At 35.8% G+C, this 125,102-nt stretch overlaps 16 protein-coding genes and 2 pseudogenes across 25 annotated transcripts; 11 read left to right on the top strand and 7 right to left on the bottom strand.

The window, feature by feature from the left end:
- The first annotated feature begins 7,482 nt into the window (after positions 1-7,482).
- LOC125868933 (cytosolic sulfotransferase 5-like) lies at positions 7,483-11,347 on the top strand (annotated as a pseudogene).
- Positions 11,348-11,706: 359 nt separating this feature from the next.
- Positions 11,707-13,260, top strand: LOC125868934 (cytosolic sulfotransferase 5-like; annotated as a pseudogene).
- Positions 13,261-16,291: 3,031 nt separating this feature from the next.
- On the bottom strand, positions 16,292-17,811 carry LOC125868935 (probable xyloglucan 6-xylosyltransferase 3). The gene is made up of 2 exons (XM_049549497.1): positions 17,368-17,811; positions 16,292-17,200 (listed from the first exon to the last, which is right to left on the bottom strand). The coding sequence occupies exons 1-2, from the start codon at positions 17,809-17,811 to the stop codon at positions 16,292-16,294; spliced, it is 1,353 nt and encodes a 450-aa protein (XP_049405454.1).
- A 2,625-nt stretch (positions 17,812-20,436) lies between these two features.
- On the top strand, positions 20,437-24,257 carry LOC125866909 (26S proteasome non-ATPase regulatory subunit 11 homolog). The gene is made up of 2 exons (XM_049547296.1): positions 20,437-20,569; positions 22,790-24,257. Exon 2 carries the CDS (start codon positions 22,815-22,817, stop codon positions 24,084-24,086), a length of 1,272 nt encoding a protein of 423 aa, XP_049403253.1. The 5' UTR covers positions 20,437-20,569; positions 22,790-22,814; the 3' UTR covers positions 24,087-24,257.
- Positions 24,258-25,085: 828 nt separating this feature from the next.
- Positions 25,086-32,915, top strand: LOC125866559 (ARF guanine-nucleotide exchange factor GNOM). 4 transcript variants are annotated; one of them, XM_049546820.1, is made up of 4 exons: positions 25,092-25,199; positions 25,710-25,849; positions 27,458-28,280; positions 29,004-32,915. In XM_049546820.1, the coding sequence occupies exons 3-4, from the start codon at positions 27,546-27,548 to the stop codon at positions 32,616-32,618; spliced, it is 4,350 nt and encodes a 1,449-aa protein (XP_049402777.1). In that variant the 5' UTR covers positions 25,092-25,199; positions 25,710-25,849; positions 27,458-27,545; the 3' UTR covers positions 32,619-32,915. The 4 variants fall into 4 exon arrangements, with proteins under 4 accessions (XP_049402780.1, XP_049402777.1, XP_049402778.1 ...); XM_049546821.1 differs by having other exon boundaries at positions 25,713-25,849; XM_049546822.1 differs by lacking the exon at positions 25,092-25,199 and adding an exon at positions 25,539-25,610 and having other exon boundaries at positions 25,713-25,849.
- A 547-nt stretch (positions 32,916-33,462) lies between these two features.
- LOC125866561 (vesicle transport v-SNARE 12-like) lies at positions 33,463-36,778 on the top strand. Its single transcript, XM_049546824.1, has 6 exons — positions 33,463-33,620; positions 33,761-33,892; positions 35,134-35,192; positions 35,276-35,458; positions 36,147-36,317; positions 36,464-36,778. Exons 2-6 carry the CDS (start codon positions 33,796-33,798, stop codon positions 36,617-36,619), a joined length of 666 nt encoding a protein of 221 aa, XP_049402781.1. The 5' UTR covers positions 33,463-33,620; positions 33,761-33,795; the 3' UTR covers positions 36,620-36,778.
- A 763-nt stretch (positions 36,779-37,541) lies between these two features.
- LOC125869115 (uncharacterized) lies at positions 37,542-41,372 on the top strand. The gene is made up of 5 exons (XM_049549669.1): positions 37,542-38,068; positions 38,769-38,868; positions 38,938-39,061; positions 40,870-40,965; positions 41,047-41,372. Exons 1-5 carry the CDS (start codon positions 37,675-37,677, stop codon positions 41,182-41,184), a joined length of 852 nt encoding a protein of 283 aa, XP_049405626.1. The 5' UTR covers positions 37,542-37,674; the 3' UTR covers positions 41,185-41,372.
- A 1,918-nt stretch (positions 41,373-43,290) lies between these two features.
- LOC125867575 (integrin-linked protein kinase 1) lies at positions 43,291-48,701 on the top strand. The gene is made up of 11 exons (XM_049548122.1): positions 43,291-43,671; positions 44,204-44,278; positions 44,913-45,029; positions 45,783-45,877; positions 46,431-46,551; positions 46,654-46,733; positions 47,203-47,262; positions 47,341-47,462; positions 47,560-47,645; positions 47,736-47,851; positions 48,267-48,701. The coding sequence occupies exons 1-11, from the start codon at positions 43,363-43,365 to the stop codon at positions 48,391-48,393; spliced, it is 1,308 nt and encodes a 435-aa protein (XP_049404079.1). The 5' UTR covers positions 43,291-43,362; the 3' UTR covers positions 48,394-48,701.
- Positions 48,702-49,253: 552 nt separating this feature from the next.
- On the bottom strand, positions 49,254-52,053 carry LOC125866778 (transmembrane emp24 domain-containing protein p24delta9-like). The gene is made up of 4 exons (XM_049547130.1): positions 51,694-52,053; positions 51,228-51,437; positions 49,946-50,022; positions 49,254-49,516 (listed from the first exon to the last, which is right to left on the bottom strand). Exons 1-4 carry the CDS (start codon positions 51,901-51,903, stop codon positions 49,372-49,374), a joined length of 642 nt encoding a protein of 213 aa, XP_049403087.1. The 5' UTR covers positions 51,904-52,053; the 3' UTR covers positions 49,254-49,371.
- A 1,651-nt stretch (positions 52,054-53,704) lies between these two features.
- On the top strand, positions 53,705-59,635 carry LOC125866776 (rhamnogalacturonan I rhamnosyltransferase 1). Its single transcript, XM_049547127.1, has 8 exons — positions 53,705-54,454; positions 56,675-56,742; positions 56,872-56,960; positions 57,040-57,202; positions 57,526-57,815; positions 58,191-58,395; positions 58,750-58,907; positions 58,987-59,635. The coding sequence occupies exons 1-8, from the start codon at positions 54,190-54,192 to the stop codon at positions 59,258-59,260; spliced, it is 1,512 nt and encodes a 503-aa protein (XP_049403084.1). The 5' UTR covers positions 53,705-54,189; the 3' UTR covers positions 59,261-59,635.
- On the bottom strand, positions 59,525-63,040 carry LOC125866777 (ribulose-1,5 bisphosphate carboxylase/oxygenase large subunit N-methyltransferase, chloroplastic-like). The gene is made up of 6 exons (XM_049547129.1): positions 62,464-63,040; positions 62,054-62,082; positions 61,379-61,590; positions 60,918-61,043; positions 60,251-60,655; positions 59,525-60,065 (listed from the first exon to the last, which is right to left on the bottom strand). Exons 1-6 carry the CDS (start codon positions 62,928-62,930, stop codon positions 59,874-59,876), a joined length of 1,431 nt encoding a protein of 476 aa, XP_049403086.1. The 5' UTR covers positions 62,931-63,040; the 3' UTR covers positions 59,525-59,873.
- An 808-nt stretch (positions 63,041-63,848) lies between these two features.
- Positions 63,849-67,182, top strand: LOC125867676 (ribulose-1,5 bisphosphate carboxylase/oxygenase large subunit N-methyltransferase, chloroplastic). The gene is made up of 6 exons (XM_049548237.1): positions 63,849-64,438; positions 64,663-64,691; positions 65,446-65,657; positions 65,870-65,995; positions 66,192-66,599; positions 66,767-67,182. Exons 1-6 carry the CDS (start codon positions 63,963-63,965, stop codon positions 66,980-66,982), a joined length of 1,467 nt encoding a protein of 488 aa, XP_049404194.1. The 5' UTR covers positions 63,849-63,962; the 3' UTR covers positions 66,983-67,182.
- A 3,672-nt stretch (positions 67,183-70,854) lies between these two features.
- Positions 70,855-71,685, bottom strand: LOC125867406 (uncharacterized). Its single transcript, XM_049547900.1, has one exon. It carries the CDS (start codon positions 71,673-71,675, stop codon positions 71,166-71,168), a length of 510 nt encoding a protein of 169 aa, XP_049403857.1. The 5' UTR covers positions 71,676-71,685; the 3' UTR covers positions 70,855-71,165.
- Positions 71,686-72,081: 396 nt separating this feature from the next.
- Positions 72,082-77,914, bottom strand: LOC125867393 (phosphate transporter PHO1 homolog 10-like). 3 transcript variants are annotated; one of them, XM_049547875.1, is made up of 13 exons: positions 77,274-77,914; positions 76,225-76,594; positions 76,059-76,107; positions 75,576-75,647; positions 75,322-75,451; positions 75,053-75,173; positions 74,679-74,931; positions 74,498-74,602; positions 74,363-74,407; positions 74,127-74,276; positions 72,958-73,236; positions 72,738-72,874; positions 72,082-72,532 (listed from the first exon to the last, which is right to left on the bottom strand). In XM_049547875.1, exons 1-13 carry the CDS (start codon positions 77,833-77,835, stop codon positions 72,430-72,432), a joined length of 2,376 nt encoding a protein of 791 aa, XP_049403832.1. In that variant the 5' UTR covers positions 77,836-77,914; the 3' UTR covers positions 72,082-72,429. The 3 variants fall into 3 exon arrangements, with proteins under 3 accessions (XP_049403832.1, XP_049403834.1, XP_049403833.1); XM_049547877.1 differs by having other exon boundaries at positions 72,084-72,532; positions 76,225-76,555; XM_049547876.1 differs by having other exon boundaries at positions 72,086-72,532; positions 76,225-76,561.
- Positions 77,915-81,837: 3,923 nt separating this feature from the next.
- LOC125867407 (uncharacterized) lies at positions 81,838-85,665 on the bottom strand. Its single transcript, XM_049547901.1, has 3 exons — positions 85,295-85,665; positions 83,404-83,477; positions 81,838-82,514 (listed from the first exon to the last, which is right to left on the bottom strand). Exons 1-3 carry the CDS (start codon positions 85,532-85,534, stop codon positions 82,433-82,435), a joined length of 396 nt encoding a protein of 131 aa, XP_049403858.1. The 5' UTR covers positions 85,535-85,665; the 3' UTR covers positions 81,838-82,432.
- Positions 85,666-85,731: 66 nt separating this feature from the next.
- Positions 85,732-89,587, top strand: LOC125867395 (pentatricopeptide repeat-containing protein At2g02980, chloroplastic). 5 transcript variants are annotated; one of them, XM_049547885.1, is made up of 4 exons: positions 85,732-86,333; positions 86,595-87,978; positions 88,973-89,112; positions 89,301-89,555. In XM_049547885.1, exons 1-2 carry the CDS (start codon positions 85,886-85,888, stop codon positions 87,701-87,703), a joined length of 1,557 nt encoding a protein of 518 aa, XP_049403842.1. In that variant the 5' UTR covers positions 85,732-85,885; the 3' UTR covers positions 87,704-87,978; positions 88,973-89,112; positions 89,301-89,555. The 5 variants fall into 5 exon arrangements, with proteins under 5 accessions (XP_049403842.1, XP_049403839.1, XP_049403840.1 ...); XM_049547882.1 differs by having other exon boundaries at positions 85,733-87,978; positions 89,420-89,587; XM_049547883.1 differs by having other exon boundaries at positions 85,733-87,994.
- On the top strand, positions 89,060-89,799 carry LOC125868936 (ribonuclease 1-like). The gene is made up of 4 exons (XM_049549498.1): positions 89,060-89,112; positions 89,301-89,319; positions 89,420-89,618; positions 89,687-89,799. The coding sequence occupies exons 1-4, from the start codon at positions 89,060-89,062 to the stop codon at positions 89,797-89,799; spliced, it is 384 nt and encodes a 127-aa protein (XP_049405455.1).
- Positions 89,800-91,893: 2,094 nt separating this feature from the next.
- LOC125867400 (3-ketoacyl-CoA synthase 20-like) lies at positions 91,894-94,377 on the bottom strand. The gene is made up of 2 exons (XM_049547891.1): positions 93,600-94,377; positions 91,894-92,909 (listed from the first exon to the last, which is right to left on the bottom strand). Exons 1-2 carry the CDS (start codon positions 94,314-94,316, stop codon positions 92,145-92,147), a joined length of 1,482 nt encoding a protein of 493 aa, XP_049403848.1. The 5' UTR covers positions 94,317-94,377; the 3' UTR covers positions 91,894-92,144.
- Positions 94,378-125,102: the final 30,725 nt, after the last annotated feature.

A 125,102-nucleotide genomic window follows, 5' to 3' on the forward strand; every position in this document is an offset into this window, starting at 1 on the left:
ACAGAGATAAGAGACTTCTCGGAGCAAGTTCTTCCACTAAAAATCGATATATATATATATATATATATATATATATATATATATATATATAATGTCAAGTCTGTGAGTTTTGAAATGGAGACAATTTATTGCTCTTACTTCATTTTACTAGTGTTGAAACTCACGCGATGTGGGAATAATATTATGATCCGACTGCAAAATTTCATTATTAATACATATATTGGGCTATGCCTATCTAATAGAGTTACGAATGGACATCAATTAGGATGACTTTACATTCAATCAATTTTTCATTGCTAATTAAATAATAAATTAACTCGTGATGGAATTTTTTTCAAATAGCTTTCTTTACAAAATCCAAGAAGGAATTTATACTATATGATCATTTTAGGTTATCCTGTACAGGGGCAGAGCTACCCTTGCCCGAGGGGTGTCAAGCGACACCCCTTCATCGGAAAATTACGTTGTATAGGTAAGTCAAATTCTGTTTTTATACCTATATATATTAAAATTGACACTCCTGAACCAAGTTGAAGTGTTGGTTCAGCGGTTCAGGGCCTACAAAGTTTTGCCTTGTCATTGACCTAGGCGTTGGGAGTTCGAACCTGGCTGAAGCCTATTTTTTTTTAAAGGCTTTCAACGTTTTTTTTTTACTTTTTAGACAGCTGTAACTTTTTTGTCTTTAGTTTTTAGATAGCTAAACGTTTTTTTCCTCCAATTTTTAAACCATTGACTTAAATTAAGTTTACTTTAGTATTTTATTTTTTTAAAAGAAATAAAATACACTTTAGGGATTTAGAGTCTAGGGATTAAACAAATCCCCAATTCCAAAATCAAAAGTTTTGAAGAGGAAGAGTCCAAAACGATCATCTTTGTTCGCTGACTGCGTCGTGCAGTCGTCTTCAGACTTCAATCGCCATTGCTCGGCGTCAATCTACGTCCTGGTCATGGGCTCATGGCAACGGTAAGTTCCTACTTTCTTACACCTTGTATTTTTTTTTCCTCATCCAATTTGTTGATGCCAATTGCCAGCCATGAGCCGCCCATCATAATGCTCTAGCCTCTATTTATATTTACTTAGTTTTGTTTAGGATTGATTTATCATTTGCAATTATATATTTTTCTCATGAAATATTTGTTTTACAATTCAGTCTCAAAAATCAGTGAAGAACTATTTTTTCCAAGTACCAAAATCAAATTTGGCTTCTAATAGTCAACTTACACGGGAAGAAAATGCCAACCAATCAGAAGTACCCCTCCATTCTTCTCAAAGACAAGAAATTGATTTAAATTCTTTAGAATTTGATCCAGCGAAAAGGACTCCAATCTTGAACTATCATCCAAATGATCGTGATGTAATTAGGAGAGCATACCTCTGACAAGGTCCTTGTCAACCTGAGAATCATATTTTTCCTCAAACAGATTTTTATGGAGATATGCGTCGTTTTAATCCTGAATGGTTTAAAGAGTATCATGATTGGTTGGAATATAGTGTAACTAACGATGCAGCATATTGTTTGAATTGTTATTTGTTTAAAGATGATAACATTCATCAAGGTGGAGGTGAAGTATTTTCTACTGTAGGGTTTAAGAGTTGGAATAAGAAGAAAAGTTTTAAGCAACATATTGGTGGGCCGAATAGCACTCATAATCAGGCAAAAAAGAAAAGTGAAGATCTAATGCGACAACAACAGTCTATTATATCTGCATTTGAGAGACAATCTGATCAAGTTAAACATGAGTATTGGCTTCGCTTGTCTGCCTCAATTGATGTAGTAAGACTTCTTTTGAATCAAGGATTTGCATTTCGGGGTCATGATGAATCTAAATCATCACTTAATAGAGGTAATTTTCTTGAAATTCTCTCATGGTATGCGAAACATTGTGATAAAATTTATGATTATGTATTGGAACGTGCTCCTCAGAATGACCAAATGACTTCTCCAATGATTCAAAAAGATATTGTCACTGCGTGTAAGATAGAAACCATCAAAGCTATTATCCAGGAATTAAATGGTGACTATTTTTCTTTATTGGTTGATGAATCTTTTGATGTGTCATGTACGGAGCAAATGGCTATCGTTTTACGATATGTTGATAGAATGGGATTTGTGGTGGAGCGATTGATTGATATTGTACATGTTCAAGATACTAGTGCTTTATCTTTAAAGGGGGCAATTGTCAATGTACTTGCTCAACATTCATTGAGTCTATCCTATGTGCGCGGACAATGTTATGATGGGGCAAGTAATATGCAAGGCGAGATGAATAGCCTTAAAATGTTAATTAGGCAAGAAAGTATCTCAGCTCACTCTATTCATTGTTTTGCTCATCAACTTCAATTAACTCTTGTTGCAATTTCTAAAAAATGTATTCAAGTGGGAGAACTTGTATTATTGGTTTCAAATGTTTTGAATGTTTTGGGAGCTTCTTTTAAGCGTATGGATAAATTTCGAGATTCTAAAAAAAAAGAATTCAAGAGGCATTAGATATGGGTGAACTTACAACTGGTACCGGCTTGCATCAAGAACTTGGTCTTATAAGAGCCGGTGATACTCGTTGGGGATCTCACTACAAATCTTTTAGCAATTTTATTCTTATGTTTGGATCTATTGTTGATGTTCTTGATGCACTTGTTGTTGATGCATATTCTACCGATGAAAGAGCTAAGGCAACAAGATATCTCGAAGCTTGTCAAACATTTAAGATTGCTTTTATGTTGCATTTGATGAGAGATATCTTAGGAATCACAGATGAGCTCAATAAATCCTTGCAAAAGAAAGAACAAGATATTGCAAATGCTATGCTACTGATTAAAGTAGCAAATAGAAGGTTGCAAATGCTAAGAGATGATGGATGGGATGCACTTGTTAATAAGGTATCCACATTTTGTATCAAGTATAACATTTTGTTACCTAATTTTGATGAGCCATATGTTAATTCTGGAAGATCAAGGCGTAAACCTTCCGATTATACGGTCTTACATCATTATAGTGTTGAAGTATTTTGTAAGATTATTGATTGGCAGCTTCAAGAACTCAATGATCGTTTCAATGAGGTGACTACTGATTTGCTTCATGGAGTTGCGTGTTTGAATCCAGTTGACTCATTTTCTAGTTTTAACATCAGAAACACAATGAGAATGGCTAAGTTATATCCTGATGACTTTGCTGAGTTTAGTATGAATGCTCTTGAGAATCAACTTGCCACTTACATTATTGATGTTCGTGATATGGATGAAAGGTTCTCCAATCTTAATGGACTTTGTGATCTCTCAAGAAAATTAGTTGAGACAAAGAAGAACCTAAACTTTCCTCTTGTATTCCGCTTAGTGAAATTTGCTTTGCTTTTACCAGTTGCCACTGCATCCGTTGAAAGAGCTTTTTCGGCAATGAAGTTTATTAAAAATGCCTTGCGGAATCGGATGAATGATGAGCTTTTGAGCGGTTGTCTAGTTCCTTTTGTAGAAAAAGATGTATTTATTAATATTTCTAATGATACTATTGTAAAAACATTTCAAGAGATGAAACCGCGTCGAGTACGGTTGTAATAATGTAATTGTGTTTTGCTTTTATTAGTAAAATTTATTTTGTTGAATTTTTTGTGTGCATACTACTTTATATTTTGACACCCCTCAATCTAAATCCTGGATCCACCACTGATCCTATACATTATAGAGTATGCTAGAATCACTAAATGCAAGATGTCATAGAACTCTTATTGCATCACATTAACCAATACGTTAAGTAATGTAAATATTTTTTACACTCCTCCTTCACCTATATATAGATGCACATATCATTTGGCCAATTAAACTATATGAACTACCACTATTTTTATTAAGTTTTATTCCTAAAAAATGAGCGAGAAAGAATCATTACCAATTGTGAATAATGAAGAAATAGAGAGAATTATAGAGCAACTACCCAAAACTGATAATTTTTGGAATATTAACTTTCAACTTTATCAGTGGGAAGGGTTTTGGTCCACTTTTATCATTTTAAAGGCAGCCATGATCTTCAAGGCAACCTTCAAAACAGAACCTAATGATGTTATATATCTTGGCATCATCCATGAAAACAGGTTTTAGTTTAATTTATTAATGAATTCATCAAGTATTTTATGTTCTTGTGGAAAAGGTATGTATATGTTCCATATTTAAGGTAAAAAAAAAATGTGTTCCTAATTTTCTCTAATATATGTTAAACATTGTGACAACATCATTTATATATGTGTTGAGGGATAGGGGCGGTTGGGGAGGAAGTGTTGAGGGTGGAATATTGGAGCGTAGGGAGGAGACAATTGGCGTGGAATTTCCATTATGGAACTTATACCTAACCCTTAGAGTGTGGTCTTTCCTTACAATTTTTTTTGTTGCGTGTATACATTTAAAAGTTAGACTGCCTTAAACTCGTATATAGATCTTGCATCTACCTTTCATCAACTTTATATTTCTCGTCAAGTCCAAATTGTAACTTTTTACACATTAATATAATTATTGACGGAAACAAGATATTTATTAACTAATAAAAAAAACTAAGTATATATTTTCATTCTAATGTTTGTCTTACAGGTTCAACATGGTTCAAGGCCATATGTGCATCCATCATGCAAGGTAATAAAGACGAAGACGAAGACCTTTTAGGTAAGGATAATCCTCATTTTTATGTTCCAACAATAGAGGCCATGGATTATTATTTAAAAACTCCAACTCATGATTTCTACACTATGCCCTCTCCAAGATTATCTCACACTCATTTACCTTATAGAGTTTTGCCAGACTCAATCAAAAATTCGGATAATTGCAATATTATATACATAACAAGAAATCCTAAAGATATCTTAATTTCTATGTGGCATTTCTTCAACTATAATCGTAAGCGTTTAGAAGATCTCTCTCCTTTAGAAGAAGTTGTGGAGTACTTTTACAATGGGGTTCATCAGTATGGACCATTTTTTGAACATGTTCTTGAATATTGGGAAGAAAGTAAAAAAAAAGCCTCAAAAAATATTATTCTTAAAGTATGAACACTTGAAGATAGACCCTAAGAAAGAGGTGGCAAAAATAGCCTTGTTTCTTGGAAAGCCTTTTGGTAATGAAGAGGATTTGGAGATAGTTTTGAACAAGTGTAGCTTGGAGAGGCTTAAGAATTTGGAGGTTAATAAGAGTGGATCAATCTTCTCTTATATCCAAAATAGTGCATGTTTTAGAAAGGGGGTTGTTGGGGATTGGAAGAATCACATGACACCTGAAATGGAATAGCAATTTGACAAGATTACCAAGTTGAAGCTTCAAGGGAGTGGCCTTGAACTTTGATTCTTATAAGAGAGAAGTATTAAAGACATACTTGAACTTGGCATGAATTATTAGTTTCATCCCTAATTTATTGACAACCATAAAAACACCTCTCTACTTGACTAACTCAACTTAAATATACCCCTGATCTATGTCACGTGACATAACAAGTGGTCTCAAAGTACTCTTGTACGAGAGTGTGAGCTCTTAATAGAAAGCCAAGATAAGTGCTGAAAATACCCCTAAACTTGATGAGAATTTAGGGGTGTATTTCACTTATGCGGCAGGATCAGATGTGTATTTAAATTCAATTACTCAAGTAGAGGCGGATGTTTTTAAAGCTATCAATAGTTCGAAAACGAAACGAAGAATTCATGTTAAGTTTAAGGATGGTTTCAATACTTCTTCTTATAATTAGTACTTTAATAAGCTTTTCTATTACTTCGTCCGAATGAATAATTAGTTAATGTTGTTGAAAATAATAAACTTAAATATTTAAACGTCTTCATGTCTTTTTAGTTATTTTAAGTGCATATCCTTTATTAAGTACGAGTTTCAAAGTATCTCTTCATACTTGACACCTATAAAAATTTACCCTTTGTAATGTTGTTATGCACACGTGAAATTTTAATATATTATGGAGTGAGCTTTATGTTGATTGGGAAGTAATTATATTGAAGCTTTAATATATTGTCATTCCTCTACATTGTTTTAGCGAAGCTTTCTCTACTGTTGATTGGGACGTAATTACGCTTATAATGATGCAATTATAATTGAATTAATATTGCCTTGCTTGTGCATGACTCCACTCTTTGAGATGCGATGTGTCTCTGATCGTAAACGTGAGATGTTTTGTGCATCAGACTGTCCGTTTTTAATAGAAAGTAGTATCAAAATTTTTGTGTGCCATTTTTTTTCTTCAAAAACTGGATTGCCATTGAAATCTGATTATATATGAAGAAGGAGGGCTAGGCCATATATATAAAGACAGAGGAACAAACTTGTAATTGTCTAAGCTAGGTTTTGGAAAATAATACTCCATGTACATAACAAGAATTTTACATAACTAATTCCATTTTACAGAAAAGTTAAAAGTATGAATAAATGAAAATGTTTTAGAAAACTTAAACTAGATGGGAGCAAAACCAATTAATTTCCATTTTGATCATAAAAGTAAAAAAAAAAAAACACATAAGATTACAACAACTATACATCTCATCTAAACATGTTGGTATCGAGCTATATGAATCACTGACCATATTCTTCGTAAACAATTTACAAAGACGAGGAAGAATTTTTCTCAAAAAAACACTAAAACTAAACCAAAAGAAAATTAAATTTCATAGACTGCCTCTAAATAATGTAGAATGTCTAATGTCAAAGTGATCACTAACAAACTCTAAAGGCCTAAAAGTTTCATTTCTTATTCTTTTAACATTAGGACTTGACAAACCTCTATGCTTAAATCCATACAATTTAAGCACTTGATTATCTGCAAAATTAAAAGCTCTTTCCATACTTTTTCAAACACTTTTCAACTGGATAATCCCCATAACTTCCACAAGGCTTACAACCAACAAAATGTGTCACAAAAGGCCATCTCTTATCTCCAAAACCTGGATGGTATTTTTTGAATCATTTCTTCATATCAATCCAATAACCATGTAAATAATACGAATTTTCAATAAAAAGCCTTGTCCATCCACTTATTATTCCTCAATATTAACATGTATATCAATGTTGTATATCCAACTGCAAAATTTCATTATTAATACATAGATTGTGCTATGCCTAATCCCCACCTTTGGTGGATTTTTTTTAAAAAAAAATAATAGAGCTATGGATGGGCATCAATTAGGATAACTTTACATTCAATTGATTTTTCATTGCTAATTAAATCATAAATTAACTCATGATGAATTTTTTTTCAAATATATTTTTACAAAGACTAAGAAGAAATTTATACTATATGATCTTTTTGGCTATCCTATAAATTATAGAGTATGCTAGAATAACCAAATGCAAGATGTTATAGATCTCTCATTGCATCACATTAATTAGGTTAAGTAATTTGATTATGTAAACATTTTTTAAAACGACTCTTCGTTCCTCTATATATAGATACATATCATTTGGCTAATTAAACTATATGAACTACCACTATTTTTATTAATTCCATTCATAAAATGAGTGAGAAAAAATCATCAGCAATTGTGAATAATGAAGAAATAGAGAGAATTATAGAGAAACTGCCCAAAACTTATCATTCGTGGAATAACATTGATCAACTTTATCAGTGGGAAGGGTTTTGGTCCACTCTTATCATTTTAAAGGCAGTCATGATCTTCAAGGCAACCTTCAAAACAGAACCTAATGATGTTCTCTTGGTATCTTCCATAAAAACAGGTTTTTATTAATCAATTGGTTTGAGTTTGATTAATGAATTCATCAACTATTTTATCTTCTTGTGGAAAAATATATATGTTCCATTTTTAAGGTTGTGTATTTGGTACGAAAGAAAATGTGTTCCTAATTTTCTCTGATGTTAAATATTATCACAATAGCATATATATATATATATATATACACACTAGTTTTTTGACACATGTGTTACACATGAATAATAATTCCAAAAATATATGTTACGTTATAGTAAATAATATTGTTTATTTAAGCGAAGATTTGAATAATAAACTTAGTAAAAAATAATATTGCAGATTCTTTTGTGAATGTTCAATGTGGATCGTCATATATATCTCTTATTAATGCAAACCTTTTATCCCACTAATATTACCTTATAGACAATATTTGATCTGTATTTTTTTTTTGTCATCTAACCAGATGTGCTTTGCATGTGTATTCCACATTAAATTGTTTAGATGTCTTATGAACATGTGAAGAGAACAAATACATTTTATATATTCACATATTTTCATATTTGTTGTGAGTTTTTTTTTAGAAAAAACTCAGATAATTTTAAAATAATATACTCTGAAGTTAGAAGATCTTGCTAACTTGATAATACATTTGTGACATATATAATACTTTAATTTAAATACAAATACCTACCCAAATATAAATATATATTTGCATTAATGAAAATATTTGTCTCATAAAATTAACTATTAAATAAATAACGTAAAAGGATCAAAATTGCCCCTGAACTATGCGAAATAGACCACTTATACCCTCCATTACATTTTGGGATCAAAAATACCCCCGCAGTTATCCCAGGAGACCACTAATACCCTCAAGAGTTAACACCCCAATTTTTTAGTGACGTGGCAAGCCACATGGGACTAATCCCTCCACCTAAGCATTGCCAACTAAAATTCACTACAAAAGAACTTGACTTTTAGTGACGACAAAGTCGCCACAAAATCCCAAAATATTGCCACTAAAGGTCATGAGTGATTTTTAGTGGCGACTATGGCTCCAACAACCATTCGCTAGTAAAACTTATTTTTTCAACAAAAAAATATGATAATTAATTTTCAATTGCGACCTAATTTTCTAAAATAAATAACTTGCAATATCCATATTAAAAACATCCAATATTATTATGAAAAATAATCAAAATTACTTCTCGATTCAAATCTCCTACTATATAAATATAATGCATCATTGTACATTTTATACATTTACATATGACATAAAAATAAAACATATAGTGTCTTCAAATTCCTACTTAATCGATATCATATTTGGTTTTTTAAAAACAATGAAGAAAAAAACACAAAATTAGAATTTAATGTTAAAAGCTTTTAGTGACGATTTTCTGAGCTGTTGTGGCGACTGTTGTTGCCGCTAAAGGTCTAGTTCTTTTGTAGTGAATCCTAGTTGGCAACGCTTAGGTGGAAGGATTAGTCCCACGTGGCTTGCCACGTCAACAAAAATTTGGGGTGTTAACTCATGAGGGTATTTGTGGTCTCTTAGGATAACAGCAGGGGCATTTTTTATCCCAAAATGTAACGAAGGGTATAAATGATCTATTTCATATAGTTCGGGGGCAATTTTGACCCTTTTCCGAATAAATAATAAAAATTACTAATACAAACTTCAACATGTGTTATTACAAGTCATATGAACTTTTCTTCGTCTAAAATACTAAAATATTAAGAAATAGTATATAAGTAAAACAAAAGGGCAATATTTATATAACTATTTTGAAGAAAAATTCCCGAGAATCTAAATCACATAAATATTAGTGATAATAAATAAAGTCATTCATTTATCTTGAGCATTAAAAACAAATCATGACAATTCTCTAAATTTTGAAAAAAATATTCAGAGGCATAAATCTCTGACACAAGAGAAAATGTTAACATAAACAAGTGAATTTAGACTACAAAATTTGGAACGTTACATACTAATGTATATATTAAGCAAAAAAATAATTATTATATCATCAAAATTATTTTCTTCAAGTACTCGAAGTTATGGAATATACCCTCTTAGAATAGAACGACTTACTTCATCAGAATAGTGGTACCTCATATTCCGCTAATTAAACTTCGAACTAACTCAACGATAATAAATGACACAAAAAAAATTAAAATGCAAGAAGAAGAAGAGTAGAAGTTAAAACAAATTGTGATTGTAAACTGAGAGGAAACTCCTCTATTTATAGTCAACAAAGGGTAGTATGAACAAATGTTTTTTGTGTCTTATTTGAAAAGTCATGACCTTTTCGAGAAGTCACAACCCTTAGGAAAAGTCATAATTTATTGAAAAAGTTACAACTTTGGAAAACTCATAACTTATTGAAAAAGTCACAACTCTTTGGAAAAGTCACAGTATTGAAAAAGTCACAACTCTTTGGAAAGGTCACAACTCATCGAAAAACCACAACCCTTCAAAAAAAAAAGTCACAACTTATTGTAAAAGTCACAACTCATTGAAAAAGTCACAACCTAAGTTAGGGATATTATAGTAATTTAACATTCAAATTAGGAGTTCATACTTTTAAGGTAATATAGATATATATATATATACATTGGAGAATATAAGGAGGAGACGATTGGCGTGGGATTCCATTATGGAACTTATTTTCCAATTCTCGTTACCGAAGTCATTTTTTTTATCATCAAAACCTAACCTACACACTCTTAAAATGTGGTCTTTCCTAATAATATTTTTGTTGCATGTATACATTTAAAAATTAGAGTGCCTTATACTCGTATATAGATCTTAGGTCTACCTTTCATCAACTATATATTTTCGTCAATCCCAACTTGGAATTTTTTACACATCAATGATCAATGAAAACAATATATTTTCATTCTAATGTCCGGTGCTTGTCTTATAGGTTCAACAAGGCTCAAGGCCATATGTATATCCATCATGCAAGGTAATAAAGAGGAAGAAGAAGACCTTTTAGTTAAGGATAATCCTCATTTTCATGTTCCAACAATAGAGGCCATGGATTATTATTAAAAAACTCCAACTCATGATCTATACACCATGCCCTCTCCAAGATTATTTCACACTCATTTACCTTATAGAGTTTTGCCAGACTCAACCAAAAATTCGGATAATTGCAAGATTATATACATAACAAGAAATCCTAAAGATACCATAATTTCTATGTGGCATTTCTTCAACTATAATTGTAAGCGTTTAGAAGATCTTTCTCCTTTAGAAGAAGTTGTGGAGTACTTTTGCAAAGGGGTTCATCCGTATGGACCATTTTTTGAACATGTTCTTGAATATTGGGAAGAAAGTAAAAAAAAGCCTCAAAAAATATTATTCTTGAAGTATGAAGACTTGAAGATAGACCCTAAGAAAGAGGTGGCAAAAATAGCCTTGTTTCTTGGAAAGCCTTTTGGTAATGAAGAGGATTTGGAGATAGTTTTGAACAAGTGTAGCTTGGAGAGGCTTAAGAATTTGGAGGTTAATAAGAGTGGATCAATCTTCTCTTATATCCGAAATAATGCATTTTTCAGAAAAGGAGTTGTTGGAGATTGGAAGAATCACATGACACCTTAAATGGAAGAGCAACTTGACAAGATTACCAAGTTGAAGCTTCGAAGGAGTGGCCTTGAACTTTGATACTTATCTAATAGAGCTACGAGTGGACATCAATTAGGATAACTTTACATTCAATCGATTTTTCATTGCTAATTAAATCATAAATTAACTCGTGATGGAATTTTTTTTCAAATATTTCTTTACAAAGTCCAAGAAGAAATTTATACTATATGATATTTTTGGCTATCCTATAAATTATAGACTATGCTAGAATCACTAAATGCAAGATTTTATAGATCTTTGATTACTTACGTAAAGTAATTTGATTATGTAAATATTTTTTAAAACGACTCCTCATTTCCCTATATATAGACGCACATATCATTTGGCCAATTAAACCATATGAAGTACCACTAATTTTTATCAATTCCATTCCTAAAATGAGTGAGGAAAAATCATCAACAATTGTGAATAATGAAGAAATAGAGAGAATTACAGAGAAACTGCCCAAAATTAATTATTTTTGGAATAACTTTCAACTATATCAGTGGGAAGGTTTTTGGTCTACTCTTCCTATTATAAAGGCAGTCATGGTCTTCAAGGCAACCTTCAAATCAGAACCTAATGATGTTGTCTTGGCATCTTCCATGAAAACAGGTTTTATTAATTAATCAATCGATTTGAGTTTGATTAATGAATTCATCAATTATTTTATGTTCTTGTGGAAAAATATATATGTTCCATATTTAAGGTCGTGTATTTGGTACAAAGGAAAATGTGTTCTTAATTTTCTCTAATGTTAAATACTGTTACAACATCGTTTATATGTGTTGAGGGATAGGGGCGTTGGAGATGGTGGTTGGGGAGGAAGTGTGTGTGTTGGGAAGAAGGGGGGGGGGGGGGGGGGGGGGGATTTGGGGGGGGGGGGGGGGGGGGGGGGGGGGGGGGGGGGGGGGGGGGGGGGGGGGGGGGGGGGGGGGGGGGGGGGGGGGGGGGGGGGATGGAATATTGGAGCATAGGGAGGAGAGTATTGGTGTGGGATTCCATTATGGAACTTATTTTCCTATTCTCGTTACAAGAGTGCCTTATACTTGTATATAGTTCTTAGGCCTGTCTTTCATCAATTATATATTTTCTTCAAGTCCAAATTGTAATTTTTTACATATTAATGATCAACGGAAACAAGATATTAACTAATAAACAAAACTATATATTTTCATTCTAATGTCTGATATGTGTTTGTTTTACAGGTTCAATTTGGCTCAAGGCAATATGTGTATCCATCATGCAAGGTAATAAAGAGGAAGAAGAAGACCTTTTAGTTAAGGATAATCCTCATTTTTATGTTCCAACAATAGAGGCCATGAATTATTTTACAAAAACTCCAGCTCATGATCTATACACCATGCCCTCTCCAAGATTATTTCACACTCATTTACCTTATAGAGTTTTGCCAGACTCAATCAAAAATTCGGATAATTGCAAGATTATATACATAACAAGAAATCCTAAAGATACCTTAATTTCTATGTGGCATTTCTTCAACTATAATCGTAAGCGTTTAGAAGATTTCTCTCCTTTAGAAGAAGTTGTGGAGTACTTTTGCAAAGGGGTTCATCTGTATGGACCATTTTTTTGAACATGTTCTTGAATATTGGGAAGAAAGTAAAAAAAAGGCTCAAAAAATATTATTCTTGAAGTATGAAGACTTGAAGATAGACCCTAAGAAAGAGGTGGCAAAAATAGCCTTGTTTCTTGGAAAGCCTTTTGGTAATGAAGAGGATTTGGAGATAGTTTTGAACAAGTGTAGCTTGGAGAGGCTTAAGAACTTGGAGGTTAACAAGAGTGGATCAATCTTCCCTCATATCCACAATAGTGCATATTTCAGAAAAGGAGTTGTTGGGGATTGGAAGAATCACATGACACCTGAAATGAAAGAGCAACTTGACAAGATTACCAATTTGAAGCTTCAAGGGAGTGGCCTTGAACTTTGATTCTTATAAGAGAAAAGTATTGAAGAGATACTTGAACTTGACGTAAATTATTAGCTAGTTTCATCCTTAAATTATTGTCAGCCTTAAAAACAATCTCCTACTTGACTAACTCAACTTAAATACAGTACCCTTGATCTATCACATGGCATAACAAGTGGTCTCAAACTCTTGTACGAGCGTGTGGTTCTTAATAGAAAGCCGAGAGAAGTATTGAAAGCATATCTAAACTTGGCAAGAATTTAGGGGTGTATTTCACCATGTGGCCAGATCAGAGGTGTATTTAAGTTCAGTTACTCTAGTAAAAGAATATTTTTAAGGCTGTCAATAGTTTGGAAACGAAACTAATAATTTACTCTAAGTTTAGAAGTGTATCAATACTTCTTTCTTCTTATAATTACTACTTTAAATAAGCTTTTCTATTACTTCATCCGAATGAATAATAAGTTAAGGTTGTTGAAAATAATAAACTTAAATGTTTTTAAGCATCTTCATATGTCATTTTAGTTATTTTAAGTGCATATCTTTTATTAAGTATGAGTTTCAAAATATCTCTTAATAGTTGACACCTATAAAAATCTACCCTTTGTAATGTTGTTAATTACACATGAAATTTTAATATATTATGGAGTGAGCTTTATGTTGATTGGGAAGTAATTATATTGAAGCTTTAATATATCATCATTCCTCTACATTGTTATAATGAAGCTTTCTCCACTGTTGATTCGGAAGTAATTAGGCTTATAACGATGCAAGATAAAGCATAAGCATATAATTGAAAGGCATAATACATATATTGACCCCTAAACTTGGCTTCAAATTTTAACTTTGACCTTTAACTTTGTAAGTGCACAAATAGGCACTTTAACTATCCAAAACTTAAACAAAAAAACACTCGGATCCTACCTGGCAAAATGCGTGAAATACACTCAAATTAGGTGCGTCAGATGTAAAAATTCTGAGGGTCAACAGTAAAAAAAGCATTGAAAGGACAATTAAACCCTTTTTATATTTTTTTTCAACAATTTCCCCCTCTTTTTTGCATTATTTGTTGTTTACTGCAAAATGCAAGTGACATTTAATAAAAAATTTTGTTATTACGAAAAAAAATTATAATGAAGTTTTTTTTTGGCAAGAAGGAAAAAGGAACACGTGTAGTACTAAATTTTTTTTTTGAGATTCAATCAATTTTTTTTGTCTTTGAAATATTTCTAGCTGTTAATTACTGTAATTTATAGTACTTTCTAAGAAATTTTCAAATAATATATATTATTTCATTTGTCCGAATTTATGCGTCACCGGTAAAATTTGAAGAGTCAATCAGATCTTTTATATATTTTTATATCTTTTAAATATTTAAGTAATTAATTATCGTGATTTATAATATTTTATACAATTATTTAGTATGGTAAAAGAAATTTAAAAGAAACACGCATCCTTCAATAGTAAAATATGGGTCCCCCTTTTTTTTTACAGGTTGACCTCCTGCCTGTATAGTCTTTTTTTGTCCAGAAGGAAAAAGGAACACGTGTCGACCCCAAGGTCCTCTCTATTCCCGCTTATTATATTATATACTAGTGATGAAGAGCCCGTGCTAATAATTAATTTAAAAGTTAATTTTTAATTGACGTTAAATAAATAGTTTTAAATTTTAAATTTGAATAAATTATATATATTTATATGGTAGTAAATGTTCATGTTAACTCTAAAATGAATACATCACTATTAATAAAGCTTGAAGTTTAAAGAAAAATCCTTAAATGACCAAAATAACCCTTAAACTCAATTTTAATCACAAAAAGCATACATGTCCACGGTGTGGTGGCTGATTCATCAACTAATTTTTTGTATGTTTTTTCAAAAATATTTTAGTTGCTAATTTGTTATAATTTATAAAAATCATTAACGTCATTTTCGAATAACTTATAGTATTGTTAACTTTCAATAATATATATTGTTCCATCTATTCAAATTCATGTGTCACCAATAGAATTTCAAGAGTCAACAAAAAATTTTCTAAAAAAAATATATTTTAATTATGATTTATAGTACTTTTAAATATAACGTATAGTGTGTTTGTAGGCTCTTATTAGATTGAAAAAATATTTTAAATTAGTAATTATTGTAATTAATAGTGTATATTACGTAATTTTCAAATTTGTAATAAATTTTTTTAAATATTAAGTCTAATAATTTATAGTATCTTAAATGTAATCTTTGAATACATATAAATTAAAAAAAGAAATAAGACAAATAAATTATAAATTGAATAATTGACATTTTCAAATATTAATTTACCACAAAATGAAAGTGAAGGAAGAAGTTGTGAGGCAAAAATAAAGAGAAATTATTTGAAAAGGTGTCAAATAGACAGGGAAACGGGCCCATATGCATTGAATAATTGGCAGTCATTGAATGGGTCACTAATACATGTGGCAGCGTGTGCATTTCACGCTTTTGGCTCCAAAAATCGCGTGTTTATTTATTTAAAGGTAGGATAGTTAAAGTGCCTATTTGTGCATTATGAAAGTTGGAGGTCAAAGTTAAAATTTGAAGCCAAGTTTAGGGGCCAATATATGTATTATGCCTAATTGAAATACGTGAGATCATATTTTGTGCATCAAACGGCCTGTTTTTATTAGAAAGTAATACCAAATTTTTTGTGTGCCATATATATAAAGATAGAGGAACAAAATTGTAATTGTCAAGCTAGGTTTTAGAAAATAATACTCCATGTACATAACAAGAATATTTTACATAACTAATTCCACTTTACAGAATAAGTTAAAGTATGGATAAATGACAATGTTTTAGAAAACTTAAACTAGATGGGAGCAAAACCAATTAATTTCCATTTTGATCATAAAAGAAAAGAAAAAGTGTATAAAATTACAACAACTATACATCTCATCTAAACGAGTTGGTATCGAGCTATATGAATTATCACTGATCATATTCTTCGTAAATAATTTACAAATACGAGGAAGAGAGTTTCTCTAAAAAAACACTAAAAACCAAAAGAAAATTTAATTTTTCATAGACTGCCTCTAAATAATGTAGAATGTCTAATGTCAAAGTGATCACTAGCAAACTCTAAAGGCCTAAAAGTTTCATTTCTTATTCTTTTAACATTAGGACTTGACAAACCTCTATGCCTAAATCCATACAATTTAAGCACTTGATTATCTGCAAAATTAAAAGCTCTTTCCATACTTTTCAAACACTTTTCAACTGGATAATCCCCATAACTTCCACAAGGCTTACAACCAACAAAATGTGTCACAAATGGCCATCTCTCATCTCCGAAACCAGGATGGTATTTTTGAATCATTTCTTCGTATCGCTCCACTAAACCAGCCCAATAACCATGTAAATAATACGAATTTTCAACAAACACCTTGTCCATCCACTTATTATTCCTCAATATTAACATGTATATCAATGCTGATTGATCGTCTGCTTCAAAGTTAGGCCTACCTTTTAAATTTTCTGACAAAATTTTACCAGCATCGTCGCGAATTTTACCTTTTGGTCCCATTGGTGCCCAAGAATCAAGCAAATCTAAAGACCATTGACAATTTCTTAGAAGAAAACTTCCTGTGTTCAAAGCAACCCACGATTTTTCATTTAATAATTCACGATATCCATGAATGATCAAATTTTTTCCATTATATTTAGATAATGGAATTTCAAATACCATATCTGTGAACATTGCATCACTATCCATCCACCATATCCACTCAATTTCTGGATGAGAAATCATTAATTTTCTAATTAATGGCAATTTTGACCAATAACCTGATAATTGTTTGTCGAAATGTGCCATGTTGTACACAATTTCAATATTGTGAATTCTACAATAATCAATCTTGTTCTTTATTGACTTTAACAAATAATGATCCCCAATTGAGTTGTCACAAGGACTTGGAGGTGAACCCGTTACCTATTAGAAGAAAAAAAAAACAACTTTTCTTAAATTGACTTAGCCTTTAAGAGAATATCTTATTTCATGAACATATATGTCTGTTTAAATTTCAAATTTGAATTTTAAGTCATTTATCTAATAAGTAAAGCCTTTAAATGAAAATATTACAAACTATCTAACATTACCAGCAAAACGCGAGGCTTTCCATTTATATAGCTTGGAAATCTTGGATTTCCATGCAACCAAGTTTTTCTTGTAGAATCCCAATTGTCGATTTTCGGACCTAAACTATAGCTAGAATTTTGAGGATATTCAAAATTATCATCATCATCGTTATCATTATCGTCATATCGGATCTCAGCAATGACCCGATTCGTTTCTTCAACAAGTTTTTGGTTTTGGTCTAGGGAGGGACTATTATTAGAGGAAAAGTTGTTAAGGCCTATGTTACCACGTAACACTAAGATTGTTACAACCCCACATAAGATAGTGAGCCTAAGGTTGATGAATGAATTTGCGACACGTCGACGGCGAGAGACCGAGCGGGCGCCAGGGCCATTGGATGTTGTGGGGAGGGTGGCGCCGGCGCCCGCTGAGGTGAGCCTCTTGAGGGCTGTGAATTGGACCATCGTCGTTGGAATTAAAGTGATGATATGAAGTTGATAACATGCTAGAATGCATTAGATATATAGAATATGATTGACAATATTGTTTATTATGGAGAAAAACGTGCAGGGATGTTCTCCTTATATGACATGCAAAAGAGTGCTATATATATAATTATTGTTTAATTTTCTTTTTCCTTTCCATTATTTCATCAAACATTGCTTGTGTCATTACAATGAGATTTATAATAAAGCAAATGTCTTGAGATGTACAAGGTTCAATTAGCTGAATTAAGTTTATAAGAAATATAAAAAAAGCTAAAGGCAAAAATCTCACTGTATTTTTTGCATAAATTTTTAATTCATATCTAAGACCTATAGGATATTAATCTAGTAGAGATAAAATTAATGGTAAAAATGAAATTTTGTTGAAAATTATACAAAATATATAGTTAAAAAATTATTTATAAAAAAGCATAAATTGCATATATATAATCATAAAAAAATGTATATATAATTTATCAGTTTGATTTGATTTTTTTAATCAATTGTTGTTATTTCTAAACTTTTAAAATCAAAGAAAATCCAAAATAATATACTTAATTATTTAAGAAAAAAATTACGCATATAAGCAAACATTAATTCGTTAACATAACTATAGTTTGCCTTATAGCTGCTCGAACAACAGCCTATGCTATATATGTACCTCCAGATTAGCAAGGTGAAATTGATTTGCAGAGTGAGATACTTCCTGTAGTTCCCAATGTCGATTTCAAGGCAATATACAACCTCAAGTATATGTTGCTATGCAAAATCATGGTCAATCAGGCTGATGATGTTGCAGGAATAATAAAAAAATATTATCTTTTCTTGTAATGATAAAATTATTAAATATATTTTAAAAATAGTGAATAAATAAAATTAAACGGAAGGGGTAATAATGTAATTTCAACAATAAATAAGAAGTGACTGAAATCTATACATAAATCGCATTCGCCGAATGTGTTTTATGTCTTATTTTCTCAACTCTTTCTATTTAGGCATTCAAGAAGGGTTTTTAAAAATTTTAATTTAGAGAATTGAATTTTCACCGATAAAGTTAAATATTAGGTAGCTAACCAACTGAGATACGAAGATTCTGTAAACAAATAAGCAATTAATGTTGAGTATAAGATGTAAAAATTTATTATCTTTGATTGTAATGATAGAAGTATTTAAAATATATATATATATTTTTTCAAAATAGTGAACAAATAAATCTAAATGGAAAGGGTAATAATGTAATTTCAACAGTAAATAAGAAGGACTGAAACTTATAGATAAATCACATTTGTCGAATGTGTTTTATGCCTTATTTTCTCAACTCTTTCTATTTAGGCATTCAAAATGGGGTTTTCAAATTTTCAATGCTATGACCTTTTTTTAAAAGACAAAAAATAAAATTGTAGGTCGAGAAAAGAAAAATAGGGGAGGATATTAACAATTTAGAGAATCAAACATTCACCGATAAAGTTAAATTTTAGGTAGCTATAATCAATTGATATACGAAGATTTTGAAAACAAATAAGTGATTAATGTTGAGTATAAATATAACAAATAATTCTCTTTTCTTGTAATGATAAAAGTATTAAATAAAAGAAATAAATATATTTTCAAAATAGTGAACAAATGAAATTAAACAAAAGGGGTAATAATGTAATTTTAATAATAATAAGAAGAGATTGAAACTTATACATATATCGCATTCGTCGAATGCGTTTTATGCCTTATTTTCTTAGCTCTTTCTATTTAGGCATCTAAGAAGGATTTTTCAAATTTTCAATGTTATGACCTTTTTTTAAAAGACAAAAAATAAAATTGTGAGTCGAGAAAAGAAAAATATGGAAGGGAATTAACAATTTAGAGAATCGAACATTCACCGATAAAGTTAAATTGTAGGTAGCTAATCAATTGAGATACGAAGATTCTGAAAAGAAATAAGCAATTCATGTTGAGTATAAAATGTAAAAAATTATTTTTTTTTTCTTGTAATGATAAAAGTATTAAATAAAAGAAATAAATATATTTTTAAATTAGTGAACAAATAAAATTAAACGGAAAGGATAATAATGTAATTTCAACAATAAATAAAAAGAGATTAAAACTTATACATAAATCGCATTCGCCGAATGCATTTTATACTTTATTTTCCAAGCTCTTTCTATTTAGGCATCCAAGAAGGGTTTTTCAAGTTTTCAGCGCTATGACCTTTTTTTTAAAAGTCAAAAAATAAAATTGTGGGTCGAGAAAAGAAAAATAGAGGAGGAGATTAACAATTTAGAGAATCGAACATTCACCGATAAAATTAATTTTAGGTAGCTAATCAATTGATATACGAAGATTCTAAAAACAAATAAGTAATTAATGTTAACTATAAGATGTAAAAAATTATTATCTTTTCTTGTAATGATAAAATTATAAAATAAAAGAAATAAATATATTTTAAGAATAGTAAACAAACAAAATTAAATGGAAGGGGTAGAATTATAATAATGACAAAATAAAATGATAATAAAAAAAAGTAATTACTACTAGAACATTAAGAAAAAAACCTTATAATAAAAAATATAAAAAATAATATTTAGCAAATAATAATAAAAAAATAGTCCCTTTTACTAACACAACCCTCTTCAAGGTTTAATTCCTGTACACGGCAGCTGAGATTCCCATCTTTGTTGCAGTCGCTCTACTCCCCCAATTTGAACTCTCTCTCGGCGATCTCTTTCTCCGGCGAAGTCTTTCGGTAAGTTTCTTATCTCATCTCTTATGTTTTCTTCTTCCGTTTATTTCACATTCGAAAAACCCTAACCCCTTTTTTGATTGCGAGTTAAAAGCACCAACTTCGATATGGGTTTTACAATTTTATTTTTTTTAATTCTATATGTTCATTGTGTTGTGATATTGGATATTAAGTTTAATCATAAGGTGAGTTGGCGGAGTCTTCGTAGTTTGTTTAAGAGATCTGTATTAGAGTAATCTTAGCGAGTGTGAATGGAGTGGGTATATTGGGAAATTCATAAGGGAAATTGGATTCGTTCAGGATTGAGGTGTTATTGTTGTTGTTCACAGAAATAACAAGGGAAAACAAGTGAAAGGGGTGTAAAAGATGGAAACTTTATCACTTTTCAGCAATTGTGGTGTAAAGTTTAGTTAATGGGGTTCAATTTCAAGAATCTTATGAGCTTGTAAAGATGATGGCTGCCTATTCAATGCTTTACATCATATTGTAACTTTTAAGCAGTTGGGCTTTAATTTCTATGATATGCTTGGAGTCTAGAGGTCTACTTGTGGCTTACATTAGGGCTATTAAGGATATGTGTGATTGAGCCAAAACTCGGGTTATGAAAATTTGCAAGGGCAATTCAATTAGTTTAGGATTGAGGAGTTATTGTTGTTATACTCTTATATAACAAAGGGAAAAAGTGGAAGGGGTGTAAAAGATGGAATTTTCATCATCAGGTTTTGACTTTTTAGTAATTGTAGTGTAAGGTTTAGTTAATAGGGTTCATTTAAATTTCATGAACTCTTAAATATGATGACTGCCTATTCAATGTTTTTATTATCAAATTGTTACTTTTCAGCAGTTGGGTTTTACAATGCTTTGTGTATTGTGTTGGTTTGTGCTGCATATTGAAACTTCATTTCTACAGCTCTCTAAATGTGTTGCAATGGTTGTTCGGAATTAAGGTTTGGTCATGTTGGTATACTTACATAAAGTCCGAGTCTTGTTAGTTTCTTAAAGGATCTGTATATCCTTGGAGAATGTAGAAACCTCTATTGTTAGATAGATATTTCTCGAGTGGAATGAAACTGATCCAAATAGAATGGATATTGAAGATTCACAAGGCCAGTTCTAACTAGTTTAGGATTGAGGAGTTGGCGCTGTTTTCTTACAGAATAAGGATGAAATAGGCTAGAACTGTAAAAGATGGATTTTTTATTGCCAGATTGTGCTTTTCAGCAATTGGGGGTGTAAGGTCTAGTTAATGGGGTTCAATTTCAAGAATTTCATGAATGCTTAAATACGTTGACTGCCTATTCAACAGTCTTATGAAACCTCGAGTTTTCATCAATGTAGGTAGTCATTGGCCATTTACTCTCCAGAAACTGTGAAGCTTTTCTGGAGGCTGATGGAATTGTTGATTGTTTTCCGTGTTTAATTTTACTCTGATTTTGTTCAAGTCAGGATGAAGTCCTAGATCAATTTTCCTTTCAAAATGTATTAATAGACCTACTGCATACTTGTGTCCTTTTATGTTTAGAATGAAGATTGCTGGTGCTTATTAAAATGTTGGCAGTGTGCAAGAATACTGAGGATAGAGTTGTTATATTGCTTTCTGAATGTGTTGGTGTTGTAGCTTTTAAAGGTTCATGCTGGTTTTACATTCGTGTCCAGTGCTTGGTCGGCACTTTGGTTCACAAAAATATCTGTTCTGCTTCCATCCCAGCTCAATGGATTTTCTCTCTAAAATTTCATTATCTCCATCAGACTAGCTAACCTTCATTCTGCAAGTTGCTAGGACAATTGAATTGCAGAGGTATAAATACTTGGGAGGAAATTGAGGACAAGGGTACATTTGGATTGACATGCAGTTGCTTACTTCATTCTAAGTTTACGTCTTCCTTCTTTATTCTTTTGTATCAGGACAAAGAAATGAGTTGCTTTTACTTTTAGCTAAATCAATACTTACCTTAGGTCATATATTTTCTATGAGCTTTTTTGCCCTATTAGAGCCTTATAGCTGAAGAGTACTTTTGCACTTGCTTACATATTGGAGAATTTTTGCTTTCTATGTCAAAGTAGCTGGCATTGCTTAATGCAGTTTCTTTATTTTAACTACTCTCACATCTTTAGCGACTAACTGCAAAATAGAATCCATGTAAAAGACAGCAAGACAAAGTGTCCTAAATGCTTCCTTTGTGCTTGTACATATATAATTTCCTTCTTGTCTAAAAATTGCAGGATTTAAGATCTGCTAGCTGTAACAATGGCGTCTTCATATCTACCTGCAACCACAGATTCACTAGCTCAGGCTTCTGAGGCTACAACCCCATCTGAGGCTATCTCCATTCTCTACCGCATCCTTGAGAACCCTTCATCATCTTCCGAGGCCCTAAGGATCAAAGAGCAGGCAATCTTCAATCTCTCTGACCTCCTAAGTCAAGAGAAGAGGGCTGAGGATCTCCAAAAGCTTCTCGTCCAGTTGCGTCCCTTCTTCTCTTTAATACCCAAGGCAAAAACAGCCAAAATTGTTAATAAAGGAATTGTTGATGCGGTGGCTAAAATACCTGGCACATCTGACCTTCAGATTACACTTTGCAAAGATATAGTGCAGTGGGCCCGTTCGGAGAAACGAACTTTCCTTCGTCAGCGGGTTGAGGCAAAACTTGCAGCTCTTTTGATGGAAAACAAAGAGTATTCTGAAGCGTTGACACTCCTTTCAGGGTTGATCAAGGAGGTGAGAAGATTGGATGACAAGCTTCTTCTTGTGGAGATTGACTTGCTGGAGAGCCAGCTCCATTTCTCGTTGAGAAATCTTCCCAAAGCCAAGGCTGCACTTACTGCTGCTCGAACAGCCGCCAATGCTATTTATGTCCCTCCAGCTCAGCAAGGTGCCATTGATTTGCAGAGTGGGATACTCCATGCAGAAGAGAAGGATTATAAAACTGCTTACAGCTATTTCTATGAGGCATTTGAAGCATTTAATGCCCTTGAAAATCCCCAGGCCTTATACAGCCTCAAGTATATGTTGCTATGCAAAATCATGGTCAGCCAGGCTGATGATGTTGCAGGAATAATATCAACCAAGGTTGGATTGAATTACCAGGGGCCAGAAGTTGATGCAATGAAAGCTGTTGCTGATGCTCACTCCAAGCGATCTTTGAAGCTCTTTGAGACTGCTCTTCGTAACTTTAAGGCTCAGCTAGATGAAGATCCTATCGTCCATAGGCACCTCTCTTCGCTCTATGACACTTTAATGGAGCAGAATCTTTGCAGGTTGATTGAGCCTTTCTCAAGAGTCGAGATTGCTCATATTGCTGAGTTGATTGAGTTGCCAGCTGACCATGTTGAGAAGAAGTTATCTCAAATGATATTAGACAAGAAGTTTGCTGGAACTCTGGACCAGGGAGCTGGATGCCTTGTAATTTTTGAGGACCCTAAGCAAGACGCAATTTACCCGGCTACATTGGAAACTATTTCAAATATGGGGAAGGTTGTTGACAGTCTGTTTGTAAGATCTTCAAAGATAGTGGCTTGAGTTTCAGATTCTCCATCTATGACTTGTATTTCCTGAGCTGCAAGCAGATACTGCTTTAAGCTTCAGCGCGTTTTGTTGTGTTTTATGCTTCATTTCTAAATACATTTGAACTTGGTATAAACCTTACATGGCTGGAGTTACCAATGAGCAAGTTCAACTAAATTTCTTAGATGTTTTATGACTTTATTGTTTATCAATGCTATGAGATGTTTGAACTACTTAATTATCAGCTTTCTTTCTTATGGTGACTGTATCTCTGTGTTTGTATATCTGTATTTTAAATTGAACCTCGGTTATTTTTATCTTTTTTTGGTGTTTATGCTTATTGTTTACTTGAATACTGTTATGAAGTTTACTTCTTGTTACCTTTTAGATGACATTATATAATGTTTACTTTTCTTATATTAAGTAATTCCTTAATATAGTTACATGTTTGAATTTGATCAAGATTCCAAAACAATTTATTTTTATTTTTTTGGTTAGAGGTGCTTTCTAAAAAGTATAATAATAATTGTGCTCATTGATCAATTCAAAAATACTTGTATCAATATTAAAACTTTTTAGGCTTCTCAATTTTTATTTTTATTTTGGCTTAGAATTAGAATAATAATCTATAACTACTAAAAGGTAATTATTTTTCTCTAAAAACTTAAACCAAATATTTTAAATTTCCACGATAAATATTACTATTTTTGTTTCTCAAAAACTTATAATCGAATAGACTATTAAGACATATGAAAATGAATTTGGAGGAAGTAAACCATATATAATTCTATATTCGATGTGATACATTGGATGAAACTATTTTTCTCTTAATTATATAATTTTTCATGTCGAGCTTTCGTGTAAGAGTCTTATACATAAATTTGGATTAATTTGACTTCAATGCGGATATTTTGAGTCTTACACAGCAAATTTGAATTAATTTGACTTGCACAATAAATTTGGATTAATTTGATTTTAACGCGGATATCTCAAAATTATTATTTTTATAATACAAAATTATTCTTGATTTTCTCTCACTACTAGTAGTCTTCTCGTTTTATTCTCGATTTTCTTGCTCACTCTTTCGGAGGTCTCTCGAGTCATCTTCAGCTATAGATCCACACACAGGTAAACCCTTTTTCTCTCTCTTTTTTGCTTTCTCTTATTCAATTTCACGCATTTTTACATCGATATGTTTCAATTATTCACATTTTACGGGAAAAAATGATGTTTTTTTGATCAATTCTGGGTACAGCAGTGTGAATATAATTTTTTTTGTTTATTTTGTAATAATTTTCATAAAAATAAATATAATTGTAATGTAAGAGTTGTTGACATGTTGTTAAGTTGTTTGTAGTCATTAATTTGGAATTTATTTTTTGGTGTTGAATTAATTGTTTGGATCTTCAACATTTTAGTTGCTGATCTAAAAGTTTGAGATATATGGTATACCATCTAGAGGTCTCAGGGTTCAAATTCCAACAGAGAACACTAGTGATTTCTGGTGGAGGTGGCAGATATTTAGTGGAATTAGTTGAGGTGTGTGTAAGCTGGTCCAGATACCATGATTATCTAAAAAAATAAAAAAAGGGTATACCATCTTAGGACTTGAAAATTGAGTGTGTTTTTTTGTGGCAGTAGTATGTTGATTGGAGGACGAGACATGGGTCAACAGTAGAGCTGCTCCATTGGTGATCTGTAGGTGGGAAGGCTGCGTATTGTATACATCGACATCTCTCCCAGTCCCGCCACTATCAAGAGAGCACTTTGTGCGTGTGGTATGCCTCTTTCACTTGTGATAATTGACTTGGTTATATTGACCAAATTGCTGAATGAATTGTTGTTCTTTCACTATGTGGATGTCTTCTTCTTTATTGTCTATCCCAAAAGAATGTCAATTGACTTAGGGAGAAAAACTTGTTTTAGTTAGTTGATGGAATTTGAGGAACTGTAGTATGCTTTTTCGTTTTTCTTTGCTCTGTGTGAGTTTTTCTGGCCAAGGAAATATGTGAAAGTAATTCAAATGCTTATTTGTATTGCTTTTTTACTTTTGGCAAGCAGTGCAATCATATTTACTCCCTCCATTACTTTTTACTTGTTCCTTATACTAACAATAGATCTACTATTGACTTGTCCATTTTAGCTAATCAAGAGAGATTTATTACTTTCTTTCAATATTACACTTATCATTAAGTACCTATAAAGTACTAGTAGTCAAACTTAGATTTTCAAAGCATAATTAATAAGGGTAATTTAGTATAACAAATTATGCCTAGTAAATAGAGATTGAGGGAGTAAGTAGGGTGGTGAAGACATACACTGCCTAATGAGTAGCTATGTGCATGAAGTTTCCATTTGCCTAGTTGTACCCGTGTCAAACAAGAATGACGGGTGTTTTATTTTGATTAGATTGCTCAAAATATACACTAATTACCTACTGATAATTGGATCATATTCCAATGCCAGATTCATACCCAAATTCAGAATTCACAAACCAGTCCCTGAAAAGTAAGGGAGTGGTCTGTAGTCGTTTGGGACTCTGACAGCCATTACTATAGAAAATTAGGAAATTTCCTACTTGTGAGTTGTGACAGCTGCCAGCGACATAGGTAGAATGCACTTACAATAATGTGATGTTTACTTGCTGGGGTTAGAGAGCTGAAAACTTTCTGATTTTATGCATGTGCACCAATTTAATCATCCTTTTTTCTAGGACAGTCTTTGGAAAGGAGAAATGGGCAATAACCAAATTAGGTATTGTGTCTCAGGGTCTAGATGACACACTTACTTATTAATCACATTTTATTAGCATATTGTGGGAATCTGGTAGCAACATCAGACCGTTTATCTTCATTCTCTCTATCTGCCAGAGGGAGATTCCTTTTTATTTTTACTACTCCGAGCTTCCTGTTGTTAGGTATCATAATTGACAGTAGCAAGATACAACTTTGTGATAGTGTCAGTGCTCATTTGCTGCATAGTATTTGGCACAGGGATGACATGTGAGCAGAGTGAGGGGAAATGGGGTGTGGTGGCGGTAAAGCAAATGTGGGACTAAGATGTAGTTGCAATGGTATCCGTAGATTACGCTGCAGTGTATGATGTTGCTAAGTTTCAATCTTTTGACCAAATAATTTTTGGATTGAAAGGGATCAGTTATCTGTACCGCTAGTCCGCTACTATTATTTTATTTCCTGCTATTAAAGATAGTACAAAAGCAGACTTTATTTTTAGTCTATTCCTTTTACCTTTGAGAGCTCTGTGAACAATTACATGGCTTTTATATTGTAAAATACCCAGGATGCATTTGGTACCTCATTACTCTTTCTGAGAAGTTAATAGATATATAATATAACTGCATTCTATTTTACTGTTGTTCATTGCAGACCACAAAGATGGCCTTTTAGAATAACCCTGTGAAGCGCGTCCTTGACTACAAATCCAGAATACAATCCAATTGCACATTTTTTCGAAATGGGGCGTTTAAGGCCACAATCTAGTATCAAGGCAATTGAAGAGGAACCAGAAGATTGTGAGACAACCTCTTCCAACAAAACTGCTATAGCTTGTATGATTAACTCTGAAGTAAGTGCTGTTTTAGCAGTCATGAGAAGAAATGTTAGGTGGGGTGGTCGTTATGTTTCAGGAGATGATCAGCTAGAACACTCTCTAATCCAGTCTCTTAAGACATTGCGTAAGCAGGTATTTTCGTGGCAGCATTCGGGGCAAACCATCAGTCCGGCCTTATATCTCCAGCCATTTCTGGATGTTATTCGGTCTGATGAAACTGGGGCACCAATCACTGGTGTTGCATTGTCTTCTGTTTTCAAGATTTTGACCCTTGATATTCTTGATCTTGATGCTGTCAATATTGAAGATGCAATGCACTCTGTTGTGGATGCTGTGACTAGTTGCAGATTTGAGGTGACAGATCCTGCATCAGAAGAAGTTGTATTGATGAAGATACTTCAAGTTCTTTTGGCATGCATGAGAAGTAGAACATCAGTTGTGTTGAGTAACCAGCATGTTTGCACCATTGTCAACACATGCTTCAGAGTAGTTCATCAAGCTGGAGCTAAAAGTGAGGTCTTACAGCGGATAGCACGTCACACTATGCATGAACTTGTGAGATGTATTTTTGCACATCTTCCGGAAGTTGACAACACACAACACTCCATAGTTAGACAGCACGGTTCCTCCAAAAACGAGGTACAGGTGCACCTTTATTTTTAATCTCTGAAAGTTATCCTTTGCTGCAGTCTCTAACATTATAGTTCCCAGCTATTGACTTGGCAATCTAACAAACTGTCCATAATCTCCAGTCCTTGGACCCAAAATTTAATAAAAAATGTGAAAAACATACTATATCTAATAGTGGTAGAATTTTTCTCATGAAGGGGTGATTGAGTGGTTGAGGCATAGGAGTAAAAGTCCGGAGATCCCAGGTCTGGGTTCCAGCTAAAATACTCAATTGTGAGTGATCTGCTCCAGCCCTAGTGGATAGGTTTGTCCAGTACCTGTGCTTGTGATATATAGTAAGTTATCTGTTGGATAAATCAAGGTGAGCGCAAGCTTAGTCCAAACACCACCATCATTAGAAAAAAAGGAATCTTCTCATGGACCAATCTTGCCTTATGGGCATCATCTGATAAGCAAAGAAAACGGGAACATGTCTTTTATGTTGGCTAAGTTCATCCTTTAATTAAACTTCGCCTTTGCATTTTGTCCACACATGCATTTTTTCCCTGCGCAGAGATGTCCAACTGGATTAAATAGAGCCTGGATACGGTACATTATATCTGATCGTTTTGGTCAGCAGTCTAGAATCTAGATTGATCTAGTACTTCTTGTGCATTCATCTTTTGCCTTTTGTTCTCTTATTCTTCTACCATATATGTTCGAAGCATTATATGTTAATTTCTTCTTACATAGGTTGCTGGTATTGATAACGAGTACAGTTTGAGTAGCAAGTCGGAGAATGGGAGTGGTCCTTCTGAATATGATAGTCTACCACCTTCTGGAGGTTTCACTTCTGCTTCAACAGGTCTGCTTAGCAGTGTTACAGAAGAAGGCATGGTCATGGGTGACAACGGGAAGGATAGTGTTCCTTATGACCTACATTTAATGACTGAACCATATGGAGTTCCATGCATGGTTGAGATATTTCACTTCTTGTGCTCTTTGTTGAATGTTGTAGAACATGTAGGGATGGGTCCTAGGGTAAATACTATGGCATTCGATGAAGATGTTCCTCTATTTGCCCTTGGTTTGATCAACTCAGCCGTTGAACTGGGAGGCCCTGCTATTTGCAGTCACCCCAGATTGTTGAGTTTGGTCCAGGATGAATTATTCCGTAATCTAATGCAGTTTGGTTTGTCAATGAGTCCATTGATTCTTTCAATGGTCTGCAGTATCGTTCTAAATCTGTATCAGCACTTGCGAACTGAACTGAAACTACAGCTTGAGGCTTTCTTGTCCTGTGTGGTCCTGAGACTTGCACAAAGCCGTTATGGGGCTTCATACCAGCAGCAGGAAGTAGCAATGGAGGCTCTTGTTGACTTTTGCAGGCAAAAGTCCTTCATGGTAGAAATGTATGCAAATTTAGATTGTGATATCACCTGCAGTAACATTTTTGAAGAACTTGCAAATTTATTATCTAAGAGTGCATTCCCGGTGAACTCTCCATTGTCTTCCATGCATATTCTTGCTTTGGATGGTCTGATTGCTGTTATCCAGGGAATGGCTGAGAGGATAGGCAATGGATCCTATAGTTCAGAATACACTCCAATAAATCTAGAGGAATATAGTCCATTTTGGATGGTCAAGTGTGAGAACTATAGCGACCCTGATCATTGGGTACCATTTGTACGTCGACGGAAGTACATCAAGAGAAGGTTAATGATTGGAGCTGATCACTTTAATAGGGACCCAAAGAAAGGTCTAGAGTTTCTTCAAGGAACACATCTATTGCCGGAAAAACTTGATCCCCAGAGTGTGGCTTGCTTTTTCAGGTTCACAGCTGGGCTAGATAAGAATCTCGTTGGGGATTTTCTTGGAAATCATGATGAATTTTGTGTTCAGGTGCTTCATGAGTTTGCTGGAACATTTGATTTCCAAGACATGAACCTAGATACTGCATTGAGGCTGTTTCTGGAAACTTTCCGACTGCCTGGGGAATCTCAAAAGATAGCAAGGGTGCTTGAGGCATTTTCAGAGAGATACTATGAGCAATCTCCACAGATTCTAGCTAATAAAGATGCTGCTCTGTTGTTATCATATTCAATAATAATGCTCAACACTGACCAGCACAATGTTCAGGTAAAGAAGAAGATGACAGAGGAGGATTTCATCCGTAACAATAGGCACATTAATGGAGGTAATGATCTTCCTCGTGAATTTCTATCTGAATTGTACCACTCAATCTGCAACAATGAGATCCGGACAACACCAGAACAAGGTGCTGGTTTTGCTGAAATGAACCCAAGCCGTTGGATTGATTTGATGCACAAATCTAAAAAAACTCCTCCATACATCATGTGTGATTCTAAAGCCTACCTTGATCATGATATGTTCGCAATAATGTCGGGCCCTACTATTGCTGCTATCTCTGTGGTGTTTGATCATGCTGAACATGAGGATGTCTACCAAACCTGTATAGATGGTTTCTTGGCTGTTGCAAAGATTTCGGCATGCCATCATCTTGAAGATGTTTTGGATGATCTAGTGGTATCTCTATGTAAGTTCACAACCCTGTTGAATCCCTCATTGGTGGAGGAACCTGTTTTAGCATTTGGTGATGATGCAAAAGCAAGAAAGGCAACTGTTACAGTTTTCACTATAGCAAACAAATGTGGTGATTTTATCCGTACTGGTTGGAGAAATATCTTGGATTGCATCTTAAGACTGCACAAGCTTGGTCTTCTTCCTGCTCGTGTAGCCAGTGATGCAGCTGATGACTCAGAGGCATCTTCTGATCCAGGACATGGGAAATCCCTCCCTAATTCATTGTCTGCTGCTCATATGCAATCCTTAGGTACTCCCAGAAGATCTTCAGGACTTATGGGACGATTTAGTCAACTCCTATCTATAGATACAGAAGAGCCTAGGTCTCAACCTACTGAGCAACAACTTGCGGCTCATCAGCGCACACTGCAGACAATTCAGAAGTGTCAAATTGATACCATCTTCACAGAAAGTAAGTTTCTCCTAGCTGATTCTTTGTTGCAGTTGGCAAGGGCCCTCATATGGGCTGCTGGGAGACCTCAGAAAGGTAGTAGTTCCCCGGAGGATGAAGATACTGCAGTGTTCTGCTTGGAATTGCTGATTGCAATCACTTTGAACAATAGAGATAGAATAGCACTTCTTTGGCAGGGAGTTTATGAACATATTGCTCATATTGTACACTCAACAATTATGCCTTGTGCTCTAATTGAGAAAGCTGTTTTTGGACTACTACGCATCTGCCAGAGGCTGCTTCCTTATAAAGAGAACTTAGCAGATGACCTTCTCAGATCATTACAACTTGTAACCAAGCTTGATGCCCGGGTAACTGATGCATATTGCGAACAAATTACACAGGAAGTCAGTCGGCTGGTTAGAGCAAATGCTTCACATATCCGATCTCAAATGGGATGGCGAACTATTACTCAGTTACTTTCTATAACAGCTAGACATCCAGAAGCTTCGGAAGCAGGATTTGATGTCCTAGGTTTCATCATGTCTGATGGATCCCATTTGTCTCCGGCTAATTTTGTTCTTTGCATTGATGCAGCAAGAAATTTTGCAGAGTCTCGTGTTGGACCAGCTGATAGACCTATTTGTGCGGTGGATCTTATGGCAGGTTCTGCTGCTTGTTTAGCATGCTGGTCTAAAGATACCAGGGAAGCGATGGCAGAGGCAGAAGCTTTGAAGCTGTCTCAGGATATAGGGGAAATGTGGCTGAGGCTTGTACAGGGTCTGAGGAAAGTTTGTCTGGATCAGAGAGAAGTTAGGAATCATGCTCTTTCATCCCTACAAATGTGCTTGACAGGAGTAGATGAAATGTACCTTTCACATGGTCTCTGGTTGCAGTGCTTTGATATTGTCATTTTCACAATGCTGGACGACTTGATTGAGCTCACATCACAGAAAGATTATAGAAACATGGAAGAGACACTTATTCTTGCCTTGAAGCTGTTAACTAAGGTGTTTTTACAGTTGCTTCATGAGCTATGTCAATTGACCACCTTCTGCAAACTCTGGCTTGGAGTCCTCAACCGGATGGAGAAATACTTGAAGGTGAAGGTCAGAGGTAAGAAGAGTGAAAAACTTCAGGAGCTAGTCCCTGAACTTCTTAAGAACACCTTGGTTGTAATGAAATCTAAGGGGGTACTCGTTCAGAGGAGTGCTCTCGGTGGAGATAGCTTGTGGGAACTGACATGGTTGCATGTGAATAACATTGTTCCTTCTCTGCAAGCTGAGGTTTTCCCTGAGAATGAGTCAGGACATGTAGAGTCTGACCAGACAGACGTAGGAGGAACTGCATATGGTGTTACTGATCCGAGTTGATAAGCTTATCACTGAATCTGTTAGATGAGAGTTAAATTTCTGTCCAAATTTAGGTAAGAATTTGCATATTTTTCCCATGATATAAAACACATAGAGATAAACAAACATCTGCTCATTTTCTCTCTGAGAAATTCGAACGTGATCTTTCTCTGATATTGTATTAGATTTGTGCATATTGTACAGAATGTAGAGTTCTAACCTAGTTTTTACCCTGCAGTAGTGTGTTAAGACTTATTGCACAAGATTGCCTTGGACTCTTTGAAACATTAGTGCATACCGTTTGTGTAATTCTGGTCATGGAGAGTGTTTTCTCTGCACAATTTGAAAAATTGCAATGTTTATTACAATATTGAGTTAGCAAACTAGAGTTCAACCTCACTATAACAACATTTGCAATAACAGTACAAGTTTCTTAAAACCAATTTTTAATGGACAAATGTAGACCTTAGTTTTACCTTTTGGTTAGAGAGGGTATTTTCAATTGGTTAAAGGGAGATAACGACGATAAAATAATATGCGAATACCAAATAATATGACTCAATAAGGAGAAGAAGACGAGTAGATGATACTTGCGCCCCCTTCCTCTTCCACATAGATATACTTAGTTACCTACTATCCTTCTAAACCAAATTTTTTAAAAAATACTATCTTTTCTCTTTGTCCCTCACTTCTATTTAATGGATTAAAAAGTCTTTAACGTATTAAAAATAGCACAAAAATATCTTTCTTCTCCTTATGGATCAAATTTTCTATTAGTTTGGGGAAATATGCGAGTATTCAAAAGCTAAAGGGCTTTCTAAGAAAAAAGAAAAACTTAAATTTTTTTCAAGTCCCTATTTTTTATGAAAAATAAACTGTGACTACTCATATTTCTCTCCCTGCGAGCAATTTCCGTTTCTCCTTAACAAAGCTCTGATCCGAGTCCACTCAGTTTTAGCTCGTCAGTGACTCAACGTACATCGCCGTCTCCGATCATACGTACGCCGTACGTTTTTATTACTGGTATATTTATCCTACTTATACGTGTATCTACTTGATTGTGTTTGGTGGATCGATTTTTTTTTTTTCATTTCGTTTTGGTTTCTCAAAAACTTAGCTGAACTTGATTCAATCGTTTGATTTGATTTGATTTGTATTTACAGGTTGAATTTTGTTTGGGCGGAGATTTTGAGGGAAGATGAGTGAAGTATTTGAGGGATATGAGAGGCAGTACTGTGAACTTTCTGTCAATTTGTCTCGGAAATGCAATTCTGCTGCTCAATTGGCTGACGGAGGTAACTGATTCACTTGATCTTTAATAAATTTTTTTGAAACTTTATTAACTTTTGTGGATCAATGCGGAAATGTGAATTATAGGATTTACACCCAAGAGTGTGTCCTAGTGGTCAGTGATTGTGCTAGTGGGAAGTAGCAGGTACCTGTGCAAGATGTCCCAGACACCACTATTATAAAAATAATATATGGATTTTGGGTATATATGCAAACTAAGCTAATAGACATGCCCAATTAGTTAGGATTAGGGCTTTTAGTTCTTGTACTCTTGCATCATTCTTTAAAGACTGGTGAAAGAATTGCATGTCAATGCAGGGATAAGTGTGAGATTTAGAGAAGCATTAACAGTTTGGCAGAACTCCTAATTTGCTTTAAAAGACAAATTATTTTCCCGTATTGGAATTGAAATAAGCCCATATAGCGTGGAATAGTTATAGATGATTCATATATCCGACTCCAACTAGTCTGGGATTAAGAAGTAGAAGTAATTCTTTGATTGATTAATTGACTTTATGTAAATTCCGAGTTTTTATCGATGTGAACTTATTGCTTCTGATGTTCTCCACTAACTCTGGTTAGAGCCTTTTATATTAGTGTACATACAAGTGTGAGATTTTAAGTGTCCTTTGGTTGGAGAACCCTTATATGCCTTAACTGACAAATTATTTTCCATTACTGAAATAAAATGGATTTGTACAGAGTGGAATATATAATGATGATACATATAGCTGACCTCAACTAGTGTGGGATGGAGATGTAGTTTTTGTTTATTGAGCTGTCTCTATACACATCAAGCAAGCAAACAATTCACCCTTTTTAGTGTACCTGTCCATTAAAGCATTCTTTTTTCTGGTGTTGCTACGTTTTAGTTTTTTGCTGTAAAAAAGATTTTCTTCCTAAAATCCCTGAAGTCACTTCAACGTTCAAGATTGGGTTGGTATTCCAATAGGGAAGAGGTGTAAGCATGGCAAGTTGTGAAGTCAGATCATACTAAAGATAATTAAAACATTTAGGAAAGGAGAGAATTGAAGGAACAAGTAAAAATAGGAATGAAAGACTGTTCAATTCTGATTTCTATGTTAGTATGTATTTTTGCTAATTTATTTAGGTTATACTACTTGAACAAACAACAAAACAAGCATCTGATTTTCCTTTTCTGTGTTAAGGCTTTGGTAAGTTGTTAAATATCTTCTGTTACGCTTCTGATGGATTATGACTATAACTTTGCAACTGTAATGAGCAGAGCCGAAAAAGCAACAGATTTCCGAACTCAAAGTGGGATTGGATGATGCAGATGTGTTGGTAAGTTATTGACTTTTAAATTTATTCCTTTCCGAAAAGATTTCTTTTTTTAGAACTGATGATAAGTGATGGTCTATGCTTAGATACGGAAAATGGATCTTGAGTCAAGAAGTTTGCAACCGAGTTTAAAAGCAACATTACTTGCTAAACTGAGGGAATACAAATCAGACCTGAATAAGTTGAAGAAAGAAGTGAATAAACTAACCTTGACTAGTGCTAATCAAGCTGCCCATGATTTAGAGTCTGGAATGATGGATCCACATGCAGTATGTATACTAAAACTTTCCTTCTCCTCCGTTTTTTCTTCTTCTCTTTATATTTTCGTTTGAAGATTCCACTATGTCATACATGTTTTCATATAATGACTTTGGGGATGTATTAGCATTTGCCATAGTAAAGTTGTGTGGTCTCAAGGTTATATACATTTCACTTGAATGATATGTTACCATCCATTGTACGCAAATTTCTTTGGGAGAAGCTAATTGTGGTCTTACATATAATGTTCATGCTTGGTTGGTGATATCAAAGTTTGTCAAATCAATCGAAGATCAGAATTTGCATGACATATAAATCTGCCACTTATCTAAGAGGAACTGATTAGGTTCACTTACATTGCCATCTGTGATCTGTCCATTGGTTTTTCTCATACTGTTAGTGGCCTTTGTTGGTCAAGCCCTGACATAAATTGATGAAACGCCACGGTGCCAAGCAAAGAAAAGGTTCACCATATATTACCTGCTGACCACTTCAGTTCCTTCTCTCTCTTTCTTACACGAGATAGTTGAAAGCATTGATGTTCAGCACGGCTAAAGGACAAGTCGGCTAATGTTTGGTTGGCTTTTCAAAAAATTGACTGTAGGCATAACATATTATCTTAATCCAAATATGTGTGTATGGAATTCATCTTCACATTTCCCAGCTTTACCTGTAAAGAGCCATAATATGATTTTATAGGCTTCTGCAAATCAAAGGGAACGCTTAGCAATGTCAACAGAGAGGCTCGATCAGTCAAGTGACAGAATCAGGGAGAGCCGAAGGATTGCCCTAGAGACTGAAGAGCTTAGTGTGTTAATTCTAGGGGATTTGCACCAACAGCGTGAAACACTGCTACATTCACATAATAAGGTATGAGTCCATTTGAGATTTTCTTTCTGGTTTCTAGTAGCCCTTGAATTTCCTCCCTGACCTCTATTTGAGTAATTTCAACTGTTCTGGTTAGTGTGGCTCCCTGAGCGGCTATGTTTATTAATTGTCTTTTATCTTTTTTACAGCTTCATGGTGTGGATGATGCCATTGACAAGAGCAAGAAGATCTTGACTTCGATGTCTAGAAGAATTAGCCGAAACAAGTGGATAATGGGCTCTGTGATTGGAGCCCTTATCCTGGCAATCATTATTATTCTGTATTTCAAGCTTTTCCACCATTGAGTACCCATGTAATTCATTGGGAGTTTGGATGTAAATCTGATTTGTTATCATGCATCTAGCTTGTAAGCTATACAGGTTCCCACTTTCAGCTGCATTCTAGTGTATATCCTAAATGAAACCATCTGATACTTTAAGGGAAAAATAAGCACTTGATTGTCACAATAGCTCTCCCACTCTCTTATCCCTGTCTACCTGATATTTTGAAGAGTTGCCTGCTGCCTCTCTTAGTTGATTGTCAGTGTCATATTGCGTTTGATAATGTACCATGCATTTAAAAGAAGCCTGATGCACAAAGCATCTACGATCGGCTGGTCTGATGAAAGGTTGCACCTCTGAAGCAGCCTATTGTGCAATCATGCAGGATCTGGAAAAGGCTTAACTAAAGGTTGCACCTCAGAAGCAGCCTATGTTGTAATCATGCATGATCCGGAAAAGGATCGCACCTCAAGCGTATTACGTAGGTTGCCTAGATGATGCAAGCTCGTTGGCATGAGTTTTGAAAACGACTTTGGACAAGAGTCTTTGTAGCAATTTCTGATTTTCTAGTCCGAACTTTGAACAAACAGGTCCATAAAGATAAAGGTGTCACCAAAAGGCCAAAGTGTGTTACGTGAGGGAATAGGATATGAGGATAGGTCAACAAAACTTATTGCGTTACGCCTAGACTAAAAAAATTTGGTTGAATTATGTGTATACTATTGAGATTTAAATTATTACTTCCTTCGTTTCAATTTATTTTTCTAACTTTCATTTTTTATCTTTTTGATATATGTTACTTGAGTCAATCGACTACGACAACATCTCTTCCTTTACAAAGATAGGTAAAGCTTCATACACACTATCCTCACTCGTGGAACAAAGTATTTTAACAAAAAATCCAAAATGTTGAATCACAAAAATCTGGAAAACAGAAAACTCCAAAGAAGATTCACAAAAACTCTCCAGCTGCCTTGCCTACACATAACAAACTCCTATTTTTCTTCTCTTCTCTTCCAACTACCTTCCCCATTTCCAATTTTTCCTCTTACACACTAGACAATTCTCTGTTTCTCTCAATGGATTCTCTATCATCAGTTTCTCCGTCAATCGTTCTTCCTTCTGGGAAGCTTATCCGTCACCACAATCACCGGCGGCGAATCTCCGTTTTCTCTTCTCACGCCAAGCTCAAAGGTTTTCCTCGATTCCGGATTTCAATTTTCAATGGAAGTAGTGGTAGAACGAGGTCTATCTCTGTTTGTTGCAAATTGAGTACTAGCGGAGGAGATGAGGAGAAAGAAGAAGAAGAAGAAGAAGAGGAAAGTTTGAGGAGAGATGATGAAGTGGAAAGAGCGCTTCGTATGGATGGGACTATTCCAGGAACTCCTAACGAATTTGTAGAGCAAGTGTCTTCTCGTGCCTATGACATGCGTAGACATCTTCAACAGAGTTTCGACAGCAGCAGTTATGATGGTGAATTTCATTTCTCTAGTCTAATCCAGTTTCTCTTACTTTTTTTCCATTTCGTTTTACTTAATTATGCAGCTGCCAAAAATATTACTCTATCAGAACCGCTATCAATTTTCTGATGTTCAATAAAGTTATAGATTTATATTTCAAGATTAACATATATTATAATTAAGTGTGTAAAAACCTCAGCATATAAATTTTTAAGGAGTTAGTATTTGTTAATTGTCGGAATTTGGAGTATTATACATAAAAGATTATTATATTAGTTAAACAATATTTTCATTGAACTATATTCAGTAAACTTCTTTTGCATAGAAATGATCTTTTCTGTTTGTAATTTTTCATTATGATGGACTTGTGATGAAGTAGTTTGCTTAAGTACATCAGAAAAATTCGATCTTTTCCTTAACAATGTACTTGTAGGTCTGCTAGTACGACTATGTGCCAAAATGTTTAATGATTTCAGGATGCCGTATTAATAATTTAATGCTAGCTGATAGAAATCTTTCCTGCTACATGCAAAACATATAACGTAGGTCTTAGAGCAGACAAATCATAGAATAAAACAGAAGGTTATATTAGTAGCCAGGGTCCATATCATAACCAAAGAACATGAGCGGAGAAGCTAGCTGTAGCGTCTGCATTTTGAACATTTCTCCTTCGAAGTGTCAAGAAGTAATTACTTTTTGATCTTTTGCTGTAGTGCTGGAGGCTAACCCTTGGAGAGAAACACCTAAACCTGTATATGTGCTGACCCAGAGAGAAAACCAGTTGTGTACAATGAAGACCCGGAGAAACCGAAGGTGTGTTTATTTCTTTTAACTTAAGTGAGTATCCTAATTGTATTGGCTGAGATTCTTTTCCTCTTGCAGTGAGGTTGAAAGAGAGCTTGGGATGTTGTTCTCCAAAGGAGGAAAATGGAAAAATCATGCAAAGCAGCCAGAAGCTGACACGAGATTTCAGATGCTTGTTGAGGATATCACAGAGGGAGTACTTGTAAGTATTTGTGTTGATTTCCTCTTTCAGTTTTCTATTTCATGACACTCTTGAGTTTTCTTACATATTTCTGTAAGATCTAGAGCACGGAAGATCCTGAAGCATCTGTAACCCTTAAGAAAAAGCCTTAAGTTAGTACTGATACATACTTAAACCAAAGAAGAATTGTTGTACGCTTGAAGCGTTACTATGTAGATATATTACATCCTTAGAGTATGATATGTCTGAGACTATGACCAAATATGAGCTTTATCTTAGATTTTTTTTTTTTTTGAAATAATTTCTTTATCTGCACCAGTGTGTTCAAGAAATAACATTGTAGGCTAGAGCTTCGAATTAGTTGATTGTTAGGTGATTAGACATCCTCCTACATATGCTGACCACTGACTGATGATTTAGACAGTTCTCTTTCTGTAAATTGTCCATATGCAATTCAAGATATCACATGGAGGATAAAAATTTCTAGAGAAAGAAATTGGGGAAGGAAAGAATAAGATTGACAAGTTGTGTTCCTTAAGAATATTTGTCTCATTACATGAGGTCTTGATATTTCACATGTATGGAAGTTGTTGACTCTAGTATGCCACATGAAATGATCATTCTATTTAGAGAATAAGTTCTGGAAGCCATAGTTTTACAGGTGAATTCAAGTATTCAACAACTGATCATTCTATTTAGAGAAATCAGTTTTTGTTCTTCAATTTATTGATGTGTGTATGTTTGTGATCTTATGAAAGGAAGAGTATATATATAATGCAACAACCATCTCAGATCTAAAGCTCTATATGCTAGCAACTCTGATGAATAGAATGCCAAGACTCAGCACTCCCTTCAACCTATAGAAAAGGAATCAAAAAATAATTGTGCTTCTATATTTTATACTGCTTGTACAAAATTTTACTGAAGTTAATTTGCTGGTTTTATTTGAAATCTTGAAAAGAGATGGAATGGTGTTTACTTTGTCAAAGTTTTTGGTCTGGTGAGTGGTTATTGATTATGGAAAGTGGGCAGTCCTGTCGTTGGAATATGCATTTTTCTATGTAGACATGTTATTGCTTTTCACTTTCCCCAGGACTCATTCCATCCCAATGGAGGACTGCTCGTCTGTCGTTTATAGAATGCCTGGAATACCAAATTCACCTTTCCAAAAAGCAAATCACACCTTTGTTTTATATCATAAACAGTGGCGGAGCCAGGATTCACTAATGGGATTCAAAATATGAAGAAGTAAACATACGAAGAAGCCAAGGGGATTCAATATCTACTATATATACATAAAAAGTAATTTTAATCTTGTCTATACAATATAATTTTCCACATAAGAGGGTTCGGATGAAGCCCTTGCTCCTACTTGGCTCTGCCCTAATCAGAAAGTGTTCTTAGCATCTTCATCCAGAAATGCTAGAATTTTGGTTTTCCATCATCTTGCCAGCTCCAGCTTTCATTCTCCATTAACTTGACATTCCTGCTAAATAAAGGCTTTGTCAATTTGCGGCAGATAGATTTTGTTAGCTTTCTTATTCTAGTTTTTCTTTTTTAAATGTTTGAGAGAACATTATTGCCCTTTTTAGTAACTACTTAATTGACATATATTATAGGTAGACTATGTGAAAGGGAATAAGTGGCCAGAAGAGTGAGCATGTTAATCATTCATACTGTGATTTTCATTCATAGATAAAGTAGGTAGTTTACCTTTCTGAGTCTCTTGGCTAAGATCAAATGAAGTTGTTAATTCGGAATTTCTTGTTCAACTGAAAACTAGATTAAGCAAATTTTTTCTGCAACCTAATATGTTAAACTCTATGAAGGTATTTGAAGATGAAAATGAGGCTGCAAAATACTGTGACTTGCTTCAAGGAGGTGGTCAAGGTTGTGAAGGTGTTGCAGAAATAGAAGCTTCATCAGTAAGAAAAAAAGCTACAGAGCTACTTTCAGGCGTGAGTTAATTTTCTAGTCGTCCTAATTGCAACTTGAACCTTCTGTAGGTATTTGATCTATGCCGGAAGATGAGGGCACTGGCAGTTCTATTTCGTCGGGGCAGAACACCTCCGTTGCCCGAAAGCCTCAAGCTAAACTTAAGGGCACGCAAGCGCTCACTTGAAGACCAAGAGAACGTAATGTAACGTTGCTATGTTTGAGCTGAGTACAGGTGATCTCTCCTTTGTCTAGTATGCAAAAACATATTGGACACAGTAAATCAGTAATATAATTCTTCTATGTGCAGCTATTTTAGTCTGCGATAGATCTTACATGTATATAATAGTGCCACATAATTCTAATGGTTAATGTATATAAATGATTCTCAACTCAACTGTATCCCTACCCTAAACATTATCAACATACCCAATGTAAAACCACAAGTGAGGTCTAGGGAGAGTGGTATGTACGCATACCTTACTATGATCCTTGCCCTTCATGCACATTGTTCTATCTAGAGTCATATCCTCGGTAAGGTGCAGATGTGTCGCTCTATTACTTTTTCAACCTACTTTTACTTCTCCTCAGGGCCCACCTATCACATCTCCTCTTCGCATGCACAAACCATCTCACCGTCGCTTCCCTGCACTTCCACTTTGTCTTGAATTTCTTCTTTCCTAATCCTATCACTCCTAGTATGGCCACACATTTGTCTCAACATACTCATTTTTGCTATTTTCATCTTCTTCTGAATGTGCAAGTTCTTAACGGGCCAACATAGATCTTAGCTGCAATTAATCCTGTAAAAGCTTGTGTTTTTATTTTTAAGAAATAGATTACAGTCATGTTATTAAGAGTTGATCTTTTTTGTTTCATATTATAAAATAATATTGAGTTCATATCCACTATTTGTGTTGTTGTAATTTTTGGGCATAAATTTAGATCTACACCATTTGAAAAGTAGTAGATTGAGATGAATCCAGTATAACTATATATCCGGAAAAGTTGCACGCATTTACATATGATCCGGGCAAAAGAACATGGATTGATGTGCTAGCTTTGGCACAATAATAAATTAAAACAATTTAAGAATGAAGCTTATTAAGCCCTACATATTTGACTTGGAAGCATCTATGAAAAAAAATGTAGGAGCATAATTCTGAATATCTGGAGGATCTCCTTATTGCTGACTTGACTTTGCATGTTCTATGGGATCCTCATTTCAAGCATATTGAACGTGTCTGTCTATAAATGGAAACACATTGGTCACATAACAATGACTACCTCATTGTCTGATTTCGATAAGATCCAGCTTGTTCAACACAAAAACATATATGAATCCGTAAAATATTTATGTTTACGCCAAAATAAAAAAATCATAGGGCTTCTTGACTTCTTCTGAGCTGCAGATTAAGTAGTGAAACATATATAGCCGTCAAAAGGACTGTCGGTAATATGCTAACTACCGTTGAAAGCGCCATCCTCAAATAATTATTTAATCCAGCAAATACCAAAATAGAAATAATTGACTGATTTCGTACAACTCAAACAAAATATAATCTTTCACATTGCTTTCGATCATTTCTCTTTGATTATTTGGAAAAAACTGAATTTGAAAAATATTTATTTTTGTTTGATTAACAAAAAGTTGACAACTTGAGTTTATATACTGTTAAAGATAGTATCTAATTCTAATATATTAAATAAATATTTAAAATTAATCATATTTTTTCTCAAGGAAGAAATAATTACTTATATATATATATATATATATATATATATATATATGTTAACACCACTCTCTCACACAATGTTTCCTAGTTCAAAACAAAATACTAATATTACATTTTTTTGTTGTTTAGTTGAAGTATCCGATTAATAAGAAATTCTCAAATTTAAATCTTTTTAATTAACGAAAATCAATAATTACTAACTTAAGGTAAACTCATTCATATGTAAAAGTTCTCAAATCATTTGTAAACTAAACTAGATAAGTTTTTTTGTGGTGAGCTCAATCGAAAAAATATGTAAGAAGTTTCAAATTTGAGATCTCTCATTTTGAATTGAAGATTACTAATTGCTCAATCAACTCAAGCATGACAATTTTTCAAATTTGAATCTTATCTTTTTGAAAGAAAGAAATGATTTTCCTAATATATTAATTGATCAAAAAGTGATTAACAAAGGTGTTTTGAAAAGGATCTAATTCTATTGACAAAGTATACAAGAATATCCACTAAATCACATTTTAAGAAAATAAATAAATCAATTTTTATTCTTTTTTTCATATAAATACAGAGGAGGAGAGAGACTCAAAACTAAACTCTGTACACACATTCAAAAGAAACGGAACACACGAGTCTATTGATCCATTATCAATCCAAATGAGTGCAAGTGAAGGGAGCTCCGGTTCATCGGCTGCCGCCGCCGTCGAAGTACCGGTGGTATCAACGGAGAAGAAGAAGGAAAAGTCAAGAGTGAGCAAGACATCGCAAATACTGTGGCACGCTCATCATAACGATGCCGCTGCCGTACGGAAGCTACTAGAAGAAGATCGGACGCTTGTTCAAGCTAGAGATTACGATAATCGAACTCCACTCCACGTTGCAGCGTTACATGGCTGGATCGATGTTGCAAAGTGCTTGATTGACTATGGCGCCGATGTCAACGCTCAGGATCGTTGGAGGAATACGGTAAAAAAATTGCATTTGCTTATTTCCAGTAAATCTTCATACAGTATAGGTTATGTGCCTAAGCTTGTTAGGTGTGTCTGTATATGAAACTGATAACTGGGAGTAGCATGGTAATTTGCTTACCTTATCCTGATTTTGGAGCAAAATTGTGATAGATGTTGATCTCTTAAATCTTACTGAAGTTACCTCTTGTCTTGTTATGAAATGAAAACATTAGGCATCAGGAATTGGAATTTTAGTCTTCAGCTATTAAGTGATGTCTTGTGATCAATCAGGAGTCAAAAAGTGTGCGGGATGTTACCACTTACCAGTGAAATTCATGTGGCATAAGTTGATTAACTGTTTGATAAAAAAATTAACTGGATTTTAGATTATTGAAAATACGAGTTTGCACATTTCTCTGGTTTTGCATATTTTCGTCCATGTTTTTAATGTGCCTGTTGGGACACTGACTTTTCTATGCAATCCTTGATACTTGAGTGAATTTCACTAATCTGCTGCTTTGATCTAAGTTTTCAATTGTTTGTGACAGCCTCTAGCCGATGCAGAAGGCGCTAAGAAATCTGCCATGATTGAATTGTTAAAGACATATGGCGGGCTATCTTATGTGAGTTACATTCCTTTTCCTTTTGATATATCTTATATATCATAACAGTCGTTTGCCATTTGCAAAAGCTTGTATTTATCAACATTTAATGCATCAACTTGTTCTTAGTTAAAAGGTATATTAGCTAGCATATTTATCAGGCTTCTAGCTCTGTTTCTGTACAGCCATCCAGGTCTTGATGAGCTAGCAAAGCTGTTTATTAACTAATTAGTGAATGAAATGTCCCACATCGGTAAACGAATGGAATTCTGGGCTCCTTATTAACTAGCTAGCATATTTATTAGGCTTCTAGATTGATGGCATGATTAGGAGTTCATTTACCTGAGTTGGGCAAAAATCTTTTACTTTTAGCAAATAACTGATTGGAGCTATCGCATTAATAATGAGCCAAGAGCTAATGGTTACTGGTACTATAACAAGAAAATAATCTAACAGCGTTGGAAGCAGGATGTTCAATTCAATTCTTCCCAAGTCACTGAACAACTGTTTTACCTTATGTCATGTTGTGCCACTTCAAGATTTTTCTTTACATAATTATTGAGAATTACATGATTTTTCCTGAATATGCGAACGGTGTCTTTGATTTCTTAGGATTGGTCTTTAAGAGCCTTTAATGTTTTAATATATGCTATAGGGACAAAATGGAAGCCATTTTGAACCAAGGCCTGTCGCCCCACCTCTACCAAAGAAGTGTGATTGGGAGATTGATCCTACTGAGCTGGACTTCTCAAATTCTGCAATCATTGGAAAGGTATGTTTTGCTATACTAGAAGTGCTGTTATTTAGCTTGTTGGAGGTTAATTAAAGTCTGTTTAAGCTAACCTGTCCAGTATCTTTTCAAATGAATTGGCAACTTTAGTATACAAAGATAGCTACTCGTGTACCATTTTTTGTGTTTTTTCAATAAAATCTTTCAATCCGTGCTGTATTAGTGCATGACTGAAAGTCTTTTGTGAAGAGGTTTCTCCCAAATATAAGCAATTGAAGCGAATTTATGATGATTAAGCTAACACTTGTTCAATGAGGTGTTGATGAATGAAAAATCTCAACTAATCTAATTTTTTAAATTTTAAAATGTGTGGATAGTTGTAGAGGAGTGAATCTGTTTAGTTCTGTGTTTAACATTTTATTTCATTCCAAAATAGAAAGTGTCTCATAATCAGGAAAGCTGCACAATTATTGTGCTTGGAGCTGTCGTTCTTAGGTGTTTTTGATTGACTCTTCCCTTTGGTATTTTTATATTTTGTCTATAGTTTAATGACTGAGATAATTCTATTTCCTTATTATGCGGTTACTATAATCCTAAACCTACTTACAAGAAAGAAGAGGGACAGTCTCTGGTAACTGGCTGTCCATTTTGCTTCAACCCATTTATCTTTTCAACTATTTAGTTTTGATACTGTTGTGCTTGATTTCAAATTGCTTAATCTACTTTTCATCATTGATAAAAAATTGCCAGCGAGGTTGCCATTTATGTATCTAATATGGAAGCTGATATTGATAGGGGTCTTTTGGTGAGATCTTAAAAGCTTGCTGGCGTGGAACACCTGTAGCTGTTAAACGCATCCTCCCAAACCTTTCAGATGATCGATTGGTTATGTAAGCTCTATTGTGGGGTTAGCACTACAATATCCTGTATATATGATTCTGATATGTTGTGCTGTCTGCTGCTGTTGTCATGTTTCACAGTTTTCTTTTTGGGTGGGTAGGTGTGAAGGGTGAGGTTAAGGAGGACAGGAGTCTAGCTTTGGTCTCCTCTGTTATATATTGACTTTTAAAGTATTCCACATCATTGACCAAAACTATAACAAGAAGATGCTGCTTTTGCAAGCATGTCACATCCTCTAATTATCAATAAATCATATTCTGTTTGTTAAGAATCTTTACTCTGCTAATATTGTAAGAGGACCTGGAATTTAAGTGGGATCAAGAAGCTTCACATGTTACCCAAGGCTGTCAGCATTCTCAATTCACAGTTGTCTCTTTAAGCTTGATGCAGATTTATATAATTATAAAAGTATGCTGTTAGTTAGACCCTGCTGCAGTAATTAATTTTTGATATTTTAATATGATACTGATTTTTTTTATTTTTTTGGGACAACCGAGAAATTTGTCTGATACTGATCTGCCTAATTTAATTCCTCTCATGCAGTCAAGATTTCAGGCATGAGGTAAATTTGCTGGTGAAGCTCCGTCATCCAAATATAGTGCAATTTCTTGGAGCTGTTACTGAGAAAAAACCCTTAATGTTAATAACTGAATACTTGAGAGGGGTATGTGGTTTTATTTTTTCTCTATATTTTGATTGAACATTGAATTATTTCTCTTTATCATATGATGTACCTGTGCTGATTTGGTGCATATATATGTTGTAGGGCGATCTGCATCAGCACCTCAAGGAAAAAGGTGCTCTTACACCATCTACAGCAATCAATTTTGCTATGGATATAGCAAGGTAGTATGAATAATTGTTAGCATTTCATACTTCATTTTCCTTGAAAAACTCAAAATTCTCTTGATTTCGTCTGATTCTTGAAACTCTTGTAAGCTATGTTTTGAGTTGCCTATTTACACCGACTGATGTTTTTAAGCATCATTGATGGACTAAATGTGCTCAGCCTGTTGCTGTTTACTTTCTGTCCAAAACTCATCTTCTTCACAGTAGCTGGTCTGTTGAATTAGCTGTAGGGAAAAATACAAAAAATGTGCATCCAGAAGATGGTCTGCATAACGTGAACAAGTTACTATAACTCTCGGTAGATCTTTCTGATGTGGCATAGTTTCTGTCGTTTTTGCCTCAGCATACCATTTTATGAGATACTGTAGTTATCTGACAATTTACCCAACATTCCAATGCCTAGTTTTACATTTTAAAAATTGCATTGCGTAGTTACTTATGCAATGTTTGATGTTTTTGTGGGCAGAGGCATGACTTATCTTCACAATGAGCCAAATGTTATAATCCACAGAGATCTAAAGCCCAGGTCTGTTTTTCTCTCTTCATGGCTCTGCTATTGTTATGATTCAATTAACTTTAATGCTGAATGTATCAATGTTTCTAGGAATGTTCTTCTAGTCAATTCCAATGCAGACCATTTGAAAGTTGGAGATTTTGGATTAAGCAAACTAATCAGGGTTCAGAACTCCCATGATGTTTATAAAATGACTGGGGAGACAGGGAGCTGTAAGTGACAATGCCATAATTCTCCCTCAATTGATTAACACATTCTTTCAAATGTAATTATTTGTTTGTGATATCTTTTTCTGTAATAAAAAAATAGACCGCTATATGGCACCTGAAGTTTTCAAGCACCGGAAGTATGACAAGAAGGTTGATGTTTTCTCTTTCGCAATGATCTTATATGAGGTAATTCTGACTTCTAGGCTCTGCCTATTAGGATTGGGAATAACATGATATGAAACAAATAATGCATCAATGAATTTTCTATTGGTGCAGATGCTAGAGGGTGATCCACCATTATCCCACTATGAACCATATGAAGCAGCCAAGTATGTGGCAGAAGGACACAGGCCTATGTTCAGGGCAAAAGGTTTTACCCCAGAATTGAAAGAGTAAGTCCAAACTGGATCTTGATGCTCCCTTCTTTTTAAGCATCGTACAATATACAATATTTTTAGCTATGTATGGTGTGGGTTTTCAACATGGACAAATGTGGCACAGTTAGAAGATGAGCTATGAAAGCATTTTTAGGTACTACAGCTTGGAAAAGATTCAGGTAGGGGTATCTGGGATTTCCAAAAGTGAGATTACTTGCTGTGAAGGTCCTCTTTCAGTGAGCTGTAGCCTGTAGGCATCCTAATTGCAGAAAAAATTGAAACATGATATATGCTTTTTTTTCTTCCTCTTGCGACCTTAGGTTTTATATATGCACTGCAAAGTTTATTTCTTTTGACTATTAGCCAACGCAAGAAGATGGTGGGCAGCGTTTTGTTTATGCTTTTCTAAAGACAAATCAATTTTTTGCAGGTTGGTAGAGGAATGTTGGGCACCAGATATGAACAAGAGACCCTCATTTTTGGATATTCTAAAAAGACTTGAAAAAATTAAAGATGCTCTACCCTCGGAGCATCATTGGCACCTTTTCACTTCATGACATCAAATTCCAGAGCTGACCAGATATTTCGTTGAATTCTCCCATCAAACGCACTATTTGAAATTGATATGCTTGTCGGATTGTGCATAGGATCAACTGGCAAAGGTCTGCAAAAACTGTTGCTGTACCAATTCTTTATGCCCCATTCAACATTCCAGCTATGCTTGTTGTAGATTTTATCAAGATATTTCCACAAAATATCAAGTAGAACTGTGTGTCGAGAGATTTGTAACAAATTTCTTACATTTGCTTCTTTTTTAAAATGTGATTCCCAGTGGTATTGAAGTGGCAACTGTATTTTTAACCTTTGTTATTCGTTTGTTTTATGATAAATGCAATTCTCGCTTTTTATTTAATAAGTTACAGACATCTCCGGTCTAAAGTGAAGTTAAGAATATCCTGTGATAAAAAGAATTCACTGATTTATCTACCAACCTGTTTATTCTTCTTCTTGAGAGAGTTATTTCATAAATTGTTTGCTGTGACAGTTATTCTTTCGTTTGCTAAGCATGCTTTTGTCCCAGTCCAACTACTACTAGATTTGTCAGTTCACCACTAGCAGAAAGGGTGAAATAAATTTACTTTTTCTGTCGATGCATTGTAGGAGGATGGAGCTATTGGAAACAAATTCTCTACTCCCAAGGTAAGGGTAAGGTTTGCCTACGCTCTACCCTCCACAAAGCCCACTTGTGGAATTACACTTGGAAACTTTGTAATTACATGCAATGATACTGTGGCTATAAAATTATGACATCAAGGTAAAATGAAAAGTTCGACAAGTAAACTCCAAATAAAATGGAGACAGACTAAATAGGAAAATATGTCATATAAAAGGACAGAACGAGTAATAGTAATAAACTAAAAGGTCCAAGTTCTCTCTATCACAATTAACTCAAAAACATTGCCTTCCCTCTTCAACTGTAATCTATGGAAAATTCTACACATACATGTTGCATTATTAAGCTATCAGAAACAAGATTAGATAAGCTTTTTCTTTTCAAAGAAGGTCTTCAAATGCCACAACTGCAATCCTGCCACACCTAAACACAAGAAGATTGACAAGCCAGTCATCCAAGCCATTTTGGAGTTGGTAGATCTGTTCAGTTCCTGCATTTCAGCTTCCCTGCATCGTGCCAAAAAATTATTTAAGCGACAATTATTAACTATGTAGCTAGGACTCTTCAAAAATGTTGCAACACTTGTGTTTGATCCTCCAAAAATAGTACTCCCTCTGTTTCAATTTGTTTGTCTTACTTTCCTTTTTAGTTTGTTTCAAAAAGAATGTCTCTTTCCCTTTTGGCATCTATGTAGTTCCAACTTTCCAAATGACATGTTTAAGACCACAAGATTCAATTACATTTTAGTACATTTGACATATCTTTAAATTATGACCATAAATTCAAAAGCCTTCTTTTTTTCCTTAAACTTTGTGCCAAGTCAAAATAGGACAAACAAATTGAATCGGAGGGAGTACTAACCCGGGATGATTTGACATGCATCAACAGCATTTTTGAAGATTGGAACTTAAAATATTAACAAATGATAAACTCACCTTTCACGGAGGAAAAACATCTCATCATGGATGGCTTTAACATTTTCCAGCATCTTCTTTAGTTCAAATTCCATTACCTATTAAGATCACAAGAGTTTATGTTAGTCACAATTCAGAACTCCACAAGGTGCAGTCAACAAGTTCATGGTCAATTTCCTCTCTTCAGAATCCCCTTTTTCCTGGCACAAAGTTGACATAACTAAAAGTTTTTGAAATACAGGCGCACACTTCTGCCAACAATCTTTTTCTACTACTCTAAGGTTTGATTTAAATAAGACTCTAGACTATTGTTCAAAACAAAGAAAACTAGTCCTAATTAAGAACAACAGAATGCAGAAATTTTTTACTGTATAACTTAAGATTATAACCCTTGTTGTTTTCCAAGAACATATTAATAACACTTCGCGAGCATGCATCATAACATCAATCTCACATGAGGATTGAGCCATAGGCCGTCAGATATTGAAATTCCTTTCTTCTTTCAATAAGTAGCAAGGCACTAGAATTCTAGTGACATGGTTTTATTTCAGTACCTCTTTTAATGACAGAATGACAGTAACTAAAATTATAATTACTAATAGGCTAATGGGCTTGTAGGCTTTTTACTCATTTGCTGACAGTAACAAGAATCTGGAAATAATATCTACCAAATCCGAGTTACTTCGTAGGGATGGTTTTTAGCCTATTCTTCTTTCCATTCTTTATCTGTATCTGCTTCTATTCGAGAGGAGGAAAGTACAAAAATGAAACCAGTAAGTAATGCCTTATAACATCAATAGCGGTAGTAGCTTCTCCAGCAGAAGTAATAAACACTAAAGTTCAAGCTGACATGCACAGAGAAACATGAATCTTATTGAATGTGCAAATAAATGCACAGAAATTTAATACCTTGATTAAAAATGTTGAATAATAAATTCATCCTCATATTTTAGGATTCCCTACTATTTAATAAAAGTTCATTTACATCTAGTAGTTCCATCAAGTAGAGACTCCAGTCTCCAAGTTTAAGGGCATGAATGAGGTGAGAGGGGCTCAGAGACCTCAGGATAATGCAGAAGCTACATCATAATTTTCCTGTTTCCTTCGAACTAATGATGTAGTCTATGAGACTTCTCGAGTGCAAATTAAACGTGCACAAGGGATTCTTGTGAGCTACATTCTATATTTTGTTTTCATGAAACCTAAGGATGAGTGCGAACTGTCATATCATCTATGCAAATGCATATCTAACACAAGAAGAAAATTGTGTTAACATGTAGATAAAAGAAGAAAATTGACTTACTTCAACAGAACCTTTCTTGGCAACACTCGTCCAATCCTTAGCAGCTACACCAGTCTTCCAGTCAAAATCGAGAGTAACAGTTACAGGGGGCTTGTGATCAGCAGCAAAGAAGCAAGTCATGTAATCCCCAGCTTCTGCTGCCTCAAAAGCAAAATGCCCTTCAACAACATTGTCCCCTTGATGATAGGTATTTCCATATGTAGATGTCACCTAAATTACGTAGATCAATTTTAAATGGAATATTTTCCTTGCATGTTCGATAATTGAAACTCAATTTAGCTCAAAATTGAAGCTTTACAACTCCAGCATAAAATTCACATTTCAAACCAAAAACATCCAACACACATAAACCATTCTTGATTACTCATAGATCGACCAAAAAAACTCAAACTTTAACATAAACAGATCAAATAAAGAAACCCCATTTGCTTAAACATCAAAATAAATAAAAATAACAAGAAATTACCCTGACAGTGACTTTGTGAGTATCAGGCAAAGGATAACCTTCATTAGGGTTAACAATATGGTACTTGCCTACAGTCATGGCATGACTCTTAATATCTTCAGCTATGCATTTAGTGAGACCAGATTGCAGATCAAATCGAAGGGATTCCACTTGAGTAGCAATAAACCCCAAAATTACAACTACCAATTGGATGTTTCTTCTCTGAATCATCTTGTGAGTAAATTCAAATAAATTATTGCTAGATTTTTTACTGATGGAATGTTGGTTTGGAGAAGAGATTCAGATTGAGAGGGATGAAGGATTATTATTATTAATTATAGTAAATAAATAAAAAGTTTTATTTTCTTGAGGGTTGTAGGCTGTAGAGAAACAATCCAAATTTTGCTCTCAAAGTCTCAACTATACAAATATTTTATTTGCTTCTATTTTAATTCAATTGAATATAAAGTTTAAGATTATAACAACAAAGAATTCAAATTTTACATTTAGTAACTAAGAATAATTTGGTAATTCTTAGTGAATATAATATTGGCTATTAAATTATATTTATTTCAATATGATTGGCTCTCTATTTGTAGTTGGCCTATTTATGAATTTGCCAAAAAAACTATCTTCACTTCAAAGGAACGTTTCCCCTCTAATTTTGAACTCCTTTTCTAATTTTAACCTTATTTCTTTCTCCCAAAATTCTACTTTTATCATTTTCTTTCTTGAAATTAAAATATTAAATCCAGATTTTCCCTTTAAATGAATTATTTATATATTTTAAAAGGTGGTGGTGAAAGGGATATATAGAAAAGAAAAGACCTTTAAATTTGCTAAAAGTGATGTTGATTGGATTGAAAATGTTAAAATTAAGCTTTTCTTTCTGGGTAGATTTGAAATTCTTAAAAAAAAAAGTTATATTAATGATTTATATAATTAATAAGATGTATAAATAGAATTATCAAAGTTACATACTTCTCTATATTTATTTGACATTAATAAATAGTTTTCGAGTTTATCATTGATTCTTAATATTGGAGATATACCTTAGTTTATTAAAATCAAATAACATCAAAAAAGAATGCATCAGTCACTTCCTTATGAGAGTAATCGTCATTAAATAATTTAATTAATATAAATATTTTATCATAATGTTTATATCAATATGAGTATCTTAAAAAATGATTAAGTAAAAATCTATTTTTAAAATAATGAATAAGTAAAAGTGAATGAAACTATTAACAATCAAATTAACATATTCATCTGATAAGGAAATTGTACCTCAAATTACAGTTTTATTTAGATCTTTTTTATTACAATTATTCTGTAATTATAAGATAATTAACCTCTCACGTGTTATTGTAAAATCTTATAATTATATACACTATATCACGCACTATCTGACGTATTATGGGTCTAAGAGAATCTTTTTTTTTATAGTAATTATTTTAATTTAATTTGTGAGAAGAGAGAATTTACAACACACTTGATTAGTTTAGTCACAAGTTCAAGTCCCTTTATGCCACTTCACTTTGATTTATAAACTAAAAACAATTTAATAATATTCTAAACTAATTCAATATAAATAATTTTGATTTATTGACAGATGAGAGCATAATTTAAAATACCAAAAAGTCTCTTCTAAATTTTTGATATTTAAAAATTTACTGTTTATGGATTGACTTTTTTCTTTCTCCAATTAAAAAAGAAAAAAAAAGGAAAGCAACACATCTAAATTAATAACACATAAAAGAGTAATTAATTTTCCATTGCTATATTTGAGTGTGTTAATTTGCACTATTTGTTTAATACTATTACGTAGAAAGTACATTTTTGGGTACAAAATTCTAAGTTAAATATTTATTTCTTTTTTTCTTTCATGATAATCTTAGATCTCTTCCATCTCTGTCATTTTCTTCCTTAGATCCTGCTACTTCAAGATACTGTACAAGTTTTTATCTTTATACAGAGAAACAAGTTTTCAGAAAATTCATTAAAAGCATATTTTTTTTCTTCAGATTTAAAGCATATTGACTATTGTCCCTACTACAGCTTTCTCCTTGTGCTGCATTCTTGACACCCCTAAAAAAAAAATTAATTTCATCACCGCTTCTCATCTTTTGCTTCTTCATAGATTTCCCATTTTTCCCATTTCTTGGTTTTGCTCAAAGTTGAGATTTTTTTCCATATTGGGTGTTGAAAAGTTCCAGTTTTTTTTTCATTTTGGGTCTTCAATTTTTTTGTCAATCTGGGGTTATAATTTTCCATTTTCCTCATTTCTTGGTTTTGCTCCAAAGTTGAGATCGTTTTCCATATTGGGTGTTGAAAAGTTTAAATTTTTAGTCAATCTGGGGTGATAATTTCTCATTTTCCAATGTGGTTTGAGTTTTGATGCAATTGGGTATTACCTTAACATGCATGTACGTATGAGGAATTTGTGTATGAAGAGATTTGAGGGGTTTGGTGATTTGGGGTTGAAGTATTGGCTATGAAGAGTGAAGAGGAGGTAAAATGGAAGTTAGATCCGAGAGTGAGGTACATGTTAGAAGTGAGAAAGTACTACCATTACAAGGGCAGATGATACAGAGGACTAGATTAAAAGTTTTGTTTATAAGGGTTTGTTCCAGCATTTTGATATGGACATGTTTGGTTCAGCTTATTGCTGTTTGGGAGCTTTATAATCCACGTTGGTTTTCAGGTTTTACTGGTTATACTACTAAGATGTCTGTTCATGTTGAAGAGACTTTGCCTTCTCCTTTGCCTCTTCTTCCACCTAGTGAGTTTCTCTGAGCTTGAATCTCTATTAGTTACATGTTTTTTTCCAAAGTATTTAGTTAGTTAAATGATGTCATTGAAGTATGTGATCTTTCCGTTTATATTAGTAGTCGTGTATTGCTCCTGTAGTTTCTTGTCCTTCGATTTCTGTTAATGTATATTGTTTCTTGTACCTCAATTATGATATTTATTGTAGTTTCTGTTCTGTTATTAGTATGTTGTTTTTATTATTATTGGTTGTTTTTTGTACTTATGTTACTTCTTTTTCGGAACTGCTTTGGACTGTTTTTCCTTAAGCCAAGGTCTATCGGAAACAACCTCTCTACCTTTGAGGTAGGGGTAAGGTCTACGTACACTCTACCCTCTTCATACCCTACTTTGTGGGACTATACTGGGTATGTTGTTGTGGTTGTTAGAGTATATGATCTGTTTGCTGTATATTAAGTTGGTTGTAATTCTTTAGCTGATAACCTAACACCAATGGAAGTGAAGGATCCATATGGGAGAATAGAGATGCATAGTAGTTGGGATTAAAACATAGTTGTTGTTGTTACACTTGTGTGAGGTCTGGTAATTGATCCGGTCTTTTTAGTATAGTTAGGAGCTTAGGATAAATAGAGACTTATAGAACGTGAGATTTAAAGAACTTCTAGTTTTAGAGAATCCCTAATTTGCTGAAAACATCAAAGTTTAGCATTTGAATGCAGGCGTCCCTATCAGAGCGGAATGCAAAAGAGGATTATATAGTTGATGCTAACTAGTTTGAGATTGAGGCGAGTTAATTGATTGACATAGATTGAGAGGGAAAAAGAAAAAGAAGAATTAGGAGAGAGACCTGAGCATGGTATTCATAGTTTTTGAGATCTGATGGTTTGGAAGTACGACCTTAACAGATCTATAATCTAGAGAGAGCTACCAACGGGATGTCTATAGTCAGTTTGTCTTCCTATTTTTAGTTTTGTCCCTTCGGTGTCCAATTGGCAATAAGAAAAATGTCAGCTTAAAAGGTTTGTGGTTAGAATTAGGTAAGGTTTAAATTTGGTTTCAAATGTCTTCTTTTCGTCCCAAATTGGTATCCATTTATGGTGTGTTTTCCTCTGCTAATTGATTTACTTTCGATTGATGCTATTATATTTCCCCATTCCAGGTCCTGTAATCTTGTGACATACTGCTTTAGCATTCCTGAAAAATGGAACATAATACTATATATTCTGAAAAAGTTAATGAAGTCACCATGTGTGAAATAGGGAACCTAAACTCATGTTCCTTGACTAACTAAGCATAGATCCAATGAGAGACTCCATTAGCTTTTCAGAAATCAGAACATATATACTCTTCCCATTTTAAAAACTATATTCTGAAAAGCTAATGAAGGTGCTCGTTGGATCTATGCTTAGTCTGTTGACGGATAATCAATTGGATTAGTAAGAAGTGCTTCCCGAGAGATAAAAGCAAATGTTTTTTTGAAGGGAAGTCGAGAAAGGGACTGGATGAGAGACTTCTTTTCTAGTCCTCTCTGTAGCATTCCTTATTACAGCTTTCTTTTTAATATTTAAGACAATTTTCTCCATCTGAAATAGGGTGAAATGTCTCATATTCTTCCCATTTTTCCCGGGGTTAATCGTCTAGCGTGAATCATGAAGTAGTGTAAACATAATTTTTCCTGATGTTTTTGAACAAATTAATGCTGCTAGACGAAATGTCGCAACAATGAGGAACTAGTAAAAGAAAGAAATGTCTCAATTATAAGGGGATAGATGTAAACATACTTTTATGGATGAAACTTGAAAGTACATTTTAAGTTGCTGGAGGCAACCTTTTTCTTGCAATATGAGACATTGTATTTCAGTTTATATATCTCCATGTGCAATTGTACACTTCCGCTAGCATTTTGGTGTAGGTTGGAATTTGTAAATGATGTAGACACATTCTTAGACTTCATCAGTTCCTTTCAGTTTAGAGTAGGAATTGATCTTTGTAATCAGTTATACAGATGTCAGCACAATATTAGTGCTGTTTTGAATCATTAAAGATTTACTTAATTATCCAAAAAACTTATATATCTGCCATTCTACTAACTAAACATTCAGTGACCTAAACTCCAAAAGTACTGTTACCTAGTCTCATCAGTGTACCAGTAATAGGAACTGTATCTTTCTATGAGTTCCAAATTCTGCTTCTTCTAACATTCATAACAATTTTGACATATGACATTATGCAGGAAATTATACAAATAATGGGTTTCTTCAAGTGTCCTGCAATGGTGGCTTGAATCAAATGCGTGCAGCCGTTAGTATTTGTTCTTCTTTTTTTTTTCTTTATACATTCTTGTCCAATTCATATGGAAAGAAAGTCAAAAAATCCGAAACTGTATCAAACTCCTAATCTGTAACTAATTCTGCCATCTTTTGAATGTAGATCTGTGACATGGTGACTGTTGCACGTCTTTTAAATCTAACTTTGGTTGTCCCAGAGCTTGATAAAACATCTTTCTGGGCAGATCCTAGGTATTTCTGGTGTTATGTAGAAGTAGTTCTTTGACCTATTGCTTCGTGTTTTATAACAAGTTGTAACATTTCTTGGCAGCAATTTTGATGATATTTTTGATGTGAGACACTTCATTGATTCACTAAGAGATGAAGTTCGGATAATAAAGAGACTGCCAAAGAGGTTCAGCAGGAGATATGGATACCAACTGCTAGAAATGCCTCCTGTTAGCTGGTCAAATGAAAAGTACTACTTGCAACAGGTTTATCTACTTGCAATACATCCTTGTCTTATTATCAATTTGTGATTGACCTACACCGTCGATTCTTCTTCATGACTGTGGACATTGTCATTTGTCTGTCATTTAGAAGACTAGTGCTTAAATCTTATATGATACATCTCAACTTTCAAAGTACTTCTCTTTTTGCTGTATGTAGTTTCATGTACTGCTTTTGATACTGGAATCAATCTGCATACAATGATTCTAATACCTTGATAATTGAATATATCTCCTCTGATGCTATATATGCCTCATCAACAGTTGTTTAATTTAACCTGCTTTACACATTCGGATTACTATTGCAGATTCTGCCTCTCTTCAGCAAGCATCAAGTAATACATTTCAACAGAACAGATGCTAGGCTAGCAAACAATGGGATTCCTCTTGAGCTTCAAAAACTCAGATGTCGTGTGAATTTCCAGGCATTGAAATTCACTCCAGATATTGAGGCTTTGGGAGAAAAATTGGTACGAATGCTTCGGGAGAGAGGACCATTTGTAGCATTGCATCTAAGATATGAGATGGATATGTTGGCATTCTCTGGTTGCACCCATGGCTGCACTGAGGAGGAAGCTGAGGAGCTCAAACGGTTAAGGTGATCATCTCAGAACGACTGTTGTATTTTAGTTTTATTCTCTTTTTTGTTTTTTTCTTTAAAAAAATATGGAAAGAAGTTGATCCGCCTTCGTCAGCCTGCCCTCGTCATGGGCATAATAAAATTAGTGGATTGGATGCCAGTGGGTTACTAACATAAACTATGAGCTGCTGTTGTGACAATGACATTTACTCATAAATTTTATTTTCTATCTCAAGATTTTGAAGTTTTACATTGTTGGATGATTTAATGATTTCACTTTGTTCTCCCACTCCCACCGATACAATTTTCTCTATTTCACCCTTTTGTCTTGACCAACACGCAAACTTGTTGTCTATATAGTGAATTCCTTTGTGGTTGCCTTTGTTTCCTTAGGTATGCTTTCCCTTGGTGGAGGGAGAAAGAAATTGTATCTGAGGAGAAGAGATCTCAAGGATTGTGTCCTCTCACCCCAGAAGAGGCAGCTTTGATTTTGCAAGCGTTGGGTTTTGATAAAGATATACAAATATATATTGCATCTGGTGACATTTATGGAGGTGAACGTAGGCTTGCTTCTTTGAGAGCTGCCTTCCCAAAAATTGTAAGTAATTATTTGTATCTGTTGCTGGGACATTTAAACTACCAGTTTTAGGGCTGTGTCTTAAACATTTATCCGAAACCTGTTGCATGGAATAGCGAACATGTGCCTTAGCCAACATTCTTGTAGTCTATTGCATATATTGAGGTGATGAGCAACTTGGACAGTGATCTCTGATACATGTATTCTGTTCATTGAATAACCTGGCATTCTTTGAGACATTTGGTAGCCTGGAAATGTGCTCAAAATGTTCTACATTTTGTACTGCCAGTTTTTTTATTGCTGAGGACTTCATTGCGACTATTTACTGGACACTATGAGCTAATTATCCTTCTTACCTATTATGTTTAATAATAGGTGAAAAAGGACATGCTGCTAGAACCTGGGGAATTGCAGCATTTCCAGAATCATTCATCTCAGATGGCAGCCCTGGATTTCATCGTTTCAACTGCTAGTAATGTATTTGTTCCCACTTATGATGGGAACATGGCTAAAGTTGTTGAAGGTCATCGTAGGTACATATTACCTTCTGCGCTGGAAATGATTCCATAACATTAACAACATCATGAAGGCATTTCTGATTTTTTTTTGCAGGTATCTTGGGTTTAAGAAAACCATTCGATTGGATCGAAAAAAACTGGTAGAGTTATTAGATTTGCATCAGAACGGAACACTTACATGGGATGAGTTTGCAGCTACAGTCCGGCAGTCACATGAGGGACGGATGGGACAACTGGCTCGACGCAGAGTCATTGCAGACAAACCAAAAGAAGAAGATTATTTTTATGCAAATCCACAGGAGTGTCTGTGTGAGAGTAAAACCTGTGATGACTTGTTTGGGCCTGATAATTCCACTGCTGTCCAATGAAATGCAATTCAGGGCATGTCTTCCATGGGTAGTTACTCCATAGTAATGCACAGGCGTTTTGTGAAGAAAGCAAAGGGAAAGGCGTAAAGTTGTTGGTATGTACAATCCAGATCTGTTGGCCAAAGGGCTGAAATGCGGCCTTCAGTCGTCAGGGCATTTTGGAGAGGTGTTTTGTCATAGATATGCAGTCTATAACTGGGAGAAGCAGGAGGGAAAAAATGAAGAAACTAAACGTGTCATACTTGTCAAAAAGAAAAGAAGTGCCATGTTAATGTGTTCATTCATTTTGTTCATATGTTTTTACTTTCTTCCACAAGTTGGACAGTGTTGATTGTACTTGATACCACAGTTTTTTACAGGAATATAACCTTTTTTTACAATCAAATGCTCTAAAATGTGGAGCAAAGAGATGTAACAGTTTGTTCAGTTATCTAATTGTCATGCCCAAAAAAGGGTACTTGGTGAAAAATTGTATTGTGTGCTGAGAAGTCATATAGCTAAGTTGAGGTTCTTATAGGAGCCTATATACTTTAAATTCTAGATCCGCCTTTGCCTTTGAAGTCCAAGCTGTTATAACTCAACTAGAATGGTCATAAGGTCAGCAGAGAGTTCCTTACTTTGGTTCTCCAACAAGATCAAGATCTTTAAGCCTCCTTTCTTGGTAGTACTCTAATTCATCTAGTTCCAGTTCTCTTTCTCTAAAAATATCGTCGAGTTGTTGTAAAACCTTCTTCTCCCCTGCTCTCACCCCTACTGCTATCTGAAGCCTTGAACTGAGGTTCCCTTCCTTCATCAGTTTCTCATCCTACAATAATCATTGTGTTCAATGCCCAAAGACAATACATGTACTACATAATGGAGATAAAAATAGTTTTATTCATATGATTCAGAGTCCAGATACCATAGCATTTAGCAGAATGCTTCAAAGAAGGCGACAATGAAGACATGGACAACCAAAATATAGTAAGACGAGGAATGACAATGCCATACCTCTTCAATTGTGGTGTGATATCCAGAAAGTGCAGATCTGCATGAATCTCGTACAACTTTACATATGAGCTCTTCGTTTGCTCTGCTGACAGGCAACTCGAGAAGATTCCAAACAGCATTTCCAGAAATTGATTCTATTAGGAAATTATCAGTTCCACCAAGGGCAACCAGCCTAAGATATGGAAATAGAGAAGGAGGGAGAGATTGTCCAAGTTTTATGTCAAAGTCAGCAGTTTCTCCTAGGCCATTTGACTCTGCTATATCCAGCTTGTCCCCATTAAAATCGTCAGTCTTTGATATTTCCAATGTTAATGTAAATGCATCACGAGCTGAGTTTGGTTCGATGAAGCCATAGCCAATAGCCATATCAGCATTGCTTTTATTCAAGCCATATTGGATAAGAAACTGTCAAAAACACATCTTTTATGTACCACTTTGGTATGAGTACATTAAAGGTTTTAGTTCTAACAGAAGTACTTCAAATCTTCAATCAAATATATGAAGCAAACAAGGCCTCCTATAGACTCTTAACAGATGATACAGCAAAAATGCTACATAATGCATGAAATTATGAGATAGGAAGTAATGAATGTTCTAATTCAAAATGTTGGAATTTGTATGACCAATAGCAGAATGACTTTTTTTTGAAAAACTCAGCAAGCCTTACCTGGTCACCAGCCTTCAGTTTCAATGGACTTTGAAAAGAAAATAACAAGTCCCAGGAGAACAGACCTGCTGGTCCCCCAATTTCATGGATATGATCTTCTGTGGTCACTTTGACACTGTGGTTTGCCTGATAAGTAAACCATTTGTATAACGTTATTCACCAATCGATAGCCAAAAACGTAGGTGAAATCCTATATTGGAATTTGGAAATGAACTTCAACAAACAATGAAATTCTGACAACAGTCCTCAGACTCTTTTAATACTCGTTTCTTACTGAAGCTACAGCTTTCATGTCTATATGGGTTCATTTGATCATCAACATACTTTTGAATCAATCTTGTAACTAAGATGAATTTATTTCTGAATCCAACACTTCCTCCTTTTCATTGTGGGCTTCTTATAAGTAGTCATTCATCACTAGAATTGCTCATCTAAGTAATTTTGTTTACCTAAAATCTTACCAGGTCAGCAAAGGGGACCAGCATTAAATTTTGAATCCCACCACGGGAAAACGCCCTTGATCTGAGTATTCCAAATGCCCAGAAGAAATCATCCAAGGTTATAGGAAAAGGGAAAATCTGCTTGTTACCAAGTATGACTTGTTCTTCCACTTTTTGAAATTCACTTTGCACATACTCTTTCACACTCAACGTTGTGCTTAAAAGTTGAGTTCCTGCAAATGATAGCACGCCAAACATGCAACGTCACATTTCTTTATCACAAGTACTTAGAGAACTTAACATCTCACTTAATCAAACATGCAACATCACATTTCTTACCTAAGGGCAGTTTCAACTTTGCTTAGAGACAGTGCCAGTGTGCCATCCTACTCTACTTATTTGACTATGGAGTATAATCAAGAGAATCACGCAACAGTTCTATATAAAAGGCATACCAATCTCTATAACCAAGTCATAAGGGATCACAATTTCACAGGTTACATGAAAACAATCAAGCAACCTATAGCTACAACATACAAGATTGCATCCAGTGCAGAAACAAGCTTCAAGAGATTGTGTAACCATATAGAGTTAAAAAATAATTTACAATGTTAGTATATATAACTTAACTCCATCATGAACACTTAATCTGAAATTTTCCTATTAAAGGCATGTTTTACAAGGAAACAAGTTTACCTTGAATCTCAGAGAGCTCCTCTTCAGACCTGCACTGAAAGAACATACCAAGCAACATCAGCAACACAACTTCAAAAGAAAAAAATATTCATAAAACCTGTAAAGATAATGATAGGACACTTGAACCTAACTCAACCCCAAAGGCTAGTTCATGGGTAGAAGAGTGACCAAGACCATATAAACAAATCATCCCTCGAACCAATGTGGGACTCTAACCCACTCTTACACTCCCCTTCACATCCAGACGCATCTGGAGTGTGGACCGGAAGCCCAAACGGGATGGACCTGGTTTCTATACCATGTAAACATATGACAATTGAGACTAAGTCAAACTCAAAATCTAGCTAATGAGGGACTCTAATCCAGCCTAACAATAACAAGGAAAAAAATAAATTTGAAGGCAGACCCACCAATATATAGTGGAATCAGTAGACTCTGGAAGAACAGCCATGTAATATTTCCACTTGGAATCATCTTTCCATTTCTCTCTCAACAAGAAGAGAGCAAGAGAAATCCAAGGTTCTAATCCAGCACACACATTCCCAATTTCAGATTCTGCAACTGTATCTGTGTTGATCCAGAACCTTTTAGGCACTCCTAAAACTGTTTCCCCTTTTGAAATATCTCTGTTAGCAACTAATCCTAAACCCTCTGCTACAATTCCTGGCTTTACAGGTGTCTTTATTGATACAACTCCTTCATCACATAGCCACTTCCAGAATGTTTGGACTGGTTGTGGGATTTTTGGGTCAAGTTCTCTTAACTGAAGTGAATTTATCAAGAATGGTTTTTGAGAACTCTGTAAAGTTTGAAGCTTTATTCTTAATTTTGTGGTTTTGAGTGGACAGAGGAAAGAAGAAGAGAAAACAGAAGCCATGCTTCACTTTAGCTTTACTTGGTCTACAAATGTTATCTCATTTGTTCTTTAATGATTGCAGAATGAAAAAGGACTAAAAAAAAAGATGAATAATACTTAAATGGTTGTAATGTTATGCAGTTGAAGCATTGTATATTTATCCTAGTCTCAGAAACAAATGACTGGTTATGGTTAGCTTTGAGGTGTGGTCATGGAACTTGACTACAAGACAAAAGTGGTGGTTTAATTACAGCAGTCCATCAGACATTCATTGGACTTGTGTGACACTGGCTCGTTATCCTTCCACTGCACAGAGCGGGAAATATTTGTTGCTCTGTGAAACCAGCCTCACGCAGTCCAGCCCACTTTAGGAGCCCAGCAGCCCAAGCCTTCGCCATAGACTACAGGACCCAACTCTGTGCTTGGATAGGGCAGGCCAGAAAATTGCCACGCAAGCCCAACCATTTGGACATGTCCAACATTCCACCACACTAATGCCCCCACTTGAGTTACAAGTCCACGGTACTGAGCTCGGCAATATGAGTTATGCTCACTGCACAAATAAAGAGGCAAATAGCTTTATTTATCAGCGATGTGGAAAAGATTAATTATGTCAGGAATAGAAAATTTGTTATTAATACAACAACAATATAACCAGGGAAATTTCACAAGTCATATCTGGGACTGGGAGGGTAGATTATACACAAATTTTACTATTACGCCTCGAGGTAGAGAGACGGTTTCGAAAAACCCTCAACTCAAGTGCAACAAAGTAAAAGAAGAAGAAAATAGCGAGGCAAACATAACAACTAATACAGAAAGCATTGCAGAGCCTACAAGAAAGGAATAATAACAACGACAAAATAATGTGATTATCGAAGCACAATAAAAAAGATATGATGATAGATATTATATTTTAATTAACTTAATAAAATAAAGAAGATAGAAAAGGTCTTGTCTTAACTGATTAACAACCTCATCTGGAAATCTAGTTACTCTGAAATCCAGTAGAACCAAACCAATCTAGCTAAGAGGGAAACAAAGCTAGAACAAATGGCTTCTGTTTTCTCTTTACCCTCTTCATCTTTCCTCTGTCCACTCAAAACCAAAAGATTCAGAACAACGTTTCAATCTTTACACAGTTCCCCAAAACCATTCTTGATAAACTCACTTCAGTTAAAAGAACTTGACCCAAATATCCCAGAACCAGTCCAAACATTCTGGAAGTGGCTATGTGATGAAGGGGTTGTATCAGCAAAGACACCTGTAAAGCCAGGAATTGTACCAGAAGGTTTAGGATTAGTTGCTAAGAGAGATATAGCTAAAGGGGAGACAGTTCTAGAAGTTCCTAGAAGGTTCTGGATTAATCCAGATGCAGTTGCAGATACTGAAATTGGGAATGTGTGTACTGGATTGAAACCTTGGATTTCTGTTGCTCTTTTCTTGCTTAGAGAGAAATGGAGAGATGATTCAAAGTGGAAATATTACATGGCTGTTCTTCCAGAGTCTACTGATTCCACTATATATTGGTGGGTCTGCCTTCAATTTGCTTCTTTTCTTTTAATTTTATGAGTAATTTTTTCTTGCTTTTCTCAAGGTGGTGTAAGGTCTGCATATTGAAGGCAGATTTTTGTGTAATTTTTGCTTCCGCTGACCCCAAATTGTATAATTACACTGGATATGTTGTTATGAATAATTATTTTTGGAAGTTGTATTGCTGATGAAGGTTGCTTGATATGTTCTTCCAGTGCAGGTCTGAAGAGGAGCTTTCTGAGATTCAAGGTAATCTAATCTGCTTTACTATGTAAAAACAAAACCTTAAATAGGAAAATTGCAGATTTTTGTGTTCATTCACTGTGTGCCACCCACACCGTCTGAGTATTTTATGGAAACCAAAGCCCACAACTAGCTTTCTTTTTGTATGTGTGCGCTCGTAAGGGGAAGTAAATCGAGCTCCACACCATTGTATAAACATTTTTGGACTGTGCAGTATGTAGAACTTAAACTCTAGTTTTATTACTTAAGTGCCTTGCCCTTTGACAAAGTACTCTAAACTGCAGCCTTCCCCTTGTATCTCTACAAGAGTACGTTTTCATGCCTTAAACCCATGACCTTTAGGTTACCAAAGGAGCAACTGTATCATCGCGTCATGGCAAGTCCTAGTTGCTTATATTATTAGTCTTAAAATTTTGGACTATTGAGAGTTATCATATGGTTACAGAATCTCTTGAAGTTTGTTTCCGGCTTTGGATGCAATATTTTATATGGTAGGCTAGTTTATGGTTTTCTTATAACCTATGGAATTGTGATTATGACTTAGTTAGAGATACTGGTAATGCCTTTGTATAGGGTTGTTACATGATTGTCTTGATTATATTCCATAATCAAATATGTAGAACGTGATGGCATTTTCTCTAACGATGATGAAATTGCTTGTTGCTAGATAAGAAATGTGATGTCCCTTGTTTGATTAAGTGAGAATTTGGGAGTTCCAGGTATTTGTGATTCATTTTGTTTGTCATGCTATCATTTACAGGGACTCAACTTTTAAGCACAACATTGAGTGTGAAAGATTATGTGCAAAATGAATTTCAAAAAGTGGAAGAAGAAGTCATACTTCCTAACAAGCAGCTTTTCCCTTTTCCCATAACCTTGGATGATTTCTTCTGGGCATTTGGAATGCTCAGATCAAGGGCATTTTCTCGTCTTCGGAATCAAAATCTTATTCTGGTTCCTTTTGCTGACCTGGTAAGATTTTAGGTAAATGAAAACTACTTAGATAAGCAATTGAAGTATTTTAATGGTGATTGACTGCTCATAAGAAGCCCACAATGGTGAGGCTCTGGCTCTGTGCACCTGCAGTAAATGTTGTTAGAATTTCATTGTTATATAACATTTCATCATTTTATTGGCTATGATGGATTGGTGAATTAACGTTATACGAATGGTTTACTTATCAGACAAACCACAATGCCAGAGTGACCACAGAAGATCATGCCCATGAAGTTAGGGGACCAGCAGGTCTGTTCTCGTGGGATTTGTTATTTTCTTTACGAAGTCCATTGAAACTGAAGGCTGGAGACCAGGTAAAGCTTACTGAGTTCTTCAAAATTCAGAAACTATCTTCACTAGAGAACAAGTCATTCTGCTATTGTTCATTGAAAAGCTAATATTGTGAAAACAATTATTCATTACTTCCTATCTCACAATCACATGCATTATGTAGCACTTCAATTTGATCATCCGTTAATGAACAATAGCCAACTTGGTTGATTTTGACAGCTTTTCATCCAATATGACTTGAACAAAAGCAATGCTGATATGGCTCTTGACTATGGCTTCATCGAACCAAGTACTTCCGCTCGTGATGCATTTACGTTAACTTTGGAAATATCAGAGTCTGATGATTTTTACGAGGACAAGCTGGATATAGCAGAGTCAAATGGCCTAGGAGAAACTGCTTACTTTGACATAAAACTTGGACAATCTCTGCCCCCTTTTCTGATTCCATATCTAAGGCTGGTTGCCCTTAGTGGAACTGATGCTTTCCTACTAGAATCAATTTTCAGAAATGCTGTTTGGGGTCATCTTGAGTTACCTGTCAGCAGAGCAAATGAGGAGCTCATATGTAAAGTCATACGAGATGCATGCAAATCTGCACTTTCAGCCTATCACACCACAATTGAAGAGGTATATTTACATCACTAGTTAATTGTGTTACTAAGACATTGTCATTGCCTCTTGTCCTACTATATTTTCGCCTTCCTTTAAAGCATTCTGCTAAATTCTATGGTATCTGGATTCTCAATCTTATGAATAAAACCGCTTTATGGCATTGAACACAACAATGATTGTAGGATGAGAAACTGATGGAGGAAGGGAACCTCAGTTCAAGGCTTCAGATAGCAGTAGGGATAAGAGCAGGAGAGAAGAAGGTTTTACAACAAATCGACGATATCTTTAGGGAAAGAGAATTGGAACTAGATGAATTAGAATACTACCAAGAAAGGAGGCTTAAAGATCTTGGTCTTGTTGGAGAGCAAGGGGATATCATATTTTGGGAGCCAAAATAAAAACTTCTGCTGATCTTATGATCTGTCTAGTTGAGTTATATTACAAGGTCAATTTTTATTTGATGTAAATAATGAAATTACGAGCAGTTTCTTATCGTCTTCTTGTGAAGATCCTCAAACATCAGAAGGAGAAAAGTTGAAAAAACAACCTCAGATATCTCAAGGATGTAGAATTTGATTGAGGAGATCACTATCTTCCTCTCATCTAAAGCTGTTATTTTTTTAAAATGATTTTTCTGTCATCTCTATGCTTCCTTACCCAGACCCCACTTGTGGGATTACACTAGGCATGTTATTGCTTGTTGTTCTATGCTTGTACTTTTAAACAGAAGAAGATGCACTAGAAAAGATGAATATATGGTCATCAAACTCAATTTAGCTATCTGATTTCTCAGCACATGATTCGGATTTGCTTCAAGCACCCTTTTTGGGCATGACATTTAGATAAATATTCAACAGTTACATCTCTTTGCTCCATATTTTAGAGCATTTGATTGTAGAAAGGGTTATATTCCTGTAAATAACTGTGGTATCAAGTACAATCAGCCCTGCCCCATTCGTCCCTCATGTGACTGCCGGACTGCAGCTGTAAACTCATCCCATGTAGTTTTCTGCTCTGATGCAAATCTAATAGCTCTATCAGGAATGTCAAATGCCTTTATGATGAATGTTAATGTTATGGAATCGCGATTTCCCCGGGTTCTAGCAGCATTTCCTTTTCCAGCTGATATTTAAGCACATAATCAAAAGCCATGCCAGTCACATAATTAGTACTAGCAGATAATGAAACAACTAACTAGAAAAAGGAAGAAGAATGAACAACATTTTCTTTTTTCTTCTATTAAGCATAATTAATCCTTTTATCCCCAAGTGCTCTCCCACATCGTTGATAAGTATAGCTATTTGCCTCTTTATTTTTGCAAGAAGCAGTGTTCACATCGCCGAGCTCAGTAGCGTGGGCTTGTAACTCAAGTGGGGGCATTAGTGTGGTGGAATGTTGAGCATGTCCAGAAGGTAGGGCTTGTGTGACAGTTCTCTGGCCAGCCCTATCCAAGCATATAGTTGGGTCTTGTGGCCCAAGCGAAGGCTTGGGCTGCTGGGCTCCTAAAGCGGGGTGGACTGCGTGAGGCTGGTTTCACAGAGCAACGAATAGCTCCCGCTCTGTGCAGTGGAAGGATAACGGGCCAGTGTCATATAAGTTCATTGAATGTCTGATGGGCTGCTCTAAATAAAACCACCACGTTTTTGGGCTTGATTTCTAATTCTAGCAAGTTACAGTAATCTTTTTGTTTGGTCTTTGTTTATCCTTTTTGTTTCAGGAAAATAGGGAAGTAAAATGTTACAAAACGCCAAAGTAACTTGGCTTTTCTTTTTTTACGATAAGGAGCTTTCAAAAATGATTATAGAATGAGCTTAACTAGAATTCGATAGTTACAGTTGACTTAATTATGATTCATAACTACATGTAAGTAGTAGGAGAGAGGTGAGCATGACTGGGAGAGGGAGTAGAGGTGATCGAGATTTGAGAGAGGATGAATTCATGTTGTATTCATTGCATCATAAATACAATTGATTTGTATCAAATGTATTTGTTCCTTGTGTATTCACTCAATATCAACAAACACAACTTGTATCAACAAATACAATCATATATGTTTGATTTCCCACCTTGTTATCTCCTCCCAAAGTTCCCCTACCCCTGCGAGTGATTTGGTTTGACGGGCAAAATTGTGTTATGTCCAATTACCCCACAGTCAGCCACTATTAGGCAATGAGAATGATATACGCAACCAGAGGCAAAGAGATACAATACACAATATAAGCAAATTAAACAAAAAAAAAATATTGTCATTTCGAGTCCCAGAACCAAATGAAACTGAATATTTACAAACATCAGACTGCTAAGAGCAGCTCAAAAACACATGGACAGAGATGGAAAGGTTGGTTTAAATGAGGGCATTATACAGATTTTGGGACAAAATCCTCAAACGGTCTCCAGAGCCTCAAGGATATAAGCCTATCCACAAGTAGAGCAAGAACACACAAGAATCTCAACTCAAAGATAAGCCAATCAGGGTAAATCATGATTGACACGAAGCAAAACAATGATACACAGTATTAATAGTTCAATATGACTAGGTCATAGACCAGCAAAACTAAGATCGAAAGAGCTGTTTAAGATGCAAGCACCAAAAAGGATAAACGGCAAGTAAAATGGACCATATTGTAGCTTCTAGCATACCACAGCACCAGATTGCACACAACACAAAATGAAAATACAAATATGACAGGGACAAATTGATGAACACTGCAGTATACATGACATAGGAAGTATGCAGCCAGGGAGGGGAATCTGAATTTCTGTTCATATCAGTTCACAGGTATTGCATTGGTATTTTGTATGATGGTCGTTACGGATAGCCTCATCTGTAAGAAAAATAAAATTTTAATGTGTTTGGAGCACAATAGGAGCAGATCTCTTGAAACGCTATTTCATAATGTAAACAAACTATCTTCTTCTAAAAAGGAGAAGGTAAGAGAGATGCGAGCTATCTAAAAGATGATGAGATTCAATCAACAAGCAAGAAATGAGATATAATGAGCTAAAGAGATTAAAGAACCTAAGCAAAAGTCATATGAAGAGCACTAACATAAGCCCCCGTTTATCAGCTAATCTACTTGATACACACTTCCTGGAGTACAGTGCTGAATGCAGGTGTAATGTTAAGCAGCAGTAAAAGCCTAACCATATTTTTCCAACATAAAACAGCATTTTCCTCTGGGTATGGGAACAAATATTCTCCTCGGAATATCTGGTTGAGAAGCAGCGCAACAGGATGTACTTCCATTTAAGTACAGTGCAGAGGACAACATCAGTGGCTTAAAATGCATTGTACATGCAGATACCCACCATTATGATGATATCATGGAACCTTTAGTAGCATACATTACAAAAGATCAGGCAATTAACAGCAGCAGCAGGATACAACCAAAAACCTACTTCATTTGTACTGTCAAGTCTTCAAACGAAATCAATAAAAGCTATAGATGGTAAGGATGTATATATTTACAGTTTAGGAACTTGAGATTCTTGCAGGCAACAGCACTGAAAGACTGGGTCTACCCTTTACTTTTTCTGGCATACTATATTCACAATTTGTCTTCAGTCAAACAATTGAAAAAACAAAAACTCATGTACTGCAACGGATAAGCAAAGAAGTTGAGTTGATATCAAAGACTCAAACTTTATCAGTATTAGGAAAGGTAACTCTTGTCAAGCAAGAACCTTTAGAACCACATAGTTTGTCTTTTAGAAAACTTAAATTGTCCAAAACATGGGATTGATGTCATTGACGAGTAAATAGAACAATGTCTCACTTTATTATACCATATTAATATTAAGATAACTTTGATAAGCTATATGAGTGGCTCATGGATCTTAACAACTGATAGTAGAATGTAACAAGATACAATAACTTTACCGTAGCTCTACAAATGCAAACTTGCATTCTTATCTTGCTCAGTCTGTTTCCAGCTGAACACACGGAAAATAGAGAGTTATCTCACTGGTTTTCAAAAGATTCAAACCAATAACCAATTACCAACTAGTACTCAGATCAAGTTTCTTTTGAGACAGTTGAAAGTCAAAACCTTGCAGAAAAAAAAGAAATAGATACTCCTAAACTGATGAAGAATACAGATAGCAAGTAGTCAATCCATCTGATTTTCCTTAATGCATCCACACTCTTTTTCCTCACAATTAATGCATTTACACATAAATCAACAACTAATATACTAATTCCAACAGCAATAAACTAACATCAAATTCTTATTTATCGAAAAAAAAAATGACAGAAATTGCAGATCAAGAGTTGAAGGTCATAGCTGGAAGATTTCTTCTGCTCATTCCAGCATCATTATATCATAAATCAGAAGAAACTATAGTTTACACCAAATTTCGCTGAGTATACAAAAGACACAAGACAAATGCAACTAATTATTCAGTTCATGAGAAAGTTAAAATTTGAGGCAACTTCAGTACAATTATTGGACTATTCTCTTCCCTCAATTCAAAAGAATCTCCCAGTTTCCACTTTTTAATTATCAAAATCACCTATAACATCCCAAGCAAAAAATATCTTTTTTTTTTCTGATTCTGCAGACTTACTAGCCTCTGCTTTAGCTAAGAACTATTTGAACTCCCTTCCAATTTGGTGTCTGATCCGGTGTCGTTGCCGTCATTTCCTTGCTCCTTCTGCTTCTCCTTCTCCTTCTCCAATTCAGCCTCTGCAGCTTTCTCAGCTTGTAATATAGGAGCATAATAGTCAGAGTGGACCTCCATACACTTCTTCAAAGCAGAAGTAACCTCAAAACACTTTTCCACTATATCCTCTTTGTTCTTCTCCCCCTCTTCAATACATTTTTCCCAATCAATAAAAGAGTCTTTACAACCTCCCCCTTTCATAAATAAGCAAAAGCCACATTCACCCTCCTCTTCTTCCTCATCGTTTCCAATTTCTTCTTGGTCTTCCTCCTTAGGTTTTTGGGTTTCACCCGTTTCAGCTTGATGGGTCTCTTCAATTTCAGATTTTGATTCGTGGGTCGGTGAGGAAGACATGGTGAGGACTGTTGAATTGGGGGAGCTAGGGTTTGAATCTGAAAGCATGCAAGTAAAGTTTCCCAGGCTGCTCATAAACCTCCTCTTAAACCCTTTTTTATTACTTTTAGGACATTATTTATTTAGAAGAAAGTCAGGTCAATGAAAATTATTAATGCCAAATAAAAGAACTGTTTTATTTTTTTTTCCAGGGTTGGCACAACATGACAAGACAACTAGTATCTTCTAGATAAAAATTACCCCTAGCAATGGAAAAGGAAAATAGGGTTTGCTAAATGGTTTAAAATCGTCCACAAAAGGAATGTCATAACATATGAAGTTTGGGAACATAACAATATATTAGCTCAATGAATTTGGTAGCCTAAAGCCATTAAATATGATTAATAAAATTAAATATGTTTGATCTTTTTTTTTCTTCTTGATCATTCACTTGGTTATGTAGTTCGAAATCATTCTGAACTATGAACAAATGCAACACTATTTACTATCTTCGACTTGAACAATATACAATCAAGAAATTTTTAAAATAAGTATAATTCTCAACAATGTATTCTTTCTCTCCCTCCTTGTCATTGCACATCTTTGCCTTGTTCTGGAATCTGCCTGGTTTTTTGTGTGTGACAATTAAGCTCTTTCACACGGGTTCTACTCTTGGCGTCTGCCTTTAAGCCCATAAATGTAACAACTTCTTGAGCTTAGATAGCAAATGTTGTATATCAGACAACATTTGACATGTGAACTCTTCATGATGAATGACATTTGCCGTTTGCTAAAGTTTGGCAGTTGCTAGCACTCTGATAAGGTAATGGGGATAGATAAATGTTCATCTTTATTCTTCTTTGTGATCATCCTCTTCATGGTACGCGAAAGGAAGTGGTACTGACTTGAATGCCCGGTATTTCCCCACATTGTTCAGGTGCTCATTTTCCAACCTGATAAATTACAATGTATATGTCTCAGTTCACGTACAATTATCAACAAGATTGTACATGGACAGCAAAACTGCTGTGAGCTGTCCAATGTCAATTCACAGAACTTCGAAGATGATAAATACGTCAATACACAGTTTTTCTGCAAGTCATTTTAAGTTGGGAACAACTGATCCAAAAGAAAATGTGGCATCAGAGATTGTAATACCTGAAAAAATTCCACATGCCACGTCGAATCACTTCTAAGCAAGCAAATATGCTTGAGACAGTACTTCCTCGCAAAGAGTGCACGTTGAATCTTAATACCAGTTGTAGCCAGGCAAATCTGAGCAAAACATCCAAGACCTGTGAGAACAAAAAAAGTTAAGAGTCGCTAACAGCTCATCTTAAAATGAATCGGAACAACTTAATTGTCATATGGAAGCTACCATGGCTGTGAAGTATGCACTTTTATGGTGCAGTATGAGCTTATCCCGCAAGAACTTGTTCTTGGACTTCCTTCTCAACAGCCCCCAATCGACAACTATATCCCAGTATGTGTTGAAAAGAGTTGTGATAAGTGAGCTCAGTATAACCAACACCTCCCAAGTCAAACTCTTTCTCAGTACATAAGCTGTTTTAATAACGACTGCAAGAATTGTCAAAAAGTATCTCAAGCCATTGTATGCCTGTGCTTGATCCTTTTCTTCAAACAGTCGACGGACACACTACAGTGAAAGCATAAGCATCTTTAAGTCTACTGTAAAGGAAAAAGATTCCATTTTTGAGTGTTGAAAGAAATGGCATAAAGACACTATTAAGTTATATACAGTTGTCCCACATGGGTTATGTAAGAACTTTCAAAGGTGTATATATAATATTTAACTTCCATCCTTTGCTTAAAGGTTTTGAGTTGAATGTTATATTCTTTCACATGCTATCAGAGCTAAAATTTGCAAACCCATATTAGTTTGACTAGCAGTAACAAAAATTGAAGGAAAAGAAACTATAGGAGAAATACTACGACTACAAGTAACAGAAATTGAAGGACTACAAGTAACAGAAATTGAAGGAAAAGAAACTAGGAGAAATACTACGACCGCCAGTATGGAAAGATAAACAAGACGCAACTCTACTACATAGTAACCTTCTACCCTAATTTGTACCCTCCACAACCTCCTATCTAAGGTCATGCTTTAGATGTGCAGATTCGTTCACAGATATCATAGGGGAATTCTAGGTTCAATGCTGATGAAAATTTCAATTTAGAAACCATTTACACCCTTAACTATGAGTCATTTCATTGCCGAGGCTTCAGTTTTCAGTAGAAGCAAGAGATATATGTTATTAGTACATTATGGAGAAGACAAAAATATATTAAGAGAAGCGAGTTCCTAACAGAAGATGATTTATGCTTAAAGCCACCTAGGATATAGCTGAGCAAGAGATGTTGGATTTTCATAAATTGTGAAAACAATCTAGAAGATGTCCCATGTCCTAGAAACAAAACACAGGCAGGGGGAATCACAAGAGATGAAAGGAGGATGGAAGATCCTTAGTGGCACTCACCTTTTCATATACACAATAATGAACTAACAATCAAAAGTTGTTGTCAAACCTGAAAAAACCGAAACCAATATGGTATGATCGCTAGAATGAAGTAAAATATGTTATAGACATTGTGCCTTTGGCACATATTATGTCCATGTGAAGGTTTAATCCAAGTATAATAGCAAATGTAATACTCCAAACTCCTTATTGCTTCAACCTGTATTATGTAGGAAGTTAAAACCACTACAACAACTAAAAGACGAAGTAGAAACTAAACTCTACAATGTCGAGAAGTCACAGAACCTGGCTAGTCAGCTGGTCTGCTAGAAAGAAATCTGGAAGAGTAACCTGCACAAAATGAGAATTTAAAGAGAGAGTTAGCCCACCTGGATATAACTATATAGTTTTGATTTACGACTCATTATCTGTTGAATATACCTTGTAAAGAGGAGCACAGATACAGCGGAATACGCATCTTATAAGGAACCAACGACTTGAGCGATAAATGATGTTAAACGGGCAGAAAGTAATGGAAAGAAGTACCTGCATAGAGAATTATCTTGGGTGAAAGAAAGTAAATACAGTAGAACTGATCAGTCAGAAAGCTCTAAAATCTTACCATTATCAATCCCAGAGGAACATATTCAATATGTGTACCATACACTTCAGCTCTTGAATTCATGTGCAGATGCATCAGGAGAGCGGCAAGGACGAGCATTGCTAGACCATTGCTAAGAAGAAAGACTTCCCTATAGCTTAACTCGGTCCCTTGCTTGAAACCAAAGATAAATGCATAGTTGATTTTGTAGTGCCTCCAGAAATATATGTTTGCAGCATATAAAAGCATATGCAACACAATGTATGCATAAAAACTGCCAGACAATTCAAAACTCTTCTCTAGTCAAATTACAGGCTCAGGAAACCCCAAGTATGGTTTTTCATTATGCTGGTATTAGGTATATTCGCATAGAAAAGAGTTTAATCCTCCCTTACCTGTAAAGTGGAACTATCTTGTCCAAATAAGAGGTGCCTTCATCTTTATCTATCAACTTTCTGTCATCTCTTAATAGAATTACAGCAACTAGTAGAGCAATTGAGCAACCAGAAAAGAAGCCTGAAAATTGTGAATGATAAAATTTGAAATAACGCGAAGGACCAAAATATAAAGGGTACTATAAAATGCAAAAAAAGACAAGATCATATCTAAAAAAAAAAAATGACTGTCCAATCAGTTCTGTACAACATATATTTGTATTACTTGCCTGACATGAATGTTATACGATGTTTTTCTCTTTTATGCTTTGGTCGCAATATCTTCATGCCTTCTCTGCGGTTCGACTGCGAAAAATGCTTGATGAAGGTGGTCTCCACCCTGTCCAGAAGACTGGTAACCTATAGAATGGCATGATACCATCAATGATGTAACAGTCAGTTTCAAGTAAAACACTACGATAAAATTCTCGTTTTTTTACAAGAACAACATAATCCTAATGGTGGAAGGATAGATCAGACTAACCTCCTCAGAGCTCCCAAGGTAAGAGTTATCCACCATTTTCAAGTATGATCTTGCTGCTTTTCTAGATGTAATCTGCACTTGGGAAAAGGATCCAAAATTTGAGGATTTTAAGTTCCTTGGTGACAGACTGCAGCATTCCTGGAACTTGCTCAAAATGTTGCTTACACTTATAGCTAATACTCCCTCCTTTACAATTTATTTGTCTTTCCTTTTTAATTGTTACAGAAAGACTGTCTCTTTCCTTTTTGGCTACTCTTTAATTTCAACTTTCCACGACATATTTTAAAACCACAAGATTAAAGGGCATTTTGGTATATTCTATATATCTTTATTTCAAGACTATAAGATTCAAAAGTCTTTTTTACTTTCTTAAACTCCGTGCCAAGTCATAACCAGATAAATAAATTGAAACGGAGGGAGTATAATGTAAATGTAATTGAAAGGCAGGCTATTGAAATAAGCTTTTGGTTAGTGAAACCTAACCTTTTCATACTTTTTGAGGATCTTGGAGAATGCAGACAGGTTCATATAGCTGTTGTAAGTTCATCCAAGAAGTAGCAGGCCAAATGCAGAGAGCCAGAGAATAATTAAATTGAAAGAATAATTTTGGAAAGGAAATAAAAGCAAGTCAGAATTTAGTTTGCACTACCTGAAGTGTTTTAGATGGCGAAGTTTTTGATAGAACTCAATGAAAATAAGCTTCAGCCTATGTTCAACCTTCTTTAGTTCCTCTTTCTTATAACTCAAATCATTCTCCTTGGATTCGCTCAAGACACCTCTTATAGTTGATATGGGACTTTCAAATGTATTAACAATCTTAACATGATCTAGGATTTCAAGAGGATCTGTTTTTTGTGAATCAGTATCTCTGTTCTCTCTTAAAGAATTGCGGTTGATGGGAAGCTTTGGATATGAAGCATTAGTCATAGAAACCTGTCTTCCATCAGTGGGGTCAAAACTTGGACTGACAGGTATATCATCTGTATCTGCACATTGACAGTGAAGAATCTGAAAATGCACTAGAACCAACTATACATAAACATCATCTGCCTAATCACACAATGAAGCGAAAGATAGTCGTAGAGTTGGGCTATGTAAGCAGATGTAAGCTGCAAGTACTAAGTTGAGATTGGACCTTGTAGCCAACTGAAGGCCAACTAAAATACAGAAGATGTGGTTTCTCTGGTAGAGCTTCAAGTACTACACTATTGAACTTTGTTGACCTTATCAAACATAGCATACTCACGCAGCTCTTACCATAATATCCAGGTTACTTGCATAATTATACTCCCTCTATTTCAATTTATTTGTCTTACTTTCCTTTTTAGTCTGTCTCTTTCCTTTTTTTTTGGCAAGATTAAAAGACATTTTAGTACATTCTACATGACTTTAGTTTAAAACCACAAGATTCAGAAGTCTTTCTTTATTTTTTCTTAAAACTCCGGGGTAAGTCAAAAACAGACAAACAAATTGAAATGGAAGGAGTATTATTTGATGAGTTACTGTTGGTTTGTCATTGAGTCTTCTCCGAAGGGGGATCAGCAGCATGAAAATTCCAACTATCAATTTTATTGCTATATAGTTACTACCTGTTAAGCTCATAAACTCCTTATTAGAACATGTTAAAGAGTCATATTCGCTCAAAGTTGCACATCTAATATGTGAAATTCATGAAGTGGATTTGATCGAGTCCCTTACCTACAACCGTCATTCTGAGAGGAGATGTGATCCTCGAAGGTGTTGAATTGTTAATGTCCAAGGAAAGACTTTGAAGGGAAGGAAATGCATTGAAACCCGGATCCATTACCTTGATACGTAACGCGATCAAAGCATCCATCTGTTTATTCAGCAAAGTTACTTCCCTCATGACTTCATCCACCTTGTCCTTATAGAAGGTATTAACTTTGTTGAATTCATGGTCTAGTTTGTCAAAGAAGCTAATTTCATTTTCTGCTCCTTCAGGAGATGCCAGGAACTTGGTTTTGTAAAATTTTCTGTAGTTTTCGTGTGGCACCGTGTTTACTGCTATCACCTGGTTCTCAATATCACTAGTACTCTGAACACTGCCTTGTAGATTTAGACCACTAAAGTTGCGATACAATGCCAACCTCCGATCTAAAGATGTTGCAGGCGTTGGAGGCTGATTGCTTTCCTTGAAACGGCGGATCTCCTGTAATATTTGTTTGAGTCCAGTGTAGTCCACATAAGCTTCTATCCACTCTGGGACCATTTCCCTTTTGAATTCCTTACCAAACTTCATTCTTGAATGTTATAAGTATCTGTTTACGATCAAAATTTATACTCTTTTATGGAAAGCAAACGCCTGACTGTTGGGGGATATTTCTGCAAGACTCCAAATATGTGTGCCATTAACAAGTGATACAGAAAATGACAAGTGCACATCCAATAATTAGCATGATCACAAAGAAAGATTCCAGCTTTCAATTAAGTCATAATATCCAAGATGATAGATTAGGAAGAAAATGTGAAAAGGCAAGCAAAGATATAAACAAACAAACAAAGTGTCTGTCCTCCCTTGCACAAATTAAATAACAAAGAGATGAGTTTAATGTTTTGGTATCGTTGAAGTAATGTTACTTGACACTGATATGGCACCTAAACATGCATTTAAACACTAGTACAGGCTAAAATTTGGAGTTTGCAATCCATTTTTAGATAACCAGGGACTTTTAATCCACAATCTATTTATGACCATATACAATCTGCAACTCATACTTTTTTTCTCTAATATTTTCAACTTTCAACTTACTGGTAATAAGAAGCAATCTCTCAAACTAACTGAACCAGCAGAAATATGGAGAAGCTAATTACCATAAATCCAATGTTCCTCCATCAACACACTTTCTACCCATTCAACACATTACATCACTGATATTCAGAGTAACAAAACTCATATAACTTTTTAAAAAATTACTAAACTTTAGCTAAACCAACAATCTCCTGAAATACCCAAGTCATCAGAATTCAAGAAGCTATATTAGGGGATCTTAATATTAACTTATCTCAATAATTTTGATTCCCCACCTTATAATCCCACCTTCCACTAACAAGCTTATAGTAGCAATTAGTATGTACAAATATCGTTAAGCGGATAGCAAATAGTGCTTCATTTGCCTAATAAGGTGATCTAAAGACGTGACCTACTAAGCTCAGAATTAGGTCACGTCCAAGATAAATCAGAATACTATTAATCCTCTTCTAAGCTAGAAAAAGATATATACATATAAGAAATAAAGTTATGTATATATTTATATATTAATTAATTTGTGGAAACTATACAAATTAAAAAACCCATGCATGATATATTATACAGCATAATTTGGAAATGAGTCGGTGTACCTTTTTTTTTCCTCGCTATGTGATGCAGAAACTTGGAAGAGCTGATGATAAACAGCTTTTACCAATTTATAATTTTGGATTTTGGTTGGCTTGTGTTAACAAACAAACGTCAGCTGTAACGCGCTGGTTTAGTTAGTTATCATCCGTAAATCTCAGCGTATTACACGTGGAATATACTATGATCATTAATAAGTGTTTCTATTTTTATTTTTATTACATCGAGGCAAGAAATAAGGCTAGGAAGAGAATCAAACTCTTATGTGAAGGTTACGTTAACACTATAATTGGTGTTTAATGTGTATGTTTACTCTAAATAGTGTTCGATATTTATATTGAGATTCAATTAAATATAAATTTATACGATATTTCTAGAGCATTATTTTAATTTTTTTTTAAAAAAAGGTTCTCATTTCCAAAAGTTTTAATAGGGGAGTAAGGAATCAATCGAAAAGCCAGCGATTTTTCTGTTTCATCATATGTGGTGCGGAATTTGATGCTCATTTTCCGGTCCTCATTTGATGCTATAGCAATTTTATACGCAACTTATTTGTCAAACATTCTCTTTTTTCATACCAAAAATAATTTAATAATTCTTTATTTCTCACGATAGGGGAAAAAATTGACTTTAGTTGGAATGTTTTAAAGTTAAAAGAGTTTTAAGTTTCATGTACTACTATAAAATATAATATAAAATGATTGTGATAGATTTCTTTAAGCTTTTCTTAAATTCTGATGATTTATTGAAAGTTTGGAAAATAAGTTAAATATTTGGATTAAGAAGTTGAGATTTAAATTTCAGTGAAGAATACTTATCAAAGGTATATAGTTTTATATCTTTAAAAAATCATTTGTACATGCAATCAAGTTATTTTTAAATTTAAATAATTATAGATAAACTTTGACAAGTATTTAAATGGGGATAGAAAGAGTAACTTTTTCCAAATGTCTTCCACAATTATTTTCTAAATTGGGTTTTGAAATATAGTATCGTGCACACAACATGACAATAGAGCATTTGTTTGTGCAATTGGTTTATGATAAACGTGATTTTTTTTTCGTATCAAAAATGACAATTCTTTTTTCTTTCACTAAAGGAATTTTTTTTTAGAGATTTTAACTGTAATGAATTTCAATGTAATTTTACAAGTGAGCAAAATCTAAAAAGATGTAGAATATATAAAGACTTTATCCCTATCTTTTAAATATAGAAAGACTATCTTTATAGAAAAATAAAAAGGGTATTAACGCGTTACTTAGACAAAGAGCTAAGTTTGAATGTGAAAATGTTATTGAGTATACTATTTGAATGTCAACTTGCTAATCCTTAAAAAAAAAAAAAAACTTGTGAGTTTCTTACATCAATTATTTCTTTAGAGACCTATAGGCTCTATATAGATGTATTTTTTTTCAACTCTCTCAACTGTATTTATGTTGGCAATGATATGTTACACTTATCATCTTATAAACTTATTTAAACAACATATATAGCTCACGTTAATTCTTATCCCAAAACAGCATATTCCTTCTGTAACCCAATTTGGTTGCAATATAGTATTATTATTATTTCTACATATGCTTGATTATCAAGTTTCTTCATCATACTTCTAGTTTTGCCTATTTTTAAAATTTATTTGTTTGGGGGATAGATGTTGGAACGTGCATTTATAATATTCAACTTCTAAGATTATTAACGAACTTTAAAATAATTTATAACTATAAGAGGTCGTGACAGAGTGGTAAGTATTCATTCATTTTTAATTAGAGGCTAGAGGTGTTGAATCGAGCCCTAGATATGAATCACTTTTGGTAGAGAACATTAATTTAGAGCCCGTTTGGATTGACTTAAAAAAAAGTAGCTTTTAAGTCAAAAATAAAATGTCAAACTGAAATGACTTTTTAAGTCTAAAAATAAAAAGTAGGGGGAGACCTATACTTTTGGTTTTTGACTTATTTTAAGTCATTTTAAACTTATTTTAAGTCACTTTTGACATTGCCAAACACTTCCTAACTAATTTGAAGTCATTTTTGACTTATTTTATTTTTTATATTTGTCAAACACTTTCAGAAGTTAAAAATTGACTTAAAAGTAGGTTTGACCAACTTTCAATGCAAATCACGATTAGTTGGGTCTCAAAACGAATACTAGACATTGAGTAGAAAACAAAAACGTACGACATAATTTAACGTTGAGGGCATTACATAAGATTTAATTCTTAATTTGGATAATCGTGATGTGTAAAAGACACATAATCCATGCTTGTTGCTTTATTGTCACTAAATAGATATTCAAATCATATAATGCAAGTCAATAAGCAATCCTACAAGGTCCTATTAATTGGTCTCCATATTCTTTGCAACTATTTATGTCTACGTTTGTATGTTTGTTATATTATTTAAATTTATATATAAAACTACCAATATAAATGTTGGGTTATAAAAAATAGTGGTAGATTATCTCTTCAAAAAACTACTACATTATTTTTGGACAAACAAGATTGTAACGTCAAAACCTCTTTCCAAAGCAATCAAGTTCCAACTTTTTATACAACATGCCTAGTGACTAGTGTCTAGTGTAATTCCACACATGAGTTTGGAGATGGTAAAGCTATGTAGACCTTATCCTTAACTCATGGAGGTAGAGATACTGTTTCTAAAAGATCCTTAGCTCGCTCGAGTGCAACAAATCAAATTAGTTATGAAAAACAATACTCTATTAACTCTTGAAAAAAATGTAGTGTTTATCCTATTTACATAGTACTATTTTCTGACAAAGAGAATGCAATTGAAGCAAGTTTGAACCATGCAATTCCACCACCACAAGGTGAGACAAATTCAAATCACAACTCAACAACTGAAAGATAAGACATCAAAATTCAAAAATATTTCAAAGAAAAATTTCTGATATGTCTTGCATGGGAAACAAAATCCAACCTTTCAATAGCATAAACACAGTTTAGCAGCTTCAACTAGGCTGATTGTTTCTCATACATAATGCGCGCTTGCCAATGCCATAGAGGAAGAACAAATCCTTCAACAAAAGAACTCAAACAAGAAACAAAAAGTGATGAGAATGCTACAGATATGGAACTTTCATACTTAACGGTGCAACTTCACAAAGTACATGAACAGTTCTGATAGTCATGGAGAACAGACGATATATCTTGATGTATGTTCTTGCTTGTTCGCTCAGGGGAGCATCAGGAATTTTTGTTCCGGAGTAATGAATGTGAAAGAGCTACGTGCTCTAGTCTCCGAATTCTAATGCTTTGTGATTTTCAAGAACTAGTCGTCGTCATCAATCAAAGGGAAGACTTCGAAGAAATAAAACTAATATAGTGCTACTTAAACATGCAAAACAGGTTCTTCAGCAAGAGGCCTATGCTATTGTGCAGCCATGGTGCATATTTAAACTTCTTTCTTTCAAATAAAAACAGATTCTACCAGAACAACAAAGTTGAAGTTGAAGAAATTATGTTGGATGCTCCACTTCAAGTTGATCAACTGTTGGAACTATTCTCATCACCTGGCTTGATTCCACTGCAGCAAAAGAAATGTGGTAATTTGACTCGACTGCAGACCCTGCAAGTTTATTTGCAAGCAGAAGGATGTTAAGAGAATTAACATGGAAAAGTGTAGACCTTAGATGGAAGACCAACAAAGAAAAATGGGACTGGGAGCACAACAAAAATCTTTGCATTAGACAAGAAAATGAAACATGACATTAAGCAATTGTCTTCCTTACGGAGGACCAAGATAAACATCATCAGTTAAATTTTTTTAATGTCCTACTGAATCTTTCTTGTGTCAACAATCATAATCTTATTGTTTAACAATCATTCAAGCAAGATGTTACCTTGGAACAAATCATACTTGAAACCCATCAATTTGGGAGAACAATTTTAGAAGCACACAGTTAGTCTGACTCCTGAGCTAAGATCAGACAGCCGAATAAAATCTCAAAGACTCACTCCATTGGATAGCCAATGCAAGCTCAAAAATGGGATATTTGACGAAAGAAAAACACTGTTACCTTTTTGTCGATCTTTTTTCAATTTATGGGTAGCCCAAGTACACTTACTCTTTCATTGCCTTTTTTCCAAGGAGTTCTCCCCCTATCAAAACTTCCCTTGAGACAGAGACACGTAGTCCGACTTTCATGCTAGTTTTTGTTCCAACATGAAAGTTCCATTACAGGGAAAGACAATATACTATAGTACTTTTTTTGTGTTGAGCCTTGCTTTGGTCTCTGGTTTTGAAAGTGGGAGACATAATAATATTTCAGAAGCACCAAGAAAGACATGCATATGTCGATATATCCAATCTTCTGTTGTTTACAAGCTAAATAGAAAATTCAGGGTTTTCTCTTACTAGCTAAACATTTCATTCTTCAATATGTTTCAATTGAGATTAATTTATGGGAAGAAGCAAAAGATTTATCTAGTCCTTTTTGATGGCATAAAGCTCTTACTTGCACCGCGTAATAACTGGTACTGGTTTTAGAGCCTTTGGTCCATTTCTTATGCCTCTCTTATGAGGGGAAACCTGCATGATCAAGCATATCCTATCAGCATAACAAAATGTGAACTATATGTAACATGTACACACATACGCACTCTCTCGGTGTCACACAAGTGCGGGAACAAATGCAACCTCACAGCATAAGCATTACATCCATCTACACATGTGGAAATTTAAACAAGTTCCCCAAGCTGGCATGCACTATGCAAAAAAACACAAAGAAAGGGTCAATGAGGTAGTCTAATTGACAAGGCTCCAACTTGTTAGATAAAGATTCAGAATTTCAACATTCCTTTTTGTGTAGGTAGTTGGATCAATTCTTCAGGAAACTTAATGTTACACACTGTAAATTTTTGCAGACATTTCATGTGGAATAGGCACAAGCAAGCAGAAAACCCCTCTTCATGAATAACCTATTAAAGTGTGAAAGGTTATCAATCTTGCTGCCAATTATTAACAAAAATTCGGGAGACATATATATGTGGAGGCCTCCTCAAAGCCATGAGTTTACCAGAATTCAGTTTACAGTCAAAGGGTAGCTAAGATCAGAGTAGGCACTTAGCTAAATTGTTATTAATTGTGAATAAATAGCCAAAATGTAAAGCTATTATACAGGAAACTCTTATTTCTGGGTTCTTAATTTAAGTCTCAACTCCATATTCTTGTATTTACTGAAATCCGATTAGCCCCCAAAACCCCATTCTGACTGTTGCTAGCTTCCACAATATCCAGAAAAATAAATAATAGTAGGAGGTGTGCCTTGCCCCAAGCAACTCCATTTTATGCTTTTAAGCTTAGTTTTACTACCTACTTTCATATCTGGAACTGTCTGGAAATTTCCTGGTCAGATCCAAACTTCGAAAATTGCAGGGGAACAAAGGCCAAAAGAAAACAAAGAGTAACTACACTTTATCTTAATCTCGTGTATTTTGCAAGGGGAATAGAGAAACTTAAGCCACCTCCCAAATTTCGCCACCCACATAGTAAAGGCCCCAAATGCATTTACAGGACTTTGATATTCTTAGTGCTTCAATTAGGATGGATTTTTTCCCAGCCGTACTTATGTTCTCTGATTTTATTTCCCCAATAAAGATCATGATGGTAAGTGATCTCCCTAAAGACGTCTTTCTAAACATCCTGAATCTATCATCTACCGAGTCTATAACCTCATATTCAAAAATAGAAAAACACAAAAGTTCGGCATACATATAAGGTCCTGCTTCACATATTAGCACGAGAGACTTTGCAACGTTACTGATATCAACTCACAACCTAATCAGAACTGAAGACAATAAGATCACAGGAACAAATACATAAAGAGTATAATGTAAAACTCAATACAACAATTAGTCGTGCTGCAACATTGTTCTATATAATCTGTCAAAGCCAAAATACATGGCAATGACAAGCAAAACTCAAGATTCAACAGACAGATGTAACATATTAATCATTAACAACAACTACATCTCTATTTCAATTAAGTTAGGATTGGCTATATGAATTGTCATTGACCACCTTACTCCATTTAAACTCATCATGTATAATTTCTGAACATTGAAATATGGCCAAACGCCCACACTATTGTTTCCAGATCAATATTCTGAAACTCTATAACCACAAAAGAGAGCATGCCCCAAAGGAACACTAAGCAATATGGTATCCCAAAATCCTGGCCCTCAAAATGAACATCAGCCCACAGAAATTAAACTCAAAACTAAATTTATAACCTTAATTATCACTTTAAACAATAGTAATAAGAAAAAAAAAACAATTTAGGAAATACAAGAAAAAGGCTCTCATTTGAGCTTAATTACAAAGTGAAAAAGGAATGATCTTGTTACCTTTTTCTTAGGAACAGCCATTAGCTCCATAGACCCTCCAAGAAAAGGTGAATTTGGGACCATAAATCCTATGTTGTTGTTGTTGTCATGTTCAGGTAAAACCAACGATGGTGATGAAGCTGTCTGGAGATAAATGGTGCTATCAAGTGGTGGTGGTGGTATGGATATTGCGTGAGAAAATCTTCGAAGGCCGTTGATGAAATTGGGGCTGCTTCTAAGCTTGGCTACTGTAGACGCCATTTTTGACAGGATGAAGTGACTGAGGTAGGCCCATATGGGCAATGAATAGTGGGCTTGAACTATTTAAAAGTTGGGCTTGTGTTGTTGCTGCTAAGCCTGACTTGACACCCAAAACTATTTGCAATAATCTTAGTATCTAGTGCTATTTAGTGGCACCTGAGAATGATTAAATACACCAGAATGAATTTATAGAGATGGAAATAGGAGAACATTTTTTCAAGAAAAAGACAGTGGGAAAGGATAATTGAGGCGCAAAATGAAAGGCCATAAGGAGGAAAAGCCAAACTCAAAATAATCCTTTTGATTTGATTTGCAGTATAAAATCCCTTAGCTGTATGTAAATCTGTATCCATGGCTATTCAAACTCCATTACTCATAGTAGGCCCTTTCTCTTGCCAAGAAATCACCAAAAAAAATTCAAGAAAAGACACATTTACACCAATTGACCCTCTTGCTCTTGTACCCAAATGCAAATCTTTAAGAGACCTCAAGCAAATTCAAGCCTTTTCTATAAAAACCCAAATGCAAAATGATATATTTTTTGTGAGTAAGCTCATAAATTTTTGCACAAAAAATCCAACACCTGCATTTATGTACCATGCTCACCTCCTATTTGATAAAATTCCACAATCAGATATAGTCCTTTTTAACTTCTTGGCCCGTGGTTATGCTCGTAGTGACACCCCATTAAATGCTTTTGTTCTGTTCTTGAAAATTTTAACATTGGATGTTGTCCCTGATTTTTATACATTTCCTTCTTTGTTGAAGGCTTGTGCAGGTGCTGAAGCTCTGGAAGAAGGTAAGCAGTTGCATTGTCTTTTGATTAAATATGGCCTTAACAGTGATATGTATGTTTTTCCTGCACTTATGAATATGTACATTGAGTGTAAGGACAATGGTTCAGCTCGTCGTGTGTTTGATAGGATAGCTGACCCTTGTGTGGTAACGTATAATGCGATCATAATGGGTTACGTGAGAAGTAGCGAGCCAAATGAGGCTCTTTTGTTGTTTCGTGAATTGCAAGTGAAAAAAATTAAGCCTTCTGATGTTACAATTCTAGGTGTTGTTTCATCATGTGCTTTGTTGGGATCGTTGGGATTTGGAAAATGGGTGCATGAATATGTTAAGAAGAATGGTTTTGATCAATATGTTAAGGTGAACACAGCACTAATTGATATGTATGCAAAGTGTGGGAGCTTGGCTGATGCGATTTCTGTTTTTGAGAGCATGCCTTATAGGGACACTCAAGCATGGTCAGCAATGATCATGGCTTATGCTATTCATGGGCGTGCTCGTTGTGCAATAACTTTGTTTCAAGAGATGCAGAACACTCAAGTTAATCCTGATGGAATTACATTTTTGGGCCTACTCTATGCCTGCAACCACAGTGGATTGATTGAAGAGGGTTTTAGATTTTTCAATAGCATGAAAGAAAATTACAGGATTGTACCAGGGGTGAAACACTATGGATGCATGTTGGATTTGTTAGCTCGGGCTGGCCGCCTTACTGATGCTTTTAAGTTCTTAACAGAATTGCCAATTCCGCCTACACTTTTACTTTGGCGGACATTGTTAGCTGCTTGCAGCATCCATGGAAATGTGGATTTGGGGAAGCTGGTACTTGAGAGAATCTTTGAACTGGACAAATCACATAGTGGCGATTATGTGATCTTTTCAAACATGTGTGCACGAGCTGGGAAGTGGGAAGAAGTGAATTACATCTGGAAATTGATGAAAGAAAGAGGGATTAAAAAAATTCCTGGATGTAGTTCGGTGGAGGTTAACAATGTACTACATGAATTCTTCTCTGGGGAGGTTACACGTATTGAGCACAGGGAACTGCACCAGGAAGTTGACAAGTTAATCGAGAAATTGAAATTGGTTGGTTATGTTCCTGATACATCTATAGCTTTTCGTCCCGGCCTAAAAGATGAAGATAAAGAAGCTACTTTGAGGTACCACAGTGAAAAATTGGCAATTACTTTTGGTCTTCTTAATAGTCCACCCGGAAAAACAATCCGTGTTGTTAAGAACCTTAGAATCTGTGGGGATTGCCATTCAGCTGCAAAATTCATATCACTTATCTTTAAACGAAATATTATTATTAGAGATTTGCATAGATTTCATCATTTTGAAGGTGGAAACTGTTCTTGTGGGGATTTTTGGTGACAAATGATCGATATGCACTCTTGCGAGAGGAAACCTCTACCACCTTCACATGAATGAGTTTCATCAATTTTGAAGGTGGAAAAAGTTATATTGGGTAGTTTTGGTTACATGATTGATGGAATGCGCACTAGTGAGACCAAGCCTATACCATCTTAACACCAACTGGAGACAATGCATATTTTTCTTGTGATAATCGGGTATTCTCATCAGTCATCATAATAGTTTATCATTCAGATTTGTTTTGCTAGTGAATGCTGGTGAAAAGCAAATCCGAGGTTAGAAAATAAGCAGGTTTCTTATCCTTCTTTACCATATTACATTCAGTTCAGTTTCTTTAATTTTTGTAACACATAAATTAAAGATGAAACTACAACTTTCTTAAATCAACTGTAGTACTAAACAGCACTAATTCAAGAAGACAACCTAAAATTTGATACATTATCCCTGTTTTTGAGTAAAATGAAATTTGTCTTGAAATATTTTTTTTTCATTTTGTTATAGTTATGTAGTTTCCATAATTTTCCAATTGATGGCCTAATTGAGTTCCCCAGATGGGATCATTATATTTCATGGACCACAGAGTTTTTCTTTTAACTAATAATGCTTAATGAAAAGAGAGGACAACAAAACTTGTAGTACATTAATCTGCTTGGTGAAATTCTGACCACTAGCCATCAGTTAGACTTTATGAACTATTACGCAGTTTCCTAATACATGTGGTATCGCTCATAGGATATTCATAACTCTTCTTAGCATGCTTCCCACACTTCTCTGTGATTGAGAGTCAAATCAAGAATGGCTTCATTTGGCACATGCTCACTGTCCATATAAACCTGTTAGAGGGACGTAGCCGTGTGTTTTCCACATGACTTTACTCTTTTGGCATGACGAGAACTTAAGCCAAGTTTGGTGATTCTTTCCATCCGCACACTGGTAGTCCTGATGATTTGTGTTGTACATACATACATATGTGTATAAAGCTCTAGACGGCAAACACCATCTTCAACTCCAATAGCAACCATATATGCACACAAGGATAGGATACTACCGCCCTATGCTGATCAAGATTATTGTAGTAAAATGTTTGTTTGTTCTCTGTGTCACACAGAATTTTTGATTTTTTTTACTTAGTTCGGCAGGCAAGTCCTCCTTTTATCGCTAGTTCCTCATAGAATATGATATTATTACTCCTGGAATGTTTTTAGGTAAAAATTATTGGAATTTCCCTAGATTTGAACTTTCTAACTTTAAGGTTATGTTTGTTCTCAGTGGCCACCAGCACTATGTGATCAAAAGCGAAGTTGTTGTTATCCAACTACTGGAATGCCAACACTTGACTTTGGCCAAATTACGACAATGGCTCCTATCCATCAAGTTGTGATAACACAAACCTCTATGATGAAACAGAGGTAAGCTCAATGAATTGCGATTTTACATATTATATTACGATGCTCTTTTGTACCTCTGTCACACTGGCATTTTCTCGTGAACATAGTTAATTTTGTCGAAATAGTTTCTCAAGCAAGTTTTCTCCCAAGTTTCTACCAGTGAAGTTCCTTTTTATGATTCTTATGACAATGCATTAGTGTGTTTGAAGGGAGGGCCTCTACATTAATGTATCCTGCACAGATGAAAACCAATTATATATAGGTCGGAAGACTGGTCATTTGGAGATCTGGATACTAACTCTGCACATGAAAATTTATGTTGGTGCAGATCAAAGACCTGATAAGTAGCATGCAAGAGAACTGGCCAACGCTAGCCTGTCCAAGAAATAAGGGAACAAAATTCTGGTCACACGAATGGGACAAACGTGGTACCTGTTCCCTTTTTACTCTAGATGAGCATTCTTACTTCAAAGCAGCTCTGACCATTAAGGAGAAGGTGAATCTTCTTTCTGTTCTTAAGGATGCAAGTACTTATAGTTATCGTCCAGTCCAGCATCAAATTATTCTATTAAGTCTCAAAACAAACACGTTGCAGGAACTGAGCCAGGAGGCTTTTACAGCTTGGAAGTGATCAAGGAAGCTGTAAAGAATGGAACTGGACATGAAGCAGCAATAGAATGCAATAAGGATGCACTTGGTAACAACTAACAACCAACTGTAGGTTTTTCTTTGTGTTGATAAGTATGGTACAGACCTCATCAATTGTCCAATACTCCCCCAAAGGAAATGCAATGAAACTATTGACTTCGCAACCTTTGGTCCAGAAGCCTTCATCGAGGAGGGATCTTTCTTCACTCTTTCTCTAGGGAGTGATCAATCTTCAACCTACTAGGCCTTCTCTTTCCCATGTTGCATTGGGCCTTCTTATGAAATAATTTTTCGTACTCAGAGAATTTCCATGCATTTCCATTGAAGTTAATTGAGATTTAGCAGAAGCAACTTTGTGCAACTTATTTTGCTATACTTCTATTGGCTTCTTGTAATTGAACTCCCAGTTATTCACTCCAATTATCAAGCAAAATTGGGTTGGCTCTCTTTCTTATCTTGTTTAAAAGTCCATATTTTAGTGTTTAATTTGTCCATCAATCCAATATTCTTTGGATCAGCAGATTTCTTTTAGACAATCATTGTCAAACTAACCACATTGACTATGAAAAAAGAGCGAAGCTTCTTTTGAGGTTCTTACCAATTCATACGCCTATTCAACTTTTGATGATAACACGAAGTGGATGTGACATTTTACCGTCACAAATAGCCACTTTTCAGTTCCTATAAATGAAAAGTAGCCACTGTCATGGAGTTTCAAATACCAGAGATGAAACTCCAGGACATTATCATGAAGTCTTTCCTGTAGGATCTGGCATCTAAGGTGTCCAGAATTTCTCTCAAAAGTAAGTAGGAGTGCTCTTCCTTTTAAGCCCTTTTCCTTACGGTTCTATAGACCTTACCTCACCAATCTTTTATTTTCTCTCGGGATTTAATTCGAGTTGTTGTCTCAGTAGTTGCATTCTTTCTAGTCCTCTTGAAAGAGGAAAGGGGCCTAAGTCTGTTTCATTCCATCTCCTCGAGTTTCAATTGGAATGCTAGTGGTCAGAGTCCCAAGGTAATTTGAAACTCCACGACAATAGTTATTTTTCAATTACATTACCGAGAGTGGCCTACCTTGCAGTTTTTCATGTTTACTTGTTTTAACGATGACGTGGTTTGGCGGATTATAAATTTTTGCCCCCTAGCCCCAACAACCATAAACTCCCTACTGGATTGGAGTCATGAACATAAAACAAGATTGAAACTCATGGCTGGCTGACATATTATGAGTACTATAAACACTTTGTATGTACCTCTTTGTTAGAAAGCCTACTATTTGATCTGCATTTTGAAATAGTCGCAGAGTGTCAAATGCCATCTTAAATAATTGGTTATCTATAAGGAGCACAAAGTTCTGGTTTTATTTACTAACTTACTAAAACAAACATTGGATATAAGAGTTTAATTTGTTCCTAAGTTTAGCATCGTTAAGACCTAGGTTGCTGCTGGACATTGCTAGCTAAAGTAGCCAGAAAAAACAGATCTAGGATTTGAAGTTTATGGGTTCCTACGGCGACCTCAAGTTAGTATAGTATAATAACTGGGTTCACATTCAAATATTTCTTGATATTTTACAAAGTAGGCCGGGTGGAGTTACAATATTAGGTACGGGTTGAGACAAACCCAATAGTTTTTGCTTAGATCATGTATTTATGTTAGAACTTCATTAAATATGTATTATGTATTTAATTGTGAATCTAGTAACTAAAACGAGCTACAGATACATATGTCCTATCTCAAAGAACCAGTCATATATCATGTGTAACTTGCTCTCCTCTTGCAAATTGCAATATCACATCACATCTTTCCTGTTTTTGGAATGGTGGTCCTGTGAATAAAGGTAAAGGAATACAAAAAGGAATAAAATGTACAAGTAGACACTTAAAGCTAAACTAATAAACACATGTGTCCTATGTGGCATAATACACGTAGGACACGTGTGTGTACTTGTTCAACTGACGCAAAAAAAAGTGCCAAAAACTAAAAGTAATAAAAATAAGGCTAGCTCATGAATTTCATGTGTTATACCCAACACATTGATGGTATGTTGGGTATGAAGAAAAATATTCTAAATGACATATTTAAGATTTCATGTTTCAAAAGTATACTCCGTGTCTAATCAAACTAAGACAAACAAATTGAAATGATTCAAGATTCAAGAACAGGGTATTTTCCTTCAACAAATAAAGAGCATGAATAAGCTAATTCAACATTGAAATAAAAAGATTGAAATTCAAGTCACCAATCTGATTCAAAGTTTGTAATGAAATTGAAATTTGAACTACCTACTGATTGCCTCATTTGGCTTGTACTTGTAGATACATTAATTGTACAAATATTTGTTTGCACAATTTAATGTACTAGAGTGATTTTTGTAGGTGTTGTACATTTTTCAGTATGAAGCATCAACGTGAGACTTGAGCGGGAAAATCATCAATCTCATCTGTCCACGCGTTCTTTTCTTTGGCTGGATTGACTGTCCTGAGGGCGCGCCAAACAGCACTATTACATTTGAATCCTGATCCAAATCCTATTTGCCACGCTCTATCCCCCTTCTTAATCCTCCCTTTAGCCTCTGAATAGGCCAAATTGTACCACACTGAGCTACTTGAAGTGTTCCCAAACCTGTAGAGAGTCATTCTAGAAGGTTCCATAAGTGCTTCTGAGAGATCAAGATTCTTCTGAAGCTCATCCAACACAGCTCTCCCCCCTGCATGAATGCAGAAATGCTCGAATGCCATCTTGAAATCTGGAATGTACGGTTTGATTTTCCGTTTAAACACGTTCCTAGCAATTAACGAGATGAAAAAGAGGAGCTGCTCGGACATTGGCAAGACTAGTGGGCCTAAAGTTGTGATGTTGGTCTTTAAGGCCTCACCAGCTACTGCCATTAGGTCCTTTGACAATGACATGCCTTTTTTCCCATCCTCTTCCTCATCTTGAAACACGCAACTGAATGCTCTGTCGTCCGCGCCTTTATGGGTTCGAACGACATGCATCAGTTGATATTTCGACCGCCTTCGATCGGAGAAACGGTTCGATAGGAGAACAGCGGATGCACCCATCCGGAAAATCATGTTTGGTATTAGCTTTGATTTATCATTCCCAGTATAGAAGGCTGATGAGACTATTTCTGTGCTTACTATAAGTGCATAGCTGTTGGCTTGCCCCTGTTCAATCATTTCAAAACTCAATGATTTTGACCAACATGATATACATTTTCTGCATATTATATGATGATGTTTGATCGAACAATAGAAATTTTTTAACATGTATGTTTGTTTGGTACGACTAAAGTTATCTTTCAGAAAATGACTTACTTTCTAAAAATTGATTTGAGAGTGGAATCTATTTATTATTAAAAGTTGATGATGATATTAATGAATCAAATAGTATTTTGATGGATTTTTAAAGTATTAAAGATTTGATAATAATGTCAAGTGTTATTGTGATATGATGTAATGAGATGAAATAATTATGGAGGAGAATGACTTCCATCCAAAAGCGAGAGATGTCATGTTATATCTAATAGCAATCAAACATCAGAAAATGACTAAGAAAAACATTTTAAAGAAAATATTCTTCTTCATATCGAACACACCCCAAATATAAAAATATAAAAAAAATTAAGATATTGAGCTTTTTGCAAAATGGACTAAAAAAGGAGGGACATACCTTCATAAAAAGTGTCTCTATGAAGTAATTAAAGTTTCCATGAGAATTTACAAGAAAAATTACATAATCAGTTCAATTTAACTACCTATATTTAGAGGTTATTTCTAAATATTTTTTAATATATTTTTTTTCTAATCTTTTTGAAACGTACTAAAAAAATATATCGAGAAAGATGATACACCAACCTGTAAAAGTCTGTTGGCCAAATCCACAGAAATAAGCCCAGCACTGCAGCCCATGCCTCCAAGATTGTAAGTGATCACATTGACACCAAGCTTATAATGGTTCACAACCATGGCAGAAAGAGAAGGTGTTGGATTAAACATACTAGAATTCACAATAATAAATCCAATATCTCGAATTTTTACTCCGGTTTTCGCCAATAAACCATCGATGGCACCAATAATAACCAATTTCGCTTGATGTTGGTTACTACTAAGGGAAAAATTTGAAGGGATCCACTTATCGACTGGAATATATGTCTTGTCACTTAAACCTGAGTTGTACAAGATTTTCTTTTGAAAGTTCAAACTACTTTCATCAAAAATATCTGTCAGTTTCTCTACTAAACGTTCCTTCGATATCATGTAACGTTCGTGTGGCTTGTAACACGAGAAATTGACTAAGTAAACGTTTCTCGGACGACTCATGAAGTATACCGTGCCCAAAAATACAACAAGAGTTGAATAAGATTTCAACATGGCAAGATTTGTCATGAGGTCTTCAAGTGTAAGAGTTGAAAGATGAAGTCCCACAGCAACAAGAATTGGAACAATTACGAGATAAATTGCATTTGAGATTAAGTAATGGTAACCAAGTTTAACATATTTGAGTCTAACAGAGAGAAGAAAATTTGGTAAATTTGATGATTGAATTTCTCCATTAGGAGAATTTTGTGCCATTTTGCTACAAGAAAATTATGAGTAGAACAAGAAAGATTGGAGTATATGATATGATTGTTGAATTTCCAAAATACATCAACATTGGCCAATTTAAAGAGTGTGAAAAAAAAAAGAAAAAAAAAAGACCACCTCCCATTACATTAATTAATGTGTCATAAATTGATAATGTAAAGTCAATTTTGTTCATTTAAATTTATCATCTTTCTATTGCCGTAATATTAAATGCAATTAAACACCCAGCACATTTTGTATACCCCTACCTATATGGGTCGGAAGAAATTTTCCAACTCGTGATAAGAAGATAAGCCAATAAATTATTTTTCTTCCGTTTTATATTACTTGATTCATGTTGAATATCTGATATATTTTTTAATAACACTTTAATTAGAGATATATTTTACTAAATAGTGTAATTAATGATGCTTTTGGAACTCTGAATTGACTATCACTACAACAAAAACAATTTTTAGTGATAAAAAATATACACATTAACAAAGAATGCTAAAGTCTTTAGACATTAGTTCATTGTCATTGGATCCAATGTCTCTATAGGCTTCAGAAACATTTACAAAGAATGTTAATTAATTATCGCACATATAGTGATAGTTAAATGCTAAAAACATTTTAATATAGCGTACCACTATTTTATGTAGGTATTTAATACCAAGTGTAGTATGAAAAAAGACTCTTGAGTTGGTAAGATAAAATGTATATTTATTTTTTGATATAAGGGGCAAGTAATTAAAATGAAACTGATAAAGTAACTGTTTTACTTATAATTAAGAAAGCATAGCGAATTATAAAGTTAAATTTCTTAAATGGTCATTCGTATAAGTGTCAAATAAATGGGTTGAAATGGATTTAAACGGATTAAAATGAAGTGATTAATAAATTGACGAGTTATTGACTTATCCAAAAGTTATTTAGATTAAAATTAATATGAGTCTTAACCTATCACATTCCGTTCTTATTAAGTTTTAATTGTGTTATTTGTTTTTTTTTTTTAATCATGAGATAGATATGAAAGGCAAAACCAATACGGAGAGAGAATGGAATACTAATACTAAAAGAAGAGAGAATTCTAAGACTTCAAGAAAGTTAGGCGAATGATGTCTTTTACCTAAATAAAACCATATAAGCATGCATTGCATGATCAAACAAAATTGAAAGCTAATATATAGAAGGTTAGAGGTAGCGTAAAACAATATTGGGGCCGAAATAACATAACATTATATTAAATTTAATAATTGTTAATTTTGAATGATAATTAATCAAACAATAAAATAATTGACATTATAAAAAAATAATCTCTTTATAAGCAAAATTCTCAAATAACTAGATCGTGAACATTATTGTATGTGTCATGTATATAAGGAGACAAATATTTTATTTATAGAAATTCAAACAACTTCTTCAAGAAAAGGATAGATATACTAGACTCATTTTCCAAAAAATACAAAAACAAAAAGACTCAACTAATTTTATTTTATTTTTGAATAAAATATAATTATGTTAAAATTGAGTGAAATACTAACAATAAAGCTTATTCTAGATTAGTAATTTTCATTAGAAAATAAATGTCTTATACAAACACAATTTATTTTTTAAGACTCAATTACGTCCAGACATTTCACCTCTTCTTATATTTCACATTCATATAATCTTATGCTTTTATCATTAATTTTCATATTTTTTTCTCATCTTTTAGGTATCAAAATAATAAATTATGTTGACATGTTATCTCATATTAAATGTTAGAGCTTATTCTAGAGAATGATAAGTAATTTTCATTAGAAAAGAAAATTTTTATACATATACAATTTATCTTTCAAGACTCAATTACTTGTAGTAATATGATTGAACTTAGGAAATTACATTGCACCTCTTCTTATATTTCACATTCATATAATCTTATGCTTTTATCGTTAATCTTCATATTTTTTTGCTCATCTTTTAGCGATTAAAAATTAATAAATTACGCTGACATGTTATCTCATATTAAATATTAAATGTTTGAGCTTATTCTAGAGAATGATTAGTAATGTTCATTATAAAAGAGATTTCTTATACAAATACAATTTATCCTTTCATTTTCAGAATCAATTACTCCGGGCAATGTGATTGAACTTAAGAAATTACATTACACTTCTGCTTACATTTCACATTCACATAATCCTCTATTTTTATCGTTAGCCTTCATATTTTTCTTGCTCATCTTTCAGGTATCAAGTTAATGAATTACGTTGACATGTTATCTTATATTAAATGCTTAGTTGGCATACTAATTAGGCAAGTTACACAAAATCCAAATATCTCAACTCAAACACAAAACCCCACCTGATTGATGACCTATTTGACCCGATCCAACAATGTGTGTACTGTGTAGTATAAATTATTGTCCCTTTCCCATTTATTTTCCAAAATATTTAATTTCAAGCTAGAAATCAGAAGAGGGGCCCTATGGTAATTTAATTTGTTTAGGGTTCTAATAAAGTACCCTTTAAGTATGAAACTTTGATAAAAAAATTTAATTATGATTTTCAGTATCTAAATTGAAAATTATCGATTTATCATCACAATTTGAAATGAATTCATTGATTTAGCTAATTAACCAGTATATGTTTACTTATTCGCTTAATTTCCCCGAAAAATAAAAACATCAAGTACATTGGCCTAAGTAGGGGTGTGCATCGTATGGTATTAATTTTTTTTATTATACCAAATTAAAATGATTCGGTATTTTAAGTTTCAAAGTTTCAAAGTCTAAATAATTTGTTTTGTACTAATACTAACTTATACTCCCTCTGTCCCTGATTACTTATCCACTTTTGAATTGACACAACTATTAAGAAAATAATTATTGACATAGTGAATTTACCATTTTACTCCTATTAATTATGAATAAGATTTTCAAGAAATTCTATCTTTTTCAAAGTAATTAATTGAGGGTATAATAGGTAAAAAAAAATGTCCTTTGTTGATTTGTCAAAATGGACAAGTAATTAGAGATAACTAAAAAAGGAAAAGTGGACAAGTAATTAGGGCAGAGGAAGTATATTTTTGTTAGTATATATATATAAAAGTTAGTATTAGTACAAAACTAATTATTTCGGTATGATGTATATTTCGACATTTTTTTAAAATAACAAGTACCGTATCAAATATAATTATTTTTAATATACATACTAAATACCATAATAATGAAATAACATTACCAAAATTTTAATTTTGATATTATAATTAATTCGATATTTATCGTACCATATGTGATACCTTTGGACTAACTATTGTTACATTAAAATGCCTAAGACCATCATGGGGACTTGACTCCCCAAGAACTACTCACATTTAAGACTCTTACCAGCAACACCAACCCACATGCCCAATTTGCTACACTTTTAAGTACCCATACTATTCACGACCTCTCTGGCATACACAAAAGTTCCAAAACAGAGCAATAACTATCCCAACTACCAGAATTAAAAACCAATTAATTAATTACCTACCAAAAAAAAAAGAAGGTATTTTACAACTACTTTGAATATGAGTTGTTAAAATTATAAGTTGTCATCTTATTTTGTTTACAGAAAATAATACCAAGTTTATGAAAATGACACAAAATAACGAGTGTCCGTGCACTGATGCTTTTCTCGAAGTGTAAGTTGAAGCTGTCATATTTGACTAAATTCCCTCTCTTTTAACATTATTACCAATTCAATGGGTGAGAGATTGAGCGATTTTTGAGTTGTCTATGTGAAACTTATAGATTACAGATTTAGATTACGAAAGAAGTCACTAATACTTACAATAGAGTAGGTCGTAGGTTGTCTACATTACTATATCATACTCCTTATAGTGCGACTCTTTTCTAGACCCTGCTAAAATCAATAAAGAAATTGAAAAATTAAAAAATACACGGCTATAGCCTATATATTTCTCATGTGGATGATTTAATGGATGCCAGTTTGGTGGGGCCGGGGGATTGGGCTTATCCCGCATTAATCCGCCCTGTCGTCTAAATAGGTAAAGCCAAAATTTGAACTTTATGAGTTTTTTTTTTCTAAAATAGTGACATAAGATATCATTAAATTAATTTATTTTTTATACATATTTAATTAATGGATTTCTTAACACAAAATTTGAATTAAAACACTGAGTTCGAGCATACCCTTATGCAACTTTATGTTGGGTTTGAAAGTGATTAGGGCGTCATGCGGAAACTTACAACTGCAAATCATATGACGATAAATTAGATGACATATAAAATTATACTAAAAGTCATAATATTATTATTTGATACGACCAATTGACCTACATAATTAAAAACTAATTAAAAGCCTAAAAACTATTGAGAGAAAATCTTCTCATAAACAAATCTCTCTAAACGACTATATTGTGAATTCTATTGTATTGTTGGTATGAGAAGAGGAGTCTTCAATTTATAGAGTTCCGAACTTTTCCTAAAGGAAAGAATAAACCAAATATGGAAGAAAATAATGTTTTCCTTTCAGGAAAAATTAAAACATTTATGGTAATACTTTGTCTTTCCTAAATTTCAAATAAGATAAGAAACTCAAATATTGTTCTTCTAAATTGATCTGCATGTTTGACAGATTCACCAGCAGTTGGAGAAGGCTGAACAGATAAGGATGTTGTTCGACGGAGAGTATCACCTTTGTTCCAGCCTAGATGATTGGATGGAGCTCTCTTGGATTTACTAATTTCATATTGGCTACAAACTTGGGAAGCTGAGGCTCTAGTTTCAGATTTTTACTTGGAAGTAACTTGACAGTTTACTTAATTTCGTTTGTATTTGAAAGTCCATCTGATGTGGTGTAAGCTAAATTGTAGAGCGGTACAAAGGTTTCAATTGTACTTTTTGAAACTGGCTCAATAACTAAGGTCTTAACGGACGTCCATAAAAAATTTCGGCAAATATGAGGTTGGAATTTCGGATCACCAAAAAATCCATGGAGTAAAGCACACGAAAATTGACAAAATGGGGGGTTTACCTGTTCCGAAGATCATTTGACCTTGAAAATGGGCCGTTTTGGTCGTGAGGGCTAACTGGCTCAATAAATAAGGTCTTAACAGACGTCCTTGAAAAACTTCGGCAAAAATAAGGTCGGAATTCTGGTTCACCAAAAAAGATGGTGAACTATAGTAAACGAAAATCGCCAAAATGGGTGGTTTACCTGCTCCTGGGCTCATTTGACCTTGTAGATGGGCCGTTTTGGCCGTGAGGGCCAACTTGATCCATAACTAAGGTCTTAACGGACGTCCATGAAATTTTTTGGCAAAAATGAGGTCGGAATTCCGGATCACCAAAAAAGATGGTGACCTATAGCACACGAAAATCTGCAAAATGGGGGGTTTACCTGCTCCGGGGATCGTTTGACCTTTAACATGGTACATTTGGGCCTTGAGGGACAACTGGATCTATAGTTGAGGTGCTAACGGACATCCATATAAAATTTTGGCAGAAATGATGTCGAAATTACGATTCACCAAAAAAGATGGTTAACTATAGCACACAAACATAAGTAAAATAGGGGGTTTACCTGCTCAGGGGCTAGTTTGACCTTGAAAATAGGTCTTTTTGGTCGTGAGGGCCAACTAGCTCCATAGCTTAGGTGTTAACTGACGTACATGAAAATTTTTGGCAAAAATGATGTAGAAATTCAGATCACCAAAAAATACGTGGATGATAGCACACAATAATCGGTAAAACTAGGGGTTTACCTGCTCAGGTGCTTGTTTGACCTTGAAAACAAGCCGTTTTGGCAATGAGGGCCAACTGTCTCCATAGCTAAGGTCTTAACGGATGTCCATGTAAAATTTTGGCAAATATGAGATCGAAAATCCGGATTACCAAAAAATCCATGGTCTATACCACACGAAAATCGACAAAATAGGGAGTTTACCCTCTCATGGGCTCGTTTGACCTTGAAAATGGGCCGTTTTGGTCGTGAGGGCCAACTGGCTCCATAAATATGGTCTTAACGGACGTCCATGAAAAATTTCAGCAAAAACGAGGTCAGAATTTTGGATCACCAAAAAATCCATGGACTATAGCACACGAAAACAGGCAAAATGGGGGGTTTACCTGCTCCGAGGATCATTTGACCTTGAAATGGGCCATTTTGCCTGTGAGGGCCAACTGACTCCATAGATAAGGTCTTAACGGAGGTCCATGAAAATTTTCGGCAAAAATGAGCTCCAAATTCCAGATCACCAAAAAGTCCATAGACTATAGCACCCGAAAATCAGCAAAATGAGGGTTTACCTGATCCGGGGATCGTTTGACCTTGAAAATGGGACATTTTGGCCGTGAGGGCCAACTGACTCCTTAGCTAAGATCTTAACGGACGTCCACAAAATATTTTGGCAAAAATGAGGTATGAATTACAGATCACCAAAAAATATGGTGAACTATAGTAAATGAAAATCGGTAAAATAGGTGGTTTACCTGCTCTGGGGGTCGTTTGACCTCGAAAATGGGTCGTTTTGGCTATGAGGGCCAACTAGATCCATAATTCAGGTCTTAACGGATGTCCACGAAATTTTTTGGCAAAAATGAAGTCTGAGTTCCTGATCACCAAAAAAGATGGTAAACTATAGCAGATGAAAATCGGTAAAATGGGGGGTTTACCTACTCCGGGGGTCGTTTGCCCTGGAAAATGGGTCGTTTTAGACGTGAGGGCGAATTGATTCCATAGCTAAGGTCTTAACGGACGTCCACGAAAAATTTTGGCAAAAATGAGGTCGGAATTCCAGATCACCAGAAAGTCCATGGACTATAGCACTCGAAAATTGGCAAAATGGGGGGTTTACCTCTACTGGGGATCGTTTGACCTTGAAAATAGAACGTTTTGCCCGTGAGGGATAATTGGCTCCAGAGTTAAGTTCTTAACGGACGTGCACGAAAACTTTTGCCAAAAATGAGCTCGAAATTCTAGATCACCAAAAAGTCCACGGACTATAGCACACGAAAATGTGAAAAATGGGGGGCTTACCTGCTCCGGGGATCGTTTGACCTTGAAAATGGGACGTTTTGGCTGTGAGGGCCAAATGGATCCATAGAGAAGGCCTTAACGGACGTCCATGAAAAATTTCGGCATAAATGAGATCCGAATTCCAGATCTCAAAAAAGTCCATGGACTATAATACACGAAAATCGGCAAAGTGAGGAGTTTACATGCTCCGGGGTTCATTTGACCTTGAAAATGGGACGTTTTGGCCGTGAGGCCCAACTGGCTCCATAGATAACGTCTTAACGGACGTCCATGAAAATTTTTGGCAAAAATGAGCTTAGAATTCTAGATCACCATAAAGTCCATAAACTATAGCACATGCAAATCGACAAAATGGGGGTTTACCTGATCCGGTGATCGTTTGACTTGAAAATGGCACGTTTTGGCCGTGAGGGCCAACTGGCTCCATAGCTAAGGTCTTAACGGACGTCCACGAAAAATGTTGGCCAAAATGAGGTCGGAATTCCAGATCACCAAAAAAGATGGTGAACTGTAGCATATGAAAATTGGTAAAATGGGGGGTTTACCCACTCCGGGGGTCGTTTGACCTCAAAAATAGGACGTTTTCACCTTGAGGCCCAACTGGCTCCGTAAAAAAGGTCTTACCGGATGTCCACGAAAAATTTCGGTAAAAATGAGGTCGGAATTCCAGATCACCAAAAAAGATGGTAAACTATAGCACATGAAAATTGGCAAAATGGGGGGTTTACCTGCTCCGGGGATCGTTTGACCTTGAAAATGGAATGTTTTGGCCGTGAGGGATAACTGGCTCCAGAGCTAAGGTCTTAACGGACGTCCACAAAAAATTTAGCCAAAACTGAGCTCGAAATTCTAGATCACCAAAAAGTTCATGGACTATAGCACACGAAAATTGGCAAAATGGTGGGTTTACTTGAGCAGGGCATCGTTTGACCTGGAAAATGGGATGTTTTGGTCGAGAGGGACAACTGGCTCCATAGCTAAGGTCTTAACGGATGTCCACCAAAATTTTGGCAAAACTAAGGTTGGAATCCCATATCACCAGATAGTCCATGGACTATAGCACATGAAAATCGGCAAAATGGGGGATTTACCTACTCCGGGACTAGNTTAGCAAAATTGGGGGTTTACCTGAGCCGGTCATCATTTGACTTGGAAAATGGGACATTTTGGTCGAGAGGGACAACTGGCTCCACAGCTAAGGTCTTAACGGATGTCCACCAAAATTTTGGCAAAACTAAGGTTGGAATCCCATATCACCAGATAGTCCATGGACTATAGCACATGAAAATCGGCAAAATGGGGGATTTACCTACTCCGGGACTAGTTTGACCTTGAACATGGGACGTTTTAGCCGTGTGGGCCAACTGGCTCCATTGCTAAGGTCTTGATGGACGTCCACGAAAATTTTTGGCAAAAATGAGGTCGGTATTCCAGATCACCGAACATGATGGTGAACTATAGCACATGAAAATATGTAGAATGGGGAGTTTACCTCCTCTGGGGGCTGTTTGACCTAAAAAATGGGCCGTTTTGGCTGTGAGGACCAAGTGGTTCCACAGCTATGGTCTTAACTGACGTCAACGAATAATTTTGGCAAAAATTTGGTCGAAATTCCAGATCACCAAAAAAGATGGTGAACTATATCACACGAAAATGGGCAAAATGGGGGCTTTGCCTGCTCTGGAGCTCGTTTGACCTAGAAAATGGGACGTTTTGGCTGTGAGGGCCAACTAGCTCCATAGCTAAGGTCTTAACAAACGTCCTTGAATTTTTTTGGAAAAAATGAGGTCGGAATTATAGATCACCAAAAAGTCCATGGACTATAGCACACGAAAATTGGCAAAATGGGGGGTTTACCTGTTGTGGGGCTCGTTTAACATTGAAAATGAGCCGATTTAGATGTGAGGGCCAACTGGCTCGTTAGCTATGGTCTTAACGGTCATCCACAAAAAAATTGGGCAAAAATGAACTCAGAATTCCAGATCACTAAAAAGTCTATGGATTATTGCACACGAAAATCGGCAAAATGGGGGGTTTACCCACTCCAGGGCTCGTTTGACCTTGAAAATGGGATATTTTATCCGTGAGGGCCAATTGGCTCATATCTAAGGTCTTAGCGGACGTCCACGAAAAATTTCGGCAAAATTAGCACGGAATACTAGATCACCAAAAAGTCCATGGACTATAGCATACGAAAATCAGCAAAATTGGGGGTTTACTTGCTCTAGGGCTCTTTTAACCTTGAAAATGGGATGTTCTGGCCGTGAGGTCTAACTGGCTCTATATCTAAGGTCATAACGGACGTCCACGAAAATTTTTAGTAAAGATGAGGTCGGAATCGAGATCACCAAAAAGTCTATGGACTATAGCATACGAAAATCGACAAAATGGGAGGTGTACCTGATTTGGGGGTCGTTTGACCTTGAAAATGGGACATTTTGGCTGTGAGGGCCAACTGCCTCCATAGCTAAGGTCTTAACGGATGTCCACAAAATTTTTTGGCAAAAATGAGCTCGAAATTCCAGATCAGCAAAAAGTCCATATAGCACACTAAAATTGGTAAAATGGGGGTTTAACCTCCTCCGACGCTCATTTGACCTTGAAAATGGACGTTTTGGCTGTGAGGGCCAACTGGCTCCATAGCTAAGGTCTTAACGACGTCCACAAAAAAATTCAGCAATAATGAGCTCAAAATTCCAGATCACCAAAAAGTCAATGGACTATAGCAAACGAAAATTGGCAAAATGGGAGGTTTAGCTGCTCCGAGGCTCGTTTGACCTTGAAAATGGGATGTTTTGGCCGTGAAGGGCAACTAGCTCTATAGCTAAGGTCTTAACGGACATCCACGAAAAATTATGGCAAAAATGAGATCGAAATTCTTGATCACCAAAAAGTACATGGACTATAGCACACGAAAATGGGCAAAATGTGGGGTTTACCTACTCCAGGGTTTATTTGACCTTGAAAATGGACATTTTTGACGTGAGGGCCAACTGGCTCCATAGCTAAGGTCTTAACAAACGTCCATGAAAAATTTCGGCAAAAATGAGGTCAGAATTCTAGAATACCAAAAAGTCCATGGACTGTAGCACACGAAAATCGACAAAATAGGGGGTTTACCTACTTCGGGGCTCGTTTGACCTTCAAAATGGGACATTTTGGTGGAGTGGTCTAATTGGTTCCGTAGCTAAGGTCTTAACGGTTGTCCACGAAAATTTTGGCAAAAATGAGGTCGGAATTCCGGATTAGCAAAAAGCCCATGGACTATAGCACACAAAAATCAGCAAAATGGGGGGTTTACTTGATTCGGGGATTGTTTGACCTGGAAAATGATATGTTTTGGCCGTGAAGGCCAACTGGCTTCATAGCTAAAGTCTTAACAAACGTCCACGAAAAGTTTTGGCAAATATGAGGTCGGAATTCCAGATCACCAAAAAGTCCATGGACTATAACACACGAAAATTGGCAAAATAGGGGGTTTACCTGCTTCGGGGCTCAGTTGACCTTGAAAATGGAACGTTTTGGCGGTGTGGTCTAACTGGCTCCAGAGCTAAGATCTTAACGGATGTCCACGAAAATTTTTGGTAAAAATGAGGTTGAAATTCCAAATCACCTCGAGTATAGCACACGAAAATCAGTAAAATGGGGGGTTTACCTGATTCGGGTGTAGTTTGACCTCAAAAATGGGTCATTTTGGCCGTGAGGGCCAACTGGATCCATAATTATGGTTTTAACGGACGTCCACGAAAAATTTTGGCAAAAATGAGGTCGGAATTCCTGATCACAAAAAAAGATGATGAACTATAGCACATGAAAATCGGTAAAATGAGGGGTTTACCTGCTTCGGGGGTCGTTTGACCTCGAAAATGGGTCGTTTTGGACATGAGAGCCAATTAGCTCCATAGATAATGTCTTTATGGACGTCCACGAAAAATTTTGGCAAAAATGAGGTCGAAATTCCAGATCACCAAAAAGTCCATGGACTATAGCACACGAAAATTGGCAAAATGGGGGTTTTCCTGCTCCGAAGATCGTTTGACCTTGACATTGGAATGTTTTGCCGTGACGGCTAACTGGTTCTATAGCTAAGGTCTTAACGGACGTACAAAAATATTTTTGGCAAAAATGATCTCAAAATTCCAGATCACCAAAAAGTCCATGGACTATACCACACAAAAATCGGCAAAATGGGAGGTTTACCTGAGCCGGGGATCGTTTGATTTGTAAAATGCGACAGTTTGGCCTAGAGGGCTAACTAGCTCCATAGCTAAGGTCTGAACGAACGTCCACGAAAAAATTTGGGAAGAATGAGGTCAGAATACCAGATCACCAAAGAGTACATGTATTATATCACACAAAAATCGGCAAAATAGGGGGATTACCTACTCTGGAGCTCGTTTGACCTTCAAAATGGGACGTTTTGGCCTTGTGGGACATCTGGCTCCATACCTAAGGTCTTAATCGACATCCACGAAATTTTTTTGTAAAATGAGGTCAGAATTGCAGATAACGAAAAAGTGCAAGGACTATAGCTCACAAAAATCAGAAAAATAGGGGGGTTTACCTGCTCTAGGGATCGTTTGACCTTGAAAATAGGCCATTCTGGCCGTAAGGGCAAACTGGCTCCATAGGTAAGGTCTTAACGGACGTCCATGATAAATTTTGGTAAAAATGAGGTCGGATTCTGGATCACCAAAAAAGATGGTAACCTATAGCACATGAAAATTGGCAAAATGGGGGGTTTACCTGCTCTAGGGATCGTTTGACCTTGAAAATGGTTCATTTTGGCCGTGACGGCCAATTGGTTCCATAGATAAGGTCTTAACGGACGTCCAGGTATAATTTTGGCAAAAATGAGGTCGGAATTCTAGATCACCAAAGAATCTGTGGACAATAGCATTGTAAATCGTTAAAATGGGGGGTTTTCCTTCTCTAGGGCTCGTTTGACCTTGAAAATGGAGCATTTCGGCTGTGAGGGCCAAATAGCTCCATATATAAGGTCTTAACGGACGTCCAGGTAAAATTTTGGCAAAAATGACGTCGGAATTCTAGATCACCAAAAAATCTGTAGACTATGGCAAACGAAAATCGATAAAATGGGGGGTTTACCTGCTCTAGGACTCGTTTGACCTTGAATATGGGCCATTTTAGCTGTGAGGGCCAACTGGTTCCATAGATAAGGTCTTAACGGAAGTCCAGGTAAAATTTGGCAAAAATGAGGTCGGAATTCTGGATCACCAAAAAAGATAATGAACTATAGCACATGAAAATCGGCCAAATGGGGGTTTACCTGCTCTAGGGCTCATTTGACCTTGAAAATGGGTCATTTTGGCCGTCAAGGCCTACTGGCTCCATAGATAGGGTCTTAGCGGACGACAGGTATAACTTTGGCAAAAATGACTCCGGAATTCTGGATCACTTAAAAATCTGTGGACTATAGCACACTAAAATCTGTAAAATGGGGGGTTTACCTACTCTAGGGCTCGTTTGACCTTGAAAATGGGCCATTTTGGCCATGAGAGCTAACTGGCTCCATAGACAAGGTCTTAACGGACGTCCAAGTATAATTTTGGCAAAAATAAGATCGAAATTCCGGATCACCAAAAAATCCGTGGACTATAGCACACTAAAATAGGTAAAATGGGGGGTTACCTGTTCTAGGGCTCGTTTGTCCTTGAAAATGGGTCATTTTGGCCGTGAGGGCCAACTAGCTCTATCGATAAGGACTTAACAGACGTCCAGGTAAAATTTTGGCAAAAATGAGGTCAAAATTCTGAATCTCCAAAAAATCTGTGGACTATAGCACACGGAAATCAGTAAAATGGGGGCTTTACCTACTCTAGGGGTCGTTTTACTTTTAAAATGGCCCTTTTTGGCCGTGTGAGCCAACTGGCTCTATAGATAAGGTCTTAAAGATCGCCCAGGTATAATTTTGGCAAAACTAAGGTCGAAATTCTGGATCACCAAAAAATCCATGGACATAGCACACGAAAATTGGTAAAATGGGGGCTTTACGTTCTCTAGGGCTCATTTGACCTTGAAAATGGGCCATTTTGGCCGTGAGGGCCAACTAGCTCCATAGAGAACGTCTTAACGAACGTCCAGGTAAAATTTTGGCATAAATTAAGTCGGAATTCCAGATCACCAAAAAATCTGTGGACTATAGCGCACGAAAATTAGTAAAAAGGGGGGTTTACCTGCTCTAGGTTTTGTTTGACCTTGAAAATGGTCCATTTTGGCCGTGAGGGCCAACTGGCTCCATAGGTAAGGTTTTAACGAACATCCAAGTAAAATTTTGGCTAAAATGAGGTCGGAATTCTGGATCACCAACAAAGATGGTGACCTATTGCACACGAAAATTGGCAAAATTCGGGGTGTACTTACTCTAGGGCTCGTTTGACGTTGAAAATGGGCCATTTTGGCCATGAGGGCCAACTGGCTCCATATATAAGGTCTTAACGGACGTCCTGGTATAATTTTGGCAAAAATGAGGTCGTAATTCTGCATCTCAAAAAAATATGTGGACTATAGCACACGAAAATCGGTAAAATAGGGGGTTTACCTTCTCTAGGGCTCATTTGGATTTGAAAATGGGCCATTTTGGCCGTGAGGGACAACTAGCTCCATAGATAAGGTCTTAACGGACGTCTAGGTATATTTTGACAAAATTGACGTAGGAATTCCTGATCACCAAAAATTATGTGGACTATAGCACACAAAATTCGGTAAAATGGGGAGTTTACCTGCTCTAGGTCTCGTTTGACTTTGAAAATGAGCCATTTTGGCCGTGAGGGCCAACTGGTTCCATATATAAGGTCTTATCGGATGTCCAGGTAATATTTTGGCAAAAATGAGATCAGAATTTTGGATCAACAAAAAATCTGTGGACTATATCACACGAAAATCGTTAAAATGGGGGGTTTACCTGCTCTAGGTTTCGTTTGACCTTGAAAATGGGCCATTTTGGCCGTGAGGGCCAACTGGCTCCATAGGTAAGGTCTTAACAAACGTCCAAGTAAAATTTTGGCATAAATGAGGTCGGAATTCTCGATCACCAACAAAGATGGTGACCTATCGCACACGAAAATTAGCAAAATTGGGGGTTTACCTACTCTAGGGCTCGTTTGACGTTGAAAGTGGGCCATTTTGGCCGTGAGGGCCAACTGGTTCCATAGATAAGGTCTTAACGAACGTCCTGGTATAATTTTGGCAAAAATGAGGTCGTAATTCTGGATCACCAAAAAATCTGTGTACTATAGCACACGAAAATTGGTAAAATGGGGGGTTTACCTTCTCTAGGGCTCATTTGGCTCTGAAAATGGGCCATTTTGGCCGTGAGGGCAAACTGGCCCCATAGATAAGGTTTTAACGGACGTCCAGGTAAAATATTGGCAAAAATGAGGTTAGAATTCTTTATCACCAAAAAATATGGTCACCTATCGCACAGGAAAATAGGAAAAATGGGGGGTTTACCTGCTCTAGGGCTCATTTGACCTTGAAAATGGATCGTTTTTGCCGTGAGGGCCAACTGTCCCATAGGTAAGGTCTTAACGAACGTCCAAGTAATATTTTTGCAAAAATGAGGTCGGAATTTCGAATCACCAAAAAATCTGTGGACTATCGCACACAAAAATTGGTAAAATTAGGGGTTTAGCTGCTCTAGGGTTCATTTGACCTTGAAAATGGACCATTTTGGCCATGAGGGCCAACTGGCTCCATAAATAAGGCGTTAACAAACGTTAAGGTAAAATTTTGGCAAAAATGAGGTCGAAATTCTGGATCACCAAAAAATCTGTGGATTATAGAAAACAAAAATCGGTAAAATAGGGGGTTTATTTGCTCTAGGGTTCGTTTAACCTTGAAAATGGGCCATTTTGGCCGTGAGGGACAACCGGCTCTATAAATAAGGTCTTAAAGTACGTCCAAGTAAAGTTTTGGCAAAAATGATGTAGGAATTCTGGATCACCAAAAAATTTGTAGACTATAGAAAACGAAAATCGGTAAAATGGGGGTTTTACTTGCTCTAGGGCTCGTTTGACCTTGAAAATAGGCCATTCTGGCCATGAGGGCCATCTGGCTCTATAAGTAAGGTCTTAACGAACGTCTAGGTAAAATTTTGGCAAAAATGAGGTCGGAATTCCAAATAACCAAAAAATTTGTGGACTATAAAATACAAAAATTGGTAAAATGGGGGGTTTACCTTCTCTAGAGCTCGTTTGACCTTGAAAATGGGACATTCTGGCCGTGAGGGCCAACTGGATCCATAGGTAAGGTCATAACGGACATCCAAGTAAAATTTTGGCAAAAAATGAGGTCAGAATTCTTTATCACCAAAAAAGATGGTGACCTATAGCACACGAAAATCAGTAAAATGGTGGATTTACCTGCTCTAGGGGTTGATTGACCTGCTCTAGGGGTTGATTGACCTTGAAAATTGACCATTTTGGCCGTGAGGGTCAACTAGCTCCATAGATAAGATCTTAAGGGACGTCGAGGCATATTTTGGTAAAAATGACGTCAGAATTCCGGATCACCAAAAAATCTGTAGACTATAGCAAACGAAAATCGATAAAATGGGGGGTTTACCTACTATAGGGCTCGTTTGACCTTGAAAATGGGCCATTTTGGCCGTGACAGCCAACTGGCTCCATAGATAAGGTTTTAACGGACGTCCAGGTATAATTTTAGCAAAAATTAGGTCGGAATTCTGGATCACCAAAAAATCTGTAGACTATAGCAAACGAAAATTGGTAAAATGGGGGGTTTACCTGCTCTAGGGCTCGTTTGACCTTGAATATGGGTCATTCTGGCCATGAGGGCCATCTGGCTCTATAGGTAAGGCTTAACGGACGTCCAGGTATTATTTTGGCAAAAATTAGGTCGAAATTCCACATCACCAAAAAATCTGTGGACTGTAGCACACGAAAATCAGTAAAATGGGGGGCATACTTTCTCTAGGGCTCGTTTGACCTTGAAAATAGGTCATTCTAGTCGTGAGGGCTAACTGGCTCTATAGGTAATATCTTAACGGACGTCGAGGTGAAATTTATGCTAAAATGAGGTCGAAATTCTGGATCACAAAAAAAAAATGGTGACCTATAGCACACGAAAATCGGCAAAATGGGGGTTTACCTGCTCTAGGGCTTGTTTGACCTTGAAAATAGGTCATTTTGGCCATGAGGGGAAACTGGCTCCATAGATAAGGTCTTAACGGACGTCCAGGTAAAATTTTGGTAAAAATGATGTCAGAATTCAAAATCACTAAAAAATCTATGGACTATAGCAAACAAAAATTGGTAAAATGGAGTTTTACCTACTCTAGGGATCATTTCACCTTGAAAATGGATCGTTTTGGCCGTGAGGGCCATCTGTCCCCATAGGTAAGGTTTAACGGACGTCCAGGTAAAATTTTGGCAAAAATGAGCTCGAAATTCTGGATCAACAAAAAATTTGTTGACTATATCACCTAAGTAGGTAAAATGGGGGTTTACTTGCTCTAGGGCTGTTTGACCTTAAAAATAGGCCATTTTGGCTGTGAGGGCCAACTGGCACCATAGATAAGGTCTTAACGGATATCCAGGTAGAATTTTGGAAAAATGAGGTCGAAATTCTGGATCACCAAAAAATCACGTTGAATATAGCAAACGAAAATCAGTAAAATAGGGATTTACCTGCTCTAGGGCTTGTTTTACCTTGAAAATGGGCCATTCTGGCCGTGAGGGTCAACTGGCTCCATATATAAGGTCTTAATGGACGTCCAGGTAAAATTTTGGCAAAAATGAGGTCGGAATTCCGGATCACCAATAAATATGTGGACTATAGCGCACGAAAATCGGTAAAATAGGGGGCTTACTTGCTATAGGGTTCGTTTGACCTTAAAAATGGGCCATTTTGGCCGTGAGGGCCAACTAGCTCCATAGATAAGGTCTTAACGGACGTCCAGGTAAAATTTTGGAAAAAAGGAGGTCGGAATTCTGGATCACCAAAAAATTTGTGGAATATAGCACACGAAAATTGGTAAAATAAGGGGTTTACCTACTCTAGGGCTCGTTTTACCTTGAAAATAGGCCATTTTGGCCATGAGGGACAACTGGTTCCATAGATAAGGTCTTAACAAATGCCTAGGTAAATTTTTGGAAAAATGAGGTCGAAATTCTGGATCACCAAAAAATTCGTGGAATATATCAAACAAAAATCGGTAAAATAGGGGGTTTACTACTCTAGGGCTCGTTTTACCTTGAAAATAGGCCATTTTGGCCGTGAGGGCCAACTTGCTCCATAGATAAGATCTTAACGGACGTCCAGGTTAAATTTTGGCAAAAATGAGGTCGAAATTCCAGATCACCAAAAAATCTATGGACTATACCACACGATAATTGGTAAAATGGGGGGTTTACCTGCTCTAGGGCTCGTTTCACCTTGAAAATGGATAGTTTAGGCCGTGAGGGCCAACTGTCCCGATAGGGAAGGTCTTAACGGACGTCCAGGTAAAATTATGGCAAAAATGAGCTCGAAATTCCAGATCACCAAAAAATCCGTGAACTATAGCACACGAAAATTGGTAAAATGGGGGGCTTACCTGCTCTAGGGTTTGTTTTACCTTGAAAATGGGCCATTTTGGCCGTGAGGGCCAACTGGCTCCATAGATAAGGTCTTAACGGACGTCTAGGTATAATTTTGGCAAAAATGAGGTTGGAATTCCAGATCACCAAAAAATATAGCACACGAAAATTGGTTAAATAGGAGGTTTACCTGCTCTAGGGCTCGTTTCACCTAGAAAATGGATCGTTTTAGCCGTGAGGGCCAACTGTCCCCATAGGTAAGGTCTTAACGGACGTCCAGGTAAAATTTTGGCAATAATAAGCTCAGAATTCTGGATCACCAAAAAATCCGTGGACTAGTCATAACAAAATCGGTAAAATTTGGGGTTTACCTGCTCTAGGGTTTTTTTGACCTTGAAAATGGGCCATTTTGGCTATGAGGGCCTAATGTCTGCCTACATAAGGTCTTAACGGACGTCCAGATAAATTTTGGCGAAAATGAGGTTGGAATTCCGGATCACCAAAAAATTTATGGACTATAGCACAAGAAAATTGATATAATAGGGGGTTTACCTGCTATAGGGCTCGTTTTACCTTGAATATAGGCCATTTTGGTAGTGAAGGCCAACTGGCTCCATAGATAAGGTCTTAACAGACGTCCAGGTAAAATTTTGGCAAAAATTAGGTCAAAATTGCGGATCACCAAAAAATCTGTGGTATAGCATACGAAAATTGGTAAAATGGGGGGCTTACCTGCTCTAGGGCTCGTTTGACCTTGAAAATGGGCCATTTTGGCCGTGAGGTTAAACTGGCTCCATAGATAAGGTCTTAACAGACGTCCAGGTAAAATTTTGGCGAAAATGAGGTGAGAATTCCGGATCACCAAAAAATCTATAGACTATAGCACACGAAAATTGGTAAAATGTGGGGGTATACCCGCTCTAGGGCTCTTTTCACCTTGAAAATGGATCGTTTTGGCCGTGAGGGCCAACTGTCCCCATAGGTTAGATCTTAACGGGCGTCCAGGTAAAATTTTGGCAAAAATGAGCTCGAAATTCCGTATCACCAAAAAGTCTGTGGACTATAGCACACGAAAATTGGTAAAATGGGGGGTTTACCTGCTCTAGGGCTCGTTTGACCTTGAAAATGGGCCATTATGGCCGTGAGGGCCAACTGGCTCCATAGAAAAGGTCTTAACGGACGTCCAGGTAAAATTTTGGTGAAAATGAGGATAGAATTCTGGATCACGAAAAAATCTATGGACTATAACACACAAAAATTGGCAAAATGGGGGGTTTACCTGCTCTAGGGCTCGTTTCACCTTGAAAATGAATCGTTTTGCCCGTTAAGGACAAATGTCCCCATAGGTAAGGTCTTAACGGACGTCCAAGTAAAATTTTGGCAAAAATGAGCTCGAAATTCTGTATCACCAAAAAGTCAGTGGACTATAGCACATGAAAATTGGAAAAAATTGGGGGTTTACTTGCTCTAGGGCTCGTTTAACCTTGAAAATGGGCCATTTTGGTCGTGAGTGCCAACTGTCCCCATAGGTAAGGTCTTAATAGACGTCCAAGTAAAATTTTGGCAAAAATGAGCTCGAAATTTTGGATCACCAAAAAATATGTGGACTGCAGCACACGAAAATAGGTAAAATGGGGGGTTTACCTGCTCTAGGGCTCGTTTTACCTTGAAAATGGGCCCTATTGGCCGTGAGGGCCAACTGGCTCCATAGGTAAGGTCTTACCAGATATCCAGGTAAAATTTTGGAAAAATGAGGTCGAAATTGTGGATCACCTAAAAATCAGTGGAATATAGCAAACGAAAATCGGTAAAATAGGTGTTTCACCTACTCTAGGGCTCGTTTCACCTTGAAAATAGATCTTTTTGGCCTTGACGGCCAACATTCCCTATAGGTAAGGTGTTAATGGATGTCCAGGTAAAATTTTGGCAAAAATGAGGTCGAAATTCCGAAGCATCAAAAAATTTGTGGACTACAGCACACGAAAATTAGTAAAATGGGGGGCTTACCTGCTCTAGGGCTCGTTTGACCTTGAAAATGGGTCATTTTGGCCGTGAGGGCAAACTGGCTCCATAGATAAGGTTTTAACGAACCCCCAAGTAATATTTTGGCGAAAATAAGGTCATAATTCTGGATCACCAAAAAATCTACAGACTATAGCACACGAAAATCAGTACAATGGGGGGTTTACCTGCTCTAGGGCTCGTTTCACCTTGAAAATGGATCGTTTTGGCTGTGAGGGCCAACTATCCCATAGGTAAGGTCTTATCGGGCGTCTAGGTAAAATTTTGGCAAGAATAAGCTCGGATTTCTGGATCACAAAAAAATCTGTGGACTATCGCACACGAAAATCGGTAAAATGGGGGGTTTACCTACTCTAGGGCTCGTTTGACCTTTAAAATGGGCGATTTTGGCCGTGAGGGCAAACTGGATCCATAGATAAGGTCTTAACGGACGTCCAGGTAAAATTTTTGCGAAAATAAGATCGAAATTCTGGATCACGAAAAAATCTATGGACTATAGCACACAAAAATTGGTAAAATGGGGGGTTTACCTGCTCTAGGGCTCGTTTCACCTTGAAAATTAATCGTTTTGGCCGTTAAGGAAAACTGTCCCCATAGGTAAGGTCTTAACGGACGTCCAAGTAAAATTTTGGCAAAAATGTGCTCAGAATTTCGGATCACCAAAATATTCGTAGACTATAGCACACGAAATCGGTAAAATGGGGGGTTTACCTGCTCTAGGGCTCGTTTGACCTTGGAAATGGGCCATTTTGGCTGTGAGGGCCAACTGGCTCCATTGATAAGGTCTTAATGGACGTCCATCTAAAATTTTGGAAAAATAAGGTCAGAATTCTGGATCACCAAAAAATCCGTGGAATATATAGCAATTGAAAATTGGTAAAATAGGGGGCTTCTCTACTCTAGGGCTCGTTTGACCTTGAAAATGGTCTATTTTGGCCGTGAAGACAAACTGTGTCCAAAGATAAGGTCTTAACGGACGTCCAAGTAAAATTTTGGCGAAAATGTGGTTGAAATTCCGGATCACCAAAAAATTTATGGATTATAGCACACGAAAATAGGTAAAATAGGGGGTTTACCTGCTCTAGGGCTCGTTTTACCTTGAAAATGGGCCATTTTGGTCGTGAGGGACAACTGACTCCATAGATAAGGTCTTAACGGATGTCCAGGTAAAATTTTGGCAAAAATGAGGTCGAAATTCTGGATCACCAAAAATTCTACGGACTATAGCACACAAAAATTGGTAAAATGGGGGGCTTACCTACCCTAGGGCGCGTTTGACCTTGAAAATAGGCCATTTTGGCCGTGAGGACCAATTGGCTCTATAGATAAGGTCTTAACGGACATCCAGCTAAAATTTTGGCAAAAATGATTTCAAAATTTTGGATCACCAAAAAATCTGTGGACTATAGCACACGATAATTGGTAAAATGGGGGGTTTACCTGCTCTAGGGCTCGTTTCGCCTTGAAAATGGATCGTTTTGGCTATGAGGGCCAACTGTGCCTATATGTAAGGTGTTAACGGACGTCTAGGTAAAATTTTGGCAAAAATGAGCTCGAAATTCTGGATCACCAAAAAATCTGTGGACTATAGCACACGAAAATCTGTAAAATGGGTGGCTCACTTGCTCTAGTGCTCGTTTGACCTTGAAAATGAGTCATTTTGGCTGTGAGGGCCATTTGGCTCCATAGATAAGGTCTTAACGGATGTCCAGAATTTTTTTTTGCAAAAATGAGGTCAGAATTTCGGATCACTAAAAAATTTGTGGAATATAGCACACTAAAATTGTTAAAATATGGGATTTACCTGCTCTAGGGCTTGTTTTACCTTGAAAATGGGTCATTTTGGCCGTAAGGGCCAACTGGCTCCATAGATAAGGTCTTAACAGAAGTCCAGGTAAATTTTTGGAAAAATGAGGTCGGAATTCTGGATCACCAAAAAATCCGTGGAATATAGCAAACGAAAATCGGTAAAATAGGGGTTTACCTGCTCTAGGGCTCGTTTTACCTTAAAAATGGGTCATTTTGGCCGTGAGGGCCAACTGGCTCCATAGATAAGATTTTAAGGGACGTCCAGGTAAAATTTTGGCAAAAATGCGGTCAAAATTCTGGATCACCAAAAAATCTGTGGACTATAGCACACAAAAATTGGTAAAATGGGGTGCTTACCTACTCTAGGGTTCGTTTGACCTTGAAAATGGGCCATTTTGGTCGTGAGGGCAAACTGGCTTCGTAGATTGGGTCTTAACGGATGTTCAGGTAAAATTTTGGCAAAAATGAGGTCGAAATTCTAAATCACCAAAAAATCTGTGGACTATAGTATATGAAAATCGGTAAAACAGAGGGTTTACCTGCTATAGGGATCGTTTGACCTTGAAAATAGGCCATTATGGCCGTGAGGACCAACTAGCTCAATAGGTAAGGTCTTAACGAACGTCCAGATAGAAATTTGGCAAAAATGATCTCGGAATTCTGGATCACCAAAATATTTATGGAATATTGCACACGAAAATTGGTAAAATAGGGGGTTTACCTGCTCTAGGGCTCGTTTTACCTTGAAAATGGGTCATTTTGGCCATGAGGGCCAACTGGCTCCATAGATAAAATCTTAACGAACGTCCAAGTAAAGATTTGGCAAAAATGAGGTCGTAATTCTGGATCACCAAAAAATCCGTAGAATATAGCACACGAAAATCAGTAAAATAGAGGGTTTACCTAGTGTAAGGCTCTTTTTACCTTGAAAATGGGTCATTTTGGCTGTGAGGGCCAACTAGCTCTATAGATAAAGTCTAAACGGACGCCCAGGTAAAATTTTAGCAAAAATGAGGTCGTAATTCTGGATAATAAAAAAAGATGGTGACCTATAGCAAATGAAAACCGACAAAATAGGGGGTTTAGCTGCTCTTGGACTTGTTTGACCTTGAAAATGGGCCATTTTGGCTGTGAGGGCCAATTGGCTCCATAGATAAGGCTTTAACGGACGTCCATGTTTAATTTTTACAAAAATGAGGTCGAAATTCCAGATCACCAAAAAATCTATGGACTATAGCACACGAAAATCGGTAAAATGGGGGGCTTACCTTCTCTAGGGGTCGTTTGACCTTGAAAATGAGCCATTCTGGTTGTGAGGGCCAACTGACTCCATAGGTAATGTCTTAACAGACGTCGAGGTGAAATTTTGGCTAAAATATGGTCGGAATTTCGAATCACAAAAAAAGATGGTGACCTATAGCACACAAAAATCGGCAAAATGGGGGGTTTACCTGCTCTTGGGCTTGTTTGACCTTGAAAATAGGCCATTTTTGCCATGAGGACCAACTGGCTCCATAGATAAGGTCTTAACGGACGTCCAGGTAAAATTTTGGCAAAAATGAGGTTGGAATTCCGAATAACCAAAAAATCTATGGACTATAACGAACAAAAATTGATAATATGGGGGGTTTACCTACTCTAGGGCTTGTTTCACCATGAAAATGGATCGTTTTGGCCTTGAGGGCCAACTATCCCCATAGGTAAGGTCTTAATGGACGTCCAAGTAATATTTTGGAAAAAATGAGCTCGAAATTCTGGATCACCAAAAAATCCGTGGACTATAGCACACGAAAATCGGTAAAATGGGGGGTTTACCTGCTCTAAGGCTCGTTTGACCTTGAAAATGGGCCATTTTGGCCGTGAGGGCCAACTAGCTCCATAGATAAGGTCTTAATGGACGTCGAGGTAAAATTTTGGCAAAAATGAGGTTGGAATTTCGGATCACCAAGAGAATCTGTGGACTATATCACACGAAAATTGGTAAAATGGGGGGCTTACCTATTCTCTAGGTGCTCGTTTGACCTTAAAAGTTGGCCATTTTGGCCGTGAGGGCAAACTGGCTCCACAGATAAGTCATAACAGACATCCATGTAAAATTTTGGCGAAAATGTGGTCAGAATTTTGGATCACCAAAAAATCTATAGACTATCACATACGAAAATCGATAAAACGGGGGATTTACCTACTCTAGGGCTCGTTTTACCTTGAATATAGGCCATTTTGGCCGTGAGGGCCAACTGGCTCCATAGATAAGGTCTTAACGGACACCAGGTAAAATTTTGGCAAAAATTAGGTCGTATTTTCGGATCACAAAAAATCTGTGGACTATAGCACACGAAAGTTAGTAAAATGGGGGGCTTACCTGCTCTAGGGCTCGTTTGACCTTGAAAATGGGCCATTTTGGCCGTGCGGGCAAACTGGCTCAGCAGATAAGGTCTTAACGTACGTCCAGGTAAAATTTTGATGAAATGAGGTTAGAATTCCGGATCACCAAAAAATCTATGGACTATAGCACACGAAAATTGGTAAAATGGGGGTTTACCCTCTCTAGGGCTCGTTTCCCCTTGAAAATGGATCGTTTTGATCGTGAGGCCAACTATCCCCATGTGTAAGGTCTTAGCAGGCGTCCAGGTAAAATTTTGGCAAAAATTAGGTCGAAATTCTGGATCACCGAAATATCCATGGATTATAGCATACGAAAATTGGTAAAATGGGTAGTTTACCTGCTCTAGGGTTCGTTTGATCTTGAAAATGGGCCATTTTGGCCATGAGGGCCAACTGGCTCCATAGATAAGGTCTTAACGGACGTCTAGGTAAAATTTTGGAGATATGAGATCGGAATCCGGAACAGCAAAAAATCTGTGGACTATAGCACACAAAAATCGGTAAAATGGGGGCTTTACCTGCTCTAGGGCTCGTTTGACCTCGAAAATGGGCTATTTTGTCCGTAATGGCAAACTGGCTCTGCAGATAAGGTCTTAACGGACGTCCAGGTAAAATTTTGACGAAAATGAGGTCAGAATTCTGGATCAGCAAAAAACCTATGGACTATAGCACACTAAAATTAGTAAAATGGGGGGTTTACCCGCTCTATGACTCGTTTCACCTTGAAAATGGATCGTTTTAGCCGTGAGGCCAACTGTCCCCATAGGTAAGGTTTTAACGGGCGTCCAGGTAAAATTTTGGCAAAAATGAGCTCGGAATTCTGGATCACCAAAAAATCTGTGGACTGTAGCACACAAAAATCGGTAAAATGGGGGGTTCACCTGCTCTAGGGCTCGTTTGACTTTGAAAATGGGCCATTTTGGCCGTGAGGGCCAACTGGCTCCATAGTAAAAAGTCTTAACGGACGTCCAGGTAAATTTTTTGTGAATATGAGGACGGAATTCCATATCACGAAAAAATCTATGGACTATAGCACACAAAAATTGGTAAAATAAGGGGATTACGTGCACTAGGGCTCGTTTCACCTTGAAACTGGATCGTTTTGGCCGTGAAGGCCAACTGTCCCCATAGGTAAGGCCTTAACGGATGTCCAGGTAAACTTTTGGCAAAAATGAGCTCGGAATTCCGGATCACCAAAAAATTCGTGAACTATAACACATGAAAATCGGTAAAATGAGGGGTTTACCTACTCTAGGGCTCGTATTGCCTTGAAAATGGGCCATTTTGGCCGTGAGGGCCAACTGACTCCATAGATAAGGTATTAACGGATGTCCAGGTAAAAGTTTTGCAAAAATGAGGTCAAAATTCCGGATCACCAAAAAATATGTGGACTATAGCACACGAAAATTGGTAAAATGGGGGGGCTTACCTGCTCTAGGGATCGTTTGACCTTGAAAATTGGCCATGTTGGCCGTGCGGGCCAAGTGGCTCCATAGATAAGGTTTTAACGGACGTTCAGGTAAAATTTTGGCAAAAATGAGTTAGGAATTCTGGATCACCAAAAAATATGTGGACTATAGCACACAAAAATCGATAAAATAGGGGGTTTACTTGCTCTAGGGATCGTTTGACCTTCAAAATGGGTCATTTTGGCCGGGAGGGCCAACTAGCTCAATAGGTAAAGTCTTGACGGACGTCCAGGTAGAATTTTGGCAAAAATGATGTTAGAATTCTGGATCACCAAAAAAATTGTGGAATATAGCACACCAAAATTGGTAAAATAGGGGGTTTACCTGCTCTAGGGATCGTTTTACCTTGAAAATGGGCCATTTTGGCCGTGAGGGCCAATTGACTCCATAAATAAGGTCTTAACGGACCTCCAGGTAAAGTTTTGGCAAAAATAAGGTCGTAATTCTGGATTACCAAAAAAGCAGTGGAAAATATAGCACACAAAAATCGGTAAAATAGGAAGTTTACCTGGTCTAGGGCTCGTTTAACCTTGAAAATGGGCCATTTTGGCTGTGAGGGCCAACTGGCTCCATAGATAAAGTTTAAACGGACGTCCAAGTAAAATTTTGGGAAAAATGAGGTAGGAATTCTGGATCTCCAAAAAAGGTGGTGACCTATAGCACACGAAAATCAGCAAAATGGGTGGTTTACCTGCTCTTGGACTTGTTTGACCTTGGAAATGGGCCATTTTGTCCATGAGGGACAACTGGCTCCATAGATAAGGTCTTAACGGACGTCCATGTTTAATTTTAGCAAAAATGAGGTCGGAATTCCAGATCACCAAAAAATCAATTGATTATAGCATACGAAAATTGGTAAAATAGGGGGCTTACCTTTTCTAGGGCTCGTTTGACCTTGAAAATGGGCCTTTCTGATCGTGATGGCCAACTGGCTCCATAGGTAATGTCTTAACGGACGTCGAGGTGAAATTTCTGCTAAAATCAGGTCGTAATTCTGGTTCACCAAAAAACATGGTGACCTATAGCACACGAAAATTGGGAAAATGGGGGGTTTACCTGATCTTCGGCTTGTTAGAGCATGAAAATAGGCCATTTTTGCCGTGATAACCAATTAGCTCCATTGCGCGAGCCGATTTTTCCAAAAAAGCCTTTTACTGATTTTTATACGAGTAGAAATATGACGAGAAAAAAAAAGGAATCCAAATAAAGGGGATGAGTTTTTCAAATAGATCTCAAAAAAATACGAGGTATGAAAAAAAATTGCGTTCAACAGAAATTCGAGACCAAAGTTACGACCATTTGAAAATTCAGCATCTTAAAGATTGAAGGTAACTTTGAATTTATGAAACTTCAAATGCGCATAACTCGGGCCTCGGGTGTCCGTTTCAGGCGATTTTTTTTTGAATCCGCGTATTTTTTCGATATCTACGCAACCAAATTGCCTAGAGGGGGTTTGCGCGAGCCAATTTTTCCAAAAATGACTTTTACTGATTCTTATACGAGTAGAAATATGACAAGAAAAAAAAATGGAAATCCAAATAAAAGGGATGGGTTTTTCAAATAGATCTAAAAAAAAATACGAGGAATCAAAAAAAAATTGCGTAAAACGAACGTTCGAGCCCAAAGTTACGACCATTTGAAAATTCAGCACGTTAAAGATTGAAGGTAGATTTGAATTTATGAAACTTCAAACGCCCATAACTCGGGTCTCGGTTGTCCGTTTCAGGATTTTTTTTTTCAATCCGCGTATTTTTTTGAGATCTACGCAACCAAACTGCCAAAAGGCGGTCTGCGCGAGCTAATTTTTCCAAAAATGCCTTTTAGTGATTCTTATACGAGTAGAAATATGACGAGAAAAAAAATAGGAAATCCAAATAAAGGAGATGGTTTTTCAAATAGATCTCGAAAAAATACGAGGAATCAAAAAAAAATTGCGTCAAACGGACGTTCGAGCCCAAAGTTACGACCATTTGAAAATTCAGCACCTTAGAGATTGAAGGTAGCTTTGAATTTACGAAACTTCAAACGCCCATAACACGAGCCTCGCGTGTCCGTTTCAGGCGATTTTTTTTTGAGTCAACGTATTTTTTTTAGATCTACTCAACCAAATTGCCTAAGGGCGGTTTACGCGAGCCAATTTTTCCAAAAATGCCTTTTACTGATTCTTATAAGAGTAGAAATATGACGAGAAAAAAAAGGAAATCCAAATATAAGGGATGGATTTTTCAAATAGATCTCGAAAAAATACGAGGAATCAAAAAAAAATTGCGTAAAACGAACGTTCGAGCACAAAGTTACGACCATTTGAAAATTCAGCACCTTAAAGATTGCAGGTAGCTTTGAATTTATGAAACTTCAAACGCCCATAACTCGGGTCTCGGTTGTCCGTTTCATGATTTTTTTTTTCAATCCGCGTATTTTTTTGAGATCTACGCAACCAAACTGCCAAAAGGCGGTCTGCGCGAGCTAATTTTTCCAAAAACGCCTTTTACTGATTCTTATACGAGTAGAAATATGACGAGAAAAAAAAATGAAATCCAAATAAAGGAGATGGGTTTTTCAAATAGATCTTGAAAAAATACGAGGAATAAAAAAAATTGCGTCAAACGGACGTTCGAGCCCAAAGTTACAACCATTTGAAAATTCAGCACCTTAGAGATTGAAGGTAGCTTTGAATTTACGAAACTTCAAACGCCCATAACACGAGCCTCGCGTGTCCGTTTCAGGCGATTTTTTTTTGAGTCAACGTATTTTTTTTAGATCTACTCAACCAAATTGCCTAAGGGCGGTTTACGCGAGCCAATTTTTCCAAAAATGCCTTTTACTGATTCTTATAAGAGTAGAAATATGACGAGAAAAAAAAGGAAATCCAAATATAGGGGATGGGTTTTTCAAATATATCTCGAAAAAATACGAGGAATCAAAAAAAAATTGCGTCAAATGGACGTTCGAGCCCAAAGTTACGACCATTTGAAAATTCTGCACCTCAAAGATTGAAGGTAGCTTTGAATTTGTGAAACTTCAAACGCCTATAACTTGGGCCTCGGATGTCCGTTTCAGGTGATTTTTTTTTGGATTCACGTATTTTTTCGAGATCTATGCATCCAAAGGCGGTTTGTGCTAGCCCATAACTCCAGCCTCGGGAGCCTGTTTCAGGCAATTTTTCTCTTGAACCCAAGTATTTTTTCGAGATCTACGCAATCAAACTACGTAAAGGCGGTTTGCATGAGCCGATTATTCCAAAAATGTCTTTTACTGATTCTTATACGAGTAGAAATCTGATGAGAAAAAAAAGGGAAATTCACATAAAGGGGATGGGTTTTTCAAATAGATCTCGAAAAAATAAGAGGATTCAAAAAACAAATTGTGTCAAACGGACGTTCGAGCCGAAAGTTACGACCATTTGAAATTCAGTATCTTAAAGGTTGAAGGTAGCTTTGAATTTATGAAACTTCAAACGGCCATAACTCGGGCCTCGGGTGTCCGTTTCAGGAGATTTTTTAATAAATCCGCGTATTTTTTTGAGATCTACGCACACAAAGTGCCAAAAGGCGGTTTGCGCGTGCCGATTTTCCCAAAAACGCCTTTTACTGATTCTTATACGAGTAGAAATATGATGAAAAAAAAGGAAATTCAAACAAAGGGGATGGGTTTTTCAAATAGATCTCAAAAAAATAAGAGGATTCAAAAAAAAATTGCGTCAAACGAAAGTTCGAGCCGAAAGTTACGACCATTTGAAATTCAGCATCTTAAAGGTTAAAGGTAGATTTGAATTTATGAAACTTCAAACGGCCATAGCTCAGGCCTCGGGTGTCCGTTTCAGGCGATTTTTTATTGAATCCGTGTATTTTTTCGAGATCTACGCACCCAAAGTGCCAAAAGGCGGTTTGCGCATGCCGATTTTTCCAAAAACGCCTTTTACTGATTCTTATACGAGTAGAAATATGATGAAAAAAATAAAAGGAAATTCAAACAAAGGGGATGGGTTTTTCAAATAGATCTCAAAAAAATACGGGGATTCAAAAAAAAACTGCGTCAAACGGACGTTCGAGCCGAAAGTTACGACCATTTCAAATTCAGCATTTTAAAGATTGAAGGTAGCTTTGAATCTAGGAAACTTCAAACGGCTATAACTCGGGCCTCGGGTGTCCGTTTCAGGCGATTTTTTTTGAATCCGCAAATTTTTTTGAGATCTACGCAACCAAAAGGCAGTTTGTGCATTTCGATTTGCCCAAAAACACCTTTTATTGATTCTTATACGAGTAGAAATACGATGAAAAAAATAAAAGGACATTCAAACAAAGGGGATGGGTTTTTCAAATAGATCTGGAAAAAATACGGAGAGTCAAAAAAAAAATTACGTCAAACGGATGTTCGAGCCAAAAGTTACGACCATTTGAAATTCAGCATCTTAAATGTTGAAGGTAGCTTTGAATTTATGAAACTTCAAACGGCTATAACTCGGGCCTCGGGTGTCCGTTTCAGACGATTTTTTTTTGAATCCGCGTATTTTTATGAGATCTACGCAACCAAACTGCCTAAAGGCGTTTTGCGCGTGCCGATTTTCCAAAAATGCCTTTTACTAATTCCTATACGAGTAGAAATAAGATGAAAAAAATAAAAGGAAATTCAAACAAAGGGGATGGGTTTTTCAAATAGTTCTCGAAAAAATACGGGGATTCAAAAAAAATTTGCGTAAAACGGACGTTTGAGCCGAAAGTTACGACCATTTGAAATTCAACATCTTAAAGGTTGAAGGTAGCTTTGAATTTAGAAAATTTCAAACGGCCATAACTCGGGCCTCGGGTATCCATTTCAGGCTATTTGTTTTTTGAATCTGCGTATTTTTTTGAGATCTATGCAGCCAAACTTCCTAAAGGCAGTTTGCGCATGCCGATTTTCACAAAAATGCCTTTTACTGATACTTATACGAGTAGAAATATGATGAAAAAAATAAATGGAAATTCAAACAAAGGGGATGGGTTTTTCAAATAGATCTCCAAAAAATACTAGGATTCAAAAAAAAAATTGCGTCAAACGGACGTTCAAGCCGAACTTTACGACCATTTGAAATTCAGTATTTTAAAGGTTGAAGGTAGCTTTGAATTTAGAAAAACTTCAAACGGCCATAACTCGGGCCTCGGGTGTCTGTTTCAGGCAATTCTTTTTTTGAATCTGCGTATTTTTTAGAGATCTACGCAGCTAAGTTGCCTAAAGGCGGTTTTCGCTTGCCGATTTTTCCAAAAACGCCTTTTACTGATTCTTATATGAGTAGAAATATAATGAAAAAAATAAAAGGAAATTCAGACAAAGGCGATGGGTTCTTCATATAGATCTCGAAAAAATACGAGGTTTCAAACAAAAGATTGCGTCAAACGGACGTTCGAGCCGAAAGTTACGGCCATTTGAAATTCAGCATCTTAAGGGTGGAAGGTGGCTTTGAATTTAGAAACTTCAAACGGCCATAACTCGGGCTTCGGGTGTCCGTTTAAGGGGATTGTTTTTTTGAATCCGCGTATTTTT

Source organism: Solanum stenotomum, chromosome 6 (assembly GCF_019186545.1).
Source record: "Solanum stenotomum isolate F172 chromosome 6, ASM1918654v1, whole genome shotgun sequence".
Lineage (NCBI taxonomy): Eukaryota > Viridiplantae > Streptophyta > Magnoliopsida > Solanales > Solanaceae > Solanum > Solanum stenotomum.

Bases quoted from the DNA above. Each gene is read 5' to 3' on its own strand.
- LOC125866909 (XM_049547296.1), top strand. From the start codon at position 22,815: ATGGCGTCTTCATATCTACCTGCAACCACAGATTCACTAGCTCAGGCT.
- LOC125867400 (XM_049547891.1), bottom strand. From the start codon at position 94,316: ATGGCACAAAATTCTCCTAATGGAGAAATTCAATCATCAAATTTACCA. The intron at 92,910-93,599 runs GTTGGTGTATCA...ATGATTGAACAG, and splicing joins TGGCCAACAGACTTTTACAG to GGGCAAGCCAACAGCTATGC.
- LOC125867406 (XM_049547900.1), bottom strand. From the start codon at position 71,675: ATGAGCAGCCTGGGAAACTTTACTTGCATGCTTTCAGATTCAAACCCT.
- LOC125869115 (XM_049549669.1), top strand. From the start codon at position 37,675: ATGGATTCTCTATCATCAGTTTCTCCGTCAATCGTTCTTCCTTCTGGG. The intron at 38,069-38,768 runs GTGAATTTCATT...CTTTTGCTGTAG, and splicing joins CGACAGCAGCAGTTATGATG to TGCTGGAGGCTAACCCTTGG. The intron at 40,966-41,046 runs GTAAGAAAAAAA...AACCTTCTGTAG, and splicing joins CAGAAATAGAAGCTTCATCA to GTATTTGATCTATGCCGGAA.
- LOC125866776 (XM_049547127.1), top strand. From the start codon at position 54,190: ATGGAAGTTAGATCCGAGAGTGAGGTACATGTTAGAAGTGAGAAAGTA. The intron at 57,203-57,525 runs GTTTATCTACTT...TTACTATTGCAG, and splicing joins AAAAGTACTACTTGCAACAG to ATTCTGCCTCTCTTCAGCAA. The intron at 58,908-58,986 runs GTACATATTACC...TTTTTTTTGCAG, and splicing joins GTTGTTGAAGGTCATCGTAG to GTATCTTGGGTTTAAGAAAA.
- LOC125867395 (XM_049547882.1), top strand. From the start codon at position 85,886: ATGGCTATTCAAACTCCATTACTCATAGTAGGCCCTTTCTCTTGCCAA.
- LOC125866777 (XM_049547129.1), bottom strand. From the start codon at position 62,930: ATGGCTTCTGTTTTCTCTTCTTCTTTCCTCTGTCCACTCAAAACCACA. The intron at 62,083-62,463 runs GTGGGTCTGCCT...CTTTCAGTGCAG, and splicing joins ACTGATTCCACTATATATTG to GTCTGAAGAGGAGCTCTCTG. The intron at 60,066-60,250 runs GTATGGCATTGT...TGATTATTGTAG, and splicing joins ATCACACCACAATTGAAGAG to GATGAGAAACTGATGAAGGA.
- LOC125866559 (XM_049546823.1), top strand. From the start codon at position 27,546: ATGGGGCGTTTAAGGCCACAATCTAGTATCAAGGCAATTGAAGAGGAA. The intron at 28,281-29,003 runs GTACAGGTGCAC...CTTCTTACATAG, and splicing joins ACGGTTCCTCCAAAAACGAG to GTTGCTGGTATTGATAACGA.
- LOC125866778 (XM_049547130.1), bottom strand. From the start codon at position 51,903: ATGATTCAGAGAAGAAACATCCAATTGGTAGTTGTAATTTTGGGGTTT. The intron at 50,023-51,227 runs GTAAGTCAATTT...TGATCTTAATAG, and splicing joins CCAAGAAAGGTTCTGTTGAA to GTAATGGAATTTGAACTAAA. The intron at 49,517-49,945 runs GTGAGTTTATCA...GGCACGATGCAG, and splicing joins ATGTTTTTCCTCCGTGAAAG to GGAAGCTGAAATGCAGGAAC.
- LOC125867575 (XM_049548122.1), top strand. From the start codon at position 43,363: ATGAGTGCAAGTGAAGGGAGCTCCGGTTCATCGGCTGCCGCCGCCGTC. The intron at 43,672-44,203 runs GTAAAAAAATTG...TGTTTGTGACAG, and splicing joins AGGATCGTTGGAGGAATACG to CCTCTAGCCGATGCAGAAGG. The intron at 47,463-47,559 runs GTAAGTGACAAT...ATAAAAAAATAG, and splicing joins GACTGGGGAGACAGGGAGCT to ACCGCTATATGGCACCTGAA.
- LOC125868935 (XM_049549497.1), bottom strand. From the start codon at position 17,811: ATGGTCCAATTCACAGCCCTCAAGAGGCTCACCTCAGCGGGCGCCGGC. The intron at 17,201-17,367 runs GTAATGTTAGAT...TTCTTCTAATAG, and splicing joins GAAAGCCTCGCGTTTTGCTG to GTAACGGGTTCACCTCCAAG.
- LOC125868936 (XM_049549498.1), top strand. From the start codon at position 89,060: ATGGCTCCTATCCATCAAGTTGTGATAACACAAACCTCTATGATGAAA. The intron at 89,619-89,686 runs GTACTTATAGTT...AACACGTTGCAG, and splicing joins TTCTGTTCTTAAGGATGCAA to GAACTGAGCCAGGAGGCTTT.
- LOC125867393 (XM_049547875.1), bottom strand. From the start codon at position 77,835: ATGAAGTTTGGTAAGGAATTCAAAAGGGAAATGGTCCCAGAGTGGATA. The intron at 75,452-75,575 runs GTTAGTCTGATC...GCCATTCTATAG, and splicing joins ACCTTGGGAGCTCTGAGGAG to GTTACCAGTCTTCTGGACAG. The intron at 72,875-72,957 runs GTAGCTTCCATA...TTGTTCTCACAG, and splicing joins GTGCATACTTCACAGCCATG to GTCTTGGATGTTTTGCTCAG.
- LOC125866561 (XM_049546824.1), top strand. From the start codon at position 33,796: ATGAGTGAAGTATTTGAGGGATATGAGAGGCAGTACTGTGAACTTTCT. The intron at 35,459-36,146 runs GTATGTATACTA...ATGATTTTATAG, and splicing joins GAATGATGGATCCACATGCA to GCTTCTGCAAATCAAAGGGA. The intron at 36,318-36,463 runs GTATGAGTCCAT...TCTTTTTTACAG, and splicing joins TGCTACATTCACATAATAAG to CTTCATGGTGTGGATGATGC.
- LOC125867407 (XM_049547901.1), bottom strand. From the start codon at position 85,534: ATGGCGTCTACAGTAGCCAAGCTTAGAAGCAGCCCCAATTTCATCAAC. The intron at 83,478-85,294 runs GTAACAAGATCA...TTGATCATGCAG, and splicing joins TGGCTGTTCCTAAGAAAAAG to GTTTCCCCTCATAAGAGAGG. The intron at 82,515-83,403 runs GTAAGAGCTTTA...ATAAACTTGCAG, and splicing joins CCAGTTATTACGCGGTGCAA to GGTCTGCAGTCGAGTCAAAT.
- LOC125867676 (XM_049548237.1), top strand. From the start codon at position 63,963: ATGGCTTCTGTTTTCTCTTTACCCTCTTCATCTTTCCTCTGTCCACTC. The intron at 64,439-64,662 runs GTGGGTCTGCCT...CTTCCAGTGCAG, and splicing joins ACTGATTCCACTATATATTG to GTCTGAAGAGGAGCTTTCTG. The intron at 66,600-66,766 runs GTATATTTACAT...CAATGATTGTAG, and splicing joins ATCACACCACAATTGAAGAG to GATGAGAAACTGATGGAGGA.